At 46.2% G+C, this 125,164-nt stretch overlaps 3 protein-coding genes across 6 annotated transcripts; 2 read left to right on the top strand and 1 right to left on the bottom strand.

The window, feature by feature from the left end:
* The first annotated feature begins 36,340 nt into the window (after nucleotides 1-36,340).
* On the top strand, nucleotides 36,341-64,160 carry PDE9A (phosphodiesterase 9A). Of its 4 annotated transcripts, none has more exons than XM_082278076.1 (15): nucleotides 36,341-36,461; nucleotides 38,062-38,116; nucleotides 38,949-39,019; nucleotides 43,072-43,156; nucleotides 47,305-47,386; nucleotides 50,013-50,087; nucleotides 53,045-53,131; nucleotides 56,124-56,228; nucleotides 57,303-57,385; nucleotides 58,236-58,392; nucleotides 59,519-59,632; nucleotides 60,313-60,417; nucleotides 61,146-61,274; nucleotides 61,481-61,576; nucleotides 63,158-64,160. In XM_082278076.1, the coding sequence occupies exons 3-15, from the start codon at nucleotides 38,998-39,000 to the stop codon at nucleotides 63,206-63,208; spliced, it is 1,191 nt and encodes a 396-aa protein (XP_082134202.1). In that variant the 5' UTR covers nucleotides 36,341-36,461; nucleotides 38,062-38,116; nucleotides 38,949-38,997; the 3' UTR covers nucleotides 63,209-64,160. The 4 variants fall into 4 exon arrangements, with proteins under 4 accessions (XP_082134202.1, XP_082134203.1, XP_082134200.1 ...); XM_082278077.1 differs by lacking the exon at nucleotides 36,341-36,461 and adding an exon at nucleotides 37,822-37,896; XM_082278074.1 differs by lacking the exon at nucleotides 36,341-36,461 and adding an exon at nucleotides 40,227-40,285 and having other exon boundaries at nucleotides 38,061-38,116.
* A 16,265-nt stretch (nucleotides 64,161-80,425) lies between these two features.
* WDR4 (WDR4 tRNA N7-guanosine methyltransferase non-catalytic subunit) lies at nucleotides 80,426-100,323 on the bottom strand. Its single transcript, XM_082278823.1, has 11 exons — nucleotides 100,187-100,323; nucleotides 98,589-98,651; nucleotides 97,728-97,874; nucleotides 95,299-95,455; nucleotides 94,624-94,736; nucleotides 92,506-92,566; nucleotides 91,387-91,485; nucleotides 86,403-86,467; nucleotides 85,556-85,739; nucleotides 84,586-84,655; nucleotides 80,426-81,553 (listed from the first exon to the last, which is right to left on the bottom strand). Exons 1-11 carry the CDS (start codon nucleotides 100,309-100,311, stop codon nucleotides 81,375-81,377), a joined length of 1,263 nt encoding a protein of 420 aa, XP_082134949.1. The 5' UTR covers nucleotides 100,312-100,323; the 3' UTR covers nucleotides 80,426-81,374.
* A 550-nt stretch (nucleotides 100,324-100,873) lies between these two features.
* Nucleotides 100,874-109,235, top strand: NDUFV3 (NADH:ubiquinone oxidoreductase subunit V3; the record flags this gene model as incomplete). Its single annotated transcript, XM_082277855.1, has 4 exons — nucleotides 100,874-100,927; nucleotides 102,893-103,013; nucleotides 104,300-105,256; nucleotides 108,962-109,235. The coding sequence occupies 4 exons, from the start codon at nucleotides 100,874-100,876 to the stop codon at nucleotides 109,117-109,119; spliced, it is 1,290 nt and encodes a 429-aa protein (XP_082133981.1). The 3' UTR covers nucleotides 109,120-109,235.
* Nucleotides 109,236-125,164: the final 15,929 nt, after the last annotated feature.

Genomic DNA, 125,164 nt, shown 5'->3' with positions numbered 1-125,164 from the left:
CTGGCATAACATCCTTAGAATAACAGTGGGAATCCTCCACGTGTGTTTGTGCCAGTGCTGTGCTGCCTCAGACTTTGGCTGAACTCATCGTGTTTAGGCCCGGGGTTCTTTGGTTGCTGCCGGAAGGTTTCTGTAGTGACTGGTGCCTGGGTGTGAGAACTGCTGCTCAGAGTTAGGCAGGTATAAGATGGTATAAATGAAATCAGAGGGTGTTTAGAGCTGTTGGAGGCTACTGGTTTTCATATGGAATTAATTTGGGGAAGAATGATTACAATTCCATCAAATGACAAGGCCCAAGATCGGTAATGGTGGCGTTCTCTGGTCTGAACTAAATTTATGACCTGTGTATTACGTAGGTGGTTAGATTAGATTATTTCATGGTCTATCCCAACCTCTGATAGGATGTTCTGATTGCTGACCTATGCCCTTTTCACCTTGGAGCAAGGCTGGTTTGGTTTTGTTTTGCTCTCTGCTGAACCAGCCAGGGGATGGTGGGGACATGTCCTGCCCTGCTGTCACAGCCTGCAGGGGCTGGGGAGGGACTGCAGACCCTGCTGGGGGCTGTGTCTGCTGCTCTGGGGCTTTGGGAACCTTGAACTACATTTGCTGCCGTGCTGAGTTAAAAATGTGCCTGTCATCCTTATGGCTGGGGAGAGGGAAGGAGAGGATTTAACTGCTGGTGTAATTCAGCCTCATGTCCAGTGACCTTGAATGCTGGGTTATGTGTCTCACTGCCTAAGAGTTTAGTAAACTGGGTTGTTATAAAGTGTTAGTTGTTTCCTTCTTTGTCTCCCTTCTTTTGGGTATTTTCCAGTTTGGAGCAAGGAGATAATTAGTTGATGCTTGGGTTTTTGTTTTGTTTTGGGTTTGGGTTTTTTTTTGGGGGGGGGGAGGGGTGTTGTTTGTTTGTTTGTTTTTTGAGGGTTTTTTCTCCCTCTGTAATTCCTTTGTCTACCAGTTACCCTTTGGCTGCAGTGAAGCATTGGCTGCTCTGTAAACTGGGAATACAAGACCCAGACTTTCTTTAGCATACTTTGTATTTCATCTCCTCCATCAGATCAGCTGTAAAAATGTGTGCCAAGTCTCTTGATGCTGTACTTACCTAGAGGGTTTTAAGCATGTATCCTTCACCTCATGATGATACTGGGGTAGGGTTTCTCTCCCTCCTTCTCTTACAAAGCAGCTGACAAATACCCACATTTCCACAGTATCCCCTTCGGTCCAGTTGTTTCTTTCAGCAGAGGAGGACACTAAACTGACTTCACGTGTACTGCCATGTAAGAATGAACTTTGGAACGCTGTTATAAGGCTGGAGTTACTTTCAGTTTATCTGGTACCTAAATCCTGAACAGGTAGTCTGAATTTCATGGGTTATTCAGAAACCAGCAGCTGCTTCCAGCGTTGGGGCCAGAACTGGAAGCAGCAGCCTGAGTTGGTATGTTGAAACAAAGTGATCAATGTCTGAGTTCTCACCTTCTCTTCCTTGTGATGTGAAGGCTGGTTGGTGTGGGCAGCCCATCACAGCTGAATGACACAGGCAAAACCTTGGAAGGGGTGAGTTCCCTCTGAATCTTCCACCAAACACACTGTTGTTATTTCTGCTGCAAGGACAGAGTATTATATTCGAGTCTGAGTCACCCAATTTCACCACAGGCCACATGAGGCTTCAGCTGACTAAGTACAGCAGGTTCTGAGTTTTATTCTTGTATTACTCAGATCATCTGGTTGGAAGCAGCTGAATGTTGTGTCCTTCTGTGGCAGAATCTGCAGGTTTAGTTTTATACTGAGAGGTAACAATGGGCTTCAATTTAGCCATTGCTGTTAAAAGTCTTTATAAATCTTCCTCCCCCTCTCCCTCTGGCTGCAGCTTTTCAGTGACATGAAAGGAAGACAATATGGTAACAAAGAACAAAATAGGTCACAAAAATGTCTCAAAAGCATACTCTCTTCCAAATTTTGCTCACTTGCTTGGCACCGAGGGAGATCCACTATCACAGCTGGATTGTATGTCTGCCTGTAAATCTGTGCAGTTGCTGAAAGCAGAGAAAAATAGAAACCTTCAAGTTTCCTTGCTCTGATTTTTACAGTGACAGTTCTCAAAATAGATGTCACCAGCCCAAAAAGGCAGAACCAGCGTGACTGAAAAATCTGGGGTGCAGGCAGGGAAGCCCAAGGATGTTTGGTTTGGGACTGATACCTGTGTTAGAGCTGCATTAGACAGATTAAATTCCCATACAAATCCCTGTCAGGCATATCATGAGGCTCTAAACTTACCCCAGGTGTCAGCAAATAATCTTTTGAGGAGGGTGAAATCCATCACCATCAGAGCACCTAGAAATGGTGCTAGGATGGATAAAATCCCATGAACATCTGAAGCAGAACTAACACATGCATTTCTCAGAACAATTTTCACTGTCATTTGAAATGAGACCTCCTGGTAGGAAGGTTGCAGATGATGTAAGCCTTACAGTAACAGGGAAAACAAAGCTCCTGTGTTGGCCTGCTTGAAATCCTCTAATAAAATAATGCATCTGTCAAAGCAGCATCTAAATGTCATTCCTCTGTGTCATCAAGAGGGAAATGTTGTTCCCAAATAGAGACTGGTTCCTATGCACAGTTTTTTTTCAGGCTTCCCAGACCTGTAAAAGCAGTCAAAAGGGATGATTAGCAGCTCTGGTACATTCACCTTATGCAGCTCTGTAAACATCAGGAGCTGCCTTCTGCATTGTTTTTGCTGTCTGTTTTTCAAGCACAGTTGAAATTGTCCATATAAATGGGTTCTGCTTGGAACAACAGGAAAAAACACCCCCATGATAAACTGCCTTGCTGGTCTTATTTTTTAGGCCATGGAAAAAAAAAAAAAAATGGATGTAGTGCTGCGTGACTTCCCTGCAGGTTTAGTATTCTGTGGTGTGAGTCTGTTTTCAAGCAACTTTGTCCAAGCAATTACTTTGTGAATTACAGTTCGATTCACCCAGAGTCAAATGCTGGGTTGTTTTGGAGCAGCCTTTGCTGGGCTCTGCCTGTGCAGGTGTCTGAGCTGCCTTGCAGCAGCTCGTGCTTGTCCTGGAGGCTGGGCTGGGATGCCAAGGGCAGGATGCTTTCACTGAGTGATCCTGAGTGATGGGGTTTGTGTCTCAGGAGGACTTGATCGAGTTTAAACCTCCTGACCTTTAGCATGAGAGGCAGAGCTGGCTTCTGAAGCCAGCAGGCTCCCAAGGGATCATGGCCAAAGAATCACAGAGCAGATGCACCCAGGGAGCAGCAGAGGCAGCACTGGGGAAAAATTGGACCCCAAAGGCACAAGGAGAGCATGGGGCTCCTCTTGGGGACTGTTGGGATGCCTTAATCTTGTTGGAGGTTTGTGCATCCTTGCAGAGGACTCAGTGGAAATTCCTGAAGTTAATATTCAGCAGGAACAGCTAATAATGGTGATGTTTGTCACAATGTGATGCTGTAACACTCCAGCAATATTGAATTCACGGAGCCACCACGTCTCAGTGGTGGGTGTGCGTGTGTTTGAGGGGGAAGGAAGCACATTCATAGCACAGGTCATGCCTTAAAGCTTTACAGAGACTCTCCTAGACCTGGGTGTGCTCACAGAGCCGCACACAAACCAGGCACTCCACTGAACAGCAGCTCCTCTTCTTCAAACACTACTCCAGCCGCAGTCCCTCGCCCTGGGAATGCGATGTGTTTGGGTGGGAGGAGGGGAGAGCAGTGGGGAGAAATAAAACAGACCAAAAGTGCCATTTTATTAAGAGAAACAAAGTGAAGTGTTGCCTTTGGCTTCCTCCCTAGCGCCAGGGTCAGGCGCTCACACGCTCCAAAGTAAGCAGGGCTTGGGCTCCTCTGCAGGAATCCTGTTGGGCTGGTGAGTGATTCTGGCTCTGGGGCTTTGCTGCTGCTCCTGGGCACAATTCCTTGGGCAGAGGGAGGCAGAGAGCTGGTTGTTCTGCTGGCAGAAGGGCTGGATGGCAAACTGAAGGGAGATTGCAGCCCTCGGATGGAGTGGGGCGGGGGAAGAGCGTGGAGCCCCTTCACCCTGGCAGGTGAAGACAGCAAGGGAGAAAGTGGGGAGCAGAGCACCGGCCAGAGGAGATGATGGTGATGATGAAACAACAGCAGGGAAAAACGAATAAAAGTGCAGGAAAAGGTGTGGGGTTGGAGAAAGGAGCTGGATGCAATGTTGGGCCCTTTTTAGTGGAGGGCTCCTGTGTTTTTATTTCTGTGTGTTTATTTCTGTGTGTCCTTGATCTCACTTTCTTGTTCCTGATCTCAGTTTCTTGTCTGAGAACGTCTTTCCTGCCTACTGGAAGCTTTTAGGCAGGGGCTAAGGTCCAAGGAGAGGGAAACCTTCACATCCAGTGTCCAGGTTGTGTGGAAGCAGCTGAAGGTGAGAGGATTTAGGGAAAAAAAAAGAAATCTGTGTGAATCCAGTGAAATCCACTTGAAGAAGAAGGAGGAGGATGAAGGACCAGGAGGGAGACATGGCTTCAGCTGTGTCAGAGTATGATTGGAAAGAGTCCAGCCTCTAACAAAGCCCCTCTGGAAGAAGCTTCTCACTAAAAATTTTGCCTGGGGCCACCTCTAAGAAAAGGAGGGTGCAGGAGGGAAGGGGAGGCATGGGCTGAAACCCATCACTGGGATGAAAACCTGGGCTGTGTCCAATCAAATGGAGGCTGGAGAAAGCAGAGTGAAAGGTAATCGAAAAATAAAATAAAATTCAAGTTCTGTACGAGGTAATCCCTCCCCCCATAAGCTACTTCCATTTCATTTTCTGCATTACTTCAGCGCTGCCCTCTCTCCTGACCATACCATTAATCCATGATGTTTACTGTTTCCTCAGGAAATTGGGTTGTCTTACTGCAGGAAAACCTCAGCTCAATTTTCCTCGGGGAGAGTTTCTGGCTCTCAGAGTTCTAGAGGTAATCTTATGTACCAGACATGGATGAACAGTCAGGTTTGGGAAAGAGGAGCCAGCTAAAGAGAAGAGCCATAAATGTGTTATTCAAAGGCAGATACTAATGATTTCTCATCCAATCTTTTGAGTTTCTTTGGCCATGACCTGTGATTTTTGGAGATGGTGAGAACGCTCTGGAGAGACGTGTGACTCCCAGGAAAAGTGACACTCAACTACACATAATTTTGGGAACTTAGTTAAAAATGTCCCTATTTCATGTTGGCTTCAAATGTTCTGGCAGAGCAGATCAGACACTTTCAGTGCTACTGGAGGCTTTTGTCATCTTTTTCACATGGATTCTGTGGTGGTTTTTTGGCCTCCCTCCCTAAAAACTGAGACTCTTTAATCTCTTCTATTGAGAGAATGTTCTTCTGCCCATTAATGGAAACAGCACTGCACAAACAGAACAAACATAAGAAAATACCTACATCACAGAAAAAAATGTTACATATCTGGGAGATTATCTAGCTGTTTATGAAGACTGTTTTTTTAAAATGTTAACATAGAAAGTCCAATTTTTAATGTACTGCAAAGAGCTGTGCAAAGTCTGCTTGACCCCCCAGGAATTCCACATGGCTCACTCTGAAGTGATGCAGCTGAGGGACAATCTCCCACCCATTGAAAAGCAGCCCCAAGCAGTGAAAGACTTTGCAGACATTTCTGCTGCTGTGCTGTTGTTGTAGGAGGGGGTGATCAGCAGCGTTCAGACAAGGAGGCTCCCAGGGATGAGTCAGGGATGCAGCAGTGATCACCTCCTGCTCTGCCCAGGCCGGGTCTTTGGCCCAGACAGCCCTGACCCCACCTCTGTGAACTGTGGGACAGATTGCATCAGGCTGGCACCACGATCAGAAGCCCTCAGTCTTTGGGTTAATCTTTGGGTTGCCAAGACTTCAGGGTGTCTGAGGTCTGCTTGTCAGAGAGATGGAGGAGCTGATTTGCAGTGAGTCACTGCACGGCTCCGAGCTGCTCACATGGCAGCCTCCCAAAACAGGCATCTGAAGTAACTTTGCTCTCCTGCACCACATAAAATGCCAGGCGGCTTTCTTCACGTCGAGCCATATATCCTTTCCCTGCAGTCTGGGATCATGGGCTGCAGCCCCTACTCAGACTTTCCTGCCAAGAGCATGAGCCAACTGTGCCCTGTAGAGGGATTTGATTTTTTCACTCCTTGGCCATCATCCCTCTAAATGATCTAGCGGGTGACTCCAGGCACACTTAATTTCTTTTTTTTTTTTTTTTCTCATCAGCTCTTGAAAGTTCCAGTTGGGTCTCTTAATTTCTTCCATAACCTTATGAAAACACAGCTCCCAGGGCTGGGCTTTCCCAGCACTCTGTTCCAGGGATGAAGCAGGGCCACTAGCAGCCAGTTGGGGCCTGCATGTGGGTGTGAGATTTGCCTTGCAAGCTCCACATTCTGCAGCAGTGCCTGGAACAGGATTTTGAAGCACTCTTGGCTCTCTCCTACTTTAAATGAAAGCTATGGGGAATTATAAGGTAGAATTGGGTTGTGAGCTGTAAAGCCTGCCGGCAGAAGCACATTGCAAAAGAAAGGAGCACATGGCAGCACAGAGAGGCTTGTTTCCTCGGGACCCTGGGGAGAGGAGGTGTCACATGGCAGAGCCCTGTGGAGAGGAGCCTGCCAGGAGCTGATGGATGAGTGAACAGCGAGTGACCACCCCATAAAAGGACATTGAGAAAGTGTCTTTCTGGTGTGGCAACACGAGATAGGTCACACCATATAAGGAAATACTGTGCCTTAGAGAAGTGTGTAAAACCAACTCACTCCTTTGAATAAACAATTCAGATTCCCTGCTGGTCTGGGTCCATGATTCAGTTGCTGACAAATGGTGCCCCGTGTGAGGAATTTATTATACACCTACCTGTGCATCTGTTGGTGAGCCCCGTGGGACTTGAAGTGCTGCTGCAAGAAGTAGGAACGCTGGCCAGTGATAATCCCTACAAGCTGTAGGTGAGCCATGGGGGACGTAGGGGATGGAGTATCCCAGGAACAGAATATCCCAGAGACGTTAAAACGGATCTTTGAAAAACGTGGCAGGAAAGTTGAGTCTACAGATTTGAACAGACTCTTGTTCTGGGCAAAGAACTGTGGCTCAACTTTAGATAGGGCCAATACTTTTGGTCCTCAGACATGGGACACTTTAAAAGACGCGTTGTGGAACCGAATTACACGCGGTGGCGCAGCACTGACGGAGCTTTTGTGTCCATGCAGGACAGTGTGTAAGGCGCTCATAGTGCATGCAGCACCCAGAGACTGGACAAAGAAGGCTGCTTGTGCCACCACGGCAGCTGTGCTGAGCCCTTCTGCACCGCCAGCAAACCGTAAGTCTGTCAGGGCTGTGGGAGGAGAACCAGAAGATGGCCCCTCGTCCCCCAACCTGTTTGACCCTGGAGGGAAGCCGGACGGTGCCATAAAGCTCGTGCTGCCCCACGCCATGCGGCATCAGCTGGAGCTGGATCGTGGAGAGTGGCTGGAGCCAGGAAGTCCCGTCCTAGTAGCGTGTTCCCTCTCCGTTTGCCTTCTGCGAAAGTGCAGCAGCAGCAGCAGATGCGGCAGAGAGGAAAGCGAGCGCACGGCGCTGGGGAGCACACGCCAGTGAGCACATGGGGACGAGCTGTAGTGGCAAGCACATGGCAGGGCCACGCCAGTGAGCACATGGGGACGAGCTGTAGTGCCAAGCACATGGCAGGGCCACGCCGGTGAGCACATGGCAGGGCCGTGCCAGCAAGCACTTGGGGATGAGCTGTAGCGGCGAGCACATGGCAGGGCCGCGCCGTGGCTGCGCCCGGCGACTGCCCGCACACCATGGGCGAGCAACATCAGCGGCAGGGAGAGCTGGCGGGGCCGCAGCTCCGCTCAGCACGTGGTGGGGGCTGCAAGCGGCTCTCTGCATGTGAGAGATGAGGAGACAGGCTGGCTGGACCTGTGCAGCCGTGGGACCCACACAGCCAACAGGACCCACGCAGCCAACGGGACCCACGCAGCCAACGGGACCCACGCGGCCAACGGGACCCATGCGGCCAACGGGACCCACGAGGCCAACGGGACCCACGCAGCCAACGGGACCCACGCAGCCAACGGGACCCACGCAGCCAACGGGACCCACGCAGCCAACGGGACCCGCGCGGCCAACGGGACCCACGAGGCCAACGGGACCTGCACAGCCAACGGGACCCACGAGGCCAACGGGACCTGCACAGCCAACGGGACCCACGCGGCCAACGGGACCTGCACAGCCAACGGGACCCACGAGGCCAACGGGACCCATGCGGCCAACGGGACCCACGAGGCCAACGGGACCCACGAGGCCAACGGGACCCACGCAGCCAACGGGACCCACGCAGCCAACGGGACCCACGCGGCCAACGGGACCCACGCGGCCAACGGGACCCACGCGGCCAACGGGACCCACGAGGCCAACAGGACCTGCACAGCCAACGGGACCCACGCGGCCAACGGGACCCATGAGGCCAACGGGACCTGCACAGCCAACGGGACCCACGAGGCCAACGGGACCCACGAGGCCAACAGGACCTGCACAGCCAACGGGACCCATGCGGCCAACGGGACCCACGGGCTGGCCGGACTTGAGCTGCTACAGCCAGGCTCCCGTCTCCTGCCCCTTCCTCGGTGGTGGGGGAGCTGCAGATACAGCATTTGCACCAGCTTGTGCAGGAATGGCTGCAAGCTAGGCATGCTGTTCCTGCAGCTAGTCCATAAAACTCTCTTTGCCTTATTCAAAATGTTGCCACAATAATTGTAATTTTCCAAAGCCTAGATTTATACCCCACATTGTTCTAATTGTTTTTTGTTCACGTGCTCCTGTAATAATTATAATTTGTAAGCTATTTTTTTAAGCAAGAATTAGGCTTGTTACCTTTTGAAACTTTTTGAAACCTTTTGAAACCTTTTGAAACCACTTAGAGAGTTAATGTTATTATGTAATATTACCTTACTTATTGTTACTTGGTGCACACTTGTTGTATTAGATGTATTATTTTACTGTTCATAGTAAGAAAACTGCATGTTATGTTTCACATTTTCTTGAATTTAGTAAGTTGAAAAATGTTCATGTTACTTATTGTTATAATAGAAAAAGGGGAATGCAGAGATGGGGTGTGCCCCCCACAAAAGACTGTAAAGAAGTTTGCATGTTCTTAATTTTTCAATCACATTCAGAATGATACTAATAAAGTTTCTAAGCAATTTCATAAGCATTTTAGAGAAACACTCTCAGTCAAAGCTTAAGGCTCTGGCCAAGCTCTAACCCTGGCTGACCAGGGATTTATACCATCAGACCCAGGTGTTTCTGCTCTAAAAGTGTAATCAAGTCATTTTGACTTGCTAATTTGATCTTTAAAAAGCTGGACCCTCTTTCAAAGTAAACTTAAAAGTCTTGCCTAGGAAAGACATTCTAAGTCCTCACTATGAAACAAGACCTTCCAGCAGTTGCAGACTCTGAGTGATGGTAAAAGCTTTAGACAACTTTACATTGTTTCTCAAATTTTTATCTGTTTGATAACTGCCATAATTCTTAATTGTATAAAACAGAAAAGGGGGAATTATGGGGAATTATAAGGTAGAATTGGGTTGTGAGCTGTAAAACCTGCCTGCAGAGGCACATGGCAGCACAAAGGAGCACATGGCAGCACACAGAGGCTGCTCTGCACCGGGCCTTGGGGGGAAGGAGGTGTCACACGGCAGGGCCCTATGGAGAGGAGCCCTATGGAGAGGAGGGAGCTGAGGGATGGGTGAACAGCGAGTGACCACCCCATAAAGGGACACTGAGAAAGTGTCTTTCTGGTGTGGCAACACGAGATAGGTCACATCATATAAGGAAATGCTGTGCCTTAGAGAAGTGTGTAGAACCAACTCACTCCTTTGAATAAATGATTCCCATTCCCTGCTGGTCTGGGTCCATCATTCAATCGCCGAAAAAAGCTGAGGAACAGACAACTGGATTGAGGAGATAGCAGTGGGAAACAAAGGGAAGAGGTAGGAAATGCAAAGCAGAGAGGGAAGGGAGGGTGAAAATTGAACAGAGAGGCTGCAATGGAAAGGAGGGCAGCCAAGGCTCTCTGTAGGCACACTGTGGCACAGGGCATGGAGATTCCTGGGGTCCTGTGGCTCCTGCAGGTGATGGAAAGTGGAATCAGGATGGAGAGTGAGCTGTGCCAAGGACCTGGTGCCTCTGCTGCAGTGAAAGGAAATGCTTGTGGAGAGTGAGCTCCTTCCACACCCAGTAGGGAAAGGCAGTGGGTCTGCACCACTGGGAGACCTTCAGGAAACCAAACTGGGACCTGCCAGGTGTTGCTGTAGAGGACAGATCCCTAAAAAACTGCTAACATAGAGCAGAGGGAAAAAGGTTTTTTCCCTCAACAGACAAAAGAGAAAAGCCAAGAAATGCCAGATGCTGTATTGGACAAGTGCTCTCATAAAGTGGAAGGATTGCCCATGGCTCGAGTCTGCTCTTCTCCAAGCCAGCACTGCACTCATGGACAGGTATTTGTGAGGTAACAGGGATGGGTTTTTTCACTTTTTTTCACTTCCACAAGATATGAGCCTATTAGCTGGCTCTGAGTGTTGAGACACAGAGAGAATTACTGGTAGGCACCAGAATTTTCACAACAGTTGTAAAGAGAATAAAGTCAGTGTTAGCACCAAGGTGGCCAGCGCTGCTGGATGAAAGAGCAAAGCTGGTTCCCGAGTGAGTAATCCCACATCTCCCACCCACAGAGCTCTGCTTCTGCACCCCAGTGCCCTGGACCAGCCACGTCAGATGTCACAGCTCCATTCCAGCCCACGTTCCTGGGGGTTTGCCATGGAAACCAGGATTACAGCAAGTGTGGCTGTACTGCGTGGACTGGGGATGGTGCTGGGGTGAGCAACAGGACCCAAAAATGGGGCTGGAGCCAAGAGTGAGGTGGAGAGCTGTGCTGCTGCATGGTGAGGAGCCAAACACCACTTCCAGGGCTGTGTGGACAAATCCTATAAAGGTGCCAATATTAATAATCAGTCATTCCCTAACTGACACTCAATATGATCACCTCCAGGACTGGGCCTGGGGAAACCTGGCAGTGTGTAAAAGAAATGTGCAAAGAAGTGAGGTGAAATTTCCATGTGCAGCGTGCCATGTTCCTTCTGTGGGTTTATGGAGGAGAGTGAGAGCTGGGCTGGAAAGGTCAGTGGTGCTCTGCATGGAGGAGCTGCCACTGCCACAGCCATTGTTTGGCTGTTAACAGCACAAATCAGAGTTAATTCCTGCAGAAAGTCTGCACGACTTCAGATCTGTGGGGAAGGAACACCTAGAAGCAAAAATGGCAAAACACCAAAGAGGGTGAAAAGAGGGAGAGAAGATTGAGCAAAGCAGGGAGAAGAGGAGCTGTGGGAGGGAAAGGGAAACCTTCCCAGCTCCAGGGGCAATCTAGCATTTTGGCAGGCTGCAGCATGGAGAGGTAAAGCAGCAGGACAAGGCCCTGTGGGGACATTCAGCAGACAGACACATGCAAGGGACCTGCAAGAGAAGGGATTAATGGGCAGAGGAAGCACCTTGAAGGCTTAGATATGGAATAGGTAAGGGAAAAAAATTGATTTTTAAAGAAATATTATTCTCTGTTTTTAATTCTAGGCAAACTTTGTTCACAGTACAAAATTTTTTACATTTTCTGGCCCTTTCCCCCCATCTCAATCTCCCTGAAAATCCCTGCTGTGCACTCCCCAGGTCTGGATGTGCAGCTGCTCACAGCAGGTTGCCAGGGACACTGAATTTCTTGAGTGCAGCAGGAAAACCAGGTTTCAGAGAGGCTGAGGGCTGTGCTCTGTGTCGGTGCCACCGTGTCTGTGATTTCAGGACTGGAGAGGGCAAAAGATGGGAGAGACAGGAATGGTGCCATCCCACCCCAGGCCCACATGGAGAGTGACTTGAGCAGCCCTTTTCTTCCCTAAAGCTTTTCCCTCACCCTCTGAGCAGGGTTTGCAGCAGGGGGAGATCTCAGCCCGTGCAAAGCCAGCATGGGTGAGTTGTGCCTCGACAGCAGCGAGTCCAAGGGCAATGGGGGATTTGAACATCCTCGGGTTACACCTTGGAAACCATAATAAAGCTGCCTCTGAACACACACAGGGAACTGACACCAGGGCTGGGAGACAGAGGTGCCTTTTTCACTCCTTGGGAGCACCCCCTGGGTAAATGACATCTGTCTGGGGCACTGCCAGATCCATGGGCCCAAGGCTCGAGCCCTGCAGCTCTCCAAAAGGCACATTCCAGGGTTTGAATGTACAGAGTGAAGAGTGTGGGCCTCAGTAAACAACTGAGGGAAGGCAAAGCAGAGCTGTGAAACACTTGATGTGCCACCTGTGGTCAGGGAGACAAGAGCCTGGTGCTGCCCTGAGCTGGGCAAAACATTCCTCTAAGGCAAAAGATGGAAAATCATTGTCTGGCACTGTACTGCTTGGATTTGGTCTTGGGTTTGAAGGATTTGATGAGATAGGATAACACTTCCCAATAATTTTTGCCCCACCTTGCCCAGTGTGTGCTGAAATAAGGAGACTCAGGAAGGTCAAACCAACTCAAGGCAGGCAGTGATCTGCTGGAGCTGCACATCCTCTTTGATGAATGTTATGTTTTGTCTCCTTCCAGGCATGGGCTTGAACTGTGCCTTCAATTGCATCGGGCTTTTGTCATTATTTCTGAGTGCTCAGCTTTTGAAGATTCACTTCTACATGAAAAGTTCTTGAAAAGAGCAATATCAGCAGCTTTATAGCAAAGCAGTTTTTCCAAGAAGTATTAATGTAATTAGGGAGAGTGGGATGTGTGCTGGAGCTTAAAAAACACAATTTTAAATACACAGGGAGAGTAGATAGGACAAGGACAGTGGAGAGGCAGGACTAGAATGATCACCTGGATTTCAAAGATTGTCTTTTTGCTGGCTGAGGAAGCTGGTTGCTTTTAAAAACAAAAAAAATCAAGAAGTAGATGCTCACCAGTGTGAGACTGATCATTAGATGTCTCAGTGAGGTGTGACCAAATCCTGCAATGTACCAGTGACCATGTCTGACCACTCCTGGAGTGGGTGATCACAGTGGGAGAGCTCAGTCTCCACCTCCACAATCCCAAATGCCCCATGTGCATCCCCTAGAGTGAGTGCTCTTGTTGTCTCTTTCCAAATGGCTCCATTTTTGTCATCATGGCCATCCTCCTCAGGAACCTGCTGCATCAATCAGGTCACTCAGGACTGAGTCACGGTAAAACACGATTAAGGCAGTGCTTAGCAGAGCAGGGTATGGGATGCTGGGTCACAGAGGTCCTGACTGATGTACAGAAGCAGTGGGCTTGGTGTGGAAGGGCTGTTGAAGTGGGAGAAGCTGTGCCCACCTCAGAATAGCCATGGGGAATAATCTAAGGGGTTAGCCTCCGGGATAGTTCAGGGCATGGTCTGTGAGATAGACTGCAATACAGCCTAGAGGATAGTGGAGTGGGTAGTGGGGTATGGGATAGGCTGTAGCACAGCCGAGGGGACAGCCCAACAGGATTAGCCCCTGGATACCCCTGCAGTGGCAAGGGCTCTCTCCTGAAAGGCTCCCAGTGCCTGCTCCAAGCCAGCAGAGGAAGGATGTGAAGCAAAGACTTGCACTTCCCAAAAGAACCACCTTGCTGCTGGCTCTGGGATCTTTACAAGTACCACTGGCTTCAGCCTGAAAGGTCAGCCTGGCTCAGACTCCCAGGCGGCTCCGGGATCCACTCAGCCCTCCGGCCCCTAGAAATCCCCTTTGGAGAGCAGCAGAGAGCCCTGTCTGCATTTGCAGGGACAGCCAGGGACAAACGACAGCCAAGGACAAACCACAGGCAAGGACAAGCCACAGCCAAGCCCCTTGGCCTCTGCTGGGGTCAGCTGTGTCTCGCTCTGGCTGCAGCGAGGGCTTGGGATGGGCAGGGTGAGCAGCCCTGACCCCCTGCCCCATACCCTGCTCCCCCAGCCTGCAGCACAGAAGAGGCCAGGAAATGCTTTTGCAGCCCCTCCATGAAAAGCCGCAGAAAATCCAGAGAGTTAAAGCTGGCAGGACGGGCTGTGTCCCGGCTGTCCCGGCTCGCAGCCCATGGAGCAGCCGCCTCTCCGCTGGCTCCAGGTCCGTCCCCGCCGTGGCCGAGCCTCGCCCGCCGCCGCTCCTGCTCCCCGGGCGCTGCAGCGCAGCCCAGCCCAGGCACGGCAGATGGCATTCGGCATCTGCTCCCCGAACACACCGCCGGGGCTTCGCTCCCTCCTGCTCTCCTCACGGGAGACGCCTTTGCCAGGAGACTTCACGTTCCCCTAAATAACAAATTCCTTCACTCCGGGGGTGGCACGGATGGCGGTGGGCGAGAGCATGGGCTCTATGCTTTCTTCGTGTTTCTGGAGCTCACAGGGGGGAAAAAGCTGCTGCTTTTTTCCTTCTGTCCTTGTAATGATAACGGGAGGGATGTGGGAATTGAGCTGCTGAGTTTGGATTGAGACGGTCCAAGCCCCGGCTGGCAGTGGGTGTCTGAAAGGACACTTCCAGCACAGGGCACTCCCAGACGGGAGCCTGTCACATCGCTTGCACTGTGCAAGCAGCTCACCAGGAGAGGCACTAATTAATAATTACGGTCGTATTTCAGCGTAAAATCAAATGACATCTCTCGCCACCCCGATGAAGGAGGTTTTTCCTCCTCCACAGCCCCCCCCGAGGGATAAATGCCACTTGATCTTGTGCATAACAGGAGCTGGTCAGTCTCAGGGTCAGAGCCCCAATGCGGATTCCCAGCAGCTCTCAGCCTTAAAGCCAAGAGGGGTTGTTGCTATGGGAATGGAGAGGGGGCTTGCAGGCAGCATCTGGAGCCTGTGTCTTTCCCTGTCCGAAGCAGCTGGATTTGGAGGGAAGCAGAACTAAAAGGAGGTGGCAGAGACAGAGGCACAGCAAAATGCATGCACGTTAGAGGAGGGACCTTCCCAGAATGAGAGTACAGTGGGATACAGAAGAGCGGGGACACCAAACTGTCAGGCAGCGGTGGCTCGGCTGGGTAGGATAAACCTGATTTTCTGCTCTGTTTGACACTGAAAACAAGTCCGGTGAGAGCCCAGCTGTAGCAAGATGGGATCTGCCTCCTCGACTTACCGGCCCAAATGTATTTATTTGGATATTGATGGAAGAATTCAAAAGGTACTTTCGCTGTTTTTTCACCAAGTGGCGTCTCCGGACGCAGCGGCGGCTGCGGGCGGTGTTTGCTGCGCGACCGATCCCGCACCGCGAGGCAGACGCGCACCCAGCGGGCTCCAAACCCTTTTTGAGGGGAAAGGGGGGGGATCCCGCGTGCCTTCTGCTTTGTACACGGATGTTTATTGAAAGGGGAAGGGGAGGCTGGCAGAGGGGAGGGCTGGGCGCTGCCAGCACTAACTCGCTGCCAGCTCTCCCTGCCGGCGCGGGGATCCTCGGTTTCGCAGCCGTGTTGGCTTCCACTCCCCGAGCGGCGTCGCGCCGTGTTTACAAAGTTTAGCCTGTGGCGAGGTTTCCCCCCCAGGCCGTGGCAGCAGGGAAGCTCAGCGGGCCGAGCTCCCTGGACACTGCCTGCCGGAGGGTTCTGGCCGTGGGTATCTCCCTCCGGCCGAGCTGAAGGTCAGGCAGGTGCCCGGCTCTTCGTGCGATGCCGCTGCATCGCCGGCGGCTGCGGGGTCCCCGCCGCCTCTGCCAAAGTTGCTCGTAAACGCCGATAATTAAAACTTTCACTGCCATTCGCCTGCCTTGTTTGGTTAAGCACGGTTCTTAGCGCAGGGAGAGCTGCGGGACAGACGTGTCCTGGCTAAAAGGGAGAGCTCGCACGCTGTCGAGCTGACAGCCCACTGCTTTTAAACAGAAGCAATGCCGACGCGTTTCTGCAAGTCTTTTTTTCCCCTTCTCTTTGTCAGCAGTTCTTTGGCCGCAAACCAAGTGCCTTTTCTGTAACAGAGAGCTGCTGCGAGGCTCCAGAGCAAGTAAACTCTGATTCGCAAAATTCACATCTCTCTCGTCTTGCTGCTCTAAATTTGCTTTTCACCCAGCCTCGCCTTTTGTTTCTTCTTTGTAAAGAAACAGCAGATACCCTGTCCCTTCCCTCCCCTCTGCTGTGTGAGCGACCGCAGAGGCGAGGTAGATGGAGAGCTGATACTCACGGTCCCATCCCACCACACACGCCTCCAATCCCCTCCATCACTGCCCTGGAGACCCACGGCAACAAGACTTTGTGTGTCCTCGGGAACAAGACCTTGGAGAATCCAGATCTGTGCCGGATTCCCCAGAGAAGGCTGCTCCTCTTGATCCATCTTAGACGTAGCTTAGTGGTGATGATGGTCCCTCTGCTGCCGTGAGATCGTCCGTGCCGGCTCTGCTGAGCTGAGGACACCGATTCTCTTTTGCCAGGGTTTAATAAATTGGTTGCGTGGTGGCGCCCCGAAGCATGGATTGTACGGAGCCCCTGGTACCAGTACAGTTCAGTACAAGAATGTTTTGGCATTTCGAAAGGGTGTGAGTGTTTCCATAGATGTCGGTAATGCACAATGTCTGTCATCTATGCTGGATTCAAAAAAAAAATACGGCATTTCTCCAAACAGCGTCTGGAGAGTACTTTTAACACTAAAGGCACAGGAGAGGCACAGTCACATGAGCAAGAAAATGCGAACTCAGGCAGCATTAAGGGGGTTTAAGCTCGATAAAAGTTATCTGCTTCCTTTGTCAGATGTAAAATTCCGCCTGTGTAATGTTTGGAAGGATTCCTGAAATAAAAATGCCGTGTAAATGGGGTTCACCCAGCGGTAAGCAGGGCATATCTCAGATTCTCCTGCCTTCTCAGTAAAATCATTGGAAAGAAGCAGAAGGGAGAGGAAAAAAAAAAAAAAGCAACATCCCTTAATCTCCCAAGGAATGCGGCATTGGAGGCTTCTAAAGGGAACTCATTAAATCAATGCTAAGCTTCTTGTCAGCCAGTAACGAGGTACGAGCTTCATTATAGCAGCACTTGTTGAGTTTGAAAGGGCTCAGCTCCAACTCGGACTGGCCTTGCTGGGCAGCGTGCAATGGGACTGGGCATCCCACTCCAGCACTCCTTGTGGTGGCAACTGTTCAGAGGCAATTTTTTTGTTTCCATGGCCTCATCCTGAATTTCCACCGGTGCAGCCACAGGGTGTGCTGTTGACTTTGGGAGAAGTTGCTTCACCTCTGCGCCGGGGTAAAGGAAGGGACAAACCTGGCCCAGGGAGCCGCACGCCGCCTCCCCTGGGACCCTGCGCCCTTCAGATGAGCACTGGAAAGTGCTCTGCAGCAGGAGAGTGGAATTAAACTAAGTAGGTTTGTGTGTTGGCAGGTCCAGAGGGGCACAGCAGGGAGGGCAGAGGGACGTGGTGCTTACGAAAGAGGAGTTGGCTGGCTTTGAAATCCTTCCCAGGAGTTATAAAAATAAAGGAGGCATCATCAGCCCGGGTTGAAAGCGGGACCACGCCGGTGCCAGCACGTCCCAGAGGAAGGGCTGAGGTTCATATCTGTGTCTCACAATATCCTTCTGGACAAAATGTCCAGCCCATAGCTGGATAACCGTGGAGTGATGGATGAGCAACTGGCTCACAGGTCAGGCACAAAGGGTTGTAGTGCATGGGGTGACATCAGGCTGGTGTCCGGTCACCGGTGGGGTTCTGGAGGGCTCCTGTGCTCTTCCACACCCTCATTAACAACCTGGACACAGTACTCTAATGAATACAAAGTAAGTTTGCCAATGACACTAAATTGGGAGGAGCTGTTGACTCCCTCGAGGGCAGAAAGGCCCTGCAGAGAGACTTTCACAAATCTGAGGACTGGGCAATCACCACCTGTGTGAAGTTCAAAAAAGAAAATAAAGGATTCTGCACCTGGGATGGGGCAACCCTGGCTGTGTGCATAGACTGGGGAATGAGATGCTGGAGAACAGTGCCCAAGAAAGGGACCTGGGGGTCCTGGTCTATGGCAAGTTGAATATGAGCCAGCAGTGCCCTGGCAGCCAGGAGGGACATCCATGTCTGGTGGGCATCAGGCACAGCATGGCCACCTGGGCAAGGGAGGGGATTGTCCTGCTCTGCTCTGGGCTGAGGTGGCCTCACCTCAAGTCCTGGAGGCAGTTTTGGGTGCCACAAGATAAGAAAGACATTAAACTAATACAAAGCTTCCAAAGGAGGGCAATGGAGATGATGAAGGATCTGGAGGGGAAGCTGTGTGAGGAGCAGCTGAGGGCACTCGGTCTGTTCAGCCTGGAGAAGAGGGAACTGAGGTAAACTGACCTTCCAGAGCCACAGCCAGGCACAAAATTGTCTTCACCAAAGCTGACCACAGGGCTGGGCTCTCCTCCAGTGGGCAGAGTTGACTGAACACCTCTCCATGCTGGGGCAGCTTTGGGAGGGACCTGAGGTGGGCCCCCCAGCCCAGCAGACTCCACCAGTGGTACCCCCAAGCTGGCAGAGGTATGGTCATGCAGGGGCTGTGGGAGGGAAAGATAAAAGGCTTTGTGGCATTACAGCCACACTCCAGATCCAGGGCTCTGCACAAACCAGCTTCAAAGAGGTCACTTGTTCTGGGAGCTGAGTGAAAAATGAAATTCCAGTGTCACGCTCTTGCTATCCAGCACCCTCACAAAGGGATGCACCCCTGGGGGAAAGAAGTGCTGCTTGGTTTATTTATTTCTAAAGGACCTTCTCAGCCAGCAGTGCATTACCTGCTTGCCTGGACACACACCTCCCTCTGCACTTCTCACGAGCACCTGGGGCTGAGCACAGCAGGGAAGGGAAGCACATCCATGTGCCAGCCTTGCCACAGCCTGCTCTGCTGCCAGCCACAGGAGAGGACGGCAGGACAAGGGGAAGCCGTGGCTGTATTCCATGTAGGATAAGGTGATCTCCACAAACCACCACGGACTGGGATTTCTCCTGATTCCTGGAGCGCCACTAGATGGGGTCAAGCACCCAAACCCCCAACATCAGTGGGGAGAGGCCAAACTCAAGCCAGATCTGAAGTCTTATTTTCCTTCACACTGTTATTAACCCTTCGGCTGTGTTTTGAAGAAAAATTCCTATTGAGTCTGTTTTGAATTAAAAATCCACCAGGAAAAGAAAAAACGTTCCCCAGCTCATGCCCAATCTTTTTTTTCCATGGAGAAACTACTGGGAACATTTTCTTTTGACCTTTGAGATTTAAATGGTAGCAGAGCGGAACCAGCCAGCGGCCTTATTCCCAGCTGGGTGGCTTCACAGCTCTCCTTTTCAAATGTCAGAGGGTAGTGGCTTTCCTTGCAGAGTTTTAAGGAGTTCCTCTGAGAAAAATACTGATTTCAAGAGGATTTGTGTTTCCAGTGTCTTAATCAACATCGTATTTGTAACAAATATGGAAAATCAGAGGGCTACAGAGACTGAAGTAACTGGAAAAAAAGGACTGTTGCCTTTGTCAAGGGTTCTATGAAATCACTCAGTGGTATTTTCCTCCTCTTCAGAAAGCAAGTAAAGAATTTTGGAGTCATTTTGCTGGTGTACTGAGTCATTCTGGATGTTAAACAGAAAATTTGCCCTTTTTTTTTTTTTTTTTTTGCCTCAAAGAAATGCATAGAGTTCAAGCTTTCTGGGTGTCTACTGACCTGACCTGTGTTGCAGGACTCTGAGCCATCCACAGCCATTGCTCCTCTTGGCCCGAGGTCCCCAACAAACAGGACAAGGCTCAGACTGAGCTCTGGTGCTGTGGTTGTTGCACCGAAACATCAGCGTGCCGGAATCGCTTCTGTCACGTGAGTTTTCTTTTCAATTAGAGCAGCAGCATCTGTGGTAGAAATGCCCAGATTCTAGCAAAGCCAACAGATTTTTCCAAGGCTCACCAGGCTATTTTTAACCTGCAGAACTGGATTCAGATGAAAAACAAAACACAGCAGAAAAAATAATGGTGTGATGGTCCCTTCAAGGCAATGAAGGATTTTTGCATCCCGATGACTCTTTCAGCACAGCAAGGCAAGCCTGTGGACCCCATCCTGTGTCTGTTTGGACTGAGGATTTAGGGGAACACCCTTTCAGCTGCTGAACACCAAAGGGGTGCACAGGGTGGGTGTTCATGGCAGTCAGGACATGGACACCTCTGAGGGCTGCTCTGTGACACATCCTGCTTTAGCACGGTGAGGCATAGGAATGTTTTTGTGGGATCAAGGCCTTTTTCTTAGTGCTGGCAGATCTCTGTGGGTGTGGGAGGGTACAAAGTGGCACAGCCTGAGTCCGGCCAGTGGTCTTGGCTAACCTTGGCTTTCTCACTCCAGCTGGCCCTGGTAAACTCGAGGTGGCTGCTTGTTCTTGTAAAGCGGCACGAAATGAACAGCAGGTTCCTTGGACTCTGTCACATTGCAGCTCGTAAACATTTTAAGAAGTAAAAATGGCTTCAAACCACACTTTTAAAAAAGTGGAAGATAATGTCACACATGGGCCTCTCTCTCCCCTAAGCTCTCTTCTCCTTCCTTCCCAGTGGGGGCTCCTCAGAGTGTTTAGGGGACCAAACCATAATCCCAGCACAGCTCTGTAATTCCAGCACAAAACTCTTCCACACCCATCACCCAGCAAGGCTCGATTACTGCTGTTTATCTTTGTGAAGTCACACTCGGTCTATTATATTTGTTACAGTTGATGTTCTCACTAGTCCAGACGCGGTGTAACTTTAACACTCTCAGTCTAACACTTTCCTCATAGGTGACTCTGGTGTTACCTACGGGTTCAGACCAGCCAAATGTAGCTTATTCTCCTCATATACAACTCTTCTGGGTCAGCACAAACAAGGCAAAATCATTCTGTTTCTAGAACCTTCCTTGGGAACTTTCCTGTACCGATTCAAGTCAGCCTTTTGCTGGTCTCTCCCCAAACCTGCTTTTCCTCACTCCATTAATTAACATTTTCCCTCTAACAGTCCTCTATTACCAAGCCAGTTCCAATGTCAGACTTTAATCGTGTGAGCAGTTTTGGAACAAGCAGCTTCACTCACAACTACTGAGAACATTTGGTGCTAAAGCATCCCTATTTTCCAATTTACAAAACATTTCAAGCCTCATGCATTTGTGTGCTGCAGGGTTAATTGCACTTAGTACTCCATTAGCAGCAATTGTGTGCCCTTCTTGTGTTAAGAAAAGCCAGAACAGAGACATTTGTGTTATTTGTCAAAGGTTGAAATACTTATATGAAATGTTTTTATTTCTGCTGCAGAAGATAGGAAACTTTCTGCCTGGCCCCTCACAATCAGCCTTGCTGGTTCCTGGTTGTGTTCTGCCATTAATAATTAGTAATGACAGATGGAGTATCTGCAATATGTCCTTTGGTATAGTCAGTAGGTTGCATGAGTCTTTGAATGTAATGTCCCTTTTTCTACGAGCCCCAATGACTCTAAAAATTACTGAGATCCTTCTTTGCTCATAGTGAAAGAGCCAACCTCTGCCATGCTGCCCCTCTCAGTGGACAATCTCCAGGACTGCTCACACATCTATGAGTGCATCGTAGATGTTTTTCTTTCCTAAAAAGAGGAAAATCTCTTTTCCCACAGCTCTCTTTTCAGGGATGTTACAGGGGTGGGAATTGCGACTTACCACATGCCACATGCCTCGGGATCCTGGTACATCAGCTCTGTCTGGCAGCTCCTGTTTCTTAATTTAGGGCACTGAATATGATTAGGAAGCGAACGGGATTCACCCCGTTCACAGACATCCCGAAGTGAGTGATGACTGCTCCAGGAGAGTCGTGCAGGGTCCCCTGTAGTCACTGGGGAGGCGGGTGGCATCTCCAGGGGATGATTCATCCCATCCCAAGGTGGGTTTTGGAGACACGTGGGCTAATTTGGAGATTGTCCTCCTTTCCTGCTGGTGACAGAGAGCAGCTGGCAGAGAGGCACCCGAGAGACGCTGAGCCTGTGGATGGTTAAATTACATCAGGCAAGCCCCACATGTCCATTGCGTGTTGAAATGAGCATTGTCGAGCCACGTCCCTGCCCAAAGCTAAGTGTGAATCAGCAGGATTACAGAGCTCTGGCTTTTGGGATAAAGTATCTGCCACGTTCCTCATCCTCTAACAGAGGTGCTGTTTGAAGAGCTCGGGGGGAGTTTTCATTTTTGCTCAGACCCTCAGCTGAGGGCTCTCGTGTTTTCTTCCCCACACATGGACAAGCACACATGCACTCGTTTTCTGGTCTTCTCTTAGAGAAGCTCCCACTGCATCAAACAGATGGCAATTCTGGCAGACTATTTTTAATGCTGCCTAACATTTGAGGCTCAGATAAATGAGTGGTTTTCTGAATATCAGCTGTTAATTAGTGCAAGAAATAAAAAAGGAAATGGAGAGTTTGGGTATAGTTGGGCTGATGCTATGTTTGTATCTGAGTTCAAAGAATGAGAAAGCTGGAATGTTTTGAAATATGGGATTTTAGATAAAGCTTCTTTTGGATATTGGGGACTATAACAGATAGGTCATTTATTGATATTTTTTGAGGAAGACCTATTTGCTTACACATCTAGAAATATGAATTCCTTCCAGTGATTCCTACAGAGGATACCTAAAACTTCTGGATCCTCCTTCATTTTCATATGGACAACAAAGACCACTGGAGAGACAGGGAAAATCACAGTGAAAAATTTCACATCGATCTTCTGCCTTAATAGTTCAGAAATCCACTGTGAAAGCTGCTCTTGCAGAAGGAGCAGCAATTTTCACAGGCCATGCAAGATACATAACTGAGTTTTACTAGAATCCTTTCTGACGCACTATCCCCCAATCTCATTAGTGAAAGATTGTAATTTAGGTTGTTTAAACTCTGCAGTTTCAGCCCTGACTTTGAACATTGCTCACTGAGCTGAATGAAAGACATGACCAAGTGCTAAAGTATTGAAGACAGCAGGTTGAAACCAGAAAAAAAAGAAGTAGAACTGGAAACTGGGGATCCACTGGCTTAAAAAATATTTTTGCATTATTTATTTAGGAATTTTACTTGGGTAAAATAAAAATAATCAAATAGAAGTTAAATTCTTGGAAGAAAACCCAGTTATAGACAGCAGATCAGAACACGATAATGTTCTGACCAGGGTTTGCTGTTTACAGAGGGGATTAGCTGTTCTGAGGATCAAATATAGAACAGAAATTGGATTTGTAAGCTGTGTTTTTACCCATCTTATCTGAAAGCAAAATATAATATGATTAGTTGTAAACTGGTAGGCTGTAGAGTCTGTGCACAATGGTCCTTTAGCAAAATCTCCATCACAGTCCTTAATCTCTCCTCTCCAAGTAGGAAAGCCAGCCCAGAGCACCAGGGCTCTTAATCCCTGCTCTTCCTGAGAAGGGTTTTTAAGTCCTTGTTCCTGGACCAGAGGTGGATGCTGTGGATTAAGAGACAATGGCTCCTTATTTCAGAAGAAAATGTTTCAAAAACATGCAGAACTGTTTCCAGGAAAGAAATCAGTGCCACAGAAGTGAGGGCCAGGTCAGGAACCAGGCATCCCCATCGAGCCGTGCTGTCCTACTTTGCAGTCCCTGCATGCCTCATCAAAATGTTATTTCCACTCCAAAAAGCCTCAGTTATTATTCATTCTGCTTTTCCCCCATTTATGTCACATTGCTTTCCAAGGCAGAGAGAACATTCCCCACCTAAATTGAATGGCTGCTCCTTGGTTTGATGGAAACTCCTTGACACAAACAAGTTAAACATTCAGAGAAGGCTGCTTTTCCTGTCTCTCTTTTTTTTTTTTTTCTACAAGTGGTAGAATCACAGAATTGGTTTGGAAGGGATCTTTAAGGGTTTAGTTCAACCCCTGCAATGAGCAGGGTAATTTTCAAATTCATCAGGTTCCTCAGAGACCCATCCAGCCTGGCCTTGAATGTTCCCAGGGATGGGCCACCCTCCGTCTCAGAGGTTTTGATAACAACAGCAAGGACAGAAATATGAAATCATGTTAAATCTCAGGGGGAAAAAAAACCTGTTTGCAGATGCTGCATGACTTTTCAGGAATACAGCCTTTTCCTCCTGGCACAAATCCAGGGGAAATGCAGTTAGCAGGGTATATATGTGGCTGATTTTCTTCATGGCATTTAGACATCAATCTGCAAGCTGAAGCAGAGGCCTCTGTTTCCCTTTTCCTCGTGGTTTGTCCCTGCTGTGACTCTGCTCAGACATGGTTTGGGCTCTGCTTTCAGAAATGACACTGACAACTGAGTGTCTTGTATTGACTGGTCGTGCAGGAGGCTTTCGTGCCACCACACAATATCAGAGTCCCTGTATCCTCTCTTTCTTCGTCCCTGGAGGTTCCTCCCAGGATTTTTTGGGCTGACTTGCATGACTGTGCACTTTTTTGATGTGTATTACGAGGAAACCTGGAATTTCATTACAGGAAGCCCTATACATGCATGAACTTAGCCCACAGCCCCAGTTGTAGGAAATGCTGTGGTCTCCTGACTTTGGCCTCTGTTATGCAAGGTCTCAATCTTCTCCAAACAGGGAGATGTTCCAGCACCAGGCATCAATGCAGGGGATGAAGTGCTGGGAGACACATCTCAGCAGTGGCTTCACACCCACAGGGACCTAAGCAAGGTGACTGTGGGTCAGAGACAGCTGAGACAGACCTGAAGGGAGATGAAATTTGTGGATCAGACCCACAGGCAGTGCCAGAAATGTATGATCATGGAGAGCCAGGCTGAGCAGCAAAGGCTTTGGGACACCAGCCCAAGCAGGGACATCTGCACAGGGCTGGGTGAGATGTTCTGTCCTGCAGCCAGTGCAGGTCAACCTCTGCAGGTCACGGAAGAACCCACGTGCCCCACGTGGCCCAAGTGTGGCCACCAGCCAAGTGTCCCCACATTGCCTTCCTGCTGCTGATGCCCCCCCAGTGATAATGGACTCCAGGCAAATAGGATTCCTATACTGTGCTGGAGCCATCAATAGTACTCAGTGGTGTCCTCCCATCCCCTAAAACACATTTCAGTTGTGTTCCACCAGCACAACTGGCATTGACTTCGCTGGGAACACAAACCTGTGGACAAGAACAGGAAAAATTGCACATTGCTATGGAATATCTGAGGCTGGCTGCTGTGTTTTAGAGCAGAAGGGAGATGCTCAGAAAAGCTCAGCAGGCTGCAATAGAAGGAAACTTTATTAGCATGTGCTTTTTGATTAAAAAAAAAACAAAACCAACCAGCTGAGGACAAGCATCCTGAAATGAGTATGAAGCTGCAGTGGGTGATTCACAAACCCGGTTTTAGCAAACCTAAGTAAAAATGCCAAGTATGGAAAACTAAGAGGCATGTATAGAGATAGCTCATGGTCTAGTATCACAGCCTTTGTTTCACTTCCCACTCTTTCACTACTGCATGGAGTAAAAGGAAACATTAAAATTCAGCCTCAGTGCGTTGAAAGCTCCTACTGCTCTCTGTGAGTCAGGCCAACTTTCTTACCTTTAATGTTCATTAATAACCTTTTTTATCTTGTCCTCTCTTGTCTGTCCTGGTCAATAATAATTGATTTCCAGAATAAGAAACCTCAATACCTGAAATAGCACTCCTGGCACATCACAAGCCTTCACCCTCTGTTCAGCCACAATTAACATCATCTGCCCAGCTCCTGCATGTACCAGTTGTTGTACTCTCCAATACTCTGCCAGCCAATTTTAGCAGCTATCATTCTGTCAGGATGCTGGGTTCTGCTGGGAGCAAGATTTCAGCCCTCTCTGAACTCCATTGGCTATTTTTTATTGCTTTGATTGCTTCTGTGCTTTAATAACCAAGGGTCAATCACTGGGCAACAGAGACTTTTAAAACACACCCATTTCCCCAGCAGCAGTTACTATCTGCCTCAGCAATCAAGTGCCTGCAAGTTTTATGAAGATATTGCCTGGAGTAATTTCATCTGGGGCAAAAACACAGGGTGTGAGTGTAGGTGTGGGTCACACCCACCTCTTGAAGTGACCACTATCGTCCTCTCCTTTGCCACAAAACCCCTGATGCTTTGCTCAAGAGTAAGAAGGCTCCTCACCACTGGTGAAAACTGAAGGTTGGAGCTTTGCTGAGGTGCCCATGCACCTCCAGAGCAAATCAGCCTGGCCAGGGCTTGCTGTGCTGTCCAGACTATCCTGGTACTTCAGTCTCTCCCTGCCCTGACCTCTGAGCAGGCATTAGCAGCAGAGCATCCCCTGGGACCTTCCATGGCTTCCCCATTTCCAGTGGCAGAGGTCTGGCTGGCACCGTGTGGCACCTCCAGGTGAGGGATTTCCCCTGGAGCCTGAAAGGCACCGTGGAGGAGGCGCAGGGGAGCCGTGTCACACCAATGCTGGGACAATTTAGGAATCAAAGCACTTGAAAGTCAGGGCTGACAAAGTGAGGCTGCAGGCTTAATGACCTCCTGGCACCTACACGTTTCAGAGGAGTCATTAATTAGATGGTGACATGTTATTTTTCCAGCGTGGTCCTCACCTCACCAGCCCCCTCGCAGCAGTCATCCCGGCTGGCACAATCCTTATTTCCTGGGTCACCAGCCTTGAGGCTGCTCTGGGGACATGTACCCCCCTCACACCCATGATGGTGGCAACAGGAACTGTGTCTGACAGTATGGGGTGGTTGTGGAGGGCGAAAAATTGCATTTCTGACACTCGCAAGGAGAAGAGAATTTTGACCTTGATGTCCCTGTTCATCTGCAAAATACGAGTTTCTCGTTCCTCCTGAGTTTTGCCATTAGGTCAGTCTCCACAAGTGCCTTTGAGCTGCTGCATCCTGAACCTGGAGGCTCTGTGACTCTTTCTGGTGGGATGTGAGAGGAGAGAGCTGCAGCACTGAGAAGGGAAGCTGCCTCTCTCAACACCTCTGCTCCCCCACTGCAAGGCCCTGCAGCCTGCAGCCATCCCATCAACACCAGCAGCCTCTGGACAAACCATCCCTGCTGCTTTTTGCTATTCCTGCCTTTGAGAAGGAGAGCCATACCTGCAATGAGGCACTTTATTTGCATGGCAGGTTCAAAGCCTCCACCATGGTCACTCAAAGGAACTCAGAGTTACTCTGAGAAAAGGGACATAACACTGGCAGAAGCATTCAAACCCAATCCTTTATTCTCATGTCTACACTTTCCTTGTATTCCACCCACACTGGCAGTGGAGATACTTTTCAATGGCTACTTTTTCCCCAGGAAGTCCACTAGGAACAAGACTTTTGGAGCACTGGAAGATTTGATAGTGCAACACGCACCCAACAGAGGAGACATGGGTTTGGGTTGGAAGCAGCCTCAGGGACCTGGTTCAGAGGAGCACAGATAACCTATAAACACACATTTATTGAAATGGGAGCCTCCTCATTTAGAGTGATGTTGAATTCTTGAGTGTTTTTCTCTCAGAAGCAGTATGCTGTCTCTGAATCCAACAAGATATCAAATTAGGACTCCTGGGTTCTGTTTCTGGCCTGCCACTCACCTGTGATAAGATACAGGGCAAATAATTTAACATAAACAAGCTTCAGATTACAGAGCTTAAATATTGCACAGGGGAGAAGTGAGACTGATGAGAAGTATTGTAATGGTATTATCAAAATGTTTTCTAACTGAAGAAGAGATTCCCAAACTGGGAGGACCATCACCTGCAAGTCCTGATGGACACAGGAGTATTGGGGAAAATTGTGTCACTGAGAGCACAGGAATAGCAGAAATGGGATCAGGGGGATGTTGTGCTCCTAGATGTGCTGCTCAGTCTTCTCTGCATTGGGGCTGCCTGGTGTGTGTGAAAGAGTGGGGGGGATAAAGAGATGTTTGGGGAGATGGCAAGGTAACAGTGGCAAATTCTGCAATTCCACATCTGGCTTCTGACCTAACAGCAGGAACAGCTGACAGTCAGTCAGAATGAACCTAGTGTAAGCTGGTATAGTCCAAAAAGCAGTGCTCTTTTATATCATCCAAGGACCTGCACAAATCCAGGCAGTTTTCTTCCCAAATCCAGGCTCTTACCTCCTTAAATTTACAGTTGTTACCATCCTGCAGCAACACTGCATTTTGAGAAACCCTGTGCTCTCAGTTCACACATGTTATTGCTCCACTTCTGAACTGCACTTAGGTCTCCAGAGCTTGCTTGCTTTATCGACAAAGACACAGGTATTACACTGGAGTAGAGAAATACTCCAGCTCACAAATCAAATCAGATAATTGAAATCACAGACTGTGCCTTAAAATTAGCCCAGAGCACACCTGAGCAGGATTCATATCTCCCTGGGAAATAACCATCCTTTTTCTTTTTCTTCATTTTTTCCCCTCTGCTGCTGTTCTGTTTGGAAGGTGATCTTCAGTAAATACTGCAATTCCAAAGATATTATGGACCTTTTCTGCATTGCAACAGGGTTACCAAGGTAGGTCTATCATTTGTGACATTCATTTCACTTTTGGTTCTTTCCTTTGGGAACCATTTAAAGACAGGCCCCACATGATTTATTTAGCTGCTATTCAGGCTTGTCTCTCGTTCCAGTCTGCTGGAAGAAGAAACTGGGGCAATCCAGAGCTGGAAAAGTGTGGAGGCAGGGAATTGAGCCACCTCAGTGTTGGCTGCACATGAGGAACAGAGTGGAATAGAGTAGAAAGATGAGAAATAATCAAAAATAAAAGCAAGTGAAGAAGCCCAGCCCTGAGTACACACAGGCTGTGCACACCTTACACTTATATCTCAGTACCATGTTTTTGCCCATATTGAGTGAAATGCAGCCATATGTTTAGACCCTGTTTTTGAGGGGAAAAATTGGGGCCAACAAGAAGTATTGCCACTAGGTAATAAGCTTTCTTTTTAGATGCTTTAAAATCTAATCCCTGGTATGGGATAGTCAAACACAAAGTACCCCCAGCTGAACCGTTTTACAGAGCAAAAACATCCCCAAATCCATTGCCCAGGCCACGTATTTCCTAATTTATGTTGTCTTGTGAAGTCCCTGTATCCTTCCTGCTGTAATTTTCCATTTGGGGAAAATCCACATAGGATTTGTTTCCTCCAACCTAAAGAGCAGTATCCAGTGAAATCTCTGTGTTCAGAGGGTCTAGGGTCAGGGGTAGCTGTGTGGGAGAGGCTGGGGTGTGGTGGAGGGTGGCTTGGTGTGACATCCATCCACCTATCCACCCATCCATCCACCTCTGCGACACCTCCAGGCAGTGGAGCAAGGGAAGGGAAGCCCCTAAGTCACCTCTAGAACCCTTAATCACCTCTAGGACCCTTAATCACCTCTAGAAGGGGGGATCAGCTGTCTGCATAAGGACCTGGAGCAGGCAGGATGCAATAGGGCGAAGTCTTTATCTCTGGACACACAACTTTACAATACAGGAAAAATGCAGGAGAAAAATAAGCCAGTCTTTTAATCGTGGTTTGTTGCATGACTCCAGCTCTGGGGATTGAGAGATAAAATTGAATTTGCATAAGCTGCTGGACAGAATTAATGCCCTTTGCTGTTTGTTCTACTTCCTCCCATTTGACATTAGAGAGGTTAATAACTCTCGTTTCCCTATGATGTCAAATACTTCCACTCCATCACCCAGGAAACTTTGTTTAGCAGTTTTAATCATTCACAATCAGGGTGTTCACTGCATATTTGGCATTTTATTTTCATCAGAAGATTTTCAAAGGAAAACTGCATTTCAACCAGGATCCTGGAGCCAAAGTAAACCTCCAAGGTTTACATCTGAGCCTATGAGATCACCCTTAGCACAGTATTTAAAATATGAAAAGACACCATATTCAGCAATATATTTGTTCTGTTTGTTTTGGTAAATGAGTAACTAAATAATTTCAAGACATTCATAGCACCAAAAGTCATTTGTATAGTGTGAGTCAATATGTAGCTGCTGAGTCAATGTATCACAAAACACAGCTTTTTAACAGAAATTATTAGTCAGTGAGTCAATAGAATAAATGAATTAGCAGGGAGCAAGGTCTGCTCTGACATAAAAAATGATCACACTTCACGTTGCACATGGGTGAAGCATCAAGCCTACCCTGTCCTGTGCTTTGATCCTTTCTGCTCTGAGGTAACAGAGGTGCCAGACACTCCTAGGCCAGGCCAGGAGCAAAGAGAAAAGATGCATCTGCAGGAGAGAAGATGGCTCTGCATCACATGCAGCAGCACAGAACTGCAGCTGGCATTTCTAGGTCAAGTAATCCCCTTTGGAATTTGCTTTTCAGGAACACGACCATCTCCCTTCTGACAGCAGACAATTGCATGGTGTCCATTGATCCCACGATGCCTGCAAACACAGAGAGGTAAGTCCTGCTGCCACCTGCTCCTCGAAAGCAGGGTCAGGCCCAAGGGGAAGGAGGTGTTTGCCTGCAGAAGCCTTTTGTGTGCAGTGGGAGGTGAGCAGCTCTCCAGAGGGAGGGGGATGGCAGTAAGGAACGCATGCTGGCCTGTGACACTAATGCTGGTTTGGAAGATTTTTAGTTGTTAAAGTAGGAGTAATTGTCTGCGGAAACAAATACTGCTTTTAGGTGTTTAATGTAGAACATCTGTTCCCATCCCTCCCCGTGTGCTGTCAAACTCTGAGCTCCTTTGTTCCCCTGCTCCCGATTGCTCTGCTAGGGCACAACCAGCAGATTACTTGAAAAGCAAACTCAAAACCTGTGATGAGTTTAGGTCTCTTCCATGCTGGTTTTGGCCCATATTTCATGATGACTTTTCACTGCTGTTGCTCTTATTGACACCATGTGATGGAGTCCCAGCAGCTGGGAGGGAGCTCCTGCACAGGATGGCACAAAACACAGAGCAAAAAAATGTTGCGGCTGCCCCACCCCTGGAAGTGTTTAAGGCCAGGCTGGATGGGATTCTAAGCAACCTGGGATAGTAGAAGGTGTCCCTACCCATGGCAAGGGGTTGGAACTGTGTGATCTTTAAAGTCCCTTCCAACACAAACCATTCTACGGTTCTATTATTCTGTTTCTAGTAAATCAGAGGGTTGTGTGTTCAGAAAAAGTGCCCATTGCTTATTCAAACCCACAGTCTTCAAGAGAGCTTAGAACATATTCAGATACTTCTTTGTACTTCTCAGGGAGTACAAAGGGATGTGAAATACAAACTGCATTTTGAGTGTCGCTAACATCAACCCTCTCTGACTCTTCCAGGTCTCCATACAAAGTGATACCTGTCGTGACTGAGCAGCTGTCAGGTAAAAGGACCCTTTGGAACTGAATCTACTAAAGCTGAATTTGCAAACATTTGCATGTGGAAATTATGTGGCCATGATGCAAAAGCCCGGCGATGTCGGTGTCATGGTTGTAGCTGCAGCAGAACAAGAAGTGTTTGATCACAGTGTTCTGCAGGAAAGCTTAAAAAATGTGCCCAAATTTCTATGAATTTCAGTGAATGGCTGAGGACCAGAGGACTTTCCCAGTGCTTCACTCTGGTCTGACTCGGCACTCCTGATGCCCTGGGAAAAGTCTTGCACGAAGCAGTGGGGTTTTTCAGGCAAGACAAATGAAAGCCTGTCCTCTGGTGTTTTGTTAAACTTGCCCATTCCTCAGCAAAGCTCTGCTGGAAAGCTGAGCACAACATTTGAGCTCCATGTTATTTCCAAATGGCTGAGGAGAGAACATAATTTTTGTTGTGGGCATGGTAGCTCTAAGTGTGATAAATATTTAAATTCACCTGACACGATTAAAGAAGGCTTGGGTGAAGGAACACATCTGGAGCACATTCCCCGGCCACAGCACTGTTGTACTCCACGGGCAGGGATGAAGTGCCTCTCCTCCCACTTCTCTTTGCCTGCCAGTATCATGCTCAGGCTGGTAGCTCTCAAACACTGGAGCAGAACATTGGCTTGGGGCAATTCCTGTCGAGCATCTGGCTCATGGTTTCTCTCATCTGTGCAGCTGCAGCATCTCCTGCCACTCACATCAGGGCAGCCTGAGCCTGTGCACTCTGGAGCCACAGGGAGAGGCTGGCTGCTGTGGCAGGGCTGCAGGAGGAGAGGGGACATCAGCTGGGGACACTCTTTGGAGCAGTCAAATGGGAAGATAGATGAGACAAAGGGCAAGAGGATATGATTGTCCTGGAAACACAGAGTGCACAGGCAGAACAGGAGTGAGACAGAAAGCCTGGGGCTGGCAAATGTAGTGTGCAGGAGCAGCTGAGTCTGTTGGGATGGGAGAGATGAAGTTTTGCTGGTCCCACCTCGTCTTCTGGCTTAGGGTCCTGAATTATGGAAGAAAACAGAGTGTCTCACAGCACTGTTGTCTTCTAGAAGGGGAGTCACAGGGAACTGAGGCTGTTCTCTGAGGCACCTGCATTGGCAGAAACATCTGGAAAGGAGGGTATGGGGAAGACAGAGAGGCAGCAGCAGCAGCAGAAGGGAGACTGAGCATGCAGGGAGCAAAGGTGAACAGAGAGCAAAGAGAGCACAGAGGGCAGGGACACGAGGAAGGACTTACCCACAGTAAGATTTGTAACAAGCCATAAACAGGTCCCATGTCAGTGATTGCCAGAAGGAGGTAGTCAAAGCCAGGGGATACATGTGACTGCAAAGGGAAAGAAGCTGTCTGCCAAACTATTTCCTTATCATGACAAACGCTGCAGCAGCAGCAGCATCACTCTCCTGGTCTGGGAGTACTCTGCTGGCATTATCACATCAGAGAAGGTGGGGTGGAGCACGTGGCTCTGTGTCCCAGCTGGGGTGAGTAACCAGTCTCCATTTGCCCCATGACAGAGAAAGGGGGCCACCATGGCTCCACCAGGGAACACCACTGAATTATACCAGCTGGGAAGATGATTAAGGGGCTTTCTAGAAAATCTACTCTTTTTTTAATGAATTTTTTTTATTCCCCTCACATGAAGCTAACCGTATATTTTTATAGGACCATGGATGAGTTTTCACACTCTCCCAAGGCCCTCATTTTTCATCCCCAGGTGACAGCACATGGCTCTGCTTTGTGCAGAGAGCAGCTCACTGTGTCAGCAAGATCTCTCTTCCCTCCCTGCATTTTATAAAACAAGTATTTCCAAAGATCTGAGCTGAAAAGGGCAAGAAAAATTCTGGCCATAGATTGTCAAAACATAAGAGTCTGCTATGGAAAGAGGAAGAAAGTTGAGCTGAGTGTGATGGAACTAATGTTCCTTGGTATCTTTTTCTCTTTCACATGGCTTGTCATTAATCTTAAGCATTCCTGACATTTTGCTGACAGTAGGAAGAATAAACAGAGTGGGAAATTGTGCCTCTTCATTAAAAGAAAAAAAACCCCAGCTCTGTTCTAGTCTTCACTTCTCAGACAACTCTGCCTGCGTGCTTCTGCTTCCCAAAGCAACTCATCCAAATACATGCCAAAAAGGGGGTCACCCCAATTTTCACAGTGGTGGGAGGTAATGCACCTCTTTTCAGCAGTCTCCCAGGCAGCTGCAGGAGAATGACACAGGGAACAAAGGCTGTAAAAGGTGGGACTGGGAAATGCAATCCTTCAGGAGGAAAAATATAAGCAGTGGTTTCTGTCCAGCAGAAGAGATACCCACTGGAGTCCTGCTAAGAAACAGTTCTGCATTTCCCAGCCATAGTCATGGGAGAGGTCTGGAAATAAAAGAATTATTATTCCAGAGAGTGTTGGATGCAGCAGTGACCACTGTGTCAGTGGTCAGCTGTCTGCAAGGGTTAGAGTGAGGGTGAGGGTTAAGATTAGGGTTAGGGAAGGGTGATGGTTATGGTTAGGGTTTGGGTTAGGGTTAGGTAAGGGTGATGGTTAGGGTTTGGTTTGGGATTAGGGTTAGGATTAGGGAAGGGTGATGGTTATGGTTTGGGTTATGGTTAGGGTTAGGGAAGGGTGATGGTTAAGGTTTGGGTTAGGATTAGGGAAGGGTGATGGTTATGTTTGGGTTAGAGTTAAGGTTAGGTTTGGGAAGGGTTAGGGTTTGGATTATGGTTTGGGTTCAGCTTCGGGTTGGATTTAGGGGTGCATTTAGGATTGGGGTTGTGGTTAGGGGAGGCCTGACCATAGTGGTTCTGAGCCTGCGGAGCTGCTGGGTCACATTCTGTCCCTCCTCCTATGGCCCTGGAGCAGAAGGCTCTTGGCCATCCATGTAGGTCTGAAAAATATCAGTGCTAAATCTTTCTCTTTTGTTTGTTTGGATTTCCAAGCCCTTTGAGTGAGCATCCTCTGTCTCCTGACAGCAGAAGGGCTCTGGTCTGTGTCCTCCTGGTGGAATTGGCTCAAAACTCACAAACCAGCCATTGTGTTGTGGCTCTAATTAGTAGGGTTCAGACACTCTGCAATTTGATGGAGATGACAAATTAATGAACAAACCCTCGTAGCAATATTCTCTTGGAAAATAAAATTGAAGTCTGTCACATTTCTGATAGTGCAGAGGAAGGAGCTTTTGTGGAGGTCGAGTGAGCGTGAATCACTGCACTCCTGAATGGGCAGGGAAACATTCACAGAGACTTTCCTACTGCTCCAAAGTTAGGGCAGCAAAGCCCAGCAGTGGCTGCACTATAGATCTGCAGAGATGCTTTTCCCCCCTGGATGATTCAATATCCGAGATCTTGTGCAGATTGGTATTGGTAAAATGACAGAAGCTTGTCACTGCGTCTAAACCTTCTTATTCTGGCATCTCCTTCTTCTCCTTTTGGAGTCTTGTTCATGCTTGCAGCTCAGGCAAGACTGACAAGGCAGAGACTGGGAGAGAAAAATCCTCCTCCCACCTGCTGCTCCTTACGTGCATCCCCACATGGATGCATGCATGGGGATGTGGCCAACTGCTCAGGATTGCTCACCTGATGGGGAATTTGCATGCAACAGCCCAAATTAACCTGAGCTGGGAGTTCGATGAAATGGGGGCTCGATATGACAGATTCATGGACATGGGCTTGGGCTTGAAGCTCACCCCTTCCCAAGGCTTTTGTCCACCTGGCTGCTTGTGGGTTTTTTTAATTACTCTGACTGCCTAGGTCCAAACAAACCACAGAAAGAGAAACACAGACAGAAGCCTGAGCCAGAGGCAGAAGCATTTGTGAGAAACAGGGCAGGAATTCACCAGCCTGATGCTGGCAAGGCAAGGGAGGTGCCCGTGCCCTCCCAGCCTTGCTTGGCCACAGCAGAAAAGACAGGGGGAAGCCAAGCTGGCCCCCCAACCCCACTGACTCCCTGCCTGCAGCCTGTTGAGGCTGGTAGGGTGGCAAGGGGAGCCAGGGAGAGTGGGAGGGTGGAGGTGGCTCCCTGGCCGTGATCCCAGCGGGTAAGAGGGTAGAGGAAGAGGCACTGCTGGGCAGGGCAGTGCGAGGCAGAGGGTACCTGCCAGTGGATAATAAACCTTCTGTGCCAGTGCGGGGTCCCCTGAGCTGGTCAGCCTGCTCCTGGTGCCAGTCTGGCAGGGAAGGTGAGCTCTCCCTGCCAGCCTCCGACCTGGCCGCGGCGGGAGTCGCAGGATAAAATGCCACTGCCATATTCCCCCGCACCTGCTTTCTTCCCCGAACCTGCTGGGGACGAAGCAGAATGGCTCCTTTCTCCGTGGTGTCCTGGCCAAGCTCCCTGCTGAGCTTGGCAGAGGTCATGGGGCAAAGAGCCAGAGTCCCTGTGCCCGCAGCGAGCAGGGGAATGAGCCATGGGGAGCCTGGGGAAGCCTGAGCTGGCCTGTCCCCTGCTCAGCATTAACCATTGCAGCACCCTGTGCAGGAGGGGTTCTGGTTGTCATTTGTCAGCTGTAAAAACCCCAGAGCGTTGTGCAAATACCTGACTTGCTGAACACCTGCATTTGTAAACACTGCACATTCACGGTGCCGGTGGGAGGTGAGGGGAAAAAAAAGAGGGATTTTTTGGGATGCTGCAACAGGACCCTCAGCAACATGCCCAGAGCTGCTGCCACGGTTGCTTTCCTTTTCACAGAGGGAATCACAGCAAAACAAATGAAGCAATCCGAGGGAATAGGTGTCTGTGTGCACCTGGGGCATCAGCCCTGCCCAGAGGTATAAAAAAAAGAAGGCAGAGGGTAATGAACGGAGCAAAAGCACCCTTAACCCTCCTGTTCTACAAAGGAGGGGACAAGGAAGACTAAATGATGTCAGAGCAGTGTGTAATTTTCTTCAGAAACAGGGGTTACCAGAGGTCTTCCCCTCGGAAAGGAGCAGGGCAGAAAAATGGATCTTTGTCTCTTTAAGATGAGACGAGCTGCCACTCTTAGTCATATATCTTTACTGCACCCTAGGGTTATAAAAACATACATCTTCATTTTGAAAGTCTTTTATTACATCCATAAACATCAGATTGCAGCTGACTGTTCCCTGGATGAGAATTTCCTAGTACTCCGAGTGAGTTTTGACAGGGGGAGGGAGTGAAAGTAAGATTGTTGGGTTTTTTTTTTTTTTTACTGGAACAGTGTTTATAGGGAACTTGTCAGTCTCTGGCACGCTCCAGCCACTGTCAGAGGGCTGAGCAGCATCGAAGGGAGAGGACACGGGTTTCTCTGCTTATTTTCACTGTCGGACTCAGTGCCATCCCAGGTGCTGCACACGGTGAGTTTTCCTCCTCTCTTACATAGGACGCGCTTTTGCTTTGTTTCAGCGCTTGGGTTTTGTGAGAAAACTGGAAAATGGGTCTCTGAGAGAAGAACTAATCTCTTTGTTTCCTCTGCTAGTCACTCCGCTGGGAATTGGAAAAAAGAAAGGGGGGGAAAAAAAAAAAAGGGAATTAGGTCTGAGACTCTCAGAGCACAGAATGCTCGCTCCAGTTTTGAGATCCAGGGGGTAACAGCCAAATTGTTTTGACCAGCAAAGTGAATGCTCTTGACAAAGATTGCTGACATCTCTAATAGCTGAGGAATTGCAAAACCTTTCAACAGGTACAGGAGATATTGTTTAGAAATAAATGGTAAATGCTGGGCTCTATTTCTGCCTGATGTGTTTTGCCTGGATGATTGCACTTGTGAGGCAGGGTGTTCCCCCGGGGAAGGACAAGAAGTATCTGCAGAAATGCCATCGGGGTGTTCCTGTGGAGGGTATAAATAGGTGTTCTGTAATCTGCAGAGTGTTTATGAGTGCACTCAATGTTTCCTTTCCTCGAGCATATCCCCAGTGCAGGAATGACTGCAGCACAGGGCAGTTTGCATTAGCTTGCGGGGGAAAGAGGGAACTATCCCAAAACAGCAGCTCAGGGCTCAGCAAAGGTGACTTGTGCTTCCCCTGTCTGTGTGGACACACTAAAAGATGGGAGAACATTGCTATCCTACTTCTTCCTTCCCAAAGTGTGCTGCCCCTCAAAATCTAGGGACCTGTTTTGAGGGGTTGCTTGCTTTTCCCTGTGATTGCAATCCTGTGACTATCTTGGGAAGAGTCTGGGGCTGCATCAGGCTGACTTTCCTGAGCCAGCAGAAGATCCCGAGAGCCGGAGCTGGCAGCGGGAGCTGGGGAGCTGCTGCCACGAGGGCTCCCAGTGTGGCCACTGCTGCTCAGGGAACAATGGGATCTTGACAGGATCCCTGTGGCAGCTCTCTCCAAGCTGTGTTCTCAAGGGAAAAGGGGCTGGGAAACTTGTACCCTGCCGTGTCCATCCCACGAACCAGGAAGGGCAGACCTCATTCTGCAGGGACAGCACTTTGTCATCTCGTGTTTGCCCGGAGTCTATGCAAAGCAGCACAGTCCTTAGGAATTTGCACCAGAAAAATCTGTCTCCAGGATAGAACTGAAAGGCAAGCTGGGTTTACTTTTGTGTTCATGAGCTTGGTGTTGCTCATGGGCACTCTGTCACAGTGTGCTGATGGTGTAGAGACACTGACTGTGAGCAGGAGCTTTCCAAAGCCGGTTGTGATTCAGGGTGTCCTGCCCAAGACATGTGAAAGGGGTCTCCTTTCCAGAAAGTGCTGCCTTAAAACAAGCCACCTCTCAGAGAGCCAGCCTCCCAAAAATAAACCTCTGAGAAACCTTGACTGTAATCTGCAGGAAGAGCAGGCAGGTGAGACGAGGAGTCATTCCCAAACCCTGACATTGTACAAAGGACCAAAACAATTTTTTGGCCTCGCCATCAAATGGAAGCCTGGGGACACCACTTTGCAGAAGTCATGAGGATGTCTTCTTTCCTCTGTTTTTTTCTATCATGTCTCCCTTCTATTTTTTTCAGAGAAAGAAGAATTGTTCCAGAATTTATTGGGACAGATTGCTGAGCAGTTCTCGAGGTAAGAAACTGAACTTCATTATTAATTTAAAATGCTATTTCTTTTATCAGCCTGAAGTGAAATTTTCACAGGAGGCAGAGGGGCATTTAAGACATCTTTCAAATCCCACTCTGCCTGCCAAATTTAGGTCTGGGACACGTTATTTCCTGCTGACAGCAACACAGTAGCTTAAACCAAAAGCAATTTCAGTGATTATCTTTGATCCAAAAAGGAGATCAAGTAGTAAATGCTCCTTCCCTCTTTGGAAGCAAAAGAAATGCTTCTTCTCCGAACAGTCAAATCATCAGATTTGTTTCATTTTCCCCTTTATCACCCAAAAATGTCTCTCCTCCGAGAGGATTTCTCAACATCTGTGTAGCTGCTTATTTAATCCCAGCTGGTTTCAATGAGGCAGATCAGTCCTACCACAGCCCAGCAAATCAGCAGCATAACTCGACAGGAGGGGAGGAGGTTTCAGAGTGTGCAGACACCAAGACGCTGCTCTGAGACGAAGCATTATCAATTTAACTTGGCTTCCCTGGGGGGCTACAGTAGCAAGTCACTGCTGAGAGAGGGAGAGGTGAAGTGTTGTAGAGCCACAGGACATTCCCAGGGCTGTAAAAAAAACCCAACTTGTTAATTTTTATGAAAATTAAACCTGGGTGTATTTTCTGCCCAAATGTTAGCAGTTCCATGGAAAATCTGCTTTTCCTTATGGCAAACGAGGCTGGGCAGAGGCACAAATAGAGACAATAGAGACACAAATATGGACATTTCTAGCAGAAGTTGTTAGCACCTAGGGTAGGTAGAGCTTTAAATGTATAACATTAATACATGAGGGTTTTCTTTCCAGGGTTTTTAAAATCAATGAGCTGAAAACGGAAGTAGCTAATCACTTGGCAATGCTGGAGAAAAAGGTTGAATGTGAGTGTCCCTTTATTCCTATCACAGTGGGAACTGGTGCCTTGTTGTGCCCTCTGATCTGTCCTGCTCCTAGCAGCCCCTCCACTTTATCTAATCCCTTGTCATTTGGCCAGCTTTGAGCCCAAAAGGCCACAGGTCAGCCCGTGGCGAGGCGTGGGGATGATGGGAGCCCATGGTGGCACTGGCGTGGGGACCAGGGTGGGCTGGTTGGTGCTGCCAGCATCCAAACCACCTCCTGTCCTCCCTTTGAGGGGCTGCTGAGCCCTCTACTGAGCTTTGGGGCCTGGGGCCACGTCCTGCTGTTCCCATGTCCCTGTGGCAGAGGGTCCCCATCTCCCCCTCCCAGCCCCTGGCCAGCCCTCCCGTGTCCCCCCTGGCCCAGGTGTCTGTCACCTCCCTGCACCCAGCAGTGACCCCCCCCCATCCCTCTGCACTCCCTGATCCTCTAACACTGGGGAGCCTGATCCCACCCTCGCTGGGGCATTTGGTCTGTAATTCCAGGGGGGAACACCCTCCTTCTGCTGTCAGCCAGACCCTTGCACTGTAACGCCACCATATCGTTACTGTGCAACAGCCAACTCAAATTCACCTGGTCAGTGAGCTCCTTTTCTGGTTTTTGGGTTGTTTTGTTTCCCTCTGTGCACCCTCTGAGTTGCTTCAGTACATCATGCAGAACACAGGTCCCAGAGAGGCAGGGAAGGGGTATGATTAAGGTGCTGCCATCCAGTTTTGACTCCAAAGGCCACATCCTTGCAGCTGTTCAGCATTGAAGTCAGCAGCCAGGAGAGCCTTTCCCAGCACTACAGCTACAGAAAGCACTTTCCCACTAGGGCTGGCTGGGAAAAAAAAGACTTTCTGGTTCATGGAAGAAGTTGTTTTCCTGAAACTTCCCCTGACCAGAAACTACCTTGACCCTGCAGCTGCTTGGGGAGACTGATCCCTCTGTCAGCAGAGAGAGGAAGAAATGTCCTTATTTCAAGAGCAGCAGCAGGGAAGCCTCTCCCTGTTGGCCACCCCAGCCTCAGGCTCCTGCTGCTGAGGGGTGTCCGTGGAGGGGACAACCTGCAGCTTGCCTACCCCCCAGAAAGGAACCCAGGTATGAATTCCTCCCTGTCTGTTTGGCTGCTGCTTCTCCCAAGGCTCTGCTGGCTTATTCCCCCCCAAAAAAGAGAAGAGAAAAATTAACTCAGTCACTCTGCATTTTCAGTGAAACTTCTAACCAACTCCACTCCTCAGGGCTAAGTGCCATGGATTAGAGCAAATGAGGTAAGACTGTGGGTCTTTGTATTCCCTTGGCAGCCCGAGCAATCAACTATCCCAGCCAGCTAGGGGCTGCTTTTGGCCTCTGGTGAACCTCTGGCACACACTGCCTCTCAGCACTGGCAGTGGAGGGAGATAACCAAGCCATTCATGCCATTTCTGGCAGTTTTCTCGCCCACTCCAGCACTTTATTGCTGGTTTAGGGAAGGCAGCCTGCCCAGAGCTGCTGTGCCATGCAGGTGGACTGAATTCCCTGCTCCCCAAAGGAGGGTTCTTCCCCTGAGTGAGTCCCACTGCTGATGGAGTCAGCAGCTGATGGAGCAATCTGCTGCCACTCTGCCTGAGCGCTCCCCGTCCCGGCTCCAGCAGCCTCACTCAGCCTGTGGCAAGGAGCTCCCTGGGCTGCCTGTCTGCAAGTGCACCCATCTATCTGCTCGAAATCGGGCTTCCAGAGTTTGCAACAGAGCCCAGTCTGCAGCATTCTGAAATAACTCCCCAGGCTGTCATGTTTAAGAAGTAAACCGTGGGAGAAAGGGAGTGTCCAACCTCCCTGCTCGAGCTGGGCTCCCAGAGGTTGCTCTAAGAGCCATGTTTCGTGCTGGATTCAGCCCAAGGATTTCATTAGACAGCACAGGGTCTTTTCAGAAGGTATTTCTTGCTGCAGAATAGTATAATGGGCCCTTAATCAGTGCACATGACAAGGCCATTTATCATTTGCAAGCCAAATGTGGAAAGAATTGTGCTTTTATTTTGCCTTTTCTTCTGCCTCCCTCAGAGATCCCTTTTCCACCACTTTCACATGTGCTCTCCAGGATTTTTTGCCCAGAGGGGACGTGTGTGTGTGGGGATAAGTGCTCATGACAGCACTACATCTGCACCTCACATGAAGTGTTCTCAGCTTCCTTCCCATTCCCGCCTAGAGACCGCCTCAGAGATGTGTTTTCAGGGAGCCAAATCTTTCAGCTGATTTTTAAATCCCAGCTAAAGCTTGTCACTTCCCCTTGGAAAATGAGTCCACGCAGAGCAAGCACTGGGAGTGCTTTGTCCCGTGACTTGACTTTCTCTGTACAGCAGCCCACGCACGAATAAGAAAGCTGGCAAAAAACCCTTCGCAATTTGTAAGCATTTCACATCTACCTTAAGAAAATAATTACGTAAATTCTCTGCTCCCCCAGAGAGATTTGGGATGAGAACTAAAGAGATGCAACATGAAAAAATGCTCAGGGCTGCCATTTTGCACCAGAACTCCTCTTCTGCCCCTACTTCCCTGTCACTCTGATAACTCTGCTTGGCTCTCACTGCTTCAAACAGGCAGTGGCTACCCTTCAGGCATCTTGGCAAATGGGCTACCCAGGAATTTCTCCCAGGTGAATGCACCCAGGTGGTACATAGCAGCTGATCATCATCTGTTGAAAAAAAGCACCCAAAAAAGTGCAGGCAGGTATCCAGAATGAAGATATCCAATAAGCAGGACAGCAGCTTGCCTGTATCACGACACTGTGATCACCCAAAGAAGCTGGCTGTAACAATGACAGGCAAAAAAATATCAGTTTCTAAATGGGATTTTTTAAGTGGAGGGCATCCCAGTAAACAAGCATAAATCCCTTCCCCTTTGCTCTCCTAATACGTGGCACTCTGGGCTTAGTTCATACACATCTCTCCCTTTCCCTGTTCCAGCTGCAAATCTTTGTTGTTACTTTGAGAAGGAAAACAAAACCGGGGTCTCTGCTTATCTCCAGAGCTGTGCCCTTCAAGGCAGGGTTTTGTCACTTACATGCTGCTCTCCAGATAAGTGTGATCCAGACAGCGATTTTTCTAAGAAAGTTGCTGAATACTGATTGTCCGACTGCACGTTCCCTGGAGTTCCCCGAGCCCCCACGGCTCATCCATGCAAACAACAAGTTCAGCAAACAGATGAGATGTGAGATGGTTGCATATGAATGACATGTACGTAATTAGTGGTGCCATGTCCTTGATCATGCTGATGGTTCAACGAGGGGGAAGGAAAAGGGAGAATTATTCTCATACTCTCACTGCGTTGGGCTCTCTGGGCTATGTGGAATAAAGTGCCCTGCTGCATAAAAAGGCAATCAAACTTTTTGCCTCGTGGCTCTCACAATTAGATGCAGAAGGCAAATATAGGATTTTTTTGTGCCGCATGTAGAAATAACCTTTGATTACAGAATTGATCGGCAAAAAGAAGTGACAGATTTTTCAATACTTAAAAAAAAAAAAAAAAAAAGAAATCCATCATTAGAGCCAAATTTTCAGCATTTTTCTCTCCCTCCTGCATTCTCACTTTGGTTTTCCTGTATCCAGCAATGCCTCTCAGAGCTCCTTAATGCTCTGCACGAACTTTCGAATTAAAACCTTTTATCTTAATGGGAATTCTAATCCTACTGGGATGGTGTTTGCATAGCCGCGCTTATCATCCCATCACGGGAGGGGTTTTTTTTTGCTCAGGATTTCCTCTGATTCGTGCTCTACAGCCGAGAAGTGAAGGCACCAGAAGAGCTGCCTGCTGCTGAGGAAAAGCCGAGATGTTATAGCCATTCAGTGAATTAAAACGCTGTGGCTGTTATCTGCATTGGCAGCAGAGAATTCCTGTGGGTTTCCAAGATCTCTCACTTTGGCAGCACCTGCACGTGGGAGAGCCGAGGCAGCCTGTGAGAGCTGGCTGCCTCGCTGGATAACCCCAGTGGCAGAGCTCTCTGAAATTTTGCACCACTGTGGAACGAGATCCTGCGACTTTTCGCCATGGTAACACCCCTGTTGTTTTCCTTTGTTGGCAGTGGAAGGCCTGAAAGTGGTGGAGATTGAGAAATGCAAGCGCGACATTAAAAAGATGAGGGAGGAAATGGCAGCGAGAAGCAGCAGGTAAGTTCTGCTTGGGACCTAACCACAGGAACGTGTCTGGTTTCAAACCCTAATGCAACGTTTCCACAGAATTATCTCCTGGGCTTAGAAGTAAAGGAGCAAGGAAACCAACAAGCATCAAGGACAGTGGCTGTAATTTAACGTTTGAAGATTTACAGCCATTCAGCAGTTAAATTAGCTTGGGCCATGGGAATAGAGAAAAAGGTCTTGGGAGTTATTTGTCACCATACAGAATAGGAATTCTTCATCCAGATTTAATGGGAGAGAGAGAATGGGAAAAGAGCTTCTGCACAGTGCAGCCTTCAGTTGGGAACCAGCTAACACTCGAATCAGCTCCAGTATATTCTGGGAAATTACCAAATAAATATGTAGCAGCTCCTCTAATTATGATCTCACGCTATTATAAATCATCCATTTCAAATTCAACAAGAAATTAGGAATTTACTTTCTAATGCAAGGGCTCATTGTGATGGTGAAGCTTGGTTTTGCTGTAATTAAAACACCAGCAGAAAAAACTGCATTTCCTATGGTGTGTGGTCTCAGCTGGAAAATGCCCCCTGTGTCACTGAAATGCCCCACTAGGACAAACAAATCATCACTGTAAGATTGGGAATACGTCTGGGAAGGCTGTGAGGAGGAATACACCGTGCTGCTCAAAATGCGGGGGAAGGGGATTTTTCTCAGCAAATGTAACTATGCTGTCTTGGCAGCCTCTCGTGGGGTCAGATTTTCTGACCTTTAATCAAAACTGCTTCCTACTGAGGGCAGTGGGAGATGTGCTAAAAGATTCAGGCTTAATAATGACTCAGTTTTATAAATGTTGCCATCCAGATATGTCAGGAGGCACAATGATAATTCATTCCCATGAAGTCCAAGGCCAAATTCAGCTGTCCTATTAGCATAAATGCAGAGTAACATTGTTAACCTCAGAAGTGTGCCTCAGATTTATCCCAGCAGGATGGAATGCAGTCTGTCCTGTGACTTGCATCATTTCTTATTGGGTTGTGTGGGGAAATCTCGTTAGAAAAATCCGAGCCCAGGTTGGCAGCAAATGCAAGAGCATGTGCGCTGATTTGTGCTGGGTGTGATGTGTGAAATGTGTGTGCCCATGTGTCTTTCCTTCAGCTGTGGCAGGGAGCTGGCAGAGCTGAACAATGATGCACAGGTGGACAGGGAATTAGGTCCAGAAAAAGAAATTACGGCAACTTCGTGTTCACTCAGTTGCCGCCACACCAAATCAGGAAGTACGAGACTGTCCCAGCAGCCATGACTCATTCCCATCCCAGATCCTGTCACCTTCCAATCTGTATTTTGTGGTCTAAACGACAACCTGTTAACAAGAAAAGCCGGAATGGGAGTGTTCCATCTGCTCTGTGCAGCCGGCTCCAGCTGGGGTGTCACCTTCACCGAGGCCTTGTGGTGAGATGTGACAGGCTCCAAAAGCCAGAGACCAGCATGGGGTGTGAGGCTGGAAAGCTGTGGTAAAAGTGGGTGTGGGGCTCAGCTGGGCACAGACACCCACCCTGGCTTGCTCTGAGCTCACATCCACAGCTGCTCCTGCTGGAGCAGGAGCGGGACTCGCTCTGCTCAGCATCACTTTGGTGCTGTGTCCATATGGCTCTGTCACTGCTCTTCATGGGCACCTTGAGCTGCATCTTCCTCCTCCCAGCTGCACAAAGTCCCTCGTGCTTGCCCAGAATTCTGCCCATGAGTATCAGCAGCCTGTGGGTTTGGGTCCCAAAGCAGCAGCTCGATGTGGATACAACACTGAGGAGAGGACACTCCTTGATGGCTCCCATCAGGAGCTGCTGAGGAATGAGATGTAGTTCCCTATTCCCAAGCCACCACATCCCCACAGGAGCCAGGCCACCAGCCTGTGGTGCCCCCAGCCTAGGGATGCTTCAGGGTGGCTGAGCAAGCCCTCTCCCATTGCCATGTGTGGGAACAGAGGTGTCCCAGCCAAGTGGAAATGTATTCGCTCTCATTTGGACTTGTCATCCCTTGTGCAGTGTCATTTGCTAGATAACACACTGTGGTTGCAATTAGGGATCACATCTCAGTTTAATTAATGTACATAAATATGTGTGAGAGCCTATATTCCTTCAATAACATCACATTGTACACAGCTGTATGGATGTTTACCTATTCTTATATTTACTGTCACATTACCAAATGAGAGAGTAAGGCCGAGCAGCCAGGTTTATAAAAGCACAGTGAATTGTGTATCTCTTTCTTTAGAAGAGCAAAGCAGCTCCATTTGCATCCTCCTCAAATTGCTTTTTTTTTGCTTGTCTGCTTTTTGCGCTCCCCACTGGCAGATGCTAATAGCATGATGGTGTCATTTAAAATCATGATCATTTGCAGATACAGTTTTACATTTGTGAAGGTCTGATGCATCCTGGCTCTGGTGTGTTCCCCAGTGTGCTGGGATGAAGGCTTCAATATCCTACTACAGCTGGGAATTAGAGATAGCTGGCTGACCCTCAGCTAACCCTGGCAGTCAGCTCCAATTAGGGCAAGGAATGCCCCAATCTCACTATTTTTATCCTACTAATACCCCACACAGTGGAGTTTTGAGGAAGCAGCTTTAGAAATGATTAAGACAGCTTTTCATCAGCTGAGAATCTCCTTAAACAGGGCAAGAAAAGGCAGCTGGACGAAGTCAGCTGACAACCATGAACTGTAAAATGACATAACTTTCACAGGATTCAGACACGCCACCAGAAATGAGAGCAGACATCAATGTTAAGAGGAAAAAAGAGACCTGGACTAATTCCCAAAAGAGAAGAGAATCACTAAAAAGAGATACAATACAAAATATAAGAAATAGTCAAAAATGGACAAATAGAGTTAATGGAATGCTTTGCTTGGCTTCTTTTGGGAGGTTTCTTTTTGCTTCCTTTGGCAGGAGGCTTGAAAATTGAGAAAGGATAATCCAAATGTTAGGACTACAGGGATAAAGCCCTGGAAGTGCTCAAGGCCAGATTGGATGGGGCCCTGAGCAACCTGGCCTAGTGAGCAGCATCCCTGCCCACGGCAGGGCGGGTGGAGCTGGATGAATTTTAAGGTCCCTTCCAATCCAAACCATTCCATGACTCTATAAATGCAAAATGCAATAAGATCGGCCTGACATGAGAGTTAATGAAGTCCATGTGGACAACTAAGTGGGAAAAGCCCTTCAAGACCATCAAATCCAGCCTGTGACTGATTCCCCACCTTGTCACCCAGCCCAAGGACACGGAGTGCCATGTCCAGTCCTTCCTTAAACACCTCCGGGGATGGGGACTCCACCACCGCCCTGGACAGCCCCTTCCAATGTTTGACCACCCTTTCAGGGAATGAATTCTCCCTGATGTCCAATCTGTTCCTCCCCTGGCACAGTTTGAGGTCATTTGGGAGAAGAGTCCGACCCCCACCTGGCTGCAACCTCATCAGGGAATTGCAGAGAGCAGTAAGGTCCTCCCTGGTCCTCTGCTCAGATGGGAAAGCATCAGCTTGGCTTTTCCACATGCAGAGGAAAGAAGAGCAGATAACTGGCAGTGGGTGCTGGTGTTAATAACCAGGCAAGTGTTAATTACCTATAATTGCTGGCAGTGCCTCCCTTCCTGCAGGATCAGGGAACCAAGCAGAGGCATCTTGCCAAGTCCATGCCTCTCTGCTGTTGTCCCACACGAGGGGCAGCAGCTAAAGAGGTCACACCATCAAAGTGGAAGTTCTTAAGGGCTGCAGCAAGGCTCACTGGGTGCCTTCACCAGAAAAGCAGCACAGGTGTGCCAGTCCATACCCAGCATGGTCCCTGGCAGCCCTGGAGAAGGATGCCCACCATGGACAGCAAGCTGCTCCCTGAAATTTGCTTGGTTTAAGAAGAAGTGGTTGGGTATCCATGGATACATGCCTGAACTCAGATGCTTCTCTCTTGAATGCAAATAGACTGAGAAAGGGCAACAGGGGTGTTGCACAAAGGGAGAAAATCCTGAAGAGGATGACACTTCCAAAGCATTTGAACAACACTGCATTAGAAAGGGAGAGGCTGTGGAGTGGGGTGATTCTCTGAGTGGTGCCTACTGGGAGACCAGAGCACTTCTGGCATTTTTTGAAGCACTGTGCTTCTGTTCCCTCAATGTTAACAGATGAATATTTCATTTCAGGACTAACTGTCCCTGCAAGTACAGCTTTTTGGATGAAAACAAGAGGCCGGCTCCCCGGCGGGATGTACCATCCTACCCAAAGGTACCACACAATCCCTGCTCTTCCCATAACCCTACTGCATGGCTGCCATCCTGACAAGCTCTGCTTTACAATGTGTGACTCCTTGGCCATTAATTCCTAGTTATTCTAAATCCAAGGTCTGATCCAAAACTCCTGCAAGCCAATGGAAAAAGCTGTCAGTTGCCCGCGGTGACTTAAAGTTTAATTCTCAGTAGTCTTTAATACTTGAAAGCTCATTAGTGTTTGAAATGTTAATGAATATTGTGCATTCATCAACATCTAACGATCTTTTGTCTAGTTGTATTTGTTTATTCTCCCTGCTCATAGCAACAATCAAAACCACCCTGTAATGCTGTGTTCTGATTGAAAGTCGTGCTGCTGCCCGTTTTCTCCTAATGGATTATTTTTTAATTTAAAAAGTAATTTATGGGGATGCTTCACCTAGGGAAACAAAGAGGAAAATGCGACATTGGATTCTCTCCAAAATGATTCATTGTCCCTGTGAAAATGAGTTAGTGTGTTTGCTAGAGAAAACAGTAATGCTGGAAGAAAAATGTCTCCTGGGCAAGTGAAAGTACAAATCCACAGTGATGAATGAGGCTGAAACCATGAAGAGCACAGGGTCTGTGGTCCCAGAACCAGCAGTCTTTGCCCACAAGAATTATTAAAAGCTGCCCAGTGCCCAGCTCAGACCTTGACAAAACACCAGCTCACACATGTGCAAATCAAGGTTTAACCGTGGGCATCTCCTTGCACACAACAAAGCTGGCTCAGCCACCCTGAATCCTCATGGTCCTGTGTGATGCAGGTGCATGACACGGGCACAGCTCTGTGCACATTTGTCTTCAGAGCCTTGCAGAGCCTTGCAGAGCAGTAAATTCTGCTGTTTATGCTGCTCTGCCTGGAAAAAGTGACCTCCACTGACGCAGAGACTGTGGGACTTCTATTTCTTTTAATTAACTTTTGCCCAGGAGGCTTGTGCTCCTGACACTAACACATGATTTAACAGAACACATCAGTTCTAAGCCAGACTTTTTCCCCTGGTAAGTATATAAGTCAGATTAAACCTTGATGGAGTGCTGCATTAGGATCTTGAATTAAGAATAAGGGCTATGAAGAGTTGCACTGGTAGTTTTACTCTTCCATTGAAGAGTAAACTGGTATTTTGTATTTCTGCATTATTCCTAGACCAAAGCTTATGGGATTTTGGGGTTTTGGAGTGATGCCTTGAGAGGCCTCCTAGAAACAGAGACTAGACAGGAGTAAGGGAATAAGGTACTTTATTTGAAGGGCCTTCAGAGGTACCCCCTGGGGAGCCAGAGGCCACTGCCAAGATGAACCCCAAGATGGACAACAGGTCACGAGTTCCTCACACTTTGATAGGTTTGGTTCATTTGCATATCAGGGTTAATTCTACAATTAAAGCTTCAGTTTAATGATGTAATTCCCCTCCACTTGCCCCCCTTTAGAGGCTTTTGGTTTATACTTTTTGGGCCTAGGATGCTCTGGGTGTCCTTGAAGAGCAGGTCTGGAGAGGCTTTGTTATGTCTGCCTAGCACGAGACAGCAGAAATTAACAGGCTACAAGAAACTTCAGAGTTACACTCTAAGCAGTACAGGATTTGAAAAATATAAAAGTTAAAACCTAAGGCATCAGGAGATTTGTGAAATTTTTTATCAGCTGTCAGGTGCTGGATTTGTCCAATGTCAATGAGGCTGAAGGAAGATGTCACTGCAACACCAAACCTGTACTGCTAATTCGCTGTTTTCTTGCAGAAAGTCACACTAAACGTGCATTGCATATGCAAATGCAAAACTCCTTGCCTTCTGAAGGAGGAAAATTAATCTTCAGTGGTGTTCCTCCTTGAATTAAGTATCAAACAATTTGATGGCTCAGAAATTGTCATTCACCTGCTCAGGAGAGTAAACCCAACCCAGAGACAGCCATGGTAAATGGGCCAGCTGAAGCCACAAGGTTTTTGAGTCCCAAAACCGCTGATGAATAGAGTCTTGAACAGATGAATCTGTAGAGTCCTGATATCCCCATGTCTTCTAACCCTCCACATCCCTTTTTTTTCATTTTGTACACAGCCGTAACTGGTGAATGAGCTTGATTTTGTTTTAAGCTTCTGAGTGTAATGATAAAAAATCACTTGAATCTTGCAGGCCAACAACCAATTTGAAACTGTGGGCACTCTTGAAAAAACCACTCAAAGTGAGAGCATAAATCATCTGAAAATAAACATATCATCCCCACCAGCTAATTTAGCACTGTAAGCAGAGACTTCACACCACCCCTCCCTAAGGGGCAGCTTTGAGTGCCTCTGATGCTCTGCAGGCATCAGGGATGGGTCTGTGCCCTGTGCCTTTGATTCCCTGTGCTGGATTTAGCCATGACCCTGTCCCTAACACCTCCACTCCCTTTTCTCCCAAGCCCTGCTCCACAAGGATCTGGCCCAATGTGCAGCTGCAAGCTGGTGGGAAGGATGAGGAGGGTTGGGTGGCCAGAGGGAGAGATCATTTGCTCTCTCCTTGGGAAATGTGGTTCATGGCTCGTGAATGGAACCCCGGGAGTCCCTAGGACATGCCAATAGCAATTCCCATGCCAGGGACACCCTTGTTTACAGCTCCTGCCTTTCTGTCTGCAGTACATGCTGTCCCAGGAGACCATTGAGGCTCTGCGGAAACCAACCTTTGATGTCTGGCTGTGGGAGCCCAACGAGGTGAGGATGCCACATTAGCAGGGCTGGCACTTTCTGAGAGCCAACAAGGTCAGAAGAGTCCTTTGAGACAGTCTGCAGGGTCTTTCCCTTTTTCCTGCCCCTTACTCTCTATACATTTATTTTATTTCCATACCACACCAGAATGCAGTGCTTCTTCCTAGCAGATGCCAGGTAGCTTATGCTGCTTATCATATCCTGGCTCCTCTTTATTTGCACTTTAATCTCTTCCTAGCAGTCCCTCAACTGGTGCACTGTCATTACTGCCACATGAGTTCTCTCATACCATTTTATCTGAACAAATCGATCCCCAGAGAAGTGTGTGCTTAAGCACATCATCAATAAGTCCTCTCAAATCAATAAAGCAGCAGGCAGAGGTGCAGGCACTGATTCACACCCCTTCAGCTGAGGGTTTTTCTGCAGTTTGTTCTGAAGAGGTTGCAAGGCTGCATTCACAACCAAATAGTATCTTCTTATTGCTTCATTTTCTTCTTTTTCTTACTGCTATTAGTGTTGTTCTGGAAGGTCCATGAGTGAGGCTCTGTGGAAGTGTGAAGGAGAAGGATGTTAAGAGTCAACAGTTTATAACATAATGTAAAACCAGATTTAGCAAATAGTAGCAAACCTCACTTAAGAAAAACATAATGGAGGACAGGACTAAACCAGGGGTTTAGTGCTGGTTTTTGGCCAGGGAAAAGCTCAGGTAGTTCTGGAAGCAGCCCCAGCAGCAATCACCTTAATTAGCTCCTCCATCAGAGGTTGTGCACGCAGAGTCATTCTGGCTCAGCATCACAAGGAAAAATACCCCATGCACATCCACAGGAACAGCATATTCCCTTCAGGATATTTCCTGTGTCTGGTAGACCAACAGAAGGGCTCTCTGGTGGCTTTAGGTCCATCTCCCATTCGCTGAGGCTGGCAGAGCTTTCCTCATGTGGTCAGAGGTGCTCTGCAGCCACTGCTCCCTCGCCAGCTCTTTGCCTCTGTACCATGGCCACAAATGCCTGTCAGGTCTTTGCAGCAAGAGGGAACTACAATCTGACAGGTGGACCATAACACTACTGGCTTGTTGTTGTTCTGACTGTTAAGAAAGAATGAGGAGAGACATTATCTGCGGATTCCTGTGGGCCAGGGGACAGTGCTTTAGCACAGTAACTCGTTCAGAGGGCTAGGAAACATTATATGGTGGCATGAACAAGGCAAACAGGAGGGTGTGGAGATTAAACTTGCCCTGCAAGGAGGAGTCTGCTCAGAAATGAGATTCCACACAAGCTGTGGTGAGCCGAGCACCATATGGGTTTATCTCACCCTCTTAGCTCTGCTTTATGTTTACAGAGAATATTTCAATTTTGTCAGTGCTTGTTTAGCAGCGAGTGTTTGCCCACGTGCTCAGTGTGGGACAGGCAGGTCATAAACCACAGTCATCTGTAAGCAAATGAATAATGTGCTCTGCAGCATCTCAGTAAACCGAGCTTTGCAGCAAGCCTGGGTCCTCTTTCTCAAATGCCCTCTCACTTTTCAAGCCCTAAAAGAATCCCATATTCAAGCTTTTGCTGCTGACCAAGAAAGCTAAACATGAAAACTGAGGTTGTCCTGTGTTCAGGGGCAGGAGTTCTGTGACTGAGAGTCGCCTCGTCACTCACCCAAAGCTCTCTTGGCAACAGCTGCTTTTCTAAGGATAATTCAGCAATTGTGGATAAAGATTATTGTCTTGGAAGGTCTTCTCTGAAACTATTGCAAAACATATATTCTACCAGGACAAGGGGATCTTCAGCAAAATGCTGTCTGTGTGATCTGAGCGGAATTCAGCTCATGGCATTGTCCCTCAGGTCTTGCAGGAAAGTCTCTTCCTGTTTGGATGACCCAAAATCAGCCCCGTTGTTACTCTGTGAATTATGTTTATTCCCTGGATAAATACAAAGTTTCATTATATTAAATCTTTTTTTCCTGGTGAGTTTCTAAGAGCCTAAATAACAGAAAACTAACTAGAAATGCCTCCAAGGCTGTATTTGTGACACTATACTCATCATGTTGAAACCCCTGGGTTGTTTTACAGTCTAAGAGCTGCATTTCCTAACACAATGGCCACATTCAATCCCCTGCAGATTTGGCCTTCAGAAATGGGAATGCAGATAGTACCTAAACTCTTGAAATCCAGGAAACCTCTTAATTTCTGATTGGTGGAAGCTGTTAAGTGCCCAAACACTTGAGATTATCAATATATTTTGTTTCCAATTCTTTCCAGCCCAGATGATTAAATGTGCTGCTAAATTGTCTGCATCCCCCTTCGTACTGCAGGTGTTGTCTCAAAAGGGCTGCCTGCCCTTGCATTTCAGCTTTTGGGACTCACAGTTACAGTCTCCATGAGGGGATGATCACAAAACTGCTGCAATTTTGTAGGGTTATAATGGGAAATCTTTCAAACAAGAGATCTGAGCTAAGATGGTAGAGTAAGGAGCTCACAAGAAGTCATAAAGAAAGAAGGTATTGACACATGTCTGAAATAAGTGTTTCCTTAGGGATCTCTTATTTTCTGCTGTCATTTTCTATCCAGCTAGAGCCTGATTCATTTCTGTCCAGCCAGGGCAAAGCTCCCACTGGTTTCACTGAGCGATGGAATACATCCCAGCTGAACTAGAAAAACTGCAATACTCTTTTTTTTTTGTGAGCAGGAATTGCTGTGATACACACAAATCACAAATTACCAGAGTGCTGGTGTGCTATTCAAAGCCCTGCACAAAACCTGTGAAGTCAACAGCAGCGTCTGCTTCAAAAAGCTTTCAGACCCTCTCTGTCTCCCCTCTTGCACTGTCTTTAATCATGCAATCTTTGAACATCTTTCTTTCATCTAAAGAGGGCTCTGCAATTATTTGATGCTTGCAAGGGGGAAATTCATGTCACAGGGTGTCCTAAAGGGATATTTACAGAGCCAACAATAACCTGCCCATTCCTGGCTGCAGATGCTGAGCTGTTTGGAGCACATGTACCATGACCTTGGGCTGGTAAAAGACTTCAACATCAATCCTATCACACTGAAGAGGTGGTTGGTGAGTATTTCAAGTTACTGGTGTTTGCAATTTTTCACGTTCAAAAATCAATAAACAAGGCATTTAGTCATGGAATTAACATGACTCGCATGAGTAATCCCAATGAAAGCAGTCAGTCTATACAAATTCTTCAAATTTAAGTACTTCAGAAAATGTCTGCGTTCTTGTGGTCACAAATGACTCTTTTTTAACTGTTTTGCATTCATTTGCTGAGGTTTCTATTACTGAAAGCAGTTCATTTCTGCTGAATGCTCTTGATACCTACTGTAAACGGAGGCAAGACAAGTGTCTTCAGATATAGCTAAAAAGTGCTAATATGTGCAATAATCATTCAGTGTACTAAATCACAGGGAGTAAAAGAGCAAGGCAGGAAGGAAAAGGAATTGCTGAGAAGGTAACTTTTCTTTGCTTCAGTCTTTGATGTGAGAATGTTGCAGAGATGCAAAATGTGAGAAAGATGAGATCATACCAAAAGTGAGATGTCTAAGGGAGAAACACTGGAATATTTAAAAAGCAATGAGTTTTCAGGTCCAAGGGAGAGCATAAGAAAGCGTTTGCTAAAAAGCTGAAGATTATATTGGCTTTCTTAGAGAAAACCCATCATGTTCCTAGAGGACTGTATAACAGTAAATATTTTATCTATTGTCAAAAAAGATCCAGGGATAGCCTGAAGAATTATAACTAGTAAAAACTTACCTCTGTGTCTGACAAATTGATTGAGACAATAATTAAAACCATCATGGTCTGAATTCATTACACAGATGTTTCCTAGGATTCCTTTAGTAAAGACTTACATCTCATTAATCTCTTCTAATTCCCTGAGGAGTTTGCAGAGAATAGAGGGCACTGTTTTAAATGGATGTAGATGCCTAAAAAAATTTCCCAGAATCAGGAGGTGGCTGGAAAAGACAAAGAAAAGACTGGGTTCATCCCTTGTTGCAGTACAGCAATGGCAGGAGGCACGGGGCTGTCACTGCTTGGTGCCCTGCTGCAGGAGGGAGCCAACGAGGCACAAGGCTAACCAGAGCCTGGAATAAGGGATAAAATGTCACCACAGAAGGCAGAAGGCTCACCTGGAATTTATTCCCAGCAAACTGGTGAAGCCTTTTTAGAAAAATGGTGTGACTGCATTAAAGGAGATACCGAAAATGATCTAAAGCTGGTAAATCTCTCTCTGAAGAAGGCAAATGAAAAGCTCGGTGGTGTTGACCTTATAAAGCAGCTGAAGACAAGGGGTGGGATGAAACCCAATACAAACAAGGGTAACACAGAGGCGATAAAACAGAAGATCTCTTCCTCCTGTTTCACAGCCCGAAAACATGGGAAGCAAGGTGATATGTCAACACACACCAACAGGCCACCCACACACATTGCTGCAGGCAGCTTCCCCTAGCTTGTGTCTCCAAGCAATTTGTCACCACTAACATTTAAGACAGCCTCACTGAGCAACAAGGGGAGTTTGTTGTGTATTTTCTACAAAGGTAAGCCAGGGTGAGGTCTCCTATCTTCTTGCAGAAAGAAAGATGATTTTTAAAAGCCTCAAGGGCTCTGCTTCAAAGCAAGACACTACCCCAGGCACAGTATGAGCATCACTTTGAACTCAAGTGGGAGAGAAAAAGCCACCTCATGCTTATCCTGGCTTTCTTGCTCCCACATCCACTGGCTACAGAAATCTTCCAGGAAGAGAAGGAAAGAATGACTAATGCAACCCAGTCACTCCATCCCTTCAGTGCTCTGAGTCAGGAGTCCCCTGGGATGCTCTGGGCTCCAGTGCTGGATGTATACATTACATCCAGCAGTTCTGTGCAGTGTCATGGGTGTCCATGTGTAGGCTGGGAGATACTCACCACCTGTGAGCCTGGCTGACAACCATATCGTGCCATTCCTTTTAAATAATGAAATGTGTTTCTAAAATCTTTGCTGCAGAGTAATCTGAGCAGAGCTTTTGCAATGAAACCCACAGATACTGAATAAGCATTGAAATGCCAGAGTTCTCTTGACCTTTGAGGGCTTTGAGGCTTCCCAGAAGTCAGGTGATGGGTTAAAGGGTTTGATCCTGATGGGGTGTGAGGAGTCATAAAGTAAATTCACTATTTAGCTAGAGAAGGGGGCAGGAATTCTGTCCATGCCATTAATTCAGTCCCAGAAACTGAAGCATGTGCATGAGGGCTCTCTGCCTGGAGGGGTTCAGGCTATGGAGGAGGATTCAGCAGAAGGGTCTGATAGGGCTGCTGACTCTTGGCTGCTTTGTGAGGGACAGGAAGCCAAAGGAGCATTGGAATAATGACCGTGGCATGTGTTAACCCAGCTGTGCCAGCCTTCCTCAGCCAGCCTGGCTGGCAGGAGCCAGGACACAGGGATGGACAGGCTTCATCCTGCCTCTGGAATGAGGGCAACCAAGCCAGGATATGTAGGAAGTTAAACCACACAACAGTGGCTCCCATGAGCCCATAACAGCTCAACCTCTCCCAGGCTGCCTGGTGCAGGAAGCCCACCCAGGTGTGCTCCACATCTTCCCTTTGCCAAGCAACGTGTCCCAAAGTGCCACCTCTGAGCATTGGCAAATGAAATAACAGCCACATTTCAGTCTTCAAATATCAGAGCTGCAGTTTGTACTCAGCAGGAGAGGGGGACATGGATGGGCTCCAAGCCCTTTACAGTCCCCAAAGTCACCATTTAGCCACTGCAAGGTTTGAAGTACAAAGTCAGGATGAGAGCAGAGAGTCCTGTCTTAAGGACTGAGATGCAGCTGTGCTGGGATATTTGCCCATTGCTGGCTGGTATGAGAAGGGATTTTCTGTGAGCTTTACTTGCTGGTGAATTCTTGGAACACAGAAATCTCACCTGGGAAGGCAGAAAGTGTCAGAGGCCTCGTGCTGTCACTCTGTCCTGGCAGAGAATAATCCTGGGCTCCACAGGACTCCTTTAAGGATATACAGTGCTTGAGAAACAGCTCTGCCATCTCTGACAGCTTCATTCCCTCTCTCTGCAGCTGTGTATTCACGACAATTACAGAAACAACCCCTTCCACAATTTCCGGCACTGCTTCTGCGTGACCCAGATGATGTACAGCATGATCTCACTCTGCAGCCTCCAGGTATGACCCCCCTCGATGGGACCACTCCATTTCCATCGTGAAACCTGTGCCAGTTCTCTTGCAAAACGGGCCACCAGCCTGCTGGCCAGTGGTGGCCTTTGAGGAGGCTGCACTTGCTCAGTCCCCGGGCACACGAGGAGAGGTGTTGCTTTTCCACCTCTGGCTGCCCACTCAGCCATCCCATTCCTGACCCCAAGCACCTACACAGCTTTCTGAGGCTGCTGGGAAGGTAGCTTCACCTCCTGGATGCCCACAGTTTGTACACTGCTGGAGTGAAACATTTAGGAATGACAGCCAAACCCCTACTGAATTATGCTCTGTGGGTGTGTTCTTTGTTTGGGACACAAAATGTTCCCACAAGAGGCGTTCTCCAAATGTGTGCTTGTACCTGTGCTTGTGCCTGGCATGTATTGTATGCTGAACACATATTTGACCTTTATTTTATCCCAAAATTCATTCACTGTCTGGATAACCTGGGCTCATACATATATTCATTTCATTCTTTGCAAAACCGCTTTTATTCACTTAAAAAACCCCTTTCTTCTCCATAGTTAAACATATCAGTTACTGGCCTAAATCTGTTTTCTTGGCAGTAGCAGTATGAAGAAAAATTTGCTTTAATGTAAGTCTGGGCTATTCAAAATCTGTAGGAACACAACATTTAATTTTTCTCGCTCTTTTCCTAACTTCAGTTAATGCAGAATGCAATGGCAATAGAGCCATCTTCCATCCCTCCCTTAAGTAACCGGGTGCTCAAATGACTTTTAAGAGACTGTACTAATGTCTCAGTGCTTTTATATGATCTCTGCAGTAATAGCAAGTTTCAAGGAAATTGCCTCCTCTGAGCTGCTGTTATTTAATGCAACAAAGGCAAATCTGAGTCATTTTTACTGGAAGGGAAGGCAGGTCTCGCGTTCTTGGCTGAAGTAAATTCACCTAAGGAAAAATGCTTCATTTTGCTCAGATTTGCATTTCTCTAAAAAGTAAATATGTCTGGTTTCTTCATTTATTTTGATTTATAGGGATAGAGGAAGTAGAAATCATAATACTACTTTCATGTTTTATATTTTACAGGAGAAATTTTCCCAAATTGACATTTTGATTCTCATGACTGCAGCAGTGTGCCATGACTTGGACCATCCAGGCTATAACAATACGTAAGTCTGTTCTCTTGCTTTCTCTTCCCTTAAAATCTATTGGGAAGGTAATACTGGTTGGCATTTTTTGGTAGATCAGGTTTTTCTTCTCACAGCCTGACCTTTTCCCAAGGCCCTGCTGTTCACTCACACATGGGCCAAAGCAGAGCTCAGGTCTGGGTTGGGGTTTGCCAGCTGTCCTTGATTCTGTAAGGAAAATGTCTTTTTTCAGATTTCTATTCCAACACTTTTCCCCCCAGCTCCTGAAAAAAAAAGGTAAAATATTTGACAGCTGGTAACAGAGCTATAAATTATTATAATGGAATAATTACACTAAAATGCGAAGGGGGATTTAGCTTACACGTTATTTCATAATTATAAATCATGAAGTGCATTTTACTCTGTTTATTATGATGTGAGGAAATTATTGCCGTTGACCCATGGACACTTTTGTGTGCATGTGAAAGGGAGAGAATCTGATCTATTTGTAACCATTCATTAAATAAGGGCAGAACCCAGTTCTGATCAGTGAGAATCTCTGCATTTGCCAATAGTGGGGGTTGAATTAAACCCAGAGAGTTCCTTCTGGTTTTATGTCATTTTAAACTAGAGACGTAGTAAAATTTAAAGAAGGAAAAAAAGCCTATAGGGGAAGGTTCATCCACTGAATGGGAATCAGCGCCTGCGATTACATTAAAGTAACACCTATTTTCTCCGAAAATCTGATTTAATGCCAACAACCAAAAAAAACCAAAGCTGCAGCTAACTGAATAAGCATTGAAAAGAATGTAAGCAAGAGCAAGCAGCGTGGTTTGGAGCAGCTGGTGGGTGTCTGCAGGAGTTTTTCCCTCACGGTTTTCCCTGCCCTCAGCTACCAGATCAACGCGCGGACGGAGCTGGCCGTGCGCTACAACGACATCTCCCCGCTGGAGAACCACCACTGCGCCGTGGCTTTCCAGATCATCTCCCAGCCCGAATTCAACATTTTCTCCAACGTGGACCAGGAGCAGTTCAAACAGATAAGACAGGTAGGAATGCTGCTCCTGTACACGCTGTTCCTGAGGATGTAAACACGCACGGACTTCCCTGCTCCACAATGAGAGTGATTCATTCTCCCTGGAGGGTAGGGCTGAAAAAGCCCCTCACGCTGGAAGGATCCGAGAGGGATTCTTGGAAAACTTCCACAGCAGCACTCCCTGGAATGCGTGGCTGAGGAATAATGAGTACATCCTGACTATTAAAGCCTATAACATTTTGGGGGTAGATATTTATGTTGTTGGAGGAGCCAATTAGCTGTGACTGGGGAAGGATTAAGCTCTCACGGCAGAAGTTTATGCTTTAAGGGAACACTATTAATTTTAGAGAGGGGCTTCAAAGGGGGAAAAGATTTGCAATAGCAGAGCACTTGTACTGTTGGAAGAGGCCCTGGTGCACTGGGAGTCACCACAGTTGTCTCTGAGGCACTGAACAATGCAACAATTCCCATTAGGGCTCTGAGGGCCAAAATCCAGTCTTAATTTCCACATTACACCTTCCTTACACACCAAGTGGAGAAGCCTGAAGGCTGATTGGAGTTCCTGATTCTGCCAGCGTGTGGGAAACTGGCATGGTCCCAAAATGGGTTGTTGTGTTTGAAAACCCACAACACTCAATTAACCACATGTTTTCCCATCATAAACTCTGCATAGCAGGAGGATACAGAGCTCCTTGACCACATCCGAGTGTTTCAAAGCCCTTAATCCGAAGAGGATGGGCACAGCTGACATCCCCATCATGATTTTTGTCTCAGGGCCACTAAGAGTCAGCAGCAAAACCCACAGTGCTTTCCAAGGAGATGAAAGTGGGTTTTGGCAGCCAGAGTGTGGCTTTTAACATCCTGTTGTACAGTTTGCTTTTCTACAATTAGTCAATCAGAAAGGGAAAACCTCAGTGTCTCTGGAATATCACATAATACCATGATCCTCATGTACCATGAACTCTTTATAATCCTCTTCCAGTTTCCTTGGCAGTTTCAAGTCAGAAACTTCCCCTTCCAGCATGAACAATTCAGTGCATCTGAGGCATTTCGTGTGCAAGACAGACCCTTCTTGGCTCTGCAAGAGCAGGCTTTGTAAGGAATGTCAAGTTAATATGTGAACATGTTTTCTTTGCTAGGGGATAATTACATTAATCCTGGCTACAGACATGGCGAGACATGCAGAAATAATGGACTCTTTCAAGGAAAAAATGGAAAATTTTGATTACACAAATGAAGAACACATGACCTGTGTAAGGAGATTTTGTGGATTATTTTATTTTTTTTTTTTTTTTGTGCATGGAGTGAAAGCTTGCAGATTAACTTTTGTTTGTTTAAAAACCAAGATTCAATATATATTATCAAAAAAATAAACCCTCCTACATTCTCTGCCCCACCAAAAAATAATTACAATTTGGAAGTGCTCTATATTAAATAGGTTATTCCAGCTTTAGAAATCCTGGAGTCCCATCAGGAAAATAAAAGATTTTACTCTATCAGGTCACAAATTCTTATTGTCCTGTACTGTGGGGAATAAAATATTCACAAGAGTGCACACTGCAGTCTCCTCTACTTCCTAATGCAGTTGTCTTTGATTTCCAGGGAAATCTTTTCCCAGCTGCCTCCCCAAGTACTCCACAAAAAATCTTAGTGGTCACTTGTGATTGAATCTCCTCATGCTGCAGATAAGGGCACATCCCACTGTGACACATCCCAGTGCTGCAGACTGGGAAACCGAGGCAGACAGGGGATAAGTGATTTACACAGAGAGAGGGAAAAGGATCCAGATCATTTAAGACCTCTGGTTTAATCCTGAAACTGTCCTTTCTGGTTGTCCTTTCTGCCTCCCACTGCATTGCAAGGACAGGGGTTGTGGAGAGGGGGAAAAGGGCTGGCTTTAAGACTGCAGCATTAAAGTATTATCCACTTTCAGCTGAAGATGGTACTGATAAAATGCTGTGACATCTCCAACGAAGTGCGCCCCATGGAAGTAGCAGAGCCCTGGGTAGATTGCTTACTGGAGGAGTATTTTATGCAGGTAAGAGTGAGGGAGAGATGCAATTGCACAATTGCACAATTTTCAGCTATTTCCACATCCCACAGGTGCTTCACTGCCTGACAGCCCAGTCTGGTTCTAGCCCTGAACTACCTGGTCTGGCAGAAGTTTCAGTGCCTGTGGCAGGGGGTTGGAACTGGGTGATCTTTAGGGTCCTTTCCAACCCAAACCATTCTATGATTCCATGGAAAGCTTCTGTTACAGAAAGTCAGAGAAGGATGCCAGCAAGACAACCTGCTCAGGAAGCAGGTGGATGCAGCTGATTTTTCTTTTAATCATTAGTAAAGAAGGAGATGTAATTTCTGGTTGAATACCTGAAAATAATCACTCTCTGGAGAACGATGAGGAAATCACAGAACTATTCCTTCTCTTTGAGAGCAGCAAGAACCATTACCAGCTTTCTGAATGTTCTGATATATTTTACCTCACAAGTCCAGTGCGTTTGCAAAGGGAATTGGGCTCCCTGTAAGCATGGAGGTGAACACTTTGATGCTGGTGCTGAGCAGAAATAACTGAACAGAATTCTCTTTACTCAGATGTTGCTCTCAACAAAGCAGATACGTTGGCCTGAGGGAAACACGTCACTATTCTGTGCTATCTTCAAACACCTCTGTGATGTGTATCTGAGGGCTACTGATCGGCTTGGTGCATGACTCTCCTCACAGCCTTCTAGCCAGGACTAATATTTGCTAACTCTGGGTTTGTTCCAGAGCGACCGAGAAAAATCTGAGGGGCTCCCAGTGGCGCCGTTCATGGACCGCGACAAAGTGACCAAGCCGACGGCACAGATCGGATTCCTGAAGTTCGTCCTCATCCCCATGTTCGAAACAGTGACAAAGGTAAAGGCACCCAGGGCCAGAAACCAAAGAGGGGGAGAGCAGAGCTTCAGTGTTTGCCCCACCAGGTGTTTAGCTATCCAGGGAGATGGGGATGTACCTTCCACACCCCGCCTGCCACCTCGTTTTCAGCATGTACAACTAAATAATGCAGCAAGTTAAGGAATGCAAAAGGAAATGTCGATATTCTTTCTCTTGTTTCTACCTAGCTATTCCCAGAAGTGGAGGAGGTGATGCTCCAGCCTCTGTGGGAATCCAGGGACCACTACGAGGGGTTAAAACAGATAGATGATGCTATGAAAGAGGTAAACTCCAATTATCTCCTTGATATAGTAAACATCATGACTGAGTAAGCCAAACATTATAATTAAGCAGCAGCTTAATTCCAAAACAGTGGGAATGCTTATGGCATCATCATTATCCTGAGAAACACATTCATTACAGCTGGCTGGAGAGAGGTGTGTGCCACAAGCAGTAAGAACATGTCCTTGCAGAGTCCACCAGGCTCCACACAAGTATGGACATGGGAAAGGAGCTGCTTGCAAGGCACAAACCTCAGGGATAACCCCCTGAAGGGAGCACACTGGCAAACACCTCTTCGTGGGGGGATCTGCCCTCCCTTCCTTTGGGAAGGAGTTTGCCTGGGTTACACTGCAGCAAAATGTCTGGGGTTGGGCAGTTCAAGGCTCTGCAGCACCAGTTGCATGAGTTTATTTTCTGGGAGGGGACTTACAGTCACGTGTGTGTCATCAAGGACGTGCTTGGCATTTTATGAGGAATCACTCTGTCACGCAAAGCACCCAGGAGGATTAAACACACAACCAGTGAAGCCCTTTTATGGCCCACCAGGGACCTTCATGTACAGAGCATCTCTCATTTTGACATGTGAGGCTCAGGGGAGGTGGGAATTCCAGGTAACCATGTTTGCTCTCTCTCAGCATGTCTGCATTGCCTCAGGAGCCTGGCAGGGCAGAGACCAGTGCTCAGGGCAGCAGTCACAGTGCTGGTCCAGCTCCCTGCAGCCTGTGGCAATGGCCCTGCACCCCTTCCTTGCACACCTCTTCCAGTGCCTCTTTTCCCTGCTGACACCCACAACAAAACCTGCCCAAATGGCATCACCAAGCAGGGGTTTTCTGACATGAAAAAATTCATCAGGTAGTCAGGGTACTATCAGCCACTCCATCATAAAAACAGATTGGGAAGTGCCCTGGGGCACCAGCTGTACTGATATTGTTTGATACATGGGTAATGAAGGTTTCTTCACTTGATCATCCATGAGTGGAACAGTAGCTTTGCTGCAGCTCCCATCTCCTCCCAGGTGCTTTGGAGGAAAAGCCCCTCAGCAGTTCAAGTACCAAGGCTTGTTGATCAAAGAGCACAGGCTTTGAGGGCACTAAGTTTTAAAGGAGAGCAAAGTCCTTTAGGCATTTCTCAGTTTAGAGAGGAGCATTTCTCAAACAAGGTCAAAAGAACTCAAATATGGCTGCCAGACTTTCTGATTCTTATTCTTATTTCAAGTAGAGCTGAAATTTTACTTCTGGTTTACATTTTTATACAAATTGATGGAGCTTTAATTATAGTATATTGACACAAGAGGTCTCAGAAAAATAGGAGCTGCTTGAATTCAGAAATATCCTGAAACAAGAGGATTTAATTAATAATCTGAGAGCCTAGTACAATAGCTGATGAGAAAGACTGAGTTCTGTTTACTCAGGACATTCATCCAGAGCTGTTTGGATGAAACAATGCCTGTGATATTCCAAGCTGCTGCCTATTATTTCCCAGGAAGTGTTGCACATGGCTTGTGGAGAGCTGAGCATGGGACTGGCAAGCAGCGCTGTGAGAGTGAGTCAGGGGGATTAATCCTGCTTTGCTCTTCATTCCAGCTGCAGAAACAGAAAAGCGAAGCTTTGACGACCGGCAGTACTGAGAAGTGAGACAGAACAGCCTTTGAACAAAAAAACCACGAGCCCTGAGGCTACTCTGCTTTTGAGAAATGCTGTACTTGCCAAGCAGACGTGGTGGCTACATCAAAACCCAAGTGGGACCATACAGGGAGAGGTGGCAGGGATGGATCCACAGCCTGCAGCCTCCTCACAGAGGTGCTGCTGCCGTCGGACACCGCGGACTCCCCAGCCTCTGGCATTCCCTCCACAGCCTCCTGGCAGGATTCCCCAGGCTCCTGAATTCTCGCCACAGCCTCCTGGCAGGATTCCCTGTGTTCCAGCATTCCCACAACAGCCTCCCAGCAGGATTCTCCCTGCGGACGCTGCTCAGGCTGCAGCCCGGCTCCAATCTTCAGCAAATCTGCCTTTTTGGTGACCAAGATGCCTGCAGCCTGCAGAGACAAATCAGAGTTTAGCTAAGGAGCCTTTTGTGGGAAATGATCCACTGGCACCAGGAGTGGTTTTAGTCAAGATACTCTCTATATGTGTACAGCAGTATGCTAATTACAGCATAGCTCACCAGATGCTTATACACCGACAAGGGTCCTGGCATACATTTTTGTTTGCCTGGTAGGCTCTAATGACACATTTCTCTGCATTATTCTCTGAATTTTATAGTGTTCACAGTACACTCAGAAACCCAGCATAGTGGATGCAATTTTCTCTTTTTGTTGTTTTTTTCTACACTAGAAGAAATCAGAAGAAACCTTAGTGAGTTCGCAGGGTCGCTTTGTGGCCTGGTACAGCTGGACACCATGGGGTCCTTCAGCACGAGCAAAGAAGGGAGCACAAAGCTGAAAAAAACAGGGTGCAAACACATTTTTATCCTTGTTGATGCAAAAAAAAAAAAAAGCCAACAAGAGACACCTTCAAAGATGTACAGATTTTTTTTTTTTACTTTTAAACTGATCTGCTAAATAATATATTCTTCTACAGAAATGGGTGTTATTGTTTCATTTTGTGTATGTGTTGACATGAGAACTGTCCATGTTCCTAAACACCACAGCTCCCATAATGAATACAAGGTAAGGGGCTGTACAGGAGAGGAGAGGGACGGTTCTTCTTAGAGGAGAAGCCTTAGAATTATTCCTGTGGTACGTCACGAGGAGCTTCAATTCCATTGATGGTTTTGTGATGGCTGGGAGCCAAGCCCTGCCTGGGTGTTGCAGCTGTGTGAACAGACAACGCTGGGATTTATTCCTGTGCACCACCTCACCAAAGGGAAGGCTGGAATAAGCCCCCCACAAGGGTCAAGCCACAGCCATGCTGCTCACCTGCTCCTGGTTTCTCCCAGCTGGGAAAGGTTGTTCTCCCTGAGAATTTTAGGTCCTATCGTGGCGTGGCTGCTGGGACCAGGGATTCCATGCACCCTGGTGTGCTGGCATCTCCCACACTGGCAGCCACAGGTGTGGATGTTGCCCAGGTTTTCCCTGGCTGAGCTGCCCCATCAGCTCTGCTGGGTGTGTTCGCCACAAGGGTGGCACAAAGGCTGCAACTGTGCAAAGCCCAAAGCTGCAGCTGGTTTGTCAGAGAGATGAGCAGGAGGGGGCCAATCTTTCCCTCCATGGCCCAGGAAACACCTTAGGCAGCTCATCCTCTCTGGCAGGTCTCTAGCACCAACCCTGAACAGCAAATCCTGCCTCGTGCTCTGGAAATTCAGATTCGCTCTCCTGTTGTTTCTGCACAGTAATTATGAGTTTAGCTCTTGTTTCTTCCCCAAGTGCCATTTCCCACGTCTGGTCTCTTTCATTTGCATGAAACTATTATTTCAGTTACTCTCCAGTCTCTCAGGGAGATCCAAATTACCTCGAAACTTCCATCCCTCTACCCTGTTCCTACCTGGAACCTTCCAGAGACCCAGGACAGACTCACAGCTAGTTCTGTCTGCTGGTGCCTCCTTTAAAACAGCTTTTTGTGTGTGGTTTTGGGCTTTCTGCTGAAAACTGGAAAGGGCTCTGATCCCTGGATTTGAACAGATCCCAGGGGAAATGGGAAGATCCAAGCACGGGGCCAGCTCCAACTCACACAGGCATCTTCATGAATGGATGAACTACACCCTAGTTTTGATTAACCTCAAACTTCTGTTGCTTGAAAGTTGAATCTGAATTATGTGGTTTGTGCCCTTTTTCTTTACTGAATCTTATAATCCAAAGTACATTGCCTGTGTTGCATTGTTCTGCTGTGGAATTTTCACTACTTTTGCACAAGTAAATCAAATTTACCATCTCCATTCCGGCGGATTTCTGTCACAAATCAGCTCCCAGAGCAGATGAGCTGTGCAGGAGTCATGAACAATTGCTTAGGCCTTGCCAGGTCCTGCACTGAGCTACTCACATGAGATGAGAAAACCTGCTGTACAAACTTGACTGCACCCTCCTCCCACTAAAACTCCTTAAGAGTTACACACCCATAGGAAGTTTTGTTTCAGCTGGAAGGATTTTCTCTAACCACAAACCCTAATCCAGCAAGTATTTATCCATGTGCTTAACTCCCACCAGCCTAGCCATGCACCCTGGCACAAAGCAGCTACTTGCACAGTGAAGGCTCCTTGGCTTTCCCTAACTGATGGATTTTGGGGAACTGATGGTTTGTTTTGGCTCCATCATTTTTAGAAGCAACCAAAAAACTGTTTACTGGAGAGAGATGAACAAAAGACGCTGGTGAAATCCCGCTGAATTTCTTGGAGCTGCATCAGAAACGTGGAGAAAAGGAATGCAACCCATCCTCATGCAGCAGTGACTGTGGTGATGCTGTAATCTGCTGTGAAGGTTATTGAAAGAACAGGCAACACCCAGGCTGCCATTCACAGGCAGCTGTAAAAAGAAAAACCTCATGCAACCACAACCAGCTAATGGTATAAATGGGAATACCACAGCATTTTTTTTAATCTCATTTGTCTTTGTAATATTAGATTTCTAAGAGACAGTCCTCCCAAGATGCGTTTAACCAAGGGAAAGGCAAGGCATTCTCTCATAATTCTAGTTTCTTATGCTTTTCCCACAATATTTAACGTTGTGATTCATATGCTAATTAAAGGATTTGAGAATCTTGGCAATCAGCCTATTAAAATGTCACACACTTTCAAGGTGACATTTTAAAAGTAGACTTAGCATGAGAATGAAGTTTTTTGAGGCAGGGAGAAAGATGTCTCAAGTGTGATTTTAACCTTTTCTCCCCCTATTCCAATGAATCAGAGTGGATATTGTGTCTCAGTGTTGTCTCAGTTTACAGCAGGTCTCTCAGAGAACTTTCCATGACCTGTTGCAGCTTTCAGCATCATGACAGTGCCAGGTGCATTCCAGCCTTGCCTTGCTACTCCTAGACTTGTGATCAAAGCTGAACATGAAATGGGTTATAACAATTCCACACCATTTATCCTGGGAAACTAATGATGAGCTCTGGGATTTTACTTCTCTTTTTTTTTTTTTTTTTAAAGCTGTGAGATCCCACAGCCCCATTACTCTGCTTTTTAGTATGGTTTGATAATCAGACCAAACTGGGGCTGCATGTCTTGGCAGGGAAACAGCTTTTTAAAAATGTGAGTACCCCCACAGCAGCCAATTTACAAGGGAAGTTTAGTGTCTGGTAATACACGGGTCATGTAATGCCACAGGAGTATCTGTACATGGAAATTGTTCATCTCAGTGCTGCCTCAGAGCAGCAGTAACAACAGCATCTGCTCCATGTGGGAGTATGAGCCTCTCAGGAGAAGCATTGCCATGCACTGTTCAATTTTCCTGTTTTAAACAGCAGGTTTTTACTGCAAACTACCCATTCTCTCTAAAAACATCTGAAGAACAAGTCTACCTTCGTGCCTGGTCCGTGGGATTAAGAGCATGCACACTGCTTAGGATTTATGTCAAGGGACAGCCTCGTGTAGGGCCATCCAGCTGCTGCTCTGACTCCCAGCTCAAAGAAATCACTGTTCTGGAATTGGGCACATCTCAGCTCCAGGCTGTGGTCCAGAGGACACCAGGCTGGTCCTGCCCTCCTGAGCCACCCTTGTGAATAAGCAAAATGCAATAAAGACTTTCTGAAGTGCATTTAAAAAGAGCTTGGATGCTCCTTTTCTCGGCAAGATGGCACAGCAGCAGGTGATCTCTCCTTTCTCTCAGCTCTCCATGGCAGTGCCTAGGTAGAGATGTTTTTTGGACTCTGAAAAAAAGGGACATTGGAGGTCTGTGTGTGGGTGCTGTGACAGCACACAAAACCAGTAAGTTTTAATAATAAACTTAGATCTGCCTGGCTTCAAATACCTTCTAGAGCAAGTCAGCAAGACAGGGCTTCCCTCTCCTTTCAAGCAGGGACACCCACATTTGTGAAGCACCTTGTGGCTTTTGGATGCAAAAACCAACAGTTCCCATTGTCAGAAAATAAAAACTTCTGGCCAAACCCAATTATTAGATGTCCTCATAAATGAAGGAGCTGTAACCAGCAGGTCAGACCTCGTGGTGTAGCAGATCTGGCTCTTGGTTAGCAAGAAATCAAACTCACCCACACTAAAATAAAAAGCTTTCAGGCTATTTTGGCACGTAACCAGGAATCACAGGTGTACTCAGGCACAAGCACACACATAAAGCAGCTATCTGCAGACATTTTTGTAACACCACTTGGCTCTGTTGCAAGACAAACTTAGAACCAGGAGGGTTTGGAAAGTGTAAACCAGGGTTGTCACAGCCAACATTGGCTATAAATTCTCTGAGGAAAAATCTCTGTTTTCCAAACTCTGTGGAAGCACAGTTAGAGCCTGGCTGGCAGACCCGGCAGATCCTCTGCCCTAAAGCTCCAAACTTACAGGGAGTTGGAGCTGCTGTGTCATTTTATGAGAAAAAAAAGCTTGTTCTCAGCCCACTGATGGTGTTCTGGGCTCAGGACAGCTGGGACACACTCCAGGCTGGAAAATGGCATGAGAAAATCAACTCAAAAACATATAAATCCTCAAATTCTTCTGCCCAAGCCAGGCCTTCTGGAATGCCCAGTTAGCAGCTGCCCTGGGTAAGCCCTGGAAGCCAATTTGTCCCACAGTGCTCGTGCTACCACCTCAGGGCTGGCCAAAAGTTACAGCTTGTTCTTGAGGGTATTGACCAAACACATCTCAAACACCAACAGGCTTGGGGCACTGACCAGCACTCGAGGAAAGTGGAATGATTTCCCTTTTGGTGAGTGAATTTCCCCACCAAAAAAAAAAAAACAAACCCAAAACCAGTACGAACTTGAAAGCTGGAAATTTCATTTTCTTTACTGAACAAGGCCCAGCTAAATGAAACGAGCATTCAGAGCAGTGCTTATGTGTGTGAGCTACTATTTCCCTTTAAAAAAAAAAATTATTCATTTCAGGCAGAGTTCTGTTAAAAACCAAACCCCTAACATGCCTATTGGAAGTGTTTTCCTCCACTTTTCCTTGCCAGGCTTTGAAACAGCCATGGAAACTCATGGTTGTGGCTGGGATCCCTGCTGCCCTTGGACCCTGTGGAGTGTGGTGGGCAGCAGAGACACGGGTAAGGTACAGGGAGCTGTGCAGGCAGCAGGTTAAGCCCCCACCAAGCCACACTCACACAGGGAATTTGGTGCTTCCCCAGTGGCAGCTGCCCTCCCACCACTCCCCAGTGCTGTCCAGGGCAACTGGACACAAAGGGTGTCTCCAGGACTGGCCAGCAGGGAGGTGATTCCTTGTTGTGGGGAAGAGCTGAAGAAATATGTTCCTAAAGGTTATGGGGTGACAGGTAACATGGTCTAAACCACATGTACTCCTGAAAGTTCACTGGGGTAATGTGTGTGTCATAAAGGGCAATTTCATTTCTTCCAGGCTGTAATTTTTTTCTTCCCCTCTCTCAAGACTTTGATCCTCCTCCTCTTGCCTGCTGTGTGTGTTGCCAAGGGCAGATCTCCAGAGTCAGTGACTCTTCCCAGCTCCTTTTCCTGCAGAGGACACATCACCCATTTTAGGGATGTTGAGCCAAGGCTGCGTCACCCAGAGCCAGGGAGATCGTGGCTTGTAGTGGACAAAAAGTACAGGAATCTCCCCTTTATTTACAGTCTTTCATTTTATCCTACCAACTGTTTCATTTCTTCACCCTGCATGGTGATTTATTCATTGCCCTGTGCTTCAGGCTGCCTTTTCCACCCATGCAGGAAGCATCAGGTGCTGCCTGATGGCTGCACAGTGCTAAAAATCTTCATAAAACACTGAGCTAGGACAGGTCATCCAGCTGCATCCACTGGCAAGTACATGCAAAAGGCAGAAAAACTGCATTTCTAAGCCTACATTTTTAGATATGTATTTATCTAACTGTTTCTACTGAGGAGAAAATTGTGAACACTCAGCAGCACCCACAGTTTTGAGCTGCACTGAATTATAGACACTCACATGGTGAATTCATGTAGGTGTTCTACAGATCCAGGCATCTTTTGCATGAAAATAGATAAAATTAAATTGAAAAGGTTACAAGCTGATTAGTATTAAAAGCTTGTACTTATTTGTATGGTACAGCTCTTTCAAACATGAACTGTGCAGGCTAACTCAGAGTGTTTACTACTTTCAGTACTGAGATTAAGCCCATTATTTCCAGCGCAACAACCTTGTAACACCTCCGAATTTATCTCTCGGACAAAGGTCTTTTCTCATCCCGGTCGTTAACATTTAACCAGGGAGACAATAATCACTCTGAAAGACTCATTGTACATGGAGAGGAGTTCGATGGCGTGACTTTCAGGAGGAGCTCAGAGTTTGCAGAGGGAGAATGGTGTTTGCAGACCGTAAAAGTGAGTAACAACCCCTGGGACATTCTTTCGAAAAAAGAACTGAGCCCTGTGCTGTGCTTCATGGATGGATTTATTACTCCATACAGTGGGGTCAAAATCAAAGCCTGTTTGCCAGATGGGGTTTGCCTGAGGTTTCTAAATTTTATTTTTTGAGCCCTGACTTCTTCAGAGCTCAGCAAAAACTTCGTTTCACCACCATGAGTCATACCAGAATGCACCCTCTGAACGTGCATTTACACAGTGCAGCCTTCCTGAAGCTGCAGGCTGGTGCCTCCAAAGAATTGCCTGGAAAATGAACTTCTCTGTAAACACAGCAGGTCACGCAGGGCAGATAAAAGTGCCTGGATTAGCTCTGGGTATGTGGCACATGCTGTCCCAGCTGCTGCTGTACTTTTACTGGCAGGGGACTGGCAGCACAGCCACGGATGCTCTGTGCTGTGGGGCTCCTCCTTCCTTCCTTCCTTCCTTGCCCAGATGAGGAGGAGGAATCACAGTAGGCATTAGAGGAGCATCTGCAGCCAAATCCTTTTGCCATTTCTCTCGGTGCACAGCAGGAGCATTTTGATCTTCAGGAAGGAGAGTTCATGCTCCAATCTGCGCTCCCAGCAAGGCCAGCCCCTTTAAAGAGTGACAGGACAAAGGGAAGTGGCTTCAAACTAGGAAAGAGTAGGTTTAGATTGGGTATTAGGAATAAATTCTTTATGTGAGGGTGGTGAGGCCCTGGCACAGGTTTTCCAGAGAATCTGTGGCTGCCCCATCCCTGGAAGTGTCCAAGGCCAGGCTGGATGGGGCCTGGAGAAACATGGGATAGTGGAAGGTGTCCCTGCCCATGGCAGGGGGTGGAACAAGTTCATCTTTAAGGTGGTGTCCAACCCAAACCATTCTGGGACTCTGTTTTAGGCTCGGGAAGGGCACTGGAGTTCCTCCTGCTGCAGGGGGTCCATCCCAGGGCAGCGGGGGGGGGGGGGAGGCTGGCACTGCTGAGCCAGTGGGACACAGGACACTCACACCTCTTACCTGGGCCTGTGTGTCAAGAATAAAACTGAGGGCTGGGCTGGCCTTGACCAGGAGCAAAGCTCCAGGCACTGCTGCCAAGCACCAGGATAAGGCACTGCTCACCTGGACACCAGTTAAATGTCTCCGTGCTGCTGGTGTGTCTCTCAGGGTGCAGTACAACCTTTAACAAGGTAGGTCTGGCAGTTCCATTTGCACACAGATTTGCATACCAGGCTCATTAGACAAAATTCGAATTAGAGATTCACGGATGCAAGAGGCTGAACAGGAGTATTCCTGCCATGTGATGGCTGCAGGGTTTAAATCAGGCATGATTGTACCTCCTTCTGCCCAAATACAGGTTCATCAGCTGGCATCAGCTCCAGCCATGCCCCACACTGCCCAAAGCTGAAACTTTTTATCTTCTCCAGTATCTCACTTTTTCAGAATTATAGTATTAGCTACTCTACTCCATTAAGAACCTCTTTTTAGCCCATCTAAATGTATTCTCATGTAGGGAAAGGCAGCATAATAACAAGGACATGTATAAGAGCCTGACATTTCCTCCTGGTACATACTGTTCAAAAAGTCCCAGAAGAATATTAATGATGTCTGTCTTTACACAGGTGAAGGGGAATAATCATTTGAAAGGACTCCCCATCTTTGAGGGCTGTTTCATTATCCCTTCACAAAACACACTGAAATCCTTCACATGACACCCACATCACTCTCCCCACTCCCAGCTGCACAACCACTGTTCTAAAGAATTGCCAAGGGAGGATCAAAGAAGAAAATTACACAAAATGTTTAGATTATTTTTTTATCCTCAACGAGTTAGCGGGGTGGGGAGGATAATAGCCACTTTTCTCAGTGATTATATGGTGCTGGCAGTAAATTTTGCAACTATCAAAAGCCGCTGATCACTTCAAACACCTCTGCCAGGAATATGAATCCATAAAAAATGTGCATCAGCCATCCAGCCCTGAGTGGTCTCACAGGCACAGCCACCAGAAAGACAAACAAGCCCCTAAAACCACAACACCTGAAATGGACCCAAAGCCTGCCCTCTCAGCACTGAGTCTGCCATGAAGCTGCTCCAGTATTTTCTTCCTCCATATCAAGCTGAGATTTACCAGGTGGCAATTTTACAGTGATCACAGATGCTAGTGAGGGTCTCTGATGTGAATCATCCAAATTGGGTTTGGCTCAAGTTGCAACTTTGACCTCAAATCTTAGCCTAATGTCTCAAATCTAACCACTGCTTCTTCAGCCTAGCTCTAAAACGCTTCCACAGTGCTTACCCACATGGGTACCTGAAACTGTCTCATTGCACTGGGAGCTTCTCAGTTTAAAATTCATCCATCTTTCTCCAGGGACAACCATGTTCCACCAGGAGACAGATATCTGTCAGGTTAAGGTGGGAATGGGTGTCTCCTTTTCCTAGGAGAAGTTAGAGCAGATGTCATTGATTTTCTTTCCACTTCTAATCCTGCATGTTACTTTCTCTGGAAGAAGGCTTCATACTGTGGTAGTCCCAAATTACTGGGCAGTCTGCAGGTGTTTAGTGAAGCACAGTTTCTGCCTCAAGGAGCTGACCACATAACCCGAAATGGGACATAAATGAATTCCAGTGATGCACTGCATGACCTAGGATGAGTCAGTAGATGATGGTAGCACTGGTGCTGAATGTTCTGCAGGGAGAGCAAACGCCTCCTCCCACCCTCCTCACTGCTCATGCAGGTCCTGCTCGTGAACCCCTGTGTGAACACAGCGCTGGTGCCACCTCTGGTCACCAAGATGGTCTGAGAGACAAGTCAGGACAGTCACAGGGACGCAGAACCCAATCAGTAAAACACTAATTATGCTCCTCCAGAAAGAAGTTGCCAGTGCAAAGCCATTTGCACTATTTTTTAGCTGAAGTTTCTTGCTTGGCTCGTGATGGCCACGGCTCGTTTCTCCTGCTGTAGTTCAGGAATGATTTGCTGATTACACAACTCCTACCCATGGCAGGGTGTGCAGGAACTTATGCAGCTCCTTTACAGACAGACAGAATCCTGCTTGGAAACTCTGCAGAGGGGATCTGCTTGCTTCCCAGAGGAGCTTGGCTGAAACCTTGGATCCAGACAGAGTTTCCCTTCCTGCCCTAGATCTCTGCGTTCCCCTGCGTGTTCAGCTCCCCGGTGAATTTAAACCAGGATAATTTAGATATGATTCCCTCATGAACTAGTCATTTTATTGGAAGTGGATGAGCTGAGTTGGGAACACCTTGCTCAGCCCAGCTGAGTGCAAAGAGCCCATTGAACTCATGGGCACAAAGCAAAGAGCACTGGGGCAAGACCCAGCTGCCTCTGCCCGCCCAGGAAAGGCTTTTCCTTTATGTGGGGATGTGCTTGACTCACCACATGTGATTTCTCTGGAAATCAATGCCTAATGCTGCCTGGGGAGCAGGGCAGAATGTCATCACAGGTCCCACTCACTTTATCACCTCCTGGGTAAGGGCTGGTTAAAGTAGTGCCCAGCACAGGGGTGGTGCAGCCGTGTCTTTTCCAAGAGGAGCTGGCTGTCCTTCCATCAAGGCTAAAAATGGATGGTCAGGGCTCACTAGGGCTAAACCCCTTTTGTTTGTAGGCTTTGAAGGACCTGGCTCAGCCAGAGCAGACGGGCTGGGTCTGTGTGATGTGTTGCAGGTGGACAGGAGTTTTCTCTGTCTGACACGGAGCCCACCCAGAGTGAGGTGGGTGTGGGCAGCAGCAGTGCAGGTTCTGACAGCTGAGTGCTGCAAATGGGGGGTTCCAGGGCAGCAGCAGCTCTGCCAGCAAAGCCCCAGGGCAGGCTGGCTTCTCTGGCATCTGCTTCTGCAAATGTTCTCCATGGCTTAGAGCTGGCCAGCGTGGGATCATCTCTCAGCCTCTGTGACACTACCTGCCCCCTGCCTCCTGCCCAGGGCAGGAAAACACAGAATCACAGAACAGTTTGAGTCAGAAAGGATCTTAAAACTCATTTTAAAAACCCCACCATGGGCAGGGACACCTTCCACTAGACCAGATTGCTCCAAATTCTATCCAGCCTGGATTTGGACACTTCCAGGGATGGGGCAGCCACAGCTTCTCTGGGCAACCTGTGCCAGGGCCTCCCCACCCTCACAGTGCCTCACAGTAAAGAATTTCTTCCTAAAACCTAAACTAACCCCTCCCTCTTTCACTTTAAACCCATTATCCCTTGCCCTATCAGTACATGCCCTTTTAAAAAGTCCTGTAAAAATATGGCAAAAGTGAGCTGGAGACACAGCCACACTTCTTTCTCAGGCACAGGCAGCTCCCCCAGCCTGCCAGCTCTCCTGTCTCCATGTGTTTGCCTTTGCCAGGCTCACTCCCACAGACCTGCTGTTACCAAGGGAAGCTGATCAGCAGGGGCAGTGGGTAGGGAGCTCTCTCACTGCCACCCTGTTCCCCAGGGCAGCAGAAAAGACTGAATGTCCGAGTGGTGAAATACCTTCACATCCCTAATATCTCCCACTTAGGGATAAAGGATCAAGGCAGCCATTCCTGCCGTGATCATTGCTCACCAGGTAGTGCCATTTCCTGACCCTTTCTTCAGCTCTTGCAATTTTGATGTGATCTATATTAAAAAAAGAATCCCAGATGGTTTGGGTTGGAAGGGACCTTAAAGACCATCCAGGTCCAACCCCCTGCCATGGGCAGGGACACCTTCCACTATCCCAGGCTGCTCCAAGCCCTGTCCAGCCTGGCCTTGGACACTTCCAGGGATGAGACATCCACAGCTTCTCTGGGCAATCTGTTCCAGTGCCTCAGCACCCTCACAGGGAAGAATTCTTTCCCTGTATCTCCCCATGCACACAGGGTACATGGACCTGCCTCTGCCTGTGGAAAAAAGAGGTGGCATCTCTCACGGAGTGATGAAGGATGAGTGTGGGAATGAGGAGGCAGCTGCAGCTCCTGGGGAGCCCTGTCAGGAGAGCAGCTTCTCTGTTTCTCATCACTGAACCATTTGGCGCAGTCATGGCAGTGACACCTGCGGAGAGAGCCTAGCACTTGTCACTCCTGCCAGTGTGACACAAGGTGTCAGAAGCCAGGCTGAGGCAGGAGCACCAGGCATGGTGTCAGAGCACAGGTGGGATGCAGTGAGGGGAATCGGGCAGAGAAGACACATCAGACCGGAGGGAGAGCTGGCTGTAGGGCTCTGATGGCTCACACATCCCTCAGCAGGCACTGGAGCCCCCTTCCCACACCCAGCCAGTGAAGAGAGTGCCTCTTGCTGTGCTGTGTGTTCCCAAAATGGGATGCAGCAAGAACCCCAGCCACAGACTGCACCCCTCAGCCCCTGTGGGAGAAGCCAGGTGCCAGGGCAGGGTGGCACAGGGCAGGCAAGCAACCAGGCAGGACACTGCCTCTGTGGTGCCAGTAAAGCCACATGTGAGGCCACAGGGCAAGAAGTGACCTGGGAACCTCCTAAGAACCGCAGCAGCTGTCATCAATTCATACACAGATTTCCCCTTTGCTACCTTGATAACGCTGCTGGGTTTCCCAGCAAGCACAAACAAAAAGCTGACAGGGTGAAAAGAACCTCTTGCTTTTTGATTTTGTCAACTCATTCCCAGTGCCTTCCTGAATATACCCACTGCTTATTCACAGGAAATGAACGTGCAGCAGCAGCTTTTCCGTGCTGGTGCCTGACACGTCCCAACGGAGCTGCTGCACCTGACCCAGTGCTGTGAGTGCTCAGGGCTCTCTGCAGCTGCAAAGGTGGAACAGGGAGATGTTCCTCTTTTTATTTTTTCTTTTTGTTGTAGACTGTAGCTGTGCTGGGTTACAAAACTGAAAGAAAACAAGGAGTGGATGAAAATTCCTCCCGGCTGCACCATGGAGAGGAGAGAAGGGACAGAACCTGACTTGATATGATTGCTTTTGACAAAAATCTTGAAATCTTATTTACGTGGCTTTAGATGGGGGGTTTTGTTTGGTGACTTTGGGTTTTTGGAGAGCTTCTTTGGCTTTTAATGAAGGCAGTGGCAAGAGAGGGAAAAGGCTTGAAATTCAATTTTATGATATAATGACCAAAGTCCCTGTGCCTCTGTATTGAAACAAGCAGGTAAAAGCTGCTCTTCTCCCTAAAGAAACTCCCATAAGAGATTTCAGGGAAGCTGAGAAGTACCAGCTGATTTATATTGCTCTTCCTAGAAGTTGCCTGACACAGAACAGTTCTGCCTTGTTTACAAAAGAGAACTTCCCAGTAAAGTATTCCAGAAACACAGCACATGTAAATCTTAGAGACAGTGACTAATTACTACAATTTCCTTGAAGATAAGAAGCTTTCACTTTCAAATTGCTGGTTTATTTGCTGAATACTGTTGGCTTTAGATGCAATGATGATTTATTACTTCAGGTAAAACTAATGAACGTAGATAATAATATGAAGTCTTCCACAAGGCAGGAAACAGGAAAAAAAATCAGAGTAATGTTGCTTTTAATTTGTTATAGCTGGTGTGTCACATTCTGCCTTTCTTGAGCTTTGAAATATTAAAATTTGAAATACTAGAAAGCAAAGGAAGCACTGCTATGTAAAATACTGCAGTGATAAAGGGGAAAAGTCAATGGAGAAATCCAAGACATCCAGCACTGCAAAAAACTAACCAGAATTTATATGGGATGCTGCCATCTTGACAACATGCTGATGAGAAAATACACTAACACAGCTCTTATTTAAAAGCACAAAACGCTGGTGGGCTGCAGCACAGCTGTAAAGGCAGTGAATCAAGCTGCAAGCCTGAAAACCTGCACAGATGGAATGCCAAAAATGGATGCTTAATTGTGTTTTCGTGTTGAATACTCTGTTTCATAACTGCCTCCCTCCAACAGTCACTTCAGAAAGGATTAGCAGCAACAGCTACTTGTTTATACTGTATTTTCTTTAACACAAGGCATGGAAAACTCAAAAGTGCCAACCTGTGCTGCTCCCTGGACTTTTCACAGGATTGAGGTTGTCTCTTTCTCACACGGAGGTTGAGGAGGTGAGGGCCACTCTTCCCACTGCAAGTAAAGCTTAAGCCAAAGGGTTATATAACAGCAAGATACAACACAGGGAAAGGATCTCCTTACTTTGTGCTAGAAGGAAGCTTGGGTCCATGAATAGTTGGGGATTTTTTGGTTTGGTGTGGGGTTTCTTACATAGATATATTTTTATACATATATATATATTATTCATATTTTTTTTATGTGTGTGTATATATATATACACACACATATACATGACTACGTCTGACAGTCCAAAATCAGAATTTCCATGCCAGATAAGACTATTAATTTCTTATTATCCCTATGGGCAACAAGAAGAAATATTATATCCTGCCTGTAGGTGTAAATCTGATAAATCTCAGACAGGTGAATAACTGTTCAAAGCTTTTCCTTGGAGAACTGGGCCTTGCTGTTGACAGAAGCAGGGGAGGCTCCATGACTGTGTTCAAGTCCTATTTGCTTCTACCTGTATTTGCTTCATGCTGATTCTCTGGAGTTAATACCTCCACCCAGCTATAAAGAGCTGTTTGAATTCAAAGTTGAATTAAGCAACCAACAGCACCCAACTCCCATTTCCAATGGGCACTGACTGCAATAAACTTTCCAAAAGCTGTTCAAAGTCAAGGCTGTAAGTGCTGGTTAGGAAATGAGGGGAAGCCACCCTGCTGGGTGTTCAGGTCATGCCCATGGGCACATCTGCCTGTGCAAGCACACCAATTATCTCTATCAATAGAAATGGAGAGGGGGGAAAAAAGAACTTTGGAAGAAGTATTGGTGTGCTGTAGTGGATGATAACCTGTGCAAATACATTAAAAATCAACATTCAATTCTCTTTTCTTTCCAGCCTCTGCATCCACAATTATTGACAAATCCCATTGTGCTTTCCCTCACCACACTCCGAGTCCTCCTTTCACACCACGTCACCAGGACTGACAGCAACAGGGACAACCAGTAAGAGTTAAACCCACAGGGTGTTTCCTCCTCAGATCAAAGCAAAATAGCTCATCAAAGAAAGCTGAAGCATATTTTGGAGTGTGCTGAAATTGGCAGCAATTTTTTACTAGCCTGGAGATAAAGCAACTACATTGTATTGGGGTCTTTCTTTCTAAACAATAGAACATTTTTGTTTACAGACATTTTTGTTTATAGAACAAGATTGCTTCCAAAGTTTTGTTAAAAATGCAAGGCCTGCTCCAAAGCATAGTTCTGGGCTGCCTTTGATTAGGGTTCCTTCCTGCTGTGACAGATAAAAGGTCACTCTGCTCAGCTGTGTGCTGCTGAAGGGGCTTTTGGTGAAATCCCAGCAACAGGGATAGGAAGGATATGCTTTGGTTTGAAATGCTGAGGAAAAGAAACACATTTTCCCCTACCTGCATTTTTAAAAGCTCCTTGGAGTGTCAGTGCTCAGCAGAGAAGTAGGGGAGTTGCACAATCACCACAAAAAGCTCCAGTGCAGCATGGGGTGAACTCATGTAGCCTACAAATATTCTTGGAATGGTTTGAGGGTTTCCAGTCCTGCTGTAAAACTACACCCTTGCAGACCCACTCCCTTTTGCCAGGCACACACACAGGCCTTGGTTCAAGTTCAGAAAATAAACACAAGCAAGTGACATCAGGTTTAACCACTAGAAAAAAATAGTTCAAATACCAGGGAGAGGAGTGTTGTTTCCCTCTCTGCAGCAGTGGTATCCCCTCCCTTTTAATGATTTGTGTGTGTTTTCCAGTCAGACAAGGCAGACTGGAAAACATCTAAAGGAAGGATTTACACCTTCCAGCAAAGCTTCCTTTCTCTGATGACTTTGCACAGAGCCCTTGAAAGCAATCCACAGGCACACATGGTCTCACAACTGAAGCTCAGGAACTGCTGTGTGCAGAAAAGGAAACATGAAATGGAATAGGAAAGGAGAACTTGCAGGAAGAAGAACCAAAAGGCCTGAGCCATCTGCCAGATATCACATCTCATGTCACTCCCACGCACCGCGATCTGTCACGAGTTCAAGTGTTGGAAGAAAATTTGGGTTTCTTCCAGGACAGCAGGCAGGGTGAGGATCACAGGAGTGCCTGCAGCCAGTGGAGATCACTGTCAAGGTCTATCTCTCCTAAGCTGAAGAAAAATATCCTCCAGGAATAGGAATTGCCATGGCAGTCTCTGACCCTTTAGAAGTTTAACAATATTGACATACAGGATCTGCAACCAAGCACTGAAGGCAGTTCACCTGTGTTCTCCTCAGATTTTCCTTCAATGAGAAAATGGGGGTTTTTGTGCACATGGACTCCTACCACTCAGCATCAAAGCTGCTGAGAAGGTAGGGTTGGGTAAAAACCTCTGTGGTGAGCAGGAGTGCCACAGGTGACCTGCCCCATCAGCCCTGCACACCCACAGCCTCCTGCATCCTTGGAAGTCTGTTCATGCCTCATCCCCGGAGGTGTTCAGGGCCAGGGTGGATGGGGCTTTTAGCAGAAGGGCTTGGAACTGGATGATCTTCAAATTCCCTTCCAACCCAAACCATTCTGTAATTCCAAGATGCCCAAATCTGCCCAGGGCCAGGTCAGAGCATCAGAGCAATACTTGCCCAGAAGGCTTGGCTAAAATAATGTTCTGGTGACACAAAAAGAACCTGCTTTGAGCTCACACCACCTCCTCAGTATTACCTGGTGACATGCAGAAATGATTCAGTACAGGCTCCTGCTGCAGATTCAAATTAGTTCAAAAATGTTGAAGTTTGCACTGGATCCGCAAACTTCATCATGGGATGATTTCTTTATCACAGCCAGCAAAACATCTAGTTCAGAACCTTTTCCTCCTGTCCTGTCTGGTTCACAGAGTCTGAATACAAGCCCGTTTCTGGTAGTATTTTACAGAATCTGCACACCAGCAAACTCTACTCCTAAATAAAAGCTACTCTGAGGCTGGAGCTTCCTTAAGTGCTTCCTCAACTCCTTTCCCTAGAGCTCCTCTTCAATTAAATGAACACAAGAATTACAAAGTTTTAAAGGCCACCATCACCCCACAGGTGCCTCAGTCTCCAAGCCACCACTCCTACCCAATTATCAAAGCACTTCAAGTGGCAGCTTCTCATCCTTTCCTGAGGACCACGAAAAATGCTCATCACTAGTGTTGTACCACTGTACTGACTGTTCCAGGTACAGTCTGGAAGGTTTTCACCCCACACATTCCTTCAGAAGACTGAAATTACAGGGTTTTCCCTCACAGCTTCTGATCAGCATGGGATTTAGGGAAACCACCAGGAAATTTCCCTACCTGTTGTTGAGCTCTATTACTGACACTCAGCATCCTTCACGGGAGAAGGGGAGGGTAGAAGCTGTCAGCAAACCAAGCAGCTGGGCCACACATCTGCATTTGAATGCAAAAATTCTACGTGTCCAGACACTCCAGAGAGAACCACTCACAGTGCACAGGTTAAATCTGAGTACTTTTAATGGGCTGTACAGATTTCCACACCTGGTTTTGTGAAGGACATGATATTCCACATGAACATGATACCATCTGGCAGATGAACACATCTTCTGCCCTGTGATGCAGCAACAAGTGGCCCCATAAGGCTCTTACTGACATCTTCTCAAGAAGATGTGTCTCTTGGATAATTACAGTATGGGAAAGTTCTCCATGAAAAAAGCAGGATGCACTCCAAATTCTGCTCTCACATGATTTTCAGACACAGCAGAATCATATTGTAATGGAAGGAGCTTCCAGTAACACAAAGTTGACTGACACATTTTACTTTTACTTTGCAGTAAACAAAATTAACTTTTGCACTTCTTCCTATAGAAATATCCCATAAGTAAGATATAATGGATTGGAAGCCAGGCAAAATCCCAACCATATGAACGGAAGTTAAAGGATAAAAACAGAGAAGGGAAAGTCTCAGTTAAAACATCTCAAATCCAGCAAGAATTTTTTCCACATTCCCCTCCCCATACCCAGGTACACTTAGTTACATTAACTAACAATCTTTTTAAAAAGTTTAAAAAAAAACCCCAAACAACCCAAACCAAAAGTAATTAAAAATAAAGTTGCATCCACTTTAATCAGTGTGTCTCCACCTGAAGAAGAAAGCCTGAACACAGCAGGCAAAAAGAAAATCCCGTTTCAAGGAAAACACCATCTCCAATATTCATGTAACATGCATCAGAGATTCCCAGGACTGAACTAACACTGTATTCTGCTGGAAAGTTTAGGTATGTTGTAAATGCATTATTTGCTGCAAACATGATATTGTCACATCAGCCTGCCTGAAAACCTGGATAAAATTTTAAACTAGTCCTTTTGCATAATTCATTTCATACATAAAAAGTCCACAGTTGGATCACTTTCTTTCCTCAAGGCAAAGGTCACAAGCTCACAGCAGTCATAGTGATGGCTCTTCAGTCTTCATCTTCTTTGCCTGTCCATTGGAACCACGCTGCAGATCCTGCCTTTTCTTTTTCTGCTGCTGTAACCTCTCCTCCTTCCTCTGCAGGTACTCGTCCATGTTATCAAAGGAGGCCTTGTAGAGGTTGCTGTAGTAGCTCTCTGCACCAACAGAACCTGCAGGTGGGCAAAGCAAGAACACAGGTGTTAATTCCATTAGAGGTCTCATTGATTACTTCCTGGAGTGTCCTTTTAGATGGTGGAATTCCAATTCATTTACTGTGGTCCTATCCACTGTATCAGCCTTCCAAAGTACCTCAAGGGGCTTCAAGAGAGCTGGACAAGGATTTTCACCCAGGCATGTAGTGACAGGACAAGGGGGGATGGCCTTAAGCTGAAGGAGGGCAGATTCAGATTGAAAATTGGGAAAAAATTCTTTACTTTGAGGGTGGTGAGGCCCTGGCACAGGCTGCCCAGAGAGGCTGTGGACTCCCCATCCCTGGAGTGTTCAAGGCCAGGTTGGACAGGGCTCTGAATAACCTGGGATAGTGGAAGGTGTCCCTGGCCATGGCAGGGGGGTGGAATGAGATCATCTTTAATGTCCCTTCCAACCCAAACCACTCTGTGATTAAATATCAACATTTACACTGTGTAAGCCTGATTTGTGTTGGCAAGCAGCTGTTCAGCATTCACCAGCCAGGCACAGCCTCCATTTTTAGGCTAAAAAATTCATACAGAATCAAGCACCTGACATTGAAGCAAAGAGAGGACACAGCTCTCCTCACACAGTGGACACTTGCAGACTTCAGGGCTTCTGGTTTTGAACCACTGGAGTTGTTCCCTGGGACCCAAACACTACAAAGGGAGCTGCCACCTAACTGTGCTTAGCTGGCTTTTCTCCTAAAGTATTAACTTACAAGAAGGCCAAAGGTTTAGACTTCAAATAGTCATGTTCTACAGCACACAGAGATTCCTAAGCATTTGCTCCAATGGCTTTATTACACCTTCTGTGAATTCAGTGTAATATTGCTCACATCCCCTCCAAGGCTGGAGGTTTAGATGAGCTTAGCAGGGAACTAACTGCTATCCAAAAATCCCCAATCAGACTGTTTATGTAGGGAATACAAAATTAGACCAGCTGGCTAAGGCCGTATTTCTAAAAAATTGTTGGAATGGCACTTGACAAAGCCAATTATCTCCCATTCTCCACTTTTCCCACTGAACAAAAATCACAATCTTTAAAGGACAAATGAAGAGAAATCCAGCACCTGCTAAGGTTTGGTTCTGAAGCTAAGTGTGCTACTCCACAGAAACACACATACAGCACCCCCCTGTTTCTTGGTATAAAATGCAGCTTTTCCTTGCTCAGCAAAGCACAGGTTTTTACTTTTAGTGTTGCACTCAGTAAGAGTTTTACTGGCCCTTGGTCCTGGGAGAAATTGGGTGCTGCTGGTTTGAACATCCATGCTACTCTTTCCTTCATCAGTCTGCACTAAATCTTCCTCTTTAATTTTTCTAGGATGAGTTATAGCACAATGTCAAACTGTTCAATGTGTACAGGGGAGAATGGCTTCAAAATGGAAGAGACTAGGTTTAGACTCAGTATTGGAAGAAACTATTGAGAGGGTGGTGAGCTACTAGAGAAGCTGTGGCTGCCCCATCCCTGGAAGTGTCCAAGTCCAGGTTGGACGGGGCTCTGACCAACCTGGACTAGTGGAAGGTGTCTCTGCCCATGACAGGGGGTTGGGATTGGATTGTCTTTAAGGTTCCTTTCAACCCAAACCATTCTAGGGTTCTGTGATACTTCCAGATTGACCATTGAATCTTAAATCCTAAAGAAACCTCAAACAGGTGAGAAAAATCTATAAAAGGACAATATGCAGGGATTAGGACTGGATTCAAACAATGTAATGATCACTTGTTTCACAAAATGTAACTACCTTTGAAGCACTCATTATGCACTGGAATAAGTGCTTATCAAGTGAGCCTCCACTTACTAATTAACAATAATGAACCCTGTCACATGAGCTGTGCTCCCTTCCCAGCTGCAGATGAGCCAGTGACTGCCTTTCACACTCGTTTGTTCCACGGGCTAATTATGCCCAGAACCTCTCCCCCTGCCTGCTCTCTTTACTTCTCTGTGCTCATTTTCACTCAGACCTCATCCTCCTAATTATCCACCTGGCTGTAACTCTCAAGACTGCAACATCTCCATGCAAACATCTCCCTTCCAAAGGAGCACCTGACTTGCAAAGACTGCACCACCTTAATTACAACTTAATGACAGCTACATGTTGAACCACCCAATACCAGATATTAAGGAGACTTTACACCAGACTGAACATTTCTGCAGCTCTCATCTTTACATATGGCCACCATGAATAGACCAGAAGACTGGTGAGAACTGTAACACGTTTTTTTAAGGAAGATTCCCAGTCTCCCAGCAAAGCACAGGAGAGAAATTTCTATTAATGAAGTTTCAATATATAATTCAGATTTTAGCACATGCCACAACTCTTCTCTACCCTGCAGCCACCACTGCTTTAATTTCAGCTTCTAAGTAAAGCTGGGTGTTTTTTAAAATACAAAAAATCCTGGGAACATAGGGTGCTTCTGAACAAGTAAGCCAGGCATTATTTTTCTGACAGAGACTGGGAGTGGGGCAGGAAGCAAGAACAAAATGAGCCAGCCCTGACACTAACCAATGTCATCTGTTGTCCCATCCAGGCTCACACCTTCCAGCCACACCATCTGCCCTGCCAAGGTGGACCCAAGCAGCCCATCTTTACAGCAGAGCTGCTCCTCCCATGGCTGTTCCATCCTGTTTCCACTACATCTGTGACAAAGTCTCACACCCAGGCAGGAGACAAGACAACAAACACCAGTATCTGATACCACAGCAGCAAGACAGACTCCAGCAGCTCTGCCAGAGGGTGTTTGGATACATCCCTGTGATAAGGTGTCTATGGCAAAGTTATAAGGCTGCAATTCAGCTCTAAATACCTACATCATTCTTTGATAACAGTGCCCCAAACATACTTCATTATCTGCACTGACTTCCACACCAGACAGTGTGATGAAACTGAGCAAACAAAGATTGAGTGACTTCAACAGCCAGCTGAACTGACCTGAACTCCAATCTTGTTCCTAAATCTTATGCTTCAGCTGTAAAATCTTCATTCCCATAACCTTTAGGCCAAATTTCTCACCTTCAAATACTGTCCAGTTGTCTTGAATATATTTTGACATCTTCTGTAATCCTCTGTCATCAGTTACAGCCTGGGAAAAGAAGGAATGCTGCATGTCATTTTGGGATTAATAGACAATTTTGTGTTTCACAGCATGCTGAAAAATGCAACAGCTCTCAGAAGAGTGCAGTGAAAGAGAGCAAGTGTAAAACCTCCATGATCTCTCCCAGGCTCTTATTTTCAAGAGCTGTTTTTGAAACCTGGCCTGAGATCTCAAGTTCTGCTAGGAAAGCTTTGCCATTTGAACAAAAAAAGGAATTGATTCCCACTTACTAATCTGTGAGGAAAAGAAATATCCCAGGAAACACGTTAAGGTCAAAGAACATACTCAGAAGTTTCATTTAAAACCACTTCACAACCAGACCATAATTAGCTGGGGACTTACAAGGATAACAGATGAGTTTGCAGTTGTTTAATAGGCAATAAAAGAGAACTTGATAGCACATACCCCAAATTTGATTCCGTGTACTCAGTGAAAATGAAGTAACTCGCTTAAGCTCCCAAAATGCCTTGTCCTGCAAAGGATCCCTCAGAGGCAGGCACAAGGAAAGCTGTGTGGAAAGCATTCCTGAGCAAACCCAAAGGGATTTTGTTGGTTTGTGGTTTGGTTTTTTTTTAAATCATCAAGTGTAGCCCACAGAAAGCTCAGGCAATGGTTTAAAGTACTGAGTGCTAACAAGCACTCTGTTCCTGCTGTGCCAGATGGCAGCTTTAGCTGAGAACAAACAGACTGGTGTTCATAACAACCTCTTGACACCTTTGCATTATACACAGGTGAGAAGAAGAATGAGATGTCTATCTATGGCTTTTATTCCATCTCAAGGCAGAGAGAAAGGTGCCTTTTAGCTTTCATGGAACAGCAAACTCCACTTCTGCTGTGGCCTCAAGACATCACCAAATAACTCAGGATTTTTCAGCATTAAAAAAGTACCTTCCACTGTCCATCACATGCTCTGTACAAAAGAAGAGGTGCTTCCTTGTCTTCCTGCAAAATCCACAGAGCTCCTGTTTCCTCAAATGCAATGTCCCAACCTCTGTGTTTCAGAGAGACTTGCTGTTTGTAAACCAGCTGCTGGGCAGTGGCATTGAGCTGAAAGATGTAGACTGTGGGAATACTTTTGAGAGGAAAAACTTAATTACCATTATTACCAAATCCACCTACAGCCATCACTTGTACAGCAAACTACAGACACCCACTCTAATTCCAAACTGAGCCAAAGCAAAGTGGTTAGAATAAGCACTTCAAATACAGTTTGCTTACATGACCTGAGTCAGAAGCTGTAAATACCCAACATGTCAAATGGCTTTTCAAGCGTTATGTGAAAGAAAAAGCAGTCAGTGCTGCCTTCTCTTTAAAAGAAAGGGTAGTAAAGGGAATTTCATAAGGATTACTAAGGACTTAAAATATGAGGAGTGTTGCATTGTGGCACATTGGCCTACAGGGCTGCACTTGAAGGAATATACAGCTGAGCACCAGCCAAAATCAAACATCCCCTAGCTCTTGTACCTCCCAGCCTCGTGTTTCCTCCACTGAGGGAAAGGCATCACAAACTGCACAAAATTTAACTCAGCCAGGTAACCCTTGTACTCCCCTCTGCACTCAGAACAAGTAGAGGACACAGAGGCTCCCTGTGAGGCCACAGGCATTCCTGGACATCTGGAGACCCACAGTACCAAGTACTGCAGGCTCAGGGAAAGCCAGGACAGCCAGCAGGGAAAGATGCTCTTGCCTTTGCAGGAGCTGTGATGATTTTAGGCATTATTCCATCTATTCTTACCTGTCACACAGAATGGCAACATAACCACCTTGACAGCAGTAGGTTATTCTTGACACGGTGTATTTCTATTAGGAATAGAAAAAAAAGAAACCCCATCCTTCTAAGTTAAGACCATTTATGGGCAGAAAATTCACATTCCACTTCATTAAGAGCCTTTAAAATTTAGCACGTGTCTTAATTTACAGCAAGTTAAGCAAAATAATTACCTTTAAACTGCAGTCAAGTTTATTTTTGTACCAGTTTTGCTGTTCTATGAAGTTTTCCACACTTTTCCCTTCCACACTGTCCAAAGATCAAATGTAAAGGTTTGAGCAAACTACCATTAGCAGACAAACCAACAGACGAAGGAAAATACACCACCTTCAAACATTTTCTCCTGCAATGCTAATGGCAAAAACATTTGACATTAAGCCTGCTCAGGCAGAATATCACTCCAGCAGCTCAGATATTACAAACACAAGCTATTAGCTGCTGTTCTGTTTGTTAAAAAACGAAGATAGTGATGCATAGCTAATATCCCTAATATCCCTGCTGTGCTGCCTCTGTTTCAACCTGTGCCTGGGTGAAGCCATCCTGCTGCACAGAAAATGTGTTCTGAACAACAAGGAAAGACTGCCTGAGGCCATTTCCCTCATTAAAAAAACCCCAACAAAACCAACACAACAACAAAAAAACCCCGCACCACACTCCTAATTTAGAAGTTCAACAGTTTTACCTGGGAGAGAAGCAGCACCTTTGCTGCACAAACCATTCTACTTGAAATATGAAACAACTGATGTGAGGCTCCTGGAGTAGGGAAGAACTTGGGAGGAACAGAGAAACTGCAAAATGATGTCCTGGGGTGCTTTTTCAAAAGTATCTGTTATATAACGTGAAAGGCAAAACTGCAACAGCAAAAGGCTGGTTCTCAAGTGTATTTTATAAGCAGAGACAACACCAACACTGCTGATGACTAAAACCTTCCAAGTAGAGAAGCAGGGAGTTATTTCCTTTAGGGCAGGGAAAATACATCTTTTTGACACTCTGCTGGCAGATTCCTCAAATATTCTTTTTTTTTACCTCCACCTCTTTCTCTAACACAACACTGGTGAGTGGCCAGAACCTCTGGTTCACTAAGTTAGGGTGAATCTGGGAGTAACCAAGGATTTTACCCTTGGAGCTACCAGCTGATGTATAGGCACTGTCAGGGTGCTCGTTTCACAGTTTTGCACTCCATGTAGGAAAGCAAAACAAGCTGTGCAGCTTCCAAAAATTCAAGTCAGCAAGTTTAACACCAGAAGCTATTTTGTCAACAGCACATGATGCAACTACTGAGAGATAAACCTAACTGTGGGAAAGAAAATTAATTCATGGTATAAACAGAGCTGAAAACATTTTTTTTCTCTCCAGCACATGAGAAAAACTGTGTGATACGGTTTCATAGGGGGAAGCAAGAACAGCATGCACACACTTTTCACTCATCTCAAACACCTGTTTGGACAGAAAAGGAGCACTTAATAAAAAACATGACCAAAAGGACTGATATGATTCAGAGTTCCTGAGAACACATGGGACTGATCTCCTGCTACTCTGCAGAAATATGAAGTTATTGGTCCCTATTTAGCACTGGGACTCAGGACCCCTGTTTCATACAGACATAAAAGATGGTTCCAAATACCAGGTAGGGTGAGTAGGCTGAACCACAAAGGTTCTCTGTAGCAGGATGGAGCTGCTTACACCACAGCTTTGGAGTAGAACTGACAGCTCCTATTTCCTGTAAGCCACAAGTGGGTTCTTCAGACACTTAAAGGAACAAGCCAAGATATATACATATACATTAAAAAAGCTGAAACCTGTGCTATTGATTTCTAATAACAAAGCTCTGCCTCTCTGCCTGTTGCCTGACAAACATGCAGGGAAGTGCCCACCTACACAGCCAAGTGCTTTGTTAGAGAGAGACAAAGGGTTCTGTGAACTTGAATTAGACAGCAGCTCTCCCCCAACCTCACTGGAGGAGGGAGGAGCAGGTTGTTTTGATTTGAACCAAGTTTTAGTCACATCTGGAAAGAGAAAGAAAAATGCATCTTCTTTCCAAGTTCTTTCTTTTCCATGTGTGGGTAAGTTAAAAAAATCAGCAAAATGAATGTAAGACCCCCAGCAGTTTCTTGGTCAAGGACAAGGCTATGAAATCAGTTAAGGAAGAGCTACAAGAACATTCTGTGATAAACAGATGTTCACTTGATACTCTCTGAACTTAAGTCGGTGTTTATACAACACTGTTATCAGCCTGCCAACACCTTAAAATTAACTTTTTATGTCATCTGTGAGAAGAGGTGACCCTATAAAAAATTAATGTACTGGTGCATTGGGGTAGAGTTGTGCAATTCATGTTCTGGACTTTAAACAAGCTTCTGCTGTCAAGAAGATCAGATGAGGTGAAAGCTCTGAAGCAGGAAAATATTTATGTAGCACTATGGAATTAGAGAATTACTCCCATTCTAGTGGGAAAGTGAACTGAGAATCTGCAAGCCATCAGCTGAAACCAATGCTACACTGCTCAAAACACTCCTACAGTCCCCAAACAGACACATATTCATCATCTGCCAAGCAAAATAAGCCCACATTTTTGTGCTCACATGACCCACCATTACTGATGATTCCATCCTCATTGTGCTTCAAGCTGTGTTTCAAGCTCCAGTGCATTCACATTGGTTATCAATGGTAAAAATTAAATATAACAATAGGAAAAAAAAAAAAAAAGAAAAAGCACTTTTATCCCTATCTGACCCTTGGCTGCAGAGTCATTTGCAGACACTCTGATTGTCACAAATGTCACTCTGGGTTGTGGAGATGATCTGTGACACACCTGGATGCACAACATGACTAAACACGTCACCAGACGTCACCTCTGGCATTTCTAGCACTGAGATGCCAGCAGAACAAAAGTCTCCTTTTCCCTGCAGAACACCTGTGAGAGTGAGCAGTATCCAGCATTTCACAGATTCAAGGAACAGGCCACCTTGTGGCTTCCAACACCACCACATGTGGCACTGGATGGAAGAACTGCAAAGCACTGCAGGAATAAGGTTTATGATTTAATGGCTGTGTTCTATTTATTAACCCACAGCTTGTGGGCTTTCCCTTTCTGTCTTTGCTTACTCACACTGAGGAAAAGAAGCTAAATGGAGACTCCTCAAGCAAAGGGCATCTCCAGTTTCTCCTGAGACTACATCAATATGAAGAGTATCCTATGGAAGGGATTTTATTAGGAGACAAGGCAAGTATTACTAAACTACATTCAAAAACATTCTAACAGAGTTGGAGATGTTTTCTTAGATCAGTTCCTACCTGCAGCAACAAGTTTTTTGACATTTTCTAGTTTATCCAATGCTACATTCAAGGTTCATTATATAGTTTAATACTATTTTTTGATAAACTTCTTTGTAATCAGTGGAATTAGGATTCAGTTACAGACCAAGCACTGCTAATTTACACACAAGCCCTCTTACTAATGCTAAGCCAGTCTAAGCAACAAGCAGCATTTTTAACATTAATCACAGAATCCCCACTTCAGTTAGTTGTTTACTTGTCCTCAGTGATCCTCTAAATCTAGAAGGCAAATTATTTTAGAATAAACCCATTACTCCCTCTAAAACAAATGCTCAAATCCTGCTGTACCCAGAATATCAGAGGATATCAGTTAGATGGGTTTGTGACTTAATTTTGTGCCTCCTGTTTTTCAGTTGTCAAAAACCCCACGAATAGCTTCTGACAGGTGTCTGGCTCAGGTGCGCTTTCAAGAAGACTTCCAAGTTCAAGGAGCAGGTTAAATTGTCCATATGGATATTACCCTGAATTCCTGCAAACAGGAACTCTAGGCCAACCCAAGATTTCCAGTGTCTAAACTGGAAGCCTGTGATTAAAGTGGCTCCCCAAATGTGGGGAGGTGAAGCAAAGCACACTTCCACTATCAAAACCACAACACAAAGGAGGGAAGGCAGAAGTTTTCAATTCAATTTCTGCCTGGATAAGGATTCCACAGTGGCTTTGCCTCAAGAGCCATGCATGGCTTCCCAGTCACCTGACAACTGGGAGGCAGCTGTGGCCTGCAGGGAAAGAAGTGTTTTTAGAGAGTCACATGAAAAAATCACACGCAGCAGGATGGGTGGTGAGGTGAACTCAAGTAACCCAGCAGATGAGTAGGTGGTTTAATTCCATGCACACAGCAGGGACAAGGACAGTGCTATTTCAAGTGCTATTTCACTGCTAATTGGTCTTATGTCACATTAAATGACAAGGAAAAAACAAAACCAGAGACCAAGCACTACCAGAACGACTGCTCACATCAGGTGAGCATCTCAGATCACAGGAGCACCCCGAACTTGTGTGTGTGAGACCACTGATGTACAGGCTGGAAGTTCAGGAGAGCTCCTGCGGTGTTCAGTTTTCATGTAGGACTCGCACATTTTAATTTTGGACACTGTCCAGCTGCAAAAGAACCTAAAATAACAAGCCCAGCATTCTGACTCCACAGGGCAGCACTGCAGGTCACTGGTTAAAAATATTACACAGCTTCTTTTTGCTCAGAAAAATTGCAACTTTAACACTTGAAATTCTGAGCATTTTAAAAAATGCGTGAATGTTTAGATCTTCCCAGTGTCACAGGATGTCTTCTGCCTAAGAAACAACACCACCCGTGTTTTTGGAAAAAAAAATTCAAGTGAAGGCTTTGTCCACTGTGCAGAACTTGAATTTGTGAAGAATTAGAACCAGCTTCTTTTGGTCACTGCTTGGCACATTTTAGAAGTTCACACAAAACACACGACTGGATTTCAGGGACTGTCTTCCTTTCCCAAAATCCCAGACTACTGTAACAGTTTTTAGGTCTCACATGAATTCTAAACCCACTGACAGAAAGGAAGCACTTCTAACAAAATGCAACCAACACATTTGGCAGTGTCAAGGATCAGGAGCACAGCAAAAGCACCGGCACACATGGACGTACCTGGTCTGGTTTGGTTGCCTCAGGCCCACAGATGGTACTTAGCTGACAGCAGTGCATTTCTTCTCCACTTTTATACTCCCAAAGTCTCAGGGTGGAGTCCTGGACAGATGGAAGTGGAAACAAGTCTATTACTACCAGCACTCAGGCAAAGAGAGGCCACTCCTGGCCTTCAGCTAAACCCTGTTTCCCTGAAGAGCTCCTCACAGAAGCTGCTAAATAGTCATTTAGTTAAGACCTCAAAGTGCAGATAAAGCATTTTAATTAACATAATTTCCCCCTGCATTCTAAATTATTCAATCATGCTAATTTTAATTCTCCTTTTGAAGTGGAAATTGGGTAGCTGGAGGAGGGCATTTCAAGCCTGTCTCCAATAGCACAGTCATGCATGTGCTCAGCATTCTAATGGCAATTCTTTCAGCCTGCCCTTCTCTGCCCCCTGCTCTTGTTATCACCCAAATTCTCATTTGATTTAGCAACCTCCTGAAGAGAGGCTAAACACCCCTCTGGAAAAACAAAGCCATCCAAGAACATTTGCTAACACTGAAATACAGCCATGTGCAGCACTAGAGCTGCTTAAATAATTAGAGGGACAAGAGCCCTAGGGAAGCAAGAGCAACAGCTGAAACCAAATGCCAGGAGTTACTGTGATTTACACTGTTTGTTTCCTGTGCAGTCTTGGTAGTCTGGGGAACAAAGAATATTGTTTCCCTTCTTTTAGGCCAACTCCATCTCTGTACAGGTGTGGCATGGCAGCAGGATGCCATCAGTTCAAGAAAAGGACTGGGGAGGGAAGGGAGGGAATACTCATTTCTTCAGTTCTCATCCAAGCAGACAACATCTGTGCTCCAAGGAAAGAGTTAATGATAATTTCACCATCCCCAAAGATGGCTTTTACTATCAGCACAGTAAAAGGTTTTTATGTGACCCAACAATAGAATGGCTGAACACTGAAAAGAAAGCAGAGAGAAAGAGGGAAGGAGGAGGAGGGAGGCCATCCTGTAAACCATGAGATTATTCCTAGTATCCCAAGGAAATTGGCCAAAATACTAGAAAAAATAATAATAAAAGACCCCAAACATACAAAAAACAACGCTTTTTTTAAGAAATTGCAATACATACCCCAGAAGCTGACAACAGCAAGTCAGGACAGTTGGGTATAACAAGTATTTTGCTTACAAACCTAAAGGAAGAGCAGTCAAAAATTGAACTCTCTTGTTTGACACCCTGGTCTTTAAATACACAGTAAGAGAAAACAGCAGTTTTAAAAGAGAACCTTAGAATAAACAAACAGATTTTCCACATCAAGATAATTAGGAGGAAGCAAAAAAATGTCATCAGTACTTAGCAAAGATGCACTACACAAACTACTGACTTTCTACTTAATGAAGAACTACATTTCCCCATCTGCACTCAGGTAATTCTACTGACTTCCTCCCAACAGAGAACATTGTCATTTAGATCAAAAAGTGCCAGTGGAGACAGATTTACTCAGGTAGCATGTTCCCCTTTCTCAGTTCATGATGCACATTAAAAACATGAATCAACAGATCCTTTAAAATGCAACAGTGATGGCTCAGCCTCCAGAGTGCCACATCTCTCCAGCCACAGTTGGAGATCATTTAAAAGCAATCTTTACAGAATTTTAATGTGGCAGTTTACCAGTGCCTACATTCAGCCAAAAGTTCTGTTTTCCAGAAGTTGGTGATATTGTTTTGTCATTGGTGAGTAACGAGGACCTGAACTTCTGGGGATCATTATTATCTCAGAGCTCACTAAGCTAAAATACAGTGACCTGAGCAGAACATGACCTGAATGGGACACTCTGGTCTTTGGAAACAGGCATAACTTTAAAGCCATAGACTGAAAAAATAAAAGGAAGATATTTGGTCACTGTAATACAAACTTCCAGGACAAAGCAGGCACAATAGATCCAGAAAGAATCACCATGAGCCCCAATGCAAGAAGAAAATCCATGACTGTGAAACAAGACAATTACTGCTTTATGTAACCCTTTTTTATTCATTTCTAACTTAAATATTGAATTTTTGAATATATTCCAATTAAGTTACACTGCTTTTCACTCTGCAACTATTAACAAACACCTTGGCTATTTCCAGGGATGAGGCATCCACAACTTCACTGGGCAACCTGTGCCATTGCCTCACACCTTCACAGTAAAGAATTTTTTCCTAATACCTAATCTAAACCTACTCTCTGTCAGTTCAAAGCCATTCCCCCTTGTCCTGTCACTCCACACTCTTGTAAATAGTCTCTCTCCATCCTTCTTGGAGGTTCCCTTCCTTGAATACATTTCATATTGCAGTCTCCAGCACACTGCAATCTGGTGCCCAAGCAGGAGTGCTCTATCCATCCTGCTCATATAGCCAGGTTTTTTTGTATTACCACAGAACCTCCAAGTCTGAGTTCCACATGGAGATGATGTTAATTTAATTAGCATATGTTCAAATCTCAAAAGACAGTTCCTAAGACTTCCCTTCTTAAGACTAAGGTAGGTTCCATCCTGAGCTAACAATTTCTGGAGCCTCTTGTGACCAGCATTTGGAGGGAGATGATTCTGCTCCTCTGCTCTGGTGAGAACACTCCCAGACGAGTGCTGTGTCCAGCTCTGGAGTCCTGCATACAAGAAGGACATGGGCCTGTTGAAGCAGGTCCAGAGGAGGCCACAAACACAAGCAGAGGGCAGGAGCACCTCTGCTGTGAGGAAAGGCTGAAAGAATTGGGAGTTGTTCAGCCTGGAGAAGAGAAGGCTCTGGGGAGAACTTATTGCAGCCTTCCAGTACCTAAACAGGTCTTATAAAAGAGATGGGAGACATGTATTTTTTTTAGGAGGGCCTGTTGCAACAGGACAAAGGATAATGGCTTTAAACTAAGCGTAGACTCAGACTAGATACAAGGAAGAAATTTTTTTACAATGAGGTTGGTGAAACACAGGCTGACCAGAGAGGTGGTAGAGCCCAATCCCTGGAAACATTCAAGGCCAGCTTGGACAGAGCTCTGAGCAACTTGCCCTTATTGAAGATGTCCCTGCTCAGGGCAGGAAGCTGCACTGGATGACTTTTAAAGGTCTCTTTCCACCCAGACCATTCCAGGATTCTATTACAGACCAAGCTGTTGTTTAAGGTGATTTGAGGAGATGATTTCACGCACTCAGAGTAGAGGAAGGTGGCTGTGCAGGGAATGGCTGCACACAATGGCTCTGGCACACAAGGCACTCACTCTCTGTGTCCCATGCAGTAGGATACAATACTATAGGGAGCCTTTGTCAAGCTGACTCTGATCTTCTCATCTCTGTCTGCAGTTAGGATATACCGGTCATCGGGACTCAGGGCCTGTTGGGAAGGGGAGAGTTTTAGTGCCCAGCAGTTCAAGGCTTGAAATTCTTAACTAGGAAAATAAAAAAGAACAGCAGTAAACCACCTGTATCTCCTCACCCTGAAAGGCAGGTACAAACACTAAGCCACTCTTTTCCAGTAACAATGGAAGTGTAAAATCTTTGTGACAATAACTTTCTCACTCGCTAAGACAAGCAACACTGACTTCCAGGTCCAGTGAAAGCCACTGACCCTCAACAGTACAGGTGGAAGAGCCCCTGCATCTTAAAAAGAAGCTTATCACATTGAAGAGCTCAACTGACACGGCAGACTGGCTGAACACCCACTCTGTCACCAAGACTTCTGAGACTGTAACATGAAGACTTTTTCAACATTTGTAAGCTTGTTTCCTTACCAAACTCTGCCAACACAAACTCAGTAAGAAAACATCTAGAGCACATTTCATTTATATAATTAAAAAAACCCCTAACAAACCACAAGTGTGGGACAAGAGCAACAATGAAAGACCCAAGCACAAGCAGGAATGCAGGTTTGTAAATACATGGAGGCAGACACTTACCACATCCAATAGCAGAGAGACATGACCCAGCTCAAGTTTTCCATCTGCTTGAGGTTCTGTTATTGAGTAAGAATAGACATCACCAGACTTGTCTGCAACAAAAACCTTATCCTCTGCAGCTGTGATAACCAGGGATGTGCATCTCCTGGTCACAAACCTGAAAGACAAATGGCACAGCTTGAACTGCTCTGGATGGCAGCTTCAGCAAGTCCAGAAGTTAAACAGACCAAGAGGCCGGGCAAACAGTTCTCAGATGCAACATTACTGAAACAGCAGCGATGATGAGAGTAACATTACAGGGCTGGAACAGCACTTTTGAGTCTAGTAAATGAGTGAATTATGCAACAGCAAACACCTGGGGTGGGGAGAGGAACAGGAGACCATTAAAAGCTGCATGACTGCAATTTGCTTGGTACTTTCTCAACTGAGCACCTCACCCAGGCAGCATGCCAGCACTCTAATGAAGGCTGGTAGACTTCCTTGCACTCTACATAATAAAAATATGAGTTAAACACGCAAAAAAGACAAGGTAGGATTTGTCCTAATAGGAGTCCTTCACAGCAACACTTTGAAACACTGCGTATGAACTACTCCTCCAGCTGTCACTCTGTACTGTAAAGGGAAGCCCTTCCTGGTGAGCTTTGGAACTCTTTTCATATCCCAAGTTACAGAGACAAAGGCTCCAGGTTCCTTGTCCAGACAAAGCTCTGAACTTGATGAGTTTCCCTCATCATCTGCCATCAGCTCAAAGTTCCAGCTGCCAGTGTAGCAGGTACCAGCTTTCTTTCAACTACCCAGATAAACATAAGGACCACATATGCCAGAAAACATGTCCTCTGTGTTAGCACAGGACTGTGGGCACCAAGGATCATAGGGAATGGATATTTATATTCACCTACTCTGAAATTCAGTGGCCATCTGGAGGCAAGAGGACAATACACTGTGCTTCAGGTAGGAAGACAGAAATTCTTACACTTCTCAGTGGCTGTTTAAAGGAACACCACAACAAGATCACAGGCAACATAGTACCAAAAAAGGTTACTTTGCCAACCAGAAAGTCTTGCTCTGAGTTCACTGTACCACCACCTGTGATCTTGAGCACAAAGATTCAAAAGATCTTGAGGACAGAGATTCCCCTTTGTCTGACACGAGCTGACTACAAAGGCCAGCACTGTGTGAGACCTTTATATACGTTGCCACAAAACACCAACGCAAGCCACAAAGCTCAACTTTGGCACTGTTATCCACGCAAAGAGCCTTTTACCTGTATTCCCAGTTTCCCAACATGAGGTAATGACATTCCCAAAAAATCCAGCTGTGGTCCTAGTTAAACTTTCAGCAGAAACTAAAACACCAATGATCCAGTGGCATGTTACAGGCAAGACACAAAAGGCAGGGCAGCAGGGAAGGCAGGACACAGAATGAACAGAAATTTGGCATTTCTGGTTTTGTCCTAGAACATCCTGAGTTGGAAGGGACCCACAAGGATCACTAAGCCCAACTCCTGGCCCTGCACAGGACACCCCAACAATCCCACCCTGTGCCTAAGAGCGTTGTCCAAACACTTCTTGAGCTCTGGCAGCCTTGGGGCTGTAACCACTTCCCTGGGGAGCCTCTTCAGTGCCTGACCACTCTCTGGGGGAAGAACCTTTTCCTGATATCAAACCTAAACCTTCCCTGGCACATCTTCATGCCCTGACCACTTCCTCACTACAACACTGTTTAACGCCAAAGGTCCATCTTGTACCCTACACACAGAGCCAAGCACAGAGACTTGATTTTGTTTTGCAGCCAGGGTCTCAGATTTGTCAGAGATCACCAGAGATGTCACATGCTCAGGTACTTTCCCAAGAAGTCCTTCATGGTCCTGGTTTTTCTACAGAGAATTGTCACAAGCAGCAGCAGAAAACTTGGAACTGGGGGACCTCTGGTGGACAGCTACAGGCTGTTTCCTCAAGAGGAATGTACTGAAGAAAAGCAGCTGCAGCATCTCGAAAGATGTACTTTTGTAGAAGTTCACAAACTCCCCAAAACACCTTCTCTTCCAAATCAGAAGGAACAAAGAATGCACTCACTGAGCTGCTCAGCATCATTCTTACAGGCCCAACGCCAGTCTTCACCAGGAGTGGGTAAAGTTTTAGTTCTTAAAGACACAAACGCTGGGTTTGGTATAAGGAAAGAGATTATCCTTCCTTGGCCAGTGATATAAACATCTGCACTCCCATTCTTGGTATGGGGAAGACCACACATCAATTCTTGACAAATACTCTGAATTCCCAAAAACATTAAATTTGTTTGAGCGAGGGAATTTAAAAAAAACCCACGAAGCTAAGCAATAACAAATATGAACATTTCAAACACTCCCATTTTAGAACTCTAAATCCATCAGCCATAACTCCATAACAACATGCACCATCCTGCTACCTTACCTGACACTAACACATTCCCAGGAAGGCTTTGTATGGAACAGAATCAGGCGTTTGTTGTCATCTGTCAAGGCAAAGTAATCTCCTGATGGGGAGAAGGCAAAAGCCAGGATGTCATCACTTCCTTTATCTGTCCCTTTTCCATCCTGCCTAATAGAGAGAAGGGGAACAACAGTTCACAACCTGATAGCTACGAAAATCCTTGAGGAGGTTGTTCCCAAACTACCAGGAGCACAAGGAACAAAGTAAAACTTGAAACACCTTTATTTCTGCTTAAAATGTTGAGCCAACACGGACATTAATGCAAAGAAATAAGCCAAGACAAAGGAAACTGATTTAAGGCCTAAGCCTGCATCACAACCTGTTTAGAAAACAAAAATTTGAGCTAGCACATCTAGATATATATTTGGGGGAAAACAGTAAAATGTTTCCTGTTTGGCTACAAGTAAAACAATGTCCAATTGTTAGATTTAAACTAAGAAAAATACTTTTTTGTGGGTGTGTTTTGAACTCTCATGACTCAGAGAACAGATCTGGAGAACTTGTGTAACTGTTTTGTGGTTTTTTTTCAGCCTTAGATATCTAACAAAAAACACAGGACATTTCCATAAATGTCTTGACTGACAAGAGAGAGAACTGTTGATTTTGCCACTTGTGTTTCTCTAAGAAAAAGGTGCACAGTGGAATGAAACCTTGGATGAAATAGAAACAAAAAAATAGATATATATATATATATATCCATCAGAGTTAGCAAAACCAACCCTTCACCTGCTCAGGGAGTTAGCCTGTAGCTTTCTTTTACTGCCTTCACTGCCACACAGGCTCAGGAGATGCACCCTCCGCAAAAAGAGCAGATTTTCTCACCCTTTCTCTCCTAAGGGCTGCTTCTCCGTGCTGCTGCAGTCGTACACAAAGAGACTCTCATCACTGCAAGGAAAAAATAAGCCTGGAATTACTGGGACTAGAATAACCAGGAGGTTCACTATGAGGAGAGGCAACTATTTTGTAACATGCTCTTATTTCAAAGTTATTTGCACAACTGCCCCCATCTTGAGGAGACACCTCTGCCCAAGTGGGCTCCCAAAGTGCTACAGAGGCAGCAGAAATTTGCAATTTTGGACAGTATGCACATGTCAAAAAGGAAATCCTCCTCTGCTGGTGAAGTAACGCTGCACTTTGCATATATTTTACTTCTGTCAGACTCAACAGAGCTGTCAGTAGCATTTACTCAGTCACAGAATCACAGGATGGGTCAGATTGAAAGGGCCCACAGTGGGTCATCTGCTCCCACCTCCCTGCTCCAGCAGGGCCATCCCACAGCACATGGCACAGGATTGTGTCCAGACAGTTCTGGAACATCTCCAGAGAGGGAGACTCCACACCCTCTCTGGGCCATCTGTCCCAGTGCTCAGTCACTGCTGAGGAAAGAAATTCTTCCTCATGTTCAGGTGGAACTTCCTGACCGTCAGTTTCTGCCCCTTGACTCCTGTCCCATTGCTGGGCACCACCAAGCAGAGCCTGGTCCATCCTCTGACACCTCCCTTCAGATACTACATGGAATCTCGGAATCATTCGGGTTGGAGTGACCTCTGGTGACCATCCAGTCCATCCCCCTGCCAAGGCAGGGTCACCTGGAACAGTGACACAGGAACACGTCCAGGTGGGTCTGGAATATCTCCAGAGAGGGAGACTCCATGAGCTTCCCGGGCAGCTGTTCCAGTGCTCTGCCACCCTACATGTAAAGTTCCTCCTGATGTTGAGGTGGAACTTCTTGTGTTTTATTTTACAGCCATTGCTCCCCATCCTGTCACTGGGCACCACTGAAAAGAGTCGGGCACCATCCTCTTGGCCCCTGTCTTACAGATACCTTTATGTACCTTCCTTACAGACATAAAATAGACTGTCATCATGCCTGTATATACATATGTATGCATGTATATATAAAACAACACAATATATATTGTAATTTATAATACACCTATGCATAATTTTTGTACATATTATACATATACATGCTATATATGTGCTATACCTACATATGTTACATATGCGTGTTACATATAGATACATACTCTTTATATAGGTACACATATATGTCATCTATACGTTATGTACATATATACGCATGTGTAACAGACATACATATATATAATCTCTATGTTATATACAGTTGTTCACACAGCAGTGACCTCCAACTGGGGGAGCACAACCATGACAGAAAACCACCAAGCCTGGAAAGTTTTAAAGTGATGTTTCGGTAAGAGAAAACGCTGACAAGGAGCACGGAACGGCACGAACCGCAGCAGGGCCAGCGGCTCCTGCACCGCCCCAGCATCTCCCGGCCCTGCCAGCGGGGCCACACACGGGGGGCCCTCAGGGGGCACCGGGCGGCCTCCGCCGCTCTGCCCCCCCAGGCCCCACCGCACCCCGCAGAGCCCCGGCCCCACACGCCCCGCACTGACCCGTCCTGCCCGGGCCGCGCCGCCAGCAGCCGCCCCCCGCCGCTCGCCACCGCCATGGCCCCGCGCAGCACCAGCGCCGGCCGGGCCCCGGGGCTGCGCCCGCCGCCATCGCCGCCCGCCGCCATCGCCGCCCGCCATGCGCCCGCGCCGCCACGTGCGGTGCTGCGTCACCGCCCCGCGCCGGCTCCGCGCCGGCACCGCCCCGCGCCGGCTCCGCGCCGGCACCGCCCCGCGCCGGCACCGCCCCGCGCTGATACCGACACCGACACCGACACCGACACCGCCCCGCGCCGACACCGCCCCGCGCCGGCACCGACACCGCCCCGCGCCGGCACCGCCCCGCGCCGGCTCCGCGCTGATACCGCCCCGCGCTGACACCGACACCGCCCCGCGCCGGCTCCGCGCCGGCACCGCCCCGCGCTGACACCGCCCCGCGCTGACACCGCCCCACGCTGACACCGCCCCGCGCCGGCTCCGCGCTGACACCGCCCCGCGCCGACACCGCCCCGCGCCGACACCGCCCCGCGCCGACACCGCCCCGCGCCGATACCGCCCCGCGCTGACACCGCCCCGCGCTGACACCGCCCCGCGCTGACACCGACACCGCCCCGCGCCGACACCGCCCCGCGCTGACACCGCCCCGCGCTGACACCGCCCACCGGGGGCGCCGTGAGGGCTCCGAGCAAGATGGCGGCGGCGGCAGCGCTGCTGAGGGGCGGCGGGCGGGGCGTGACCCGCGAGGTAAAGGGGCTGCTCGGGGCGATTCCCGTACCCCCTAACTCCCTCAGCTGTCGGCATTCCCTCCCGCTTTCTTAACTCGTGACGTTGTACCCTGCAGGTGTTGCTGCTGGAGGCGCGGGGTCTCTGCACGAAGCCGGTGGGCACCGGGACGGCGCCGCCAAAGAGTAAGAGGGTGGTTAGATAGTGAGAGGTATCGGGGTGTCAATAAAAGGAATGGGTGAGGAAAGCTGGAGGAGGGTCACGCCTCGGAAGAGGCGCTGCATAAGCTGGGAAAAACCAAGGACTGAAAGGTCATCGCCATGTAAACGAGGGTTTCTGGTAAAATGTACCGTGTAGTAATAAAAGTAAAGGCCTGGCTGCGTGGAATATATTTATAGGCCATATACATAGACACACACCTATGTAGTTGTATATTTATAAGCTTGTCACTTCTTCCCTGTTTACCTTCACTTTAATACTCAAGGCCAGGCTGGATGGGACAGTGTCAGACTGTTCAGCGTGTACGAAGGGGAATGGCTTAAAACTGAAAGAAAATAGGGTTAGATTAGATAGCAGGAAAAAATTGTTTACTGTGAGGGTGGTGAGGCCCTGGCACAGCTTGCCTGGAGAAGCTGTGGATGCCCCATCCCTGGAAGTGTTTTTAGGAGGTGTAAAACCTAGTTTTTAACTTTAGATGATTGCCCTTGTCCTTCAAAATGTTTGTGTTACCAGGATTAAAAATTAGAAAGATTTAGAGAAAGACTTCCAAGGTCCAAGTATCCCAAATAGCAGCTCCAGACAACAGTGTAAGAAGCTGCCATGTCCTTCCTGGGTTAAATTTGGTTATAATGCTTCTTGCCCCAGAGGTTTGCAAGCCTGAACCTTGTTGTGGGTGCTGCCCTCCATCCCACATTGAGGAGTATTTGAAACCGTTTTGTCCCTGACCAAAGTCGGAGCAGGAATACAGATTTCAAACACTGATGCCTTATTTATATAAATGGAGGCTCAGTGGTTCAGTGAGGTTTCCTGTCCCAAATTAGAGATCCAGGTGCTGGAACAGGAAAGCTCCATGGAACCACATGTAGGAGTGATCAGACTTGTTGACTGCTGTTGAAAAGATCACTGAAAGTGTAGTTGAATGCAGAGTTCTGGCACCTTCCTAAATGCCAAAGCAAATAAAAGCCTGGCTGTTCCATTAAGAAAGCCTTCACTGCATAGATTAATTGAACAGCAAATTGCTTTTTATTACAATTTATTTTTTTGCATTAGGTGTATTTCAGATGTACTTTAGTATCAGTTTCTGGATTCACTGTCCTGCAGCTCTGATTTGTGTCAGGAGACCTCTTGGGCCAGCTCTCCCAGCCAGCTGCTTCCCCTGCAAACACTCCAGGTTAATTAAGATGTATAGGATGCAGCTGCCTTTGCCAGATTCTGGCTGGAACAGGATGTGCAATTTTCCTTGCTTTGATAAAATAGTCATGTTTACATACAGAGTCAGTGATGGGAAATAGACCTGTAATTTCTGCCTGTCACCTGAGTGTGAACAGGTTTTAAACACATTCTGGGAATGATGCTGATGTTCCAAGCATCAGGAAGAACACATCTGGGAATGATATTCCTGTGACTGATACGGATGTGGTGTTCTTTGAGCAAAGTGATACAGGTACAGAGTAGCTGGTGCAAAGTTTGAAATACCCTAATTAAAGTGTATCAGTCATATTGGGTGTTTCAGCTTTTAATCATAAAGTCTGTCTTTTCCACTTATCCAAACTTAACTGTTTAAAGTACTATTCCAGTAACTAATGGTCAAGTTGAATTTTACCTGCTTTCTTGGTTTCTTAGGATGTCGCAGCATTAATACTTCTTCAGGTTTTGCTCAGCTTTCCCTTGCCTGTCCTCCCTTTGGCCATTCTTGTGTTAGTTTGACCTCCTTTATGCTTCTCTGAAGAACTCTTCCATCCTGAGTGATGCTTCCTCGTGTGTTAGTCTCTCCAGGCTGCTGTTTCGCTGGGTCAGGGAGTCAGACCTCTTCCAAAGGTGGCTGCCCATCCTCCTGCCTTCCCCTGCCCTTCCTTCCCATCCTGCACCTTCCATCTGGCAGAGAGAAGTATGTGCTTGAAATTACTCAAAATACTACCTGTAAACTCGATACTTCTTTTCATTGTATTTTGTTATGATAAAAACTCTGCATTTCTTTCTAAAGTAATTTGCTTTTATTTTCATGTGCTTGTCTCTTCTGTGGTGTTTTCATCATACAGGGTATTACTGTAAAAGGCTAATGAGGGGAAAACTGCATTTAGTTTATAGTCTTACAAAGTAGGTCTGGATTTCCAAATTCTGCAGATAAATCTGCATAATGGGCTGGAAATCTGGTGAATTTTGCTGCTGGTTGGAAGTGGTGCAATTTGTAATGGAGTTGGTTTTGCTATAGCCAGTTTCAGCCATGGTAAATCTTCTTAATGTGCTCCCCATCCTTGACCTCCTGTTTTTTTCTAACCACAACAGTATTTGCTGTTGCTCAGCCTCTTGAGGATGATAATAAGCATCCACGGGGTATTATGTACTCTCTGAAAGGACCTGAAAATTGCTACCTTCTCCTTCAACTGTTCGTTCCTTGTCTGGAGAGTTTAGCTTAATGCAGGTATCCACGAGGAGAAAAAACAGAGACAGAAGCAAACATGAAGCATCAGGAGATCTTCTAAGACTTCTTTAACAAAGAGGTCTCAAACCAGAAATAGGAAGTGAAGACTGGGGGAGATGAGGTCTTGGGGAAATAGTGTTGGGCTGTAGGGGCACACCTCAGCTGGCAGAGGTCATGTGGGCAAAGAACAAGTAATGAACAAGTAATACCTTCATGGATGGCCTCAGGTATCTCTTACTCCGCAGCTTTGCCTTTTGGGAGTCATCCCTCCCTTCTGCTTCCAGGATAACTCTTGCAAGCAGCTGTGGCTGTGTCTCTTTACTTTGTCTGCTTTGCTGGCTTGTTCACAGACAAGTGTTGTCTCTGCAGCAGCATTTGAAGAGCTTGGCTAACGAGCCATCCTAATGCTCACCTGAGATAGGGAAGTGTCTGCAAACCGTTTCCAGTGATGCAGAGTTGAAGCACAGGGAAAACCAGCTCTTGGAGGAGTCTGGCAAAGCGAGGAACGTAAGGATTTATCTCTTGAATTTTGGCATTGCAGCAGCAAAAACTGTTACATGCTACTAGAACTCCAGTTCCTTTAACTTAAAAAGTCTTAAAACTTATTGCTTTGCAGTGCCTGTGTTTAGCATTATAATTCCTTCAATGTATTTTTGTACCAGTTTATCTCTGAAAGTTAAAACTGTGTGACTGAGATCAGTAACAGCAATGTCAGATACAATGATGATAATCCTCTTTATGCCGTTTCCTAGATGTAGTGGCACCACAGGGAAGCACCAAGCTGCTTGCCAGGAAGGCACCAGCTGAATTTCGTAAAATGTTGTCTTCTAGCTCTCTCCTGCTGTCTGCAGACAAAGGGGAGAGCATATCTAGTACCAGCCTCAAGGAAGCTGCAAAACCTGCTGAAGACACGAGGATGTCCATATCAAGAAAAACTGTGGTTGCATTTCCTCAGCGAGGAGTTGTTTCCTCCCATGAGGAGGAAAAACTCACTACACCTGCAAGAGGAGGAGGCCTTAGGAAAGAGTTAGTTGAGGAACAAACTTCATCTTCATCCAGCTCAGAGTCAGATTCTAGCTCAGATTCTGAAGATGAAAATATTGATGATTCAGAAGTTCCCATTAAAACTAAAGTTGAGTTTCCCAGGCGAGATCCCATCTTTTCTGAGAACATAGCAGTAAAGGCATCAATGCTGGCAAAAGAGAAATTGTCCCAGAAATCCCTCAAAGAATATGGAATTAAGAAGCTGCCACGCAAACCAGAAATTAATGTGTCTCCTGTAAAGCAGGTCAAATTCTCTAAAACATCAGTCAGCCAGGAAACATCAAAATCCAAAGCAAGAGACCCCAAAGTAAAATCCACTCCAAAAGAGCAGAAGTCAGCCGTAGAACCACACGTGGTGAAAAGTCTGGATCTGACCAATGTCACTCGTAAATCTGATCCTGTGGAGGAAAAGGCCATTGGAACGCAGGTAGCAGCTATTCAACTGAAAGCCTCAGCAGTGACTCAGGAAGACAAAAAGCAAAAACTGGTATCCAGAGGAGAGAAAGAAAAGGTGAAGGAGGCACAGGAGTTGGAAGCAAAAGAAGTAACTGCTCCTAAAGTGGAAGAGACTTCTGGAAGCACAGCGTTGGTGATGGGCACCACGGCAAAGGAGGAGACCACGCAGGAAGCAGGAGTCCAGGCTGGAGAAAGCAGCACGATAGAGGGTACAACTTTAAATTGTTTGAACTTCATTGATTCATCTGGGCTAGGGTTTGACTTTTTTAAAGGGTTTCCACATCTTCTCTGATCTTTCTACTGAAGCTGACAGAGTGGCAGTGACTCTCTGGAAGATAAATTGTTGTTCATTGCTAATTGTTTTAAGCTGTCAGTAATACTCAGTCTCCAGCTATGCTGTGAAAGGAAGCGGTTTCATTTCTCTATTTATAGTTTCATAAAGCAGTTACTTATAAAATGGAAACAAGATTGCTTCCACTGTGAGCAAAATCATGGGTTTTATATGACAACACTTGTTTTCATTCTTCTCTTTTCTCGGAAGGATTTGGTAGCTGCCATTCTCATGAGTCAAATTTGATGCCATCTCATTGTTGCTTAAACCCTGCTCTCTTTCTGGTTTTGTTTTGGATTTTTTTGGGGTTTTGATGGGTTTTTTTCAGTCTATCAGTGTTTCAGATTTCAGTAGACTTTGAGAATTCATAGTGCAATGCCAGAAACAGGTGGTGTTGATTCTGAGACTGGAAGGCAAGTAACTCATGTGGAAGTAGTGAGTCAGTTTTGTAGTGAGCTGTGGAGGAGACTGTGGTGTTTTCAGGGAAGACCATCATGCATCATGTAATCATCTCCTTGGCTGTGCTTCCCTATCTGACTTCCCCTTCTTATTTACTGCCATCCTCTTAATTGCCTGCTGATCTCATTTTGTGTATCTTGGTAGCAGATGTCCCTCTGGCCTGATCTGTCATGATTCTGCCTTTCATCTTAGGCAGTATAAATCTGCCATTCTTGAGACCCCTCTTCTCGTTGCTACTCTGAATTAAAGAATTTGCCTGCTTGGAAGTAAAAGCAGCATGTTTGGATATCATCCTTCAGGAGAGGCCCTGGGGGCCAAGGGAACAGCAAATGGAACGTGAGCCAGCAATGTACCCTCGAAGCAAAGGCCACTGAGGGTTACTTGGGAGGAGCAGGCTGAGGGAGCTGCAGTTCCTCCCCTGCTGAGGTGCACCCAGGGTGCAGTGTTCAGTTTGGGGCTCCCCAGTGCAAGGGAGATGTGGGGCTGCTGGACAGCATCCAGCAAAGTGCCACTGAAATGTTGGAGGGACTGGAGTTTCCTGTGAAGAAAGGCTGAGAGAGCTGGGACTGTTCAGCCCAGAAAAGAGAAGGTTCAGACAGAACATCATCAATGTGTGGAAATAAACAGAAGGAGAGTGCAGAGAAGACAGAGGTAATGCTTTTTAGTGGTACACAGTGATGGGACAAGAAGCAGTGGGTACAAACTGAAACACAGGGTTTTGCCTCAACATCAGTGAGCTCTTTTTTTTTACTGTGAGTGATGGAGCACTGCACAGGTTGCACAGAGAGGTGTGGTGGAGTCTCCATCCTTGGAGACACTCAAAAGCTGTCTGGACAGGGTCCTGGGCCTCCTGCTGTAGCTGACCCTGCCTGATCATTTGGGGTTGGAGCAGCTGACCTACAGAGGTGTCTTCCAACCTCAACCATTCTGCGACTCTGAAGTGTCTGACCAGGTTAAGTGACAAAACAGTTGCATTAGTATGTCAGCTTCCAGGATGGTGCTGAGTAAAAGACCTGCCTTCTGTGTGAGGGGTTGGTTGGCTCATAATTTCGTCTGTTTCCTTGCCTTCTTCCCTGATGGCAACTCAAATGACTGGAAGTGGCACTCTGTGCTGTGGTCCAGTTGACAAGGTGGTGATCAGCCAAGGGTGGACTCGATGATCTTGGAGATCTTTTCCATCCTAAATGATTCTGCACTTCACTGTTTGCAAGTGATAATTTTGATTTGCTTGTTCCTTCTTGCAGTCAACAGCATAAGCTTTCTTTAAAAAATAACAAAAATTTGGGATGGGCTATTTTTTTATCTACGAATGATGCTTTTCTCACCATTCATCCACAGTGGAGTTCTAGATGCTCAAACATTATTTTTGTCTGGTGTCTCCAGATGTATCTTGTTCTCTCTTCCTTCTTTGAGAACAGCCACTGCTTTTCCTTGTTTGACATTCAGATCTGCCTGTACCACCTGTAATTCCTACTTCTGTCCTGCCCCATGCCCTTTTGTCTGCAAACTCTGCAGCAGCCACACAGAAGATGTAAAAGGAATTTTTCTCAGTACAAACCTGGATATTCAGGTGATATCATCCCTTTGTAGAGCAGTCAGCAAAACCTGCTGACTTGAACTGCTGAGTGAGGAGCAAAGTTGTAGCTGCTAACTCAGAAACAGGCCTGTGATTCATTTTGGAAGAACATCCCATGAAGTGCTTGCTCTTTAAGAGACAAAGCAGAGATGAAGGATGAAGGGTGGGGAGGATGAAGTCAGGAATAAATTTTTCCTTCGAGAAGCCAAGTGCAGTGTATTTGTGCAGGAAAAATGAGTCTCCATCTGCTTTCCTTCTTGCACATCTGTCTCCAAATTTGAAACAACTGTCTCTTGCAGGTTGAGTGTACTCTTGCCTCCACTTGGCTGTTCTTGGGGCTCTTGGGAGCAAAGAGCATCATCTGGCTCTTCTTTCTGTAGTGTTGTCTCCTATGAGCTGTGTCAGGAGGAACGGAGCAGTAGGCACAGGGATATTTCCTGTCCTGCTTTGCTGAAACCATGACTTACTACCTTGAGGTTTATAAGCAAGCCTTGCTAAATGCTATGGATATTTCTCTTAATCTGATAGCTTCACACTGCAGTTATTATGTCATAAGTAAAGGGAAATCCTGGTGTTGCAGTTCTTGTGTTTTTATTGTAGGTGCACCTATTACAAAAAGGGCTTAATACAGTTTATCCTGAACCACCACATACAAAGTTATATGACAAAGCTTTTCACTACACTGTGTGTCTTCTTCTATTGTTAAAACTCTGGGTATACAAGAATAAATTAATATTAGGAGTAAAGTTTTATTTCTTGCCATTTCCTTTGTTGTAAAATCAGCCTGTAATGGGAACCTTTTATGTAAATTACACTGCCTAGATTTGCATAATATTCTAAAAGCATAAGAATTAATGTTGGCTTTAACATGAAGTAAAGAGTTCTAAATAACTTTATTGGGTTATTCTTTTTGGAGTAGAGCTAATACAAAGTTTAGAAGATTATATTTACAAAAAAAAGAAATTTGCATCAAAGGCTCTCGATATATTACTGCTTGGTATCACCACATTTGAAATTAAATTGTGGAGATCTTGCTAATTCCATCACTTCTCCCCATGGCAAAAATTCAATCTGTAAAGTAGCTCTAATAGCTGTATCTCATGGTCTGACAGGATGATACATCATTTGTACTGCTCCTTTGCTCCTCCTGGTTTGCTAAGAATGTCACCTACTGTTCTGGCTGGAATGAAAACCAAGGCAGCTATGAGAAAGCCAGGAAATGCAGACATATGTCTTGCAAAGAGAAATGGAATGTTCTGCCCTGTGCACCCCCAGCATTAGGTGGTAGTTTGGGTTTAAAACCTGCACTGTATGAGATGCCTTGTACTGATCCCTGTTCCCCACTGCACAGTAATGCGCTGCTTCAGGGCCAGACGAGGCACCAGCTGGGCTTAGGAAACTTCTCCTTTTGTTGTAGTTGCTGACTTTTCTCTTTCAAATGTTGACTGGATGAGGGATCTGACAGTTATGAAGGCTGACTCAGTGCTTAAAAACATTGTCCTCTGGTGTAGCATCCTCATAGTCACCAGTTACTGTTTGTTTTCACAGAGACCACAGCACCTGCTCAAGAGGAGTTTGACAATTCCACCTATAAGAACCTGCAGCACCACGAATATCACACTTACACCTTTCATGATTATATCACTGTCCTCTCAAAGTACAGGCAGCCTCAGCCATCCTCTGGAAGACCATCACCAAGGCACTGAAAGAACCACATTTATAACAAACACCCAGGCAAGATGATGAATTGTTCTGTTTAGCACTGTTGCTTCATCTGTATAATTTAAATCAGATAATAAATAATAAAGGCATAATAACTTGGGCTTTTGAACAGTCCTTCCTGGCTCTTGGGGTCCCTCACTTCTTGGCTTTTATGAGTGAACTGCAAATGAATCATCACTGAATAAAAATGTATTTTCTACCTCTCCATATATATTATTTGGTGATAGTGTAAAAAAGTCCTCACTTTTCAGTGTCTCCCAACTTTTGATACTGATCATTCTTACAGGACCATGTCAAAGAATCCCTCGGGATTCAACTGCCTGTGGAGTATGAGCCATGGTTTAATTTGGTGGTGGTGTCACTGTACTGTAGTGGGTTGTGCTCCTTGCACACAAACATGTTCCCAGCTCTGAAGAGGTTCTGTTTATTCTGGATTTGGGAGTTAAAATCATTGGCTGGGAGCAGCACAAGAAGTATTTGTCTCCTGTGGCAAGAGTGAATGTTTTGTGTTAGTGGAGGAATGCAGGTTTATGTAATGTGATTGAAACATCTCAAAACCTCTGCTCTTGTAAAGGGAGAACAGAACATACAACTTCATTTAATCATCTGTTGGGGGGCTCCAGCATCCAGGTTCTGCAGTAATTGAAATAATTTTAAATGTAAGAGAATCTCGGCGGGCACTTCCTAATGGGCTTTACTGTGTTGATTAAACTCTGAGGACAAAAACCTATTTCAATGGATAGAAACATTTGAATGTTATTTTTAAATGTGACGAAAATATCATAAGGGTAAAACCAGCTCCTGGTACTAATTGCTGGGAGTATGTTTCATTTCCCACTTCTTTTTTCCCCCCACTAAAAGTTAAAATTGCTGTCCGTCCTCAGTCTTGCTCTGCAGAAAATGAGCCATGAGGCACTTCTCAACACACGTTATCAGCAGTTACAGTTGGTCTCAGTAAATTCTGTATTTCCATCCTATTAGTAACAGTCTTCTGCCTTCTGGGAAAATGGCCTTGATGGCCGCCAGCTGTTGTGGGTTTAGTTCCATTTTGGCTTCTTGTTCATTTTGGGGCTTTTTGGAGTTAATTGGCCTTTAAGCAGTTCTTGCAATAACTCCAGCATTTTCCATCACCTGTCTGTATTCTTTCAAGCAACAGACCAGGAAAGATCAAAGGGAAAACAGAGTCAGCTTTAGGAGTCTATCTGGATATTGGATGTGAATCCCTGGGTGCAATTAGTAGAGCAGATATTTTATACTCTAGCTTGGCAAAAATGTGGTAAGAAGGATCAAGAGGCCTACATCAATTCGCTGTGTAGAATTTTAAGTCAGAAACCCCTGGCAAGCAATTTTATTGTCCTGTAAAAAATAAAGAGCATGTTGGTGCCTCCAACTGAAATTTAGAAATCTGTTAATGTATAAATCCACGTGCTGAGGAATAAAGAGCAGAAAGTCACTCAGAGACACCAATGGTCCCATGTACACTGTACTTGTAAAAGGGAGAGAAATTTGCTGCTAACATTAAAAACATGAAAGAATCGGGGTCTTCCTTTATGAAGGGCCCACAGGAGGGCCCCAGTAAAGCTGCTGTGATTTGTTATTACCTGAGACTCCACGGAGTAACCTGAGCCTCACAGCTCAAGAGCTGCACTGGTGCTGAACTGTGCTCTGAGCTGCTCTGTGATTACAGAAGGAGGCTGCAAATTGTCAGACTCTAAGCAGTAAAAGTGAAATGTGTATTTACTCAGCTTACCCACGGTAGCTGTCACTGGTGGCTGCTGGGAGTCAGACTTGCTCACCTCGTGCCCTTTTTATTTCTCAGGAGGGCTGGTGTTCTAAACAGGGACTGAATCAGCCCAGGAGGAGTGGGTTGAGGTAGAAATGTGTCTTGCTTTCAGTCAACTCCCACCCTCTGGTCAGCTGCATTTCTAACTAAGGTTCTAATCTGGTCCTGGGATGGGCATTTTGCTACCCTTGTTTCATGATCACAGCAAAAATTAGTGGTGGATGCCTTTTCTATCCATGTAATTCTGCCTTGGTGTCTTCTGGTGAGCCTTCCACACCTCTGAAATGAAGCTGGAAGTCAAATAACTTCAAAACTTGTGGTGCCAGGCTTAGGTTTGCCCTGCTCAGTGAACCAGTCTGCTCTGGAAAGGGCAGATAATGCAAGGAAGGCACCAAGGCTTCTTCCCACTGTGGTGTCTTCCTGGACCTCTATGAAAAAGGCTTCATTTTTTTGTCCTTGGCTATTATCAGATGTTGCTGTGTTTGAGTCATATGCTAACATTTAAATTTCAAGCAGGATGCAACACGATATACTCAAATTCTGTAACGTTAGTAACTTTGTCTTGCTGTGCTAGGTACTTGCCAGGTAAGTCAGGGACCTTGTTTGGAAGAATGTATAATCCAGGATACTAACATAATTCCTGGAAAACCTCAAATGTGAAAGAAATTAAGTCTCAGCTTAGTTACTGTGAAAACCAGCTGTTCAGATCCAGCATAGACTTCAGAAGTGGGGTTTTCAATGCAAATTGCATTACTGGGGGAGTACAAGAAGATCTGGAAAGTGGAATTAATTAACCTCTCACTGAAAAGATGAAGCAACCACTTTCTTTGTCAAAGGGAATGGTTTTTAAACTTTATGTCTTTTTTTTTTAAAGTGTAGCAAACTGCTAAGAAAATTGCTTTTCAAAATTTTCTCACACTTAGATCTCTAATTTTGAGCCCAGAAGGTTCTGGACGGCCACTGGAAACCCACTAATCCAAGGTACAGAAGTGGTACTGCAAACAGAGCTTGTTGTGATCACCTTAGGTATTACAAGTTCAAGACTTTTTTGGTCCTTCTGGTGCTTCCTGTGGCCTCCAGTCATGATAAGAACTGAAATCTATTGAGGATCTCTTCAAGTTTTCTTTCAAATTTGGGAAATGAGATTAACTGAGTGCACTGACAGATCTTTCACAGTACATCTCCAGTGTTCAACGATCAGAACACATCCAGTAAGCCCTAAAAACCTGCCCCAGCTCCTTTCTCTCACCACAAGAGATGCCATTATCGTGCAATGCTTGTCTTCCAAACAGTTTGAATTCCTGGTGGGTCCAGTCAATGGCTGGTGTGCAGTGAGTGAGCAGAAAACATACTCCCAGTATCCTGTGTAGCATCATAACATCAGAATTGTGCAAACTGACCTTGGAAGGGAAGTCCTGAGATCAGTCCTCTGCTCTGCAGCAGCTGCAATTAGATCAGGTTGCCCTGAGCCTTGTCCAGTTGAGTTCTGAATATACTCAAGGATGGAGATCCTACAGGCTCTCTGGTCATCTTCTCCAGCATTTGGACACCCTTGTGTTTTAAAAGACAAACAAAAAAGCTTTACCTGTTGTCAAATTGGAATTCTTTGTTTCCTGACGGTGATCCTTGGGTGACTCTTCTGACAAGCCTGGCTTTGTCCTTTCTGTACCCTCCAAGGAGGTAGTGGAAGGTAGCAATAATGTCCCCCTTATTGTCCCCTTCAGACCAGGTTACTTCTGTAACACCCAAGTGATTGACTCCATAACCAGGGTGGTTTTGGGCTGTAGTTTCACTTGTTTTGTTTTTATTTTATCCTTTTAGAGAAACTCCTCTAATCTCTGCGTAATATTAATTAAACTCTTAGGATTTTAAACAAAATATCCCACCAAGTTTCCAAATCATCCTTCTCCTCTCATGTGGTTCTATTTAATGGAATTGTAAATACTTTCTTCTATGAGTCTATGGTTTCAGGGCTTAGATATTATCCTTCGTGTTCAGCTTGTTCAGCTCAGGATCACTCTTAATACAATCTACAAATATTTCTGAGCTCTCCTTTTTTTATTTTTGCCTACACACATTCAATTATACCTGGAAATTCATACCCACCTCTGGAAGTCTTGGGTATGTGGCAGTTTAGGGGCAGAAAAGACTGTATTAATGCATAGTTAGGGACATAAGTTTAAGTAAATGTGTTTATAATGAAATATCCCAAAAATTTGGCTCAATGTGTGGAGTCAGTGGGTCAAATCTCAAAATTTATTTTGGTCTCTACTGCCCTCTTTACAAACTTTTAACTGCAAAACAGATTGACAGGAACACGTTTCTGTAAATCTGTCGCGTCACAGAATACAGCCTATATGCATTTGAACTTCTAACACTCACAGAGCCCGTGCCATGTGTCTGAGTTAAAATCAATGCCTAAAATTCTTAGTGGGGTTGTTTTTGTCACTCCAGTCTGAAATGTGGTTCAAATAGCAATTCTCCTTCCCAAACAGACAGTTCCTACAGCAGTAATGTAAAAAAATGAGCTAATGTAGATTATTTATGCTCTCTTTTTCTGTTGGTTGAGATTTTGCTTCATTTTCTGTTCTGTATCATGTCTGTCCATGATAGTGAGGTGCTCTTGCTATTCCATTTGGCCATGAGGGTACACTTGGTTTCCAAAATGTGTGACAGCATTTTTCTGGCAGGGGAGAGGGAATGTGCAAGCCACAACACACCTTGAGCTACACAAAGGGCTCGTGGTCGTGTCTCAAAGAAGGGAGCAAGAGTTACTCTTCCCTGGAGGCTTGGAAAGGGATTTGAGAGCACCACCCCTCCATGCTTCCATTGCTCATTTCCAGGTGCCCCTTTTCCAAAAGGCACCTCCCATGCTTTTTTTATTTAGTTTAAAATCATGCCAGACAAGGCCATTGTAAACTGTATGGAGGTTTCCCAAACTCCCCTGGGGTATTCCTAAAAGTGAGCTGCATCCTATAGTTTGAGGATTGGGAGAAATGTGAGGGGAGCTGGAAAGAAACTCAGAATATAGAATACAGAAGGGAAATGTAGGAACTGAGAGCAAGGATGGTCCTTATGACTCAGGTGTTGGACTGAATCATTTGTGAGACCTCTGGCTGCCCAGCAAGTTGCATAATTCCTTAGGTTCTCATCCTTGCTTTATAGATGAGGAGTTAGTGGTCCCAACTTTCTCTTTGTACATCACATCTATTTAGCGAGCAACCCAGAATAAAAACTAGTAAAAAATGGGAAAGACTTTTTCTTACAACTTCTGTCTCGGGGGCGCACATCGTTTAAGAGCTCTGAGCTAGCTGAGGTTCTCCCACGAGATGCAGTGCTTATTAACAGCGTGACAAAAATACACTTCAGATAGGCTGGGCAGAAATGCCAGCAATTTTGAAACTGCATTCAGGCAATGGCAAGACCGTTGAGATACAAAAAAAAGCTTTACAACTGTTCCAAATACTTACTAGTGGAAGGCTGTTAACAGACAGGAAAAAATGGGGAGGTGTCCAAAACCAGCAATCCACCCTGGTGAGAAATCCAGCTGCTGGGAAGTGGAATGGTGCTGGAATTCATACCAGGTTGTTGTCTCTGGACACCAGTCAATGGACTCCATCTTCTATATCACCCTCCCGTTAGCCATAAGAAATCGGTGTTTTTCAACTCCTTTTCTCTTGGCGGCTGGATGTGGAGAAGGAGCTTTTTCTCTCAAGTCCTTGCTGAAGAATCATTTCAAAGCTGTTGTATTTTAGAGTTCAGGGAACGAACTTCACTACTCTGCCCCACTCCTGCCTCTTGAAGGTCACCATTGGACTGAGAAAAATCGACCAGTCTATCCTTCCTCCAGCTGCTCAACTCCTGCTGTTTGGTTTTTACTGCTGGGCCCAGAGCTGCTTATCTTCACAGTCTTCCTCCCCTCTGAATAACTTCAGGATTTATCCCCAGAATCAATGGCTGCTTTCTTCTGCACAGTCTTGGGAAACCAGCATCTTTAAAGATCTCCAAAAGGACACCCCATTTCTCCCCCCTCTGCTTCTATCGCTGCAAATTTGAGATGACTATAAAAAAACAGAACTGAAGAAAGAAATAATTGGGGGTTCTTTTCCTTGGTGTTGGCTGCAGTTTTATGATTGTGTTTTTTGAGATTTTCCACGTAGCCTCGAGGAATGGGGAAGCTGTTTTTTCGGACGTTAAGATTCCAGGTAACAGCTACAAGATTCCAGCTGCTGCTCGGGCCTCGGGCTCCGTGATCCTCACCGATTTATGCGTGCTAATGTTAAGAGATTTGGCAGCACTTCAAGCGAGCGGGTGAAAACAACGTGTTTATTCTAAGCTTTGCTCTTGCCCTTTGACTTGACAGCGGCTGTGCAAGTGGCCTGGCTGCTCCAGCTCCTCTCCTCCAGAGCATGGGAAAAGCAGGAGCAGCAGCAGGGAGACAGCTGGCTGGCTGCTGACTTAGAAAGGCATCATTGCGTCACGTCACGCTGGGTGAGTTATCTTTGCCATCAGAAGGGCCATGATTTTCCCTTTCTTTTCCTTTTTTTTTTTTTTATTTTGTGGGAGGGTAGGTGCTCCACAAATTCATGGCAGGGATTTGGTCACGTCGAGTAAAGTGTCCCATCTGTCAGAGGCAAAGTGGGTTTTCATCCTTGAAATGTCCTGTTTTTCTGACCCTTAAAAAAAAAAGAACTCTGCTGGACTCCCTTTGAATCCCCTTTAAATGAATGGTTTGTAAACTTATTAGGATTTTAGGATATTAGGCCTTTCTCATATTTAATGTGTGGATTGTCTGAATGGAAACATTAAAGCCAACACAAGCAATAAAGATGGATTGCCAGTAAAATAAACAGTTTGGCCTCTGACTGCACAGAGGAAGGAGATCAACTCAAGAAAACATTTCCTAAAAGTCACTTTTCTAACTGTAAGGCAATTCTAATGGCTGATTCTTACTTAAATCTACACTGTTCTCCAGTTTATTAATCCACACATTTAACTTGGTATCAAAGTGGAAGTTAATTTTCATTCTGCTTCCAAAGCAATGCTGGTGTTATGATGGGCACCAAACTGCCATGTGAAATGCAGAGTAAAAGAGAATGGGAAGCAGTAGGGGTGTTTCTGAGAATCCAAAGAGTTTGCAAATGATACAAATGAACAAATCATATTGACATGCATATGTATTGCTAGGAAAATTATGGCTCTGGATAAATCTCATGGAAAGTTTATGGTAATTCCTGTCACGTCAGACTTTTGCCTTGTCTCTTTAAAACTCTAAAACTGGTGAAACTCAGGGAGAGGTATGTCTTGCCCAGTTTGCATTTAGTGTTGTGAAGTGTACATATGTAGAGGACTCAGTGGTAGGGAATCACATATGGGGCTCCATCCCTGAAGTCACCCAGCCGGTGAGTGTATTTTACACCTATTTATGTGGAGCGGGCTCAGCAGGTTGCATGAGGAATGTAATGTCCTGGAGGGCTGACTTCATAATTTGTGGCTGTGGATATATTTCCTTCATGAAACCACATTCATGTTTCTTTATTGTCATTATTATTCTAAAGGATTTTAACTACTTGCAACTCCAGTTTCTTTTTCCATAAGCCTTGCTCCCCTGTCTTTGGTATCCTGATTTTTTAGATTTCAAATGGCTTGGCTGCAGTGTTGAGGATCAGGATGCTGGCTGGAGACATCTGGATGGGTCTGAGATCTGTGCATATCATAATCAGATCTCTTCCGTATACATTTTGAGTCCATGTTCTCATTCTTCCTCTGCATTTCTCATTGTTTTGTATCCTCTGTTTGTATGCAGTCTCATGTAATTATATAAAAATGGTTTCCTTATGCATGGTATGAGTTTTATAGCTTTGCATTCACTTTCTTTCTTTCTTTCTTTCCATCATTTCATGGTTAAATAGGTAGAAAAGTTAGATAATATGTACACAGGGACTGCTCCACCAGACTGGAGCTCTGAGTATCTCTGTTAACATGTGCTGAAGCCAAAGAAGTTTACAGCATGCAGAGGGAAAAGGTTATTGTTAGTGTAACTGAATAAGTATTAGGGTTAAATATATAATGTATAGGTCTATGTAATGGATAGTTTTTATTCATCATAAAATGTTCAAATGACTTGCAGATGTCTGACTGCTGCAGCTGTTGCAGACCTTGTAATGGCATTAGGCTCTGACTCAGAGAGCAGCTCCTTTGCCAAGAGATTCTGGCAGTGGCTGCAGCTGTGATATTCCCATTGAAAAGAGGACTGTCAGCAGTGGAGGTGGTGATACAAAATGGAACGGGAGGATGAAAAAGGGGCAAGGCTGGCTCTAGGTATGACAGGAAAATGGAGGTTCTGAAAGCTTCCATTTTTCCATGTTTAACTGCCTCAGTAGCGTCCTACCACTGCGCTTACCAGGGAAGCAGCTGGAATTTATAGTCACCACAGATTCTGGCTACATGGAGCTTGTGTTACACTAATTGGGGGAAAAAAACACAGAACACAAAACCTTTGATAATGTAAAACTTTGTTCCCAAGTTTTCAAAAAGAAAGAATGTCCCTAAAAGCAGACAGGATTGAATCTCACCGTAAAAACGCAGTCTGTCGCACACAGTGCAGCATGGGAGCTCGGCTGCTTGCTGCCTATGGACACTGTGGAGCCAGGGAATATCTTCCTTGGCAGCCAAAGGAATGCCAGCATCCTGAAAAAGTACTGAGGAAAAAAATAATCTGCTGAGTGTCTCATGATTGTTTTCCTGTGTCTGATTGAAGTAAAGAAAGTAATGAAGATTGACATGCAAAGTAGGCACACGTTTTATCCGTGGGATGTTGTGCTGAGACAAACACGCTGGGTTTGAAACAGCTTTTTGATTCCTGTGTGACTAGAAAAGCAAAAGCATGACCATTTTTAGAAGAGAGTTGGAGAAGGCAATGCAAAACAAAAGCACAATTCTGACTGGGTTTGGTGATAGTTGTCAGAAAGTAGAATTGAGGGAAACAAACCCTGGAGGCAGCTGAACTGTAAATCCCTGAAATGGGGAGGGAGCAGAGCAAGAGTCACCTCTCGATGAAGAGTGGATTTCATCTCTGCCTTTTCTGTTGCTTTAAACTACTTATGGAGAGCAAGGTTTAGTCATGAAATGGACTGAGTGCTGGTCCTGCTCTATGAACAGCTACAAAGCCAGAAGCAGTATTGTTTCTGGCACTTTTTGAAAGGTCTATGCTGATTCCAGTGTGTTCTGTCTGACCCTGATCAATGCTGTATTTATGACAGTAAAGCTTTTAAAATATGTTGGGTGACCTAACTGTGGCTTTCCAGTACCTGAAGGACACCTACAAGAGAGCTGGAGAGGAACTATTTACAAGGTCCTGGAATGACAGGACAAGGGGGAATGGCTTCAAACTGACAGACAGTAGGTTTAGATCGGATATTAGGAAGAAATTCTTTACTGTGAGGGTGGCGAGGCCCTGGCACAGATTCCCCAGAGAAGCTGTGGCTGCCCCATCCCTGAAAGTGTCCAAGGCCAGGCTGGATGGGGCTTGGAGCAACCTGGGATAGTGGAAGGTGTCCCTGCCCATGGCAGGGGAGTTGAACAAGAGGATCTTTAAGGTCCCTTCCAACCCAAACCATTCTGGGACTCTTTGTTTCTATGAAAAGATACAGATTATTAGAAAAGAGATGCAGTCTACATGAACTTAACTTACTAGGTGTAAAAAAGACAAGTCTTACTGATGTGACTTATTCCTTACATGAGTATAAGGGAATGACTTGCTAACAGCTCTCTTCTCCAGGGCTGCATTGGCTGTTGCCTGGAGCTGTGAGCTGGGACTCCAAGAATCCCACCATGTCCTGAAAGCATTGTCCAAAGGCTTCTTGAGCTCTGTCAGGCTTGGGGCTGTGACCAGTGCCCTGAGAAGCCTGTTCCAGTGCACAACCACTGAGTGAAAAGCTTTTTCCTGATATTGAACCTAAACATCCCCCTACAGAGCATTCCCATGTTGTCTGTGCTGGTCAATGAATAAATATTGTGTGTGATGAGGAAGAATCCCAGTGCTGGATGGGCATGGCCCCTGACACACGAGGCCCTACAGGGATGGTATGGGCTGTGTGGTCTGTGGGGTTTCAGGCACCCTTTCTATGGGAGGAGGCTTAAGTCTCTCCCTTGGAATCCGCACCTGCTCTGGGAAATAAACAGGATGTTGTGGACTGAAAAGAGCTGAAAAGTCACTGCCCAGTTTGGTGGTCCATGGAGGAGGTGGGTCTGTAGCTGCAGGCACTGCAGGGCTTTGGGAGAATGTCATGCACAAAGCATCTCTGTGCTGCCCAGCCCCAGCCCAGGGCTGAATGGGCCAGTCTTCCTCAGAGGAAGAAGCAGAACTTGGCAGGGATACAAGCCTGGATCCCAGAAGCGGCGCTGCCTTGCTAGCAGAGCATTCAGTCTCAAGCCAATTTGCCTCCCAGCCCACCAGCTAACCTGGGCACAGCATGAGGCTGGTATTTCTTCTGCTGCTTCCAGATCCAAAGCTATTTCATGCACAGCCAGTATGGGGATCGCTGTACCTTACTGCTCTGCAAGGTGTTGACACAGCCTTTCTTTCCTAGAATGTTTTCTTATCAGTAAATCTTAGAAAAACTGTCTAGAAAGTCTCTTAGATCTCCTCTTTCTTGTGAGGAAAGGCTGACTTGGGTATTCTAACTCCGCAAGAGACTTATTGGCAGGCAAAAGGGCATTATAGAATTGCAGTCTGTTCAAAAATGGGAATAAAGGAATTAATGGAGGAGAAGTCTGCCAGTGGCCATTGAATATGATGGTCTGATTGCAACTTCTGATTGAGAAAGGTGCAAGCTGTGCCAGGGGAGGTTCAGGTTGGACATCAGGAAGTATTTCTTTATGGAAAGGTTTGTCAAGTATTGCAAGGGGCTGCCCAGGGAGGTGGTGGAGTCCTCATCCCTGGAGGTGTTCAAGAAACCTCTAGACGTGGCACTCAGTACTTTGCTCTGGTTGACAAGAAAGAGATCTGTAAAGGTGGAACTTGATGATCTTGGAGGTCTTTTCCAACCTAAATGGATGTGGTCCTTGTACTTGGATGACAGCAGCCCCTCATGTTGAGGAAGAGCCTGATAGCATTGATGGGAATGCTGCCCCAAGCGTAACCCATCAGCTGATCCAGAGCCTGGGCCAGAGGCCTGGCTGCTCCAAGGATCTAGGCTTCAGCCAGATGTGGTGGTAGGAATGTGTGTCAGCTCTGGGATGTCCGTGTGGACGTGGGCCTGGAGGAGGTGGTGCAAGTGCTGCAGTGTGGACCATCAGAGACGGGCTTGTCTACCTTCACCCAGGGTAGGGGTGTGTGGTAGTTTCCACAAATCCCACCTTGGCAGAGATGAGAAGGGGGATGTTTGTGGAAGGCTTCTGCCCTTGGCATTTCCTATTTGCTTTCAGCTCAGCACAGACGCCTGTGTGGGGTTCAGCTTTGCTTTTGCTTTGTGCTGGGAGCTTAGGTACCTGGCTAGACAGTTGCATTAGGCAGCAAAGCACCTAATCCTCACTGAAGGCCACCTAATCCTTTCAGCTTAATGTCCTTCTGCTCCTTCAGATAGTCCCTTCTTTATTCCTTCCCTATTTGCCCAGCAGTTGAATTCCTTCCCCTCTTCTATCTCCAAAAGCGCCAGCTCTGCTGGCCGGCCATTCTCATTCCTGGTTACCAACACCTCGCAGTCCTTCAGGACTCCAAAATGCAGCTCCAAAACCCATAATGCTCCAAAACCCATAAAAGCAGCTGGAAGTAAATGAGTAATGGAGAGGGAAGTCAGGTCTCTACGGACTGAAGAAAGTGCTCTGTAGACCAGTGTTTGAGAACCTTTCATTAGTGCTTCCTGGTTATTTTTTCTGCATTTCACTTTGCTGAATCCAAATCCTGCTCAAGCTGGTGGGAATTGTTCCACCGACTTCTCTGAGAGTTGGATCTAACCCCTGGTCTGAAAAGCAAAACTAGTCTCACTGGTTTTCTTTTATTTCAGTTGGTTTCACTTTCTGCTTCTCAACTCCCAGGATAACATGAATGCATTCATAGTCCTCCATGGTGAGATTCATACAAAATACTCTCTTTTTATATTTTTCACAAAATGTGTATCAGCAATTCCACCTCTGTCCTTGTGACTCTGCTTTTCAAACCTGTTTTTTGCCCCCTTCCACCCTCCCCACCTTCTACACAGAGGTAAATAAAAATTTCTTTTTACATATAGCACACTTTTGAAGAACCTTGGAACACTAAGATACTCTCAGCTTTCGGCACCGTTAAAAGCAGACAGTTTGCCCTCAGCAAGTAACCTGTATATGTTGTTTTATCTCAAGTGGAAATGTTGTTGTATCTCAAGTGGAAAAAAGATACAACAAAAAGTTGGGTTGTGAAAGATGTTTGTTCCATCACCATGGAGCTCCTTGCACAGTTCCCAGGGCAAGACTCGGCACATAGGGAGGTGACAGTGGATTTCTGCATCACAGCTCGATCTTCAGCTTTTAGGTGGAAGCTGTGCTTTTACTCCTAAAATAGCAGTTTGTTCCAATTAACATCTTTCTTGTAGCAGAAAGGGAGCAATGAGTAGAGTATGATGCTACAGAACACAGAGAAGGGAACATTATCTTACAGAGCTCTGGGAGTTTGTCCTCCAGATCTTTCCAATTCTTTCCAAGTAACGTGTTAAAATACTGGTAATGCAGTGACTCAACCATATAAACAGATGGAGTGAGTAGCGTGCAGCCAGTGATTCAGCTAATGTACAGCTCTGGAAAATTCAAATTTGATTTAACATGAGGAGAAATATTGAATAAGACATTTCTAATTTTTTCTTTTGTTTAAGGAGGCTTTAAGTAGGTTGATTTTTCTACTGAAGAGAGAGGGTGGAAAAACATAAGCCAATAACAGCTGATTCAAAGGATGGCATCCTGATCCCTGCACAGAAACTCCTTGCAGTAGTGCTGCACTGCAGTGCCAGCTCTTGGTCTGAGCCCAAGTCCTGCTGTGGGACACGAGCTCTTAATTTCTCCAGAGGGAGTGTTCCCAGCCGAGTTACGCAGATCTCCATGATCTAGTTCAAGCAAAGCTTAGCATTTATTTAGACTGAGTTAACTCATTAATTTCAGCTTTAAAATCTTAAAAGCTGTATCCACTATAAAGTAAATCACACATTTTTTCCAGGCTCCTCCTATGCCACATAAAGTTGTGGCTGCAGATGTGAATGTGCTGTGCCTGCAAACAGGGCACACCAAGCCTGCTCTTGGGAATGCTCTCCAAACAGCCAGAGGACATCTAAGTTGTTGACATGTCTTCCTACATCCTTTTTATTCCCTTGGAGTGACGAAAGGAGAAACTGGTTTTCTGCAGAGGCCTCCTATTGTCAGGAGATCAGCACTTAAAAACTCACCTGATTTTTATGGAAATCTGGGGGAAACCCTGTTCTCTTTAGATTACTCCAGTCTTATCACTGCAATTACTGGCTTTATGCCACAAGTTAGGAGTAGAGATTACTGCCACCTGCATGGAAGCCCATCCCTTCACCTCCATGTAAATGTTGCCTTTGAAAGCTTAATTATGAAAGAGTTGCCACGTACAGAGTCAAGAGGCACGAGAAGTGATCTGAACAGGTTAAATGCAAATGAATGTTATGTTTAGCACACAGTTGTAATATTCATAATGTGGTAATTGCTGAAGGATGTCAGAGTAAGCCTAATTCCTTTAGCAGCTGTATGTAGGATAGAGTTTTGCCCTCCAATATGCTTACACAATCTATTGTGCCTAAATTGATACTGAAAGTGTATTCCAGAGAAGAGATTTGGGAAAGTGCTTTTCTCATTTGATGAGGCAGGACCTCAATAGTTTAGTGTGTGCAATTATTTGTGCCAGCTGTGAGGGGTGCTCTTATATACTAGGGACTGTTCTGAGTAGTTGAGTAAGGTCCTGACCCCAGAAACTTATCTGGGCATGCTTTAAGGAATGAGCTATACTTAGTAAGTGTATTTAATACGTACAATGTGAAGAAGGTAGCAGAAGTTAGAGAATCTGAGTGTTCTATTATTTGCCTGAATATTGCCAAACCCCATTTTTATGTACTTGTCATTTGCTATTACAAAATATTAAAATGGCATTTCGCTCACCCTGCCATGTGGCTTTTGCTCTTTTAGAAAGAAAAGCAGCCCTCTCGCCACTGCATTGAAGCGAGTGCACCCATACCAATGGGAGCTCAGAGCATAAAACCTCATCAGCTGTGTAAGAATCCTTTTAAGATTTGTAGTATGGAGAATTTCCTCGGGAGTTCTGTCTTCCATCCTATGGATTGGATCCTTGTTCTTTTGCAGATCTGATGAGTGACAACGCTCTTTGTTTGGACAATTAAAAACAGAAAGAAAAGGCATCTGTCCTTTCTCTTTCTGTTTCGTTTTGTTGGTATTTTTTGTTGTTTGCCTTTGGATCACTCATCTCAGTTAGTTCTTCATTCTTTTCCCCTGCTGCTCCTGTTTTCCAAGTTGCCAGCTTCTCTCAATGGTCCTGTAATTTTTAGAGCTGTTCTTAAATCTTCATCTCCTGGAGCCATTTCAGCTGTGATATTTTAAAAATTAAGCTTAAGCTTTAAAAATTAAGCCTGCAGAAGCTGTATCAGAGATGACTGAAGACAAACTGAAAAGCAGGGACCTCTTGACAGTGAGTGGGATCAGAGCTTTTAGTGAGCTGGAAGTCACGAGTTTGATCAAGAATGATTTTTAGGTTACTTTCTTGTGGGAATGAGGTTTATACAGTCATGTCATGTAGGTAGAGGTACATCTGAGGGTGTACCCACGTCATTTAATAATGTTTTAATCTAGTGTCTTACCCCCGACAGGATTAAAGCTGACACAATTATTTAGTTCCTGTGACTTTCATGAAAATAAGTTGTGGAACAGGGAGGATGTATCACATTCTCCCTAAATCATGGAAAATCTGCAGCAGGAACTTTTGGGCAACGGCATCCACTGACTAGAGAGAAACCTTAAATAAATCATAACTTTGGAAGAGATTTCAGTTAAAACTTACACCTTAAAGTTAACAAACAACGAAGCACAGATGTGTGGGGAACCACACATTCATTCTGGTCACAAGCTTTAAGATCAAGGGAGTTAAAACATCTACTGAAATCACAAAAAGAGTAAGAGTCTGAGGAGAGTAAAAGATGGAGTAACTTTAACTACAAAGGCGACTAAAATACGGGATTACTGGGGTGAGGGGGAAACAGTAGATGAGGAATTTCTACACCTGTTGTGTGTGAGGAGGGAGCTCGGGAATAGAAAGTAGCAGTTAGGAAAGGAAGGAAAAGCAAAGGGAAGAAGGAGGAGAAATGAAAATTCAAGTTGGGAAAGGCATCAAGAAAGGCTTTGAAGATCACTGAGAGGAGAGATTACACAGAAACTAAATTAGTTTTAATTTAATCTGTACATTCTCAGAAGAAATCAGTGAACTCCCATTCAAAGAAGTGCAGGCGAGGCAGAAGGAGAACAAAGGGGTTGCAGGGAGAATCAAATTTGAAGAAGAGGCAGGTCTGGGCATGGGAACGAGTTAATTTTAAGCACTGTTTAGTGAATGTGTCACTAATGAATGTGTCAGGGATAATGAGAGCTGAAACTTGTGGTAGAAGCAGCCAGCCTGGCCACAGGAACTGTATGAGAGGTGTTGTTGCACAGCACAGGAGCGGAAACAGAGAAAGAGGCTCTTGTGAATGAGACAAACTAAGAGTTGGTTGGGGGTTTTTTTCCCTAATCTTGTTTAAATAAATCATTCCCATTAACACTGAGCTGTGATGTACCCATCTGAGTGCTCTGGATTAGCACAGCTCAGTTCCACTCCCACCCTCTCTGCTTGGTGTACAAGTTTCCTCTCCGCTCACAAGCGCGATGTCCACGTGGTTCTCACTGTGCAGAGAAAAATGGCTGGAAAAGGAACTCCTGTGAAGGCTCCAGGCGGTCTGGCGAGGGCATGGAGCAACTGTTTTGTCAGTGGACAAATGGTGGCAGTGTGCACAGGGTGACAAGATTCCTGAAGCAACTTTGTTGGCTGAGCAGGGTCTTGACACAGCAGTGACGTGCAGAGGACGGAGGGCAGACCTGGCTTGCAGGAACATTTAAGTAGCTGTTTCTACTGCCAAACTATTAGCCAGCTCTTTTTAAAGTGGCCTGGCCAGGAAAGTGTTACATAAAAACAAACAAAAAAATAGCTGACTTGCTACTGGAAG

The sequence above is a fragment of the Coloeus monedula genome (assembly GCF_965178545.1).
Source record: "Coloeus monedula genome assembly, chromosome: 3".
Lineage (NCBI taxonomy): Eukaryota > Metazoa > Chordata > Aves > Passeriformes > Corvidae > Coloeus > Coloeus monedula.
Note: the sequence above shows the minus strand (reverse complement) of the source record. Positions and strands in the feature narration are given on the sequence as shown.

Excerpts from the sequence above, each read along its gene's own strand:
- PDE9A (XM_082278076.1), top strand. The coding sequence starts at position 38,998 with ATGCTGGAGAAAAAGGTTGAAT. Across the intron at positions 58,393-59,518 it reads AGTTCAAACAGATAAGACAG|GGGATAATTACATTAATCCT; the intron begins GTAGGAATGCTG and ends TTTCTTTGCTAG. Across the intron at positions 60,418-61,145 it reads TGGAGGAGTATTTTATGCAG|AGCGACCGAGAAAAATCTGA; the intron begins GTAAGAGTGAGG and ends GGTTTGTTCCAG.
- WDR4 (XM_082278823.1), bottom strand. The coding sequence starts at position 100,311 with ATGGCGGCGGGCGGCGATGGCGGCGGGCGCAGCCCCGGGGCCCGGCCG. Across the intron at positions 97,875-98,588 it reads CAGCCCTTAGGAGAGAAAGG|GCAGGATGGAAAAGGGACAG; the intron begins GTGAGAAAATCT and ends TCTCTCTATTAG. Across the intron at positions 95,456-97,727 it reads TGGGAATGTGTTAGTGTCAG|GTTTGTGACCAGGAGATGCA; the intron begins GTAAGGTAGCAG and ends TTTGTCTTTCAG.